Genomic DNA, 107,188 nt, shown 5'->3' with positions numbered 1-107,188 from the left:
GAAGGAGTAAGTGGAGTGCATGTCCCACGGGCCTGGGGAAAGAGGAGGCTCCTGTGGCTAATGAGAATCGAGGTGAGAAGAGACAATGAGAGGGCAGGGTGTGTATGGAAGAGGGGAGAGAAGTGAATGAGTGTGTATGTGTGTATGGAGGGTGTGTTGGAAAAGGGAGAGGGGGGGCAGCGGAGGCAGGGGGGGTGCCAACTCATCCCTCGCCTCAGGCAGAAGATTGCCTTGAGCCGCCCCTGGACTCCCAGCATCCTGATCGGACAGAGAATCGGAGGTCTGCAAATCACAGCTAAACGAACTGAGTGTTCTGAAGGGGTGTATTGCTAGATAAGAAGATAACCTCAGTAGCGCTGCCACGGGTTACCAGCAATTCAGATTTAATTGTAGTAATACACTGGATGGTGCTGCTGACTCAGGAATCTGTACCCAGGAGCTGGGGACACAAAGTGGCCGACATAATAAGACCTGCGGCAAAACAGGTGCTTGTTATGTGCGCGGGTTTTGATCGCCGTGCGCAGCTGAAGGTGCCACTTCAGCGGGATATAAAAAAAAAATGCAAATGATTTGCGTGCAGAAATCCGCGCACGTACGGAAAAATGCGCATACTAAGCATAGTATGCGGCCTATGTAATAAGCAGCCGCATCCACATTCAAAACCCGTGCTGATAATCCGCGCATAAAAGCGAGTGAGCGAGCGAACGGGTCTCCCTATTAAGTGAAAACATGACCCTGGAAAGTATTTTAATATTTTCAATAACTGTGCTGCAGAAAACATGGCAAATACTTTGATGGATTCTAATTCTCAACAATCTTGCCGCTTTTCTGGCCTTGTATCTGTCCGCCCGGGGAAGCGCCTACCACGGATGCCGTGAAAAGTGCTTTGCTAAGCTGGCCATTCTGAAGTCGAGATAGGCGTTCAGCCAGGCACTTATCAAGCCTCTCATGCTCTTCTGTTCGTGGCAGAAAAATCTGCATGATCGGGCACCCAGAAAGGCACCTAGCGACAAGCGTACCTTGCCATTTGGGCACTCAGCTAGGCATTTAGTTGCTTGCATATCTGTTTAGTCATATATGAAAATGCAAAATCCTAGTTTACATACCAGCATACTCTACTAGAGATGTGCATTTGTTTTTAGTGAATGCCTAAAAATTGCAATGCATGAGGTTATTTTCAGTTCATTCCTAATGGATTACACTGAAATGTTTGGGGTATTTTTCTATTCATTGCATTTTTTTTAAAAATGGGCCTCCAGCAGGATGAAGCTTCTGCAATGGGCCTGATGCCAAGGTCTAGGCCAGGATGAGCCTGGTGGCAAGGCTTGCTCATGCCCCAAGATCTATATTGGGGGGGGAAGGTTACACTAATTTCTTCAAATCTGCTCAAAATCTCATGAGCATTCACTGGTTTGTGAAAATCTCCATCAAATTTCTTACTAAAAAATGTAAACAGATTGCAAACTTCTTTTTTTTTTTAAGTTTCTATATCGTTATATCTACTCCTTCCCTATCAGGGGCTGCACACGTTGCCTCTGTAAGGAGCAGAAACTGAGTCCAGGGATCAAAGCTGCATCTTCTACACAAAGCCACCCAGCTCTTCCACCTGGTGATTGGGCCAGCCAGATAGGCATGCTTTCAAATCTCAGATCTGAAAATGGCTTATTCATTTTGCCCTCTTTTTCTCTGCAAAAATTGAAGGTCTGCTCATCAGATGTCAGATGTGATGGCTATGCCAATAGAATGCATCATTGAATGGACATTTTTTTATTCAATGAAATCAAAAGATGCATGCAAATCTTTTCACAATCTAAGAAACTAGTATTCAGTACAAAATATGCATCTATGAAATGCAAATACAATTTTTTTAAAAAAATGTTTCACTGAAAACTCATTGTTTTGTTTTTTTACAGTTTCTGTTATGAAACATACTTGTATCTTCTTAATACTTTCTCTGGTGAATAATTGTTGGATTTTACCAGATTTTTCATATGTTGCTGTTAACATATTCCAGAAAAAAGGCTAAGACTCTCAGTGAAATAAATGGTGATGCATTAATTCTGCCCTAGTCACACAGTAAGCATTCTCTGAAATGACCCAAGAGGTATATAACTGCAGTAATTGGTGTCTAGATTCAAAAGGGTATGAGGCATACCTACACTGCAATATTTAAATTAGAGCCTTTTCGATATTTAAGCTATTTCTTTCTGTTTCAAAATCAGGCTCACTGATTCATTAAGAAACTGTGAATCTCACTTAGAACTACATTCTTAGTTGTCAGAAATTACTTTTGCTGTTAAAAGGATTTTCAAAAGGTATTAATGACAACTGACCAGTGGAGGGCAGCATCGCTACAGGAATGGTATTTTAGGGAAAGTAATGTGGTTGCTGGCATAGGCCTGGATTTTCTAAATTCTCACAACCTAGAAAATCCCGCAGTAATGGGGGGGGGGGGGGGGGGGGGGGGCTGGCCCGTGAAAGTCAGCAGCGATCGCACCACCGTGGTGCGATCGCTGCCGGCTTTCGCAAACCAATAGCGCCACCGTGAAAGGTGGTGCTATTGGCCGCGTTACTGACGGCGATAAGGCTCCTTACCTTTTCTCCGTCAGTCAGCGATGTCTTTGCGGCGTCCGCCCCGGTGCCGCCCTGACTCCTCCCCTTCCGGTGCGGACGCCGCCCAGAACCCACTCCGATCTAGGTATCGCACACGAAATGTCCTTTGGAAAATGAACCCTTAGTCTACATAGAACTGCCCTACAAAAGCCCCTTTTTAATTTTGTTTCATTAAAATTACATTTAGTTTTTATTCTGTGTTGTATAACTGAGCCCATTATCATAGGCTGGCATCCAAAGGTAGGCTACCCACTTTGGCAGTTTCAGTTTCTGGTGCACACACCCGAAGTGACTATTTACCTGGGTAAATTGGCTGCCTGAATATTGCTCATCCTTTCCACAGGTAAAAAGGATATGCAGAGATCAACAACTTGTATACTTTTACGTGGCAGAAAAAGAAGGTGGCATTAGGTTGGGGACAAACTAAGGGGATTTTCAAAACTACGTGCATTGTTTTGAAGGGGAAAAAAGCACTCGGAAAAAGCAAGTGCCATTCTCTACAGGTACAATTTCCGGAGGCAGTTTTCAAAGGGAACATCTGTATATACTTTCCCTTTGAGAATGGGTGCAAAATCTGCAGGTAAAAGGGCCCACAGGGCATGCAACTACCCTTGCATCTTTAAAAAACTGCCCCCATTATGCCACGGTAAAAGAATGAAATATCCATGCAGCAGTAACACCAGGAAAAATTCTAGTAAGGGTCTGATTATGGATGACAGCCCAACCTGTGTGAAAACATTGTTGTTTTTAAAGATAAATTTAGAACATGTTAGAGGCAGAAAATTAGCAATCAGGAAGAACCATTTGCGGTCAGATTTCTCAAACGAGCTATACAGGGAATTCATGGAGGATGAGGGATAGGAAATAGATGGGCAAAGTTTTTCATATTCTATCAGGAACCATTCAGTTGTGTAGCCTTCTTTAACTGCTGGAAGGGTACAATGTCTGCAGCCTTCACGGCAGCTTTTCCAGCATTTCTCTGGCAGGATTTCTATTCATTTTGCATTTTTCTCTTTGTTTGAATGGTTATATGATTCCTTGCTTTTCTCATTCATAAGGAAATGTATTTATTTGATTTACTGATGTCATAATTTATTTCTCTCTACTCGCCAAGGATAGCATGCACTTACTTAAATATTGTTATAAAACAGAAAAGTGGTACAGATTGCTACAGAATTCAACCTATCAAACACATCCAGTAAATGCAGCTAGGGGTGTGCATGTAAATATTTTTTGTTTTGTTTTGTTTTGTTTTTTATTATTTTTTGTTTTGTTTCATTTATTTGAACCAAAATGAATACCAAAGGGGGGGGGGGGGGGGGAGGGGGAAACAACAAAAAAAAAAAAAGGAAAGGAAGAGGTTAGGACTCCCCCTCCAACACCACCCTATAGTGCAGCCAAAATAAAACAAAACAACCCCCTCCCCAGACTCTCCCATATCCACTCCCCTCACCAGTGTAGTTTACCCTATCTATGGGGCTCTTGGGGCCAATTTCAATTCGGGACTCACCAAAGCAGGAATGACTGGGGATTGCTCTTGTACCATTTGGACCATCAGAATCCAACAGAGAGGATTAGGCTGCACTGAGGGATGGGGCTTGGGAGGATTAGGTGAAGGGGAGGGGGAGCTGTGTAAAATGGTTTTATTTTGATGACACTCTTGAGAATTGGACTGGTGGTGCGCGCCGGCACCGGGGTTGCATTACCAACTGAAACAAAAATAACCCCGCATTTTGTTGGGTTTCCTTTTTGTTTTGCTTTCAGCAAATGACGCACTGCATTTTTTTTTATGTCATCCAAAAAGAAATGCACACACCTGAACGCAGCTCCAAGGGAAGGTTCCAGAAAACACAGCCTCGTAAATGGCAGGCACCTTTTAAATATCAATTTTGCAAAGACACAGAAAGTAGTTCAAATATATTTTAGCGCATTTCATATAAGAATAGGCAGAGCAGGAGGATGGTGGAAAGCTAGACCTTCGGTAAAATAAAAAAATAAACAAAACCAAAACATGAACAGAGTACATTCTGGATGCTCCAAAATGAATTTTTCCCATGAATGAAAAGAAAAAGAGAAGGAACGCAAAAGAAAATAAGCTTTAAGGAATATAAGAGATCTGTTTGTCCATGCCTGGTCCACATTTGATTTTAAGGCATAGGCATACTCTGTACCTTACACTATCTGTGTGCATGCCTCAGGACTGCATTTGAGATAAAGTGCTCTTATATCTTATGTTCATTCCCAATACAGCCCAGCCCAGCAAGCACAGATTTTAAATCTTGAAAGGCACCATCTGCTTGTATGAGGTAGTGGTAGGAGGGAGAAGACCATAGATGGAGTAATAGCTGTGACAGCACCATAGGCAGGTCCAAATAGGCAGAGCGGGGGGGATCCTTTTCTGCTGAGATCTTCTATGTTTCTGGGCTTTCTTTGCTGCATGTGCAAGGTACATTTGAACTTACAAGTGCAAGAGTACGACACCCGCAAAACGAGACAACACCGTCTGCTGAGTAAATCCTGAAAATGGAAAATCACTTGAACTTCTCAGCCCTTCCTTGTTGGAAATATGAGCAATAGGGTTGCCAGCTGGCTCCAGATTTTCAGGACAGTTCAATCCAGTTTTGATTTTACCCCACTGCCTGCCTGGACTTGTAGATCTGATGTCCCAATTGATTTCCTTAAAAGCAAGACTACAAGTCCAGGCAGGCGATGGGGTAAAACCGGGACTGGATCAGTCTGTCCTGAAAATCTGAAGCCAGTTGGTAACTCTACTCTAATGAGCACAGCACAGACTCAGTGGCAGTTGTTCAGCCCTTCCAAATGGAAGGTCCCAGGTGGATTCCTGGATTGAGTTTTCAGAGCCCCCAGTTCAGCTGGGGGTGGGGATGCTCCAAAGGTAGCACTCACAATCCCTGGGGGAGGCAACTCCTGAAGCTCCATATTCAGTGTGTTTGTGCAGCTAAGTTTGACACTGTTCTGTCCCCAGCAGTGGGTACATTTTGGTATCTGTATATACATTGCAGTTTAACTGTGCCTACTACAGTCTTTATTTGTAACCCATGATAAAAGCTTGTGAGCCCTGCCTTTAAGGGGAGTTTTACCTTTAAGAGAAACTCCCTCCACCTGCTTCTCTCATTGGGAAGGGTCTGCATGCCCTCTCAATCTAACTTGAGTCTCCTTAAGTGCCTTATTGGCTCAAGGAACTGCCCCTCATGCCTCCCCTGTGTCACATGGATCCTAGGTTCGCTACCATTGGATCTCACCCTCTAACCCCAGTTTGTTGGGACATTTCCTGTAATCACTTCCCAAGACTGTTAGTCAGCCTAAGCCAGGTGGCGTTAAAGGCTAGAAGTGCCTGCAGCCCCTGAAATACAATTAGCTTTTTTACACCTCTCCTCATCGATTTAATTCTAAAGACTAATCAGCTTCAGAACCCTTTGCCTTCTCATCCTGAATCCCAAGATACTCCATCTCCCTTCTCCTGCCTACCTCCAGCTACAAAGATCTCTGCCTGGGGCACATACACGTTTGGAAGCAACAATTGTGAGTAATGGAAAATAATCTGTGCAATAAATATTTCAAACCTAAAAGATCTTTGCCTGATGACTGATTAAGGGGAGGAGTCAGCTGTCTGGATGAAGGAAATTTGTATATTTCTTGTAGAGATGTGAATTGGAACCAGAATCGGATCCGATATCAGTTCCGATTCACATCTCTATAGATGTGAATCGGAACCAGAATCGGATCCGATATCAGTTCCGATTCACATCTCTAATTTCTTATTGAGCCAGCACAGACACTTAGCCAAACTAATGCTGGGATTAAAAATCCCAACCATCCTACCACCCCTGACAATAGATATCTGACTAAAAATGTATCCAGCTATGTCTGGGGTTGAATGCTGCTATCTGGCTAAGGTAGCTGGATATTATGCCAATTTTTTTGTGTTAACCGGATAACTACAGGACAGCCAAAGGTAGCTAGATGTTAAGATAGCTAGCTATATTCAGCAGCACAATAAATATCCTGGATAAGTTTAGCAAGTGGCTAACTTTGCCTGCCACCCAGCAGCTCAATATGGACCTCCTGGTGGGCAGATTTAGATTCCATGATACACAGCTCTGAAAGGTGCCCTGATGCATGGCTAACAGCCTCAGGACCATTACTGCAGTGATCAGACTAGGAGTGGTAGGGTCTCTTTCAATTAGGAAGGATTCCCCAGCAGCTGCAAAGGAAGGCTCATGGCACCAGAATTCCAGCAATGCTTCTGACTGAACTGGCAGGAAAAGGATAAAATACAAGACCAAAATAAAAAAAAAAAGCATAAAAACAATAAAAGCAGCAAATCACAAGGACTAGATGGCATACACCCTAGGGTTCTGACATTTTCATTGCACGCTTTTCCATTCTATCACTCCATTATACCCAGCTCTGCATATCAAGGACAACCAGTCATTCACAACTGGGAAGCTAATTCTCTGCCCTGCCTCATCTGGTGGTCAAGCCTCCACAGCAGCAGCACTGGCCAAGAAGCAAGAAGGGACTGGGGCTCAGTCACATCCCTCGTCTCTAAGCCCTCCTCTCCCCTTCCCACCACCACGAGCTTACTATGCCCCTCAGCCCAGAAAGTGCCAGACAATAGAGCTTTCTTTGGGTTTCTTTCAAAGCAGTTTTTCCACATGAAGGTTTAGCCAACTTTATGTCTGGAAAACAGCATAAAAAAAAAAAAAAAAAAACGTTTTAAAGCTGTGGCAGTCATTATTAATGGCAGTTGCTTGTCTGAACTGGTGCTTAGTCCTGGGCCCAGACTTGCCAGTCTGGAGGAGGACGAAATACATTCATGTCTGAGGACTCCTGGATGCAAAGAAAAGGTGCACGTCTACAGCATTTAATTCATAAGCCAGCTCTTCCACCTGTGTGGGTGCTCTGAATATCTTTCTTCAGGCTGATCGGAATATCTTACCTTTTGCACTGAACATTCAGTAAATATTGCCTATTGTGGTAGCAGTTAATTAGAAAAGGCAATCGTTCAACGTATTTTGCATCCAGGGGTTAAAGTGATTTCGGGTGAACGGAATCCCTCGTGTACCATGAATAGTGAAATGGGGGTTTTTTTGTAGCACATCTTACTGAAGGAGGCAGAATCTCATCCTGGGGTAAAAATGATGGGAATTATGCCATCTCCACCTCGATGCTCTGGGATGCCTTAACCGAGAAATGACCATAACTGAAGGTGGCCAGTAGAAGCCCGGTGCCGCTCTTGAAGGGGGTAATGTCAAACTGGACTCTTGCTCTCTCATTGGGCTTCAGTGGGGACAACCTAAAAAAAAAAAATCAGAAAAAGAAATCAGTTAAGCATGGCTGGTGCAGAAAACGTCCCTGGGTTTTATATATGAAATTTCCAATCAGCATTATCAGAGACTACAAAAGCCGGCACAGATCAGTACATCAAAAAATGAAAATAAAAGAGCTTGTAGAATCAGTTCTGTAGTAGAGATGTGCAGATTTGGAGTCTGACCTAAATTGGGTGAATTTCAGCCTGATTTGAGTTTAGTGGAATTTAAAAACATTTTCCCTGGATTTGCTTGGAAAATTCATTGTAATTTTCTCAGTAAATCTGGGAAAAATTCAAACAGGTTTAGTGTACTCTTGCTATGGTTTCACAGGAAGCCATATTGAATTTTTCTGCTGCGGGTTCCTCAAAACAGGCCAATCTGCTCAAACTTGTATGCAAATATAAAATTGTGGGCTCATCAAATCAGTTCATCAAACTATTTTTAACAGTTTCTACATAGCCAGAATACAGGCCCTTCAAATAAGCAAAATAATATCCCCTGTTAAGTATCTGTACTGGAATCCTAGCCATACTGTTAATTTATTTATTTAAAATACTTTGATCCCACTCTATTGCCAGTTCTAGCCGGGTTACATAAAAGCAAACAAAAAAATCAGTCAACATATAACACAAAACAGACTCGACAACTCAAGATGGATAGGCCCTACTAGGAAAGCACCTGGGAATTATCAATGTTGCTAACAATCCAAAAATGTTATTAAAGCAGAAAAACCTCATAGCATCTACCGAGCAGAATATGTCATTCAAACGCTAAACTGAATGCCGTATAGAAAACCTCCCATAAACAACTACTAAGGTTAGCTCTTTGTCAGTCATAGCAGAAGAACTGCATTATTTTCTCAAAACAGATTTGTCTACTACAACCTAGAAACTTCAAGTGCAGCGAGTTTACCCAACAGTTAATAGAGCTTACACAGGTTATGGCAGGAGCCCCCACCATGCCTCACATTTGTTTCTGTCTGCTCACCAGGCTTGGCAGCTCCTACGCTGTAGATCTCAAGCACACACCCTTCCTGCCCTCTTCCTACGATAAACTTGATCCTGGCACCCCACCCTAACAGGCAATCAACCACTCCAACCACACATAGCAGCTCTCAGTTTTCAGCTCATACACTCTCTCTCACAAATAACTATTAGAAAGTGCATTCCAATGTTACAGTATTTCAAATGTATTGCCAGTTACTTTAAACCCAAAAAAGAACTCCTGAATTGTCACTTTCAAAGGTTTATATACCTTATTGAAAAAAGTATACATGACAGCTGTCTAAATGTGTAAAGAAAGGAATGATGGGTAATTTATACTGCACCGAACAAAAAAATGAGAGTTCTGCTTGTGATTTTTGCTATAAACAGATTTAATGGGCTATGAACATTTGAGCTCTTCTTCATATCATCATATTCTATAATGTACTTGGTAGGTCTTAGAGAGACTGGAAGGTTTATTTCAAATATGCCGTATTTGGTGAAACTTCATGGCGTATGAGTTTGTGGGATGGATTTCTTGCCTACCAATGGACTCATTTATGACAACAAAAATAAGAAGAAATCCATTATCAGAATACATAATCGGACATACAGTAGATACGGGAACTGTTACAAGGGAGGTTTAGGAACTCATTTGAAGGACTTGCTCCAGATCTGTGAGTCTGTTGATTTAGTGTAGAGAATCCAGTGGATTCCTATTATTTATTTATTTGTTGGAAAATCTTACAGCCTGCGTCTCCCATGAAAACTTCCATCCAATGCAGAAATAGCAGTACAATCATGATAAATGAACAAGACATAATAAACACTGGCTCAAGTTTAGAGGGGGAACAGAGTTAGGGTTAGAGTGGGTTTTAGCTCAGCTGGCGAACTCCTTGCCACCATCTTTAGAAAAGGAATCCTTAGTCAACCCTCCTAGGAGGAGCAGGTCCTTTGCTGTTCCTTGTTTGTTTGTTTTTGCTGGGAAAGGACTCTGGGGTTGAGACCTGGGCAAGGAAAGAAGACGAAGACCCTTTACCCAAATTTTTGCCGTGCTTTGGAAACCTTTCTTTTGGGCAAGGAAGAAGTTTTGCACCTTGCCGCCTCTTGCTTTCTTTTTCCTCGCTGTTGCTTAAGGATTGTTCCTCTTTGTATTTTACTGAGTGCTCTAGGGCCTAGAGGCTCGGAGTCTTCAAAATCCAGGGGGAGGGCGACTTGAGTAGAGAAAGAGCCACAGGATCAACCGTATCCTACTGGAGGAATGGTTCGTCATTCATCCCTAGCAAGAAGGAGAAAAGGAAGGGAGGGGCAGAGCTGTGGTACCACCCTGGGGTGGCCCTCTATCTCAATGAGGCTGATGTAGAGGTGTAAAGCAGGTGCCCAACAGGTACAATCAACAGGAAAGAGGAGAAGATGGAAGAACTACAGGAGCAGTATGAGAGCTGGGACTTTTCTGTGAAATATCTAACGACCAAAGAACATCTATTGGGAAAGAGCTTGCAAACGAGCCTAATGCCTGGAAGGGAGAAAAGACTAAAACTAAGTATTGGAATTGGCTTTAACATCCAAATACTTTAGATGGAAGTAAAAGGTTACAAATGTATTACAAATTTATTATCTCGCTTGGCAGCAGTAAATGTTAAGTTGGAAACCAATCCAGCTTTCATCGCACCTATTAGTGCTGTTTCCAAATGGACTTGAAGGTGAGATAACAAGCTAAGCAATGCACAGGGCCTAGAGGGAAATCTTCTCCCTACTCTGGGAATTCTGGACACTCAAAGCAAAGTAATATCATGATGCCAACTGGAACATCTAAGCCTGTGTTCAAAGTGTGATCCCTGGGGCTTTACTGGGGACTATCAGCCCAGGGATTGCATTAGTTTGCAGATTTATGTTTGTTTGAATGCATGGTATTTGCGGAAATCTGTTGCTGATTCACTGAAAATGAGAGCTGGATTTCAACACAGCAGCAGTGAACTGTAACAAGATGTGCCAGAGGAAAATCTGAAAAAGTGTGACCTCAGATCTCAAAGAAACCTGCTCTTTTTTCCCCTAAAATTCAAGCAAGACTGATATTTAGAGGTACCCTGCAAACTTTCCAAAAGGAATCTTTGATTTCTTTACCAGAAGGACTGACCCAATATTCTGGGAAGAGACCGAGAGAATAGTTAGGCAGAGGTTTTGGTTTTGCTTCCCCATGAAGGAGAAATGGATGGTGTGCTCAGAGCCTTTACAAACCCCTGCCACTATCTTAAGAGTGTGGATTTCTTGTTTTTTTGTGGGTTTTTTGCTGTAGGTTTCCCGAGTTAACCTTTCAGAGAGCAGCATGTTCTGTACTGTTTTTTGGGATTCAGACAGAATGTACCATTAGTATTGGGAGGAGACAGAACCATACTGTGATATTTAACTTACCCATGTGGAAGAGAGTAATTGGTAGGTCTTTTTGGTGTATAAAGCCAGACCACCATCTTAGGGTGTGGCTTCCTTAGTTTCTTTTGCTGAGGCAGCCTTCTCTCCCTAATTTTGCTGTTGCTTGAGTTGTCTTGTGGAGCCTTTTAATTGGCTGGGAGTTTCTTACCATCCTCCCAATACTCAATTTTGTATTTTTAATTAATGTATTTGTGTTTGAGTATTCATTAACTAGGGGCTCAATTAAGTTAATTTAAATTTTGGCTCTAACATCAAATGGGAGAGGTTCTCTTCAAGAAAGGAATCTGAGCTCATCAAGATCCAATGAGAAGGCGAGATGGGAGAAAGGAGTTGGAATGGACCCCAACAGCGCCTTGGAATATCTACTGGAGATTTGGAGGAGTAACAGAAGTATCATTCTGATACTGGAAGGGAAAAGAGGAGTATATTGGATGCCCTTCAGTTACTGTGAGGAGGACTTAAGTTTAGAGGAGAAAACATCATGGAGGAAGTAGGAGACAAATAACTGTGTTAAAATGGATTCCACCTTTGATACTTCACCAACATTGGGAAGGAAGCAATCAACTTGCCCTATACCCATGGGAGGGAGAAACATCAATCTGAATACTAAATTAATTGGCTTTACAATCTGAACCTTACTTAAGACTTTGGGAGGTCATAAATTCATTCAAATGTAATTGTACCACCTAAAAGTGAATTAAACAGCTGTAAAGACTCATATCACCCGTTATGAGCTCAGAAACTGTGGGCCCTTAGATCTGTGGCATGGCTGCCGCAGCCTAGCAAGCAAACCCTCTAAGCCGATGACGACAGCTAGCGGACGCACCCTGCAGCAGGACAGACTGGAGCTTCACCTATACCAACCGCCTCCCCTGCAGGTTGAGCCCTTGGATTCTGGCTGCCGGCAGGCCTTAGGTGGGTCCCTGGGGCAGTGAGGCAGACAGGAGTCCAAGGGCAGGCTGGGATTAGGGCTGACAGCAGGCAGGAGATACCGGAGACAGATCAGAGGTCGGGGCAGGCAGTAGACAGGATATACTGGAGACAGGCCAGGGATCAGGGCAAGCAGCAGAGTGTAGTCAGATCCAGGGTTAAGGTCAGGTCCAGACAGCAAGCAAGAATGGTCAGGTCTGCGTCCGAGCTCAGGTCAAGGTGACAGGCAAGCGAGGACAAGTCTAATCCAAAGCAAGAGGTCAAAATCAGGAGATCAGGTCAAAGAGGAGACAAAGAAGAATGAGGCAGGGACGAGGCAAGGCTGGAAGAATCAAGGATGGATGAGGCAAGGATGAGGCAGTGCTAGAACCCAGGAACGCTGGAGCAACATGCAGAAGCAGGAAGACCCATTGCTGACGCACTGGCAGGAAGCATGGGACAGTAACAGGACATCATTTCCCTGAGCCTCTGTCCTGTTACTGTCACAGGGCCTTTATGAACAGGTGTGAGCCTCACACGCATGACTAAGGGGGCCAGCCTAGAGGGAAGTATGGCAGTGTTCTAGCTGGGCAGGAGGCATCGCAGCTGATGGGGGGTAAGTGTGGCCAGTTGTGGGGTCATCCAGCCACCAGCCAATCATTTTACAACTTATCAATAAAAGTATTGTTGGAAACCAAAGTCAGCTTCCAGGATGCTTTTTGCTGCAAAATGACTTCAATGCCCATCTGTGCTGTTATCATCACTTCAGTCTGCAAAGACTCTAAACTGGTTGCAATGCAAAGGTCAATGAAAGTGATCTTTTCCCCCACTTAGGGCACTCTACAATAACACCTGTTAACAGTATGGAAGGGTTCCACCTAAACTTTAGAACTGAGATATGGCTCCTGGAACCACTATCCAGGTTCAAAAAGCCCAGGGGTTATATTAGTTTATTATTCTTTTGGTTAGGCCTCTGCAGCCTGTCTGCATAGAAAATGGGCTACGAAAGGAGTCAGAGTGCCCTATCATTGGAGTGCTTTGTCCGTGCTTTGGTAACTGTTGTCTGAGAAGGAGGTTTTTCCCCACCCTTCCTGCCTCTCATTCTTGCACCATTGAGTAAGTTTTTTTTGTGTTTTTGTGTCACTGAGCACCCTAAGGCCCAGGGCCTCAGCTGCTGCTGCTGCTGGTTAGAGGAGAGGCATCTGTCCTTTCAAAAGGACAGAGGAAGAAGAAGATGGTGAGTTATCATGGAGAAATAGACTCACATCCATTACCCGGGAGAAGAGGTTGAGGTACGGTGTCAAGATTTAGTAGGAACTCAGGGAGAATTATCAGAAAAGATAAATGTGTGCTAAAACACCCACTTGGGAGCCACAAAGCAGGGATTAGAGAATAATCAAGACTGCAGGAGAAGAAAGAGAACCGGGACTTGTGTTGCTGGTAAAATATTTGGATAAATCTTCCCTCCCAAGGAGAGACTTTGGGGTTTTAAGATGTAAAAAAGAGTATGAGCTGAGGGCGCGAGTTACAGAGACAGGAGAAGTGAGTAAGGAGCCAAATTACTCAAGGAATTGTTTGTGAAAGGATTTTTCACAAATGAATTAAATTCCAAGTTGTGCAAATCAATGAAACTATTTTCACTTTTGAGTTTATAGAGGACTCATCAATTTACTTTTACAACCTTTCAGTAAAACTGAGGTGAAGCCCACACAGACTGTCCAGCCTGGTGGGCTCCAGCTGTTGTTAAGTGAGAACTGTGCAGGTAGGGTGAGGTTTTGGGGACATTAACAGAGTTTTTCCACTCAGGGGCTACATTTCCAAAACTGAAAAAAAAAAAAAAAGGTTTGCAGATGCATGTGGCGAACCCAAAAGAATTTCAGTTTTGCAAACTTCATAGTGGTAGGGGAGAGGGGAGGGGTTGCCTAGCTGAAAAGGAAAATGAAACACACGGCAAAATGAATATTTTTGTTTGATTTCACTTTTCAGACGAAAGCAGAACCCTGGGAATGAGAAGCAAGGAGTACATTTTTGGGATCCTGTCAGATACTTGTGGCCCAGACTGGCCTCTGTAGGACCCAGGATGCTGGGCTCGATGGACCTTTAGCCGGACTCAGCATGGCATTTATTTATTTATTTTAAAAGATTTTTTTTACCCGCTCGATCCAATGTGCTCGGCGGATAACAACCAATACATAATACAAATCTGATTAACCTACCAAAAGTAGCTATAAAGAAAATTGTATGTTCCCTGGCTTACGTTTTTGTGTAGCATACATTATCATTTGCTTTCAAATCTCTTCAATGAAGAAAAAGTTGCATTGTTAAAAATACAGCGAGATTTCGTTGTATGTTCATGTTTCAGATAAAAGACATGAAAGCCTGAGGCCAGAAGACAAACAGTAGAATAACAGAACTGTTTCTCAAAGGAAGCTGAGCGCCTGACCTCGGTGCCTAAACTTCAGTGAAATTTCAGCCAAAATGAGGCATCTACAATAATTTTAGGTTGAAAAGTCTCCTAACTTTGGAGCCTGTCACTTGCACTGGGTGCCTAGCGCTGGAAATCAGCATTGAATGAGCCTAACTTACTTAACCACTAGGGATGTGAATCGTGTCCTCGATCGTCTTAACGATCGATTTCGGCTGGGAGGGGGAGGGAATCGTATTGTTGCCGTTTGGGGGGGTAAAATATCGTGAAAAATCGTGAAAAATCGTGAAAATCTAAAAATCGCAAAACCGGCACATTAAAACCCCCTAAAACCCACCCCCGACCCTTTAAATTAAATCCCCCACCCTCCCGAACCCCCCCCAAATGACTTAAATAACCTGCGGGTCCAGCGGCGGTCCGGAACAGCAGCGGTCCGGAACGGGCTCCTGCTCCTCAATCTTGTTGTCTTCAGCCGGCGCCATTTTCCAAAATGGCGGCGAAAAATGGCGGCGGCCATAGACGAACACGATTGGACGGCAGGAGGTCCTTCCGGACCCCCGCTGGACTTTTGGCAAGTCTCGTGGGGGTCAGGAGGCCCCCCACAAGCTGGCCAAAAGTTCCTGGAGGTCCAGCGGGGGTCAGGGAGCGATTTCCCGCCGCGAATCGTTTTCGTACGGAAAATGGCGCCGGCAGGAGATCGACTGCAGGAGGTCGTTCAGCGAGGGTTCCGGCGCCTCGCTGAACAACCTCCTGCAGTCGATCTCCTGCCGGCGCCATTTTCCGTACGAAAACGATTCGCGGCGGGAAATCGCTCCCTGACCCCCGCTGGACCTCCAGGAACTTTTGGCCAGCTTGTGGGGGGCCTCCTGACCCCCACGAGACTTGCCAAAAGTCCAGCGGGGGTCCGGAAGGACCTCCTGCCGTCCAATCGTGTTCGTCTATGGCCGCCGCCATTTTTCGCCGCCATTTTGGAAAATGGCGCCGGCTGAAGACAACAAGATTGAGGAGCAGGAGCCCGTTCCGGACCGCTGCCGTTCCGGACCGCCGCTGGACCCGCAGGTTATTTAACTCATTTGGGGGGGGTTCGGGAGGGTGGGGGATTTAATTTAAAGGGTCGGGGGTGGGTTTTAGGGGGTTTTAGTGTGCCGGCTCACGATTCTAACGATTTATAACGATAAATCGTTAGAATCTCTATTGTATTGTGTTCCATAACGGTTTAAGACGATATTAAAATTATCGGACGATAATTTTAATCGTCCTAAAACGATTCACATCCCTATTAACCACACCCTAACACCCCCCTCCCATGGCCACCCACACTTTCTAATTTAGACACTCAGCTCTAGAGATGTGAATCGGAACTGGAATCGGCTCGGATTCCGGTTCCGATTCACATCGTGTGTTTTTTTTCGTCCGGCCCGATTGCGATTTTGTTTATCGGCTGCGCCCGAGCCGATAAACAAAAAACCCACCCTGACCCTTTAAAACTAACCCCTTAGCTTCCCCCACTCTCCTGACCCCCCAAAATCATTTTACAGGTACCTGGTGGTCCAGTGGGGGTCCCGGGAGCGATCTCCCGCTCCCGGGCCGTCCTCTCGCTCCTGGGCTGTCGGCTGCCACTAATCAAAATGGTGTCATTGGCCCTTTGCCCTTACCATGTGACAGGGTATCCGTGCCATTGGCCGGCCCCTGTCACATGGTAGGAGCACTGGATGGCACGCTCCATTTTTAAAGATGGCGCCGGGAGTGGGAGGACGGCCCGGGAGCGGGAGATCGCTCCCGGGACCCCCACTGGACCACCAGTACCTGTAAAAAGTTTTTGGGGGGTCAGGAGGGTGGGGGAAGCTAAGGGATTAGTTTTAAAGGGTTGGGGTGGGTTTAGGGGTTATTTTTGTGTGCCATTTTTCCCACCCTCCCCAAAACGATGAGAACCCCCACGATTAATATCGTGGGGTTTTCCTATCGTTTTGGGAGAGCCCCCGATTTCTGATGATTTTGAAAATATCGACGATATTTTCAATCGTCCGAAGCCTGATTCACATCCCTACTCAGCCCTAGTCAATTTTCAAAGGGGCAAAAATGATCCTGTAGCGTACCACAATATAAATCAGTTGTCATCTTCTGCAAGAGCCCTGATCAGCTGATAAGCAGAAAACATTTTCTACTTTGTTGGAAGGCACATAAAATGCGCATTTCTGAAATGCCAGAGAGAAAGGCATCTTGTTCTACTCACTCTAAGGTGATGCTCCTTTCCATCAGGCCAGCGCCTTCCACGCGCAGGCAACAGCCGTTCAGCTGCTCCGAGAGATCGTTAGTAATTATTACTTCGATAGGAATGTCTTTGTTCACCACCGCGGTTTTTGGAGCCTACAGAGACAAAAAGGGTAAGAGCACATCCTGCTTAGGGATTAGTGAACCTTTTCCAACCTGGCGAGAACCCATGTTCTCTGAAAATAACTGACTCTGGTTTACTTGGATTTTCAGAGATCATGGTCACCTTGTTCAAACTTGTTCAAACCTGGTTCAAACTTGACTCTGCTTCTTCAAAGAATCTTCAACCTCCTGCCTAACCCCATGTTCCCCACCCCTCCGAAAAATGGATTTACTCCCATTGGTTTGGTTTCATGGAGATATTTGCAGGCTCAAACTATGCAGTGTGAGTCAAAGATACTGTGGATCTGTGAATATATGCATCCAAGTTGGGTGAAAAAGATCCAAACTGAGCCAATATGGAGAGTAAGACTAAACAGCAGGCAATCTGAATCTATTCACCCTAGGCCACAAAAGGCTCAAATTAATAGGTGCTGATTGGTGAACTGGTTCTAGCCAATTCTCATGATATGAACCTCAATTCTCCTCCCCTAGCCTTCATCCTTCAAAACGCTTTCTCTCCCTAACACAGTATACCATAGGTTCAGTCTCTCAGCCAATGCAGAAAGCTTCTGAAATTAGACTGACTTAATTCTACCATGCTTATGTGAGTTGAAAAGAACAGAGAGAAAATGGTTAATTCATTTATTTCTACTCTGAGTAATATGCTGTAACTTCATGTCAAGCTTAATAAAAAGAAACAGTTGCTTAAGTCAGACAGGGATTGGGACAGATAGATTCTTTTTTATAATTCTTTTCTTAGCAGGACTTTGCCTGCAAATATGCTTGGGATTTTCTTTCTCATCACCTATTCCTCTTGCTATTATTTTCCCCCATGCTGATTATGTTTCATTAGCTTTCTTCCCTGGTCTGAACTAGGAGTCCCAATGGAAGATAGACTGGGGTTTTCCAATTCTTGATCATAACCCTATTTTATTTCCTTACTATAGAATAGCATCTTGGTCATCTCCTTACCTTGATACTGATGGATGGCTTCTCCAAAAGGATGTCCATCTCTGCTAGAACTCTCTCATCTGTCTTCTTGACCTCACATACAGCAGTAATGCGGATCATGGTATCATCATGTAAATATTTGTGATAGTCCTCATAAGTTATCGTCATTGAAATCTGTTGCTCTGAGAAGTTAAACCATTCAGAATTAATTAGAAAACCAGGACACAGAGCAGTATGCAGGAAGTGTGATGGCACTGAGCAGATATTATTTCTGCGGGATTAATCAAGACCTAATATGCTTTCCCATGCAAATAGCAGACAACATTAAACATGCTAGATGCACTGGCCTTGAAAGTTTGAGTCTTGGTGAGTTCAATTCCAAGAGCATATTCTAGCATCTGTTACACTGAAAACTAGAAAATGGGTCAAAGAGTATTCCACTTCCAGAACAAAGACAGAAGCTGGGGGTGATATGCTGTAAAAATACAGCTCAGCCAAATTTGGTTTTGAAACTGGAGACCAGCTCATTATTCTCCGTCACTAAATGAGGTTTTAAAAGTGATTTATTTAGTAATATTCCACCTTATTTTATTTATTTATTGATTTATTTATTTAAGTCCTGCTTTTTTGGCACTTCAAAGCGGATTACATTCAGGTACTGTAGGTATTTCCTTGTCTGCAGAAGGCTTACAATTTAAGGGCCCTATTTACTAAGCATTTTACCCATAGATACGAAATGGAAGAAAATCTTTAGCAAATAAGTCCCTAAATTTAAACCTAAGGCTACAGAGGGTGAAGTGCCTTACTCAAGGGTCACAAGGAAAATTAGCAAAATTTGATCTCTGGCTTCCTTGCTGCTCTAACCACCAATCGGCTACGCCTTCATTCCGTGACGATGCTCCGTTAGTAATTTTACTGGCTGGCACAGAGCGGATAGTGATGACATTCCATTCCCCTTTTCCCTTTATTTCTTATAGCACCTTTCAAGATATTGGGTGACGATAGTGTAGTATTTCTCTTACTGGTCACATTAGTTTAAAGTAGTATAAGTGCCATGCCCTTGAATGCACATAACTAAAAGTCTATAAATTTAAACAAATACACCTTTTATTGGACTAACAATACATTTCTTGACTAGCTTTCGGGAGTTAACACTCCCTTCCTCATGTCAAAACACTCCTATTCTGTTTTAATTGGAGGAAGGAAGTTTTGGCTCCTGAAAGCTACTCAAAGGGAGAGCAATTTTCAAAAGTCAATGGGCAAATTGACTGTCCATCCCTTATCCACATAAAAGTATGTGTGGGGATCAACATTGCTTTGACTTTTATTTGGGCAGAAAGAGAAGGGCTTGGGAGCATGGTTAGGTCAGGGGAGGGAAGCAGCGCATATAGACTGGGTTTTCAAATCTACATACATTGTTCTGAAGAGGGAAAGGACCCGCAGAAAAAGCAATTTTCAAAGAGAAAGTAATGCTCAGACTTTCCTGACTTTTTCAGACAAAGTCTGGGGAAAAGGGCCTGAAGACTTTGCATCTATGCAGGTACTTTTGAAAATTGCCCTAGAAATGTATTATGTTAGTCCAGTGCATACAAAACCTTCAGACTTCACAGCTCTAGGTACAATCTTGGTTTTAGAGATTGCACTTGTCACAACCCAAATCTGTTGTTTGTGTGAAATCATATGAAAAAGCTACCTGCTTCCGGGTCAAGTGTGACAAATTTAGAATCCTTCCAGAAGTCATTAATCTGCCTCCCGGTGTACAGGGTGGACGACGCATTGATGTGGACCTCCACGTCTGTCTTTTCAGAGGTCAGGTTTTTGAGGATTAAGACAAGGTGGATGTCCTGGCCGGCCAAAGGAAATTTTTCCAGCTTGAACTTCCCTGACAGCTGAGGCCCTCGTGAGGGTTGAAGAGAAGACCTCCTTCGGAGTCTTGCAATGGCTTTGTATTTTTCCAGCATGCTTCCTCCTTCATATAGCTTGCTAATAGCCTTTTCATATACCTCTCTTTCTTTCTCAGAGCCTGATGGAGAAGGACCTGAATATAAGTTTCCATTTAACACCAGAACTGGAGTGAATTTTCAAAAACCTTCCAATGAATGAAATGATACTGCTGTATTATGCTTTTCAGTATTGCGACTTAACATTCACATACAATCTTTCAAACAGTTACTATGCACATAAGTTATATCTATTAGGGATATGTATTCATTTTTAAACTAAACGAAAAACATGACAAAATACCCATGTTTGGTTTTGTTTAATTTTTAAAGGAAACATAAAACCATCCAAATTGTGTGTGGGTTTTTTTATATTGATATTTGGTTTGAGAAAAAAATTCCTGAGAGCTGCCGAAACAGCAAAATTAATACTTCTGCCCTCCCCTCCCCTCCTCCTGCCTTCCCCATAAGCCCCACCCCCACTCCCCACAAGAAGATGTCCTTTACCCTCTTCTGGGGTCTGTGAAGTAGAAAAGGTTAAGAGCTATTTCCAGTCGCTGGGCCCCAATTCAAAAATGGTGTCAGCTGGCCCTGAAACGAATGCCATTTTGTTTCATGGCTGTTTGCTGAAAATGGGCCACTCAGTGCCATTCTTCAACCTTGAGTCAGCAGGGCAAGAGCAACCAGGGATCACTTCTGTCCCTTTCTGCCCCTTTCGTAGAGACCATCTCGAAAAAGTAAGTATGGTCCAGGTCAGGGGAGGCTTCGGGAAAGCTGAGGGGTGGGGAGAGAAATGTAGCATCTGTTAGGGTTTTTCTTCAATGACTTTCTCAAACAAAAGTCAATTAAAAAATGCATTTTAGAGTGGGGTCATGGGGCTTTATTTTGGTTTTGAATGAAAAGAAATGTGAGTCTTTGGTCTCATTTTTCATTTCCTTTGTATGGGTGAACACTCCTACCATTTTGGCGAAAATTTTGACATAGGATTAATTGCAAGATTTGTCACGTGAGTTGTGGCAAACATTCTCATGAAATTAATAGTGAAACAGAGCCAAAAAACCTAAAATGTATGAGTTAATGTTAAGGGGCTTCAAGGAAACTGCAAAATTAAATTATTGTTTGGCCAATAATTCACAAGATTTAAAGTGTTACTCAATACATTTTTTGCTACTCATGTGAAAAACAGTTGCATGTTTTTAAATGGAGAGTAAAGAATTAGGTCACTGATTTGTCAGATTCCAATTAAATATTTGCAAATAATAGAGCAAAATTGAATTACAGAAAAGAAGATAAGAACATAAAAAAATGCTATGTTGGTCAGATCAATGGTCCATCAAGCCTGGCATCCTGTCTCCAACAATGGATATACTGGGTCGCTTGGAAGTACCCAACACATCCCAACAGGAAAATCTGTCTTGCATTGCTTATTGGCTAATAATAATTGGTAGATCTGTCCTTCTGAAACTTTCCAATCCTTTTTTAACCCCAGACAAATGCTAGCATTGACCACATTCTCTGGCAACAAATTCCGCAGCTTAATTAAATTTACCTTCTTTATATTTATAGGTGTCCGTTATGTCCAGTCGTTCATTGCTGCCAATGGCTTTGGTGCTTATGAATTTACCAATTTCTTTGGCATCATTGTAAACTCTCTTCTTAGTTCCATCCTCATAGTTAATCCAGACCGTGTAGTCTGCATTCACTTCAGCAAACATGGAGGCAGTGTCATATGTGAGATCTACATCTCCTTCTTTTATGGCTGTGACTGAGCAAGGTCCACAGCAGTAAATTCCTGGAGTGGTAGAACACACAGGAGCAGATGGCACATTATCATCAGACATCCAGTTGTAAGGTGGAGAAATTTGGGCATGACACTGCCCGATAATTCACTGGGCCAGACAATAAATGACTGCCAATTATATGTGTTGGATGAAACCCAGCAGGTAGTAAGTTGCCGTATACCAGAATCAGCAGATATAACATGGCAAGGTATTCCAAATTAATAAAAGGTAGTCATATAGGTTAATTGCACATTTGTTACTGTGTTTAGTGATAAGATTTTAGCATGCCAGTATCATTTATCATGACCTGGAATCTTTGTTTACTGTAACACTGCTGGTTCCCATTCAACTCATTTTTAATGTAACAATGCAGACTGTCAAAAAGTCAGTGATTTCTGTATGAATTTTTGGTCAGTTTATGGGTGATTTCATGCAAAGCTTTAAACATTTTGTGTTACTGTGCCACTTGGCTAAAACTAATGAATGAGCAGAATCCATAACCTCAGCAACATTTCCAGCATGAAGTGAAAATGCCTACTAAATGCCTAGTGGCTATTGTACCTATCATTGCTTGGACATAGTCCTTATCATCTATTGAGGTGTACATCTGATAAACTTGAGAATGGAAATGAAAGGAGACTAAAAGGAGAAAAGGAATAGAGATGAATAGATAAGAAAAAAGATAAGAAAAAAGATCTTACTTCGGTTAATATACTATGTTAAAGTAATGTACCCCATCTTACTTACTTCGGTTAATATACTATGTTAAAGTTCCTTTCATTTTTCCTCTTGCTCCCAGTTGTACTCATCCCTGTTTTATTGTAACTGTAACTATTTTGTGTTTAACACCTATTATTTATTTCGTTCAATGTTACTTTTTTCACTCCATTGTTCATTGTAAACCAGCATGATGTGATACCCTCACGAATGCCGGTATAGAAAAAAACTAAAATAAATAAATAAATAAATAAATAAATAAATGATCTGAGAGAGAATTGTAAATGGATGGTAGAGAGTTATTCTAGAGAGTTGACTAGAAACATAGCGGTGACGCGCATTGTAATTTCATTTTAGAACCTCTTGAAGCATTTTTTCCTGCGGAGTCTTCCCAGGGCCACATTATGGCCTTTGCAGGTTAGACCTATAATGCACTATTTTTCTAGATTATAAGAAATACTGTCTGTTATAGTACCGTCACTTTTCTTCAGGGGAGTTGCATCCATTGCCTGCCATCCATCATAGGATGATCCCAGATCTTTGCGACTGAACCAGGCTTCATTCCAGATATGGACACTCCTACATTTCGATAAGAACAAACACAGTAAAGAAGAATATATACCTGATCTGAGAGATCCTAGCAAGGCGCTAAGGATGGGAAGAGGTTCCACAAGACCTCCTCACCCTGCTCTCCTACATACAATACACAATCAATCAATCAATCAATCAATCAATCAATCAATAAATAAATAAATAAATAAAATGAATCAAAGAAACTATTTTCTAACATGAAAGGCTTACAGAACTAGGAGTGTCTGTCTTAAATTAGCAATGCACAGTTTGACAGGGCATCATGGTGTTCCCCTTCCTTCTCCAACACCACATTCTAATAGGGGGTGGATGGAAAAAAATATTGCTTTGTTTTGATTTTATTTTGGCTTCATCTTTTAAGCACACATAAAAATAATTTAGCATGTTTTAAATCATTTTAATGCATACTACATTATTTAATGTGCACTAAATTAGACTGCACCACATTGTTTTAATGTGCACTGACATGTCTGAGTTGAAACAAAACAAAATGTTAGTGGTGTTCTTGTATCATTTCAAAATGATAGTGCATCCCTATAATATAACTGCAGGCCTGAAGGCACAACCAGTTCAGAATACTCATGTTGTCTTGTAGGTGTGCTTTCTCAGTCCAGTTTGAAACCCACTAACATTTTTCAGTGGTGATATAGCACTGAGCAGACAACAAATACTATCTATGTATCTATCTATCTCTTTATTTATTCATTCTTTCATAAACATTTGATGTCACCTTTATCAAGCTGGTCTCAAGGCAGATTACATTGGGGTTTATGTTTATAGTAAGCTTAATAAGGGAACAATTCCAGGATGGGTATAACGAGAGACAGAGAGTTGATGATGGTTGAAGTGGCTAAATAAAAGAGGAACAGGACAGGGTAGTAGTAGGGCCTACTAGATGCTAGAGATGTGAATCGTGTTCCCTATCGTCTTAACGATCGAAATCGTCTGGCAGGAGAAGAAAATCGTGTTTGGCACGATTTTTAAGTTAAAAAATCGTTAAAAATTGTTTTTTCCGATTAGTGCACACTAACGGGAGTTAGTGCGCACTAACAGAAAATGATACAATTTGACACTTTTCAGGTCAGTTAAGGTCAGTTTAGGAATGAATATGTATTCCTATTGGCTGCCCTCTTATTTATTCATGTTACCAAGGTTCCCACTGACAGTATATGGGGGATGGGAAATGGAAACAGTTGGTAGCTTGACAAAAAAAGTAATGTGATCAGTCAATGTGACTAGAACTTGTGCCCTAACCCTGATACCAGGGGTGTTGTGATCTTCCTGCACACAGTGCCCTCACCCTGGCACCAGGTGTGTTGTGATCTTCCTGCACACAGTGCCCTAACCCTGGCACCAGGGGTGTTGTGATCTTCCTGCACACAGTGCCCTATCCCTATTAATACCAGGAGTGTTGTGATCTTCCTGCACACAGTGCCCTAACCCTGATACCAGGGGTGTTGTGATCTTCCTGCACACAGTGCCCTATCCCTATCAATACCAGGAGTGTTGTGATCTTCCTGCACACAGTGCCCTATCCCTATTAATACCAGGAGTGTTGTGATCTCCAGACTGGCTGGGAGCAGGGATGCAGCTCTGCAAGGATTACAGGGACAGGCAGCCCCAGACTGGCTGGGAGCAGGGCTGCAGCACTCCATGGATGACTGGGACAGGCAGCCCCAGACTGGCTGGGAGCAGGGATGCAGCTCTCCATGGATTACTGGGACAGGCAGCCCCGGACTGCCTAGGAGCAGGGATGCAGCTCTGCATGGATTACTGGGACAGGCAGCCCCAGACTGGCTGGGAGCAGGGATGCAGCTCTGCATGGATTACAGGGACAGACAGCCCCAGACTGGCTGGGAGCAGGGATACAGCTCTGCATGGATTACAGGGACAGGCAGCCCCAGACTGGATGTGAGCAGGGAAGCAGCTCTGCATGGATTACTGGGACAGGCAGCCCCAGACTGGCTGGGAGCAGGGCTGCAGCCCTCCATGGATGACTGGGACATGCAGCCCCAGACTGGATGGGAGCAGGGATGCAGCTCTGCATGGATTACAGGGACAGGCAGCCCCAGACTGGCTGGGAGCAGGGCTGCAGCCCTCCATGGATGACTGGGACAGGCAGCCCCAGACTGGCTGGGAGCAGGGATGCAGCTCTCCATGATCCGTGATCTGGTGGCCAGTGTGGCTACTTAAAAAATACACTTACCAACAATCAATTACCACATATATTTGAACTGTGTAGTTCCAGCCAGGACCACCTTTCTAAAATGCACAGTGATTGGCAAATTCAACATGCACTAGCATTTCACATGCCTGCTAACAAAAATAATAAACAAACAAGTTCTAGTACATGAGTGATGATCATCACGTTACTTTTTTTGTCAAGCTTCCAACTGTTTCCATTTCACATCCCCCCAACCATTACCTCAGTGGGAACCTTGGTAACATCAATAGATAAGAGCACAGCCAGCCAATAGGAATACATATTCATTCCTAAGTGACCTTTACTGACCTGGGAAGTGTCAACAATTTGTATCATTTTCTGTTAGTGTTCGTGAGTTTCCAGTTCCATTTCCCATCCCCCCAACCATCACCTCAGTGGGAACCTTGGTAACATCAATAGATAAGAGGGCAGCCAGCCAATAGGAATACATATTCATTCCTAACTGACCTTCAGTGACCTGGAAAGTGTCAATTTGTATCATTTTCTGTTAGTGTGCACTAACGGGAGTTAGTGCGCACTAACACGATTTAACGATTTTTAACGATAAATCGTTAGAATTTCTATTGTATCGTGTTCTATAATGATTTAAGACGATATTAACATTATCGGACGATAATTTTAATCGTTGAAAAACGATTCACATCCCTACTAGATGCTTTAGGGAGCAGAGTGATGAAAGATGGGCAAGGAAGAGTGCATGGGTAAGAGGCACGTGGTGCAGGGGAAGTAAAGTTAATGAGGGGGAGTCCAAGTGATAGAGGTTGCAGTTAAGTAAACAGGTTCCAGTATTGGAGTGATAAAAAGGGGTCTCTGATCTGAACGCAGTTGTCACAGTCTTAGAAGTGAGTTTAAGGGAAGGCTTGGTTTTTTTGCTAAGGTAAAAAGATGGAGGGATACTGGTATCTTAGTATCAAGCTTTGGGGCAAAGCAGCAAAATGCACAAAGTCTGGTGCAAGTTAATCTTGCAAAAGCCAGAAGAAGAGGGAGGAAAGGGGGGGCCAATTGCAAGGACTTAAGTTCTATTGAGAGGGAGCATGATGGCAGAAACTGGGTGAGATAATCCATCTGAAGACAAAGCAAAGAGTTTGGAATTGTATCAGGTATTTGACAGAGAACCAGTGCAATTGTTTGAGATTGGTATCATGTGGTCAGTTGCTTTTATCCCTACCAGAATTCTTGCAGCTGTATTCTATTTATTTATTTCTATTTATTTATTTATTAGAATTTGTATACCGGTATTTGGTGTGAGCCACCATATCGGTTTATATCAAATGACAATTATCTAAAAAAAAAGTTACATCAAATAAATAAAATTATCATATACATAAAAAACAGTATTACAATTTACATTACACTTTGAAAGAGCTGGATGGATTTTAGATTATATTGTGAGATGCTGTGGCAGAGGGTGTTACAGTAGTCTATACAGCTGACTGTTAGTGTAGGGATCACAATGGCAAGGTTGACTTTGATGAAGTAGTTATGAAATTGGCAAATCCGGCACATACTACGTTTGCAATGCAAGTTTCCTGCGTAAGTTTGAGATCAAAGTGAACTCCCACATGTTGTACTGAGGTTGTAGGGGAGATCCTGATAGTGGGGGCAGGGATATTAAGGAATGCCCTTGTCATCTTAGCCAGAGAAGCCCAGATTTGGAGGGGTTAAGATTAAGTTTGTAGTTGTAGAGCCATTGTGCTATGCTGTAAAACAGTGATTAAGGTTGACAATAGAGGAGGTGGGGTCTGGTCATATTTTAATGCAAAACTGGATGTCAGCAAAAAGCTGGCATTCACTGTTGAAGGATGAGGTCACAGATCAAACAAATATAAATACTGAAAGGATTAGGGAAAGCAGTGAATTATGAGGCACGCGACAGGTGAGGTCTTTTGATGAGAATGATTTGTTTGCCTAGGATATAGTTTGGGTCCAGTTGTTGAGAAAAGATTGAAATCATTTGAGGACTGTGTTTTCGATGCCAATCTCATTTAGTCATTGCAGTAGGAGTTGGTGATCAACAGTGTTGAAGGCACCAGAAAGGTCCAATAGGATTAAGAGGGAGTCCTAACCTTGGTCAGCATTCATGTGTACACTATTTGTTATGGCTAATAGGACCGATTCTGTTCCATGACTGTAGTGGAATCCTGATTGGTAAGGATGTAGGATTTTGCTCTCTTAAGTAGTCTAGAAGTAGGAAATAGACTTTTTTCTACTATTTTTGATAGGAAGGGGAGGCTGGAGACTGATAGTTGTCGACTGTTTTCCTGTCAGGGTCAGTTTTTTTCAGGATGGATTTAATTGTGGCTCTTTGTGGTGGGAAAGCTGGGAACCTTGGGTTAGCATGCTATTTATTATGGTTGCAAACAGGAAGATAAGTTTTATTTTAAGTTGCGGATGTACTTGGGCGGTATTGGTCTGATGGGGAAGTGGAACGATTGAAGGAAAAAAGCTAAATGAGATCTAAATGAAAAACATCTCTTGATTCACTTCCAGCCCCTGAGGCCCCAGAGTCTTGTATGCGGTTCTATTAAACCTCAGATTAGAATAGAATAGAATTAATATGCAAATTTTGAGACAATAAATAAAAACATTAGCATGAAGCACTTTAAGAAAAGACTTCCACTGCTGTCATTTACTGGTTAAAGCCACTTAACTATACTACAGATATGCATGAGTTGGAAACAAAACATGAAATATTAACAACATTTTCTATTTTGTCTCATTTTTAAAACAAAAGAAAAATGAATGAAATTGTATTCATTTTCATTCACTTGATTAAAAAAAAATACAGTTGTCACCACGGCCAACAATCCCTCTCCCTAATCCTGGGCCATCCCCGATCCTCTTCAGCTCCCTCATCAAACGCTCTTACCCCCTTGGTTAAAAATTTCTTTTTTGGGGCAAGAGCAATTGCAGCTATACAAATTGGCACCATTAAGGCCCGGCCCAAACCAACCAGTGCCTATTAGGATTTTGCCTGCTACAGAGCCTTATCCTACCTTCATGATGTCTCCCCAGCTGCAGAGGCCCTCAGTATACCTCATCACTTATCTTGTCAAGCTCCTCCTCACTGCCCTTGCCATGCCTAGACTACAGTCCCATGTAACCCTGCCATGCCAGAAACTCCTTGTCTTCTCATGGTGTCTCTTTTGTCTCCATGATCTGACCCTGTTCTTGCTTTTCCTTGTGGCCTTCGGGCCTTCTTGCCCTGTTGCCTTGCCTAGCCTTGTGGCCTTCAGGTCTTCTAGGTTCTTGCCTTGTCTTGTCTTGAGGCCCTCGGGCCTATCCTGCCTTGTTCCCTATCTTGAGGCTTCTTGCCTATTCTCTCTTGTATCCTGCCTTGAGGCTTTCGAGCCTATTCTGTCTGTTCCAAACCGTGCTGCCTTTGGGCTTCTGTGTTCTTTGTTTGGTGTTTCCTTTGTCTGCCTTGTCTACCCCTGCACTAGTCTGCCTTGTTGTTTGTATCCTGTCTTTTCCGGTATCCTGTCTAGTCCTGCCAGTACCAGAGTCCTGTCCTTGCCTTATCTCACCCTTGTCTTGTATAGTTCGTCCTGCTTAGTATCCAGCCTTGCCTTGTCCTGCCAGCCAAGTCTTCCTGCCTTGTCCTGCCAGCCAAGCCTGCCTGCCTTGCCCTACCTGCGAAGCCTGCCTTATCTTCAGCCTTGCCTGCCTAGCTGTGCCTGGCCAGCCCTGCCTTCAACCTTGCCTGTCCAGCTTTGTCATGCCTAGTCATGTTCCAGCCTGTGTTGACTCACCACTATGATGTATTGGTGTCGCATAGACCTACTGGCTCCCAGAACCCAAGGGCTCAACCTGTGGGGGAGGGGGGCTGACTAGGCAGAAGACCGACCCTTGTCTTGTCCCGAGACCTGCCGTGCAGTCCCATGCCATTCCCTAGGTGGGTTTCCTGGACTCCAGGGCCTATAACAGTGCCATTTTGAATTGCAAAAATTTTATGATGCTACCAGCATGACCTAAGGGTCATTTTTAAAAGGTCTTCAGCAGGTAAATTAGTGCATTACCTGCAGAAATGGCCCTTTAGGGTGGGTAATTTTCAAAGGGATTTCCATTGGTTTATTTGCAGAAAAAGAAATCCTTTGATAACTGCCTCCATCTGTCCATGCAAGGAAAAGTATATGTCCCATATGGGAAAAAGGAGGGGCATCTGGAATTGGGGTTAGGACAGGCCTGTTAAAATATGCGTGGGGATTTCATTTTGCAATATGGTAAAGAATCCACCAGGCACCAGACCTCCACAGAATATTTGAAAGGGGAACTTTGCAATGATTGATTATCCCTTTTAAATTTGCCTTGCAGGCCTGTGGGTTCAAAGCACAGGCAGGCCTGCAAGCATCGCAGGGAATATGAAAATTGCCCTCTCCTTGTTTTAATTTGAGTCAAATATGTCTTGCTGTACACTACCAAATCCATTTACGTAATTCTGTAACACAACAATTGAGGACAGACAAGGATCGGTTGGCACATTTAGCCTTCCCAGTTTCCTTGTCAATGTGTCACATTTCCAGGTGTCTCCTTCCGTTGACCTTATCTGTATATTTCCCCAATGCATGCTTGAAATCTTTCACCATTTTGGCTATGACTGCATCTGCTGGAGGTTAATTCCAGGCATGACAACGCTCAGTAACGAAGCATTTCCTGATATTATGTAAGAACATAAGAGCATCCCTCACTCCAACTCCATTGCATGATTCCTTGTCCTTCAGATTCTATTTTAGTGGCAAAATATTCTTGAACTTTATTGAAGCTTGAAAAGTATGTGAATGTTTCTATCATTACTCCTTTCTCTTCTTTCCTTCGAAGAATACATTTTGAGTAAGATAAGCCTCAGTGGGTCAGAGGTCCTTCACCATTTGATAGCCTGTCTCAGAACCTCTTCCGTGTCTAAAATGTCCCATTCAGAAGTGGACTATAGAACCTTTTCACTCTGGAGGCATGGGTTTTTGAAATATTTAATGTTTACCATATGCCATCTTCATTCTTTTGCTTGCGCCTTCCAAACATGTCATAGTATACGTCAATGGAAAGATTGCCATCTTTGTCTTGAGCAGCGTTAAAGGTTGAAATGATACGGACTGGAATTCCCAAACACCTGAGTACTAAAAAAGAAAATATAAACAAATATATAATCCTTGTATTATAAATATTTAAACATTATGTAGACTCTTCCTCACAAAAATTAAAGGTATGTGACTATCTGGGGCTTACCAATATAGACACCTAGATGAGTGGTCTATTATGTTTTCCTGCATATTTCAGCAGTGGATGCTGGAGAAAGATTTGCAATGCCATGCTTTTAATGCTATGTTTATAGAGATTTTCTCTTAACTCAAAATTTTTTTAATTATAATTAAGGTTTTACTATAGAAAGAAACATTCTTATGTTGGGGATCTTTATCACTGAAAGAAATTCATTTTATCCACTTTATACAGTCTTATCCACAACAGTAAAATCCCATGGCTATCAGCTATTCTAGACTTTTATGTTCCATCACATAATCTTAGATCGAAAAATTTCTTCTACAAATTCCCTCTTCCAAAGTTACCAGGTTCTCAGTGACACGAGAATGGGCCTTCTCCATTGTAGGTTCAACTATATGGAACTCCATTCCTCTATCCAATAAGAAGGAATTTAAGAAAGCTCTAACACACCATCTTTTCAAGGAAGCATTCAAAGACCTATATAAACTATAACCTTCAAACCATTCACCTTACTTTTAGTCTGACTTTTCCTACTTTCTTAGTCAGGTTACAACTCCCAGGCCAGTCCCCTGTTTTGTTTTTAATATTTATATTTTTATATGCTTATTTATAATATCTTATTTACTCTTTTTTATTATGATTGTATTATTTGTAACCCGCCCTGAACATTGGAGGGCATGGGTAATAAATAGATGGAGACCACATTTGTTCTTGTGCTCTTATAAAATATGGTGAACTCTTTCTAGACTCTTCCAGGACGATTGACAGTAGCACAATGATCTATGGTACTAAGTTAGACAATGGTTCTCTGGTTTTGACATTATTCTGACTCTAGATCCAGATCACACTTGTTTAGTTAGAAGAGACAACAGTAAAGTCATTATATCTACTAATATCCTTGAAAACAAGATATTATACTACAGTTTAATTTGCAGTAACTCTAAGAATTTAGTGCTAATGTAGCTGTACGCCTTTACTATTATTTTTTAACTGTCAGTAGAAGAGCTTCAATGGAATACAAATGATCCAAAATGGAGCTGCAAAGCTGATTTCAGGATGTTCTGCCTTTGCAGTATACATGAAAATATGTATATATGTTTCCTTGTTATATTGTCTTTCTATGACATCTTATTGATATTGCACAGCTTGGGTTCTCTACTTGTTGTAGATCTCTCTCTCTCCTGATTGGTTATCTTTTGAATGATTCTGAGCTCCTTATTGGATATTTCCTGTTTTGCTTTGTTTCTCTGTTTGCCTTCTCTCATTGGTCCCTTGCTACTAGGAATACCTGGGATAGTTAGCTTCCTGTGATTTCCTTGAGTTAGAATTGGGCTCTCTGCAGGCTAACGGCTCTTCCTGACTCCAGTTTCAAACTACACAGAAGCACTGCTTTTCACCATTCACATTCTACAGCTTCTATCTCAGTTTCAGACAATTGAGCTTCCAGACAGAAGCTTTCACTGCTGTGACTCTTGATGCCTTCTCATTGCATGAGTGTTTGAACTGTTCATCATTCAAATAAATTCAAGGACTGAGTTTTCTCTGGTATTTGAAACTGGAAATAAAGTTTAAACTGATTGCATAGGCACTCAAGCTTAGGATCGAGAGCTGAGGGCAGTGTAGACCAGGCTGATTTGCACTGGCTTCCACCTTTCTACAGATCTAAATTTAGAATGTATTTATCTCAGGTTTAATCATCATTATCATTGTTTATGTATATCATGCTTTTCCAACTAGAGAGTTCAAAATGTGTTCTAGCAGATGTTAATAACATCGGACGCAGGCCTTGTATGGGCAGGCTCCTGCATATCTTAGTGAAAAACTACACCAATATGTTCCAAATTGACAGCAGAGTATAAAACAGCCAAAACACAGGCTCAGGCCTCTATCTGTGTTGTACCAACTCCTTGGAACTCCTGACCAAGGTGGCTGAGACCAAGGTGGCTGAGATTAGATAAGTAATTTCTTAAGTTCAGATGTCTTTTGAAAGCACATCTGTTTCAATTGGCATATTCTTAATGTTTTAAAGGATATTTATTTTAGACTGTTTTATGACTGTTTCCCCTCCTGGAGATTTTAAGAGGGTTTTAGTGTGATTGTAGTGGAAAGTTTGACTATAGCTCCTGGGCTGAAATGTTTGTTAATGCTATGCTTTATCCTACGACTTTATTGTATATGGTTTGTGTTAGAGATAATTGTAATAGGTTTCTGCCTCATTTGTTGTAAGGGAAACTCAGATTTGTCCCCTGCTAGTATAACATTGGTGGTCTGAACAGACCCTGAATGCAGTGAGGGATGTCAGAGTTGGAGTGTTTAGCTAGCTTTGGCACACCCCATGGGGCGATGTCCTGGGTTTAACAGATCTCCTGTGCTCATGTGAGCGCAGGGTGATCCTTGAGGAGGCAGGCTGCAATCCACACACAGTCTGTGGGTGCCAAATCGCCATAAAGCGATGCCACTGGGGCTTGGTCCCTCCAAAAGGGAGAGTCCAAGGGAGTGCCTTTCTCAACAGGAGGGTGCTAGATGAGGGCCTCATTCAACAGAGAAGAAGAATTTGTTTCTGTCCCGACAAGGGCTCAGACCAAGGTTGCTCAGGCTTTCAAGAGAAAAAAAAAAAAAAGAAGTAGCTTCAAGCCTTGGAGACATTCCTAGAAATGTTCAAGAAAAGGTCCACTGAAGAGTTGTTGCTTCAGAGGAGAAAAGAATCCAGTAAGAGAAGAGCCTTTTTTTGGAATCTACAGAGTAAATACTGCTTACAGAGGGAGGTCCTGAAGAGACAATGACTGAAAATAGGAATCAGCCAACGAAGTATCTACTGCACTAATAAAAAGTGAATATAGATTGAAAGAGAAGAGCTGCAGCCAGAACAGGTATCAGGGTACAGCCAAAAGGGAAGGCTTCCTGCCCCAGAGAGCTTACCTGCTAAGGATGTGCAGCATTTTGCTGCTGTGATTGACTGAGATTATTTTGGGTGCATTGGACTTTATTTTTCTAACCTGTTTGGGGTACTAGCCTTTGGAGTAACATTTGTGCATTTTTGGGTTTTTTTCCTACTATCAGTGACCAATAAAGATTTTTTATTTTGAACAATACCTTCCATGTGCAGTGTGTCATTTTTGGACTGTGACTGGACTGGTGTGAAGAGCCCCAGAGAATAGAGAGAACCCTAAGGTGCTTGAAAAATTGATTCCTAGCCTGCTCGCCAACTCCTTTGCCTCTTCCCCTTCCAGGGTCTGGCTGTGATCCATGAGTCACCTAGTCAGCTCCTCTTCCCATGCCAGAGTCTGTGCAGGGGCTACATTTATGTCATGGTTTTGTTGCATTTGACTTGCATTTGTTCTATTCTGAATTGTTGTTGTTCATCATTTGGAGTAGAGGACAGGTGCTTAAGAAGCGTAATACATGACATGAAAGAATGAATACTTAATACAAAGTACAAATAAAATTAGAAATTGCATATAGTTAATGTCAACATTACTTGCCAGGGGTACCATTCTTAAAGCTACAGTCAACTCAAAACTGTATGAGCCCATTAAATTCTGTAAAACTAGCACAATCTGCAGACTTTTAATTTACATGTGAACACATTGACTTTGGAGCAACATCCACTGCAAATGAAATTGGTAAAAAGTCCACCGGCCATGATGGACTTTTCAGTGATTCATGGTGGATTTAGACTCACAGTGCAGCATTTTCATGAAAAAAAAATGTGGGATTCCCGTGGAATTTGTTCCAGTACATTTCTGTGTAAAATTTGGTTGCACATCCTGATTCATGACCTCAACAATGGAAAAAAAGCCTTGCCACTCATAACTTTAAAATGCTTTTCTCCTCATGGCTCTGGTGAAACTGGAGGCAGCTCTAGTTTAAATGTTGTTTGGGTCACTGTTAGAACTCACCTGTGCACACTAATCCTGCAAAGGCCCAGCACTGTCCGTATCTGACAGGCACAAATCCTTCATTGTGCCACTTCTGCAGAATGTCAGCACTTCCACTCCATTCCTTTGGATCAACTCCGTCGGTGTAATCTCCTTTCCAGTTGTCCACCAGCACCCCTTTATCATCCTTAGAATTCATCTTAAAAAGAAAAAAAAAAAAGATTATGACCTTGGAGATGAGAGAAACGTTTACAAAGGAAGGGCAAGGGAAAGTCAAAAAGACAGCAGGACTGGAGACATGGCCTTATGAGAATTAGCCATGAGTGCAATTTGTATCAAAAACTACAGTCTCATGGACTTAAAAGTTTAACCCCATGCAGGATCATCCTATTCAGTTCCATACTATTGTGCGCCACTATAAGTTAAGGTAGAGCTTTAGAAAACTAAAGCTTAATCAGACATCAAACTGTTTAATAGCACCTCAATGAGGCAGTCATGTGAGTCAAAGGCCCTTCACTTCTTCTGAAACACTGTCAGGGTTTGCATAATGGGGAAAAGGAACTTTCATAAAGAAAGAGCTTCTCATGTTAATATTATATTTGTATTCCAATCCTTGCAATATGTTTCTGTTTCCATACTTGAGCTCCCAAGCTAGTGAGAGCTCCCCCCAGTCCTACTCACTGCCATGTATGAAGAGGGTGCCATGAGTCTTCATTTGCAGCCACCACCATGAAGTCATCTCAGTGTCAATCTCAATAGGAGACAAAAGGCTGCCTTCAGAATCCAGTGAATATAGATTTCAAACTGCGCGCAAGTAGTTTTGCCATAGTATTTTATAACCCTCGCGTATCATACAGGCATGCATTATAAAATATGTTGTACCTTTCAATTCCACCCATAGGTGCCACTATTGTGTAATGACTGAGGCTTCATCCCTGTATGAAGAGGCTGTGATCACCGTCTCTTCAGCACTAGCAGCCCAATGGGTAGGAGTCAACGTTGGCTCTTGAAATTAGGTTTATTTCATTGTCCCTTATTTTGTGTGTGTGTGGTTTTTTTTTTAATATTAATATGAAGGTATTAAAAGCGGTGGAGTGCCATTCTGAAATGACTGGCATTTGTTCCTAGCTTTAGAGTCTTGTTGGAACTCAGGAGGATGAGAAAATTACATTATTTCAATTTGCATATCTTTGTCTCTTCATCAAAGCTGTAAACAATAGCAACCATTCCCAATTTAGCGATGCTGGCAAAGATTCTTTATGTAAGCAATAACCCACAACTAAGTATGCAGTAAAGCAAGATTTAGTGCATGAACTGTAAATATTCTTTCCACTCACCTAGGAAGACATATAAATTCAGTTTTACTTCACACCCAAAAATAGTTTTGTTATACACCAACAGAACAGCCAGCTTAAGCTAACTATTCTAAAAGAGGCAGGCCAGAATTTCTGGATAACTGCAAAATAGCCCAGCTTTTTGGGCATTACTGCAATTTCCATCTTTGCTCTTTGCTCAAGCTTATGGTCTGCCCTATTTGTGTTTTAATGTTGATTGATTTTGATGATTTTAATGTCTGTTTTATATTTTGTGTGTTTTCTGTTACCCTCTAAGAATTTACGATGGATGGGGGTACACATCCATGGAATGGTACTGCATTTGATGGCATTGACCAATCATAGCACTTCATTTATAATATCATTAAAAAAGAGGAGATTCGAAAGACTGTGTCTTAAAAAAAGCTTGCGTTGGATACGAAAACTGAGGCACATCCTTTTATTTATGTTCTTCCCAGTGGGAACTTTGAACTGTGTTAAAGTGACCTCACTTCAGAATAGCTCGGTGTGCCACAGAGTGCAGTGGGTTAAATTTTTAAGCGTATTGCCAACTCAGTCCATGACTGCAGTAAAGTAGGGTGATGCCCATGTTTTGCTATTAAAACTTTCACCACATTTCTTGCTATCATATTCACCTCAGCTGCAGTCCCAGGACCCTCCGGCCTCGATGGAGAGAAGAGCCAGCTTCAGATTCCTCCTCCATCAAGGTTGGTCCGGCCTGGGCATATCACATGAATCTCACCACCAACCCCCCCCCCCCCCCCCTCCAGTTCCACAAAATAATTAAAGGAAATCATAGGCTAAAGCAGCCAAAGGCTCACCCCACTGTTGTTAAAATAATCACCCTGGCTCTGGGTCCCTAAAGCCCCCTACCTTCACCCTCCTTACCCGCTTCAGACCCTCCCAAACCATCTGATAGCAATGCTGGCAGTTCTGAATATTCTACCAATGTTACTGTCAGATAAGACTCTGTTGGAGCAATGCTAGATATGGCCGGGAGAGCAGGACGGGCCTGATTTTCAAAAGCACTTGCACACATAAAACTGGGTTTTATACATGTAAGTGCACTTTCTGCATGAAAGTGGGCTTTTGAAAATTGCTACAATATATCCATAGAATTGTCCACAGGTCTTACCTCCGTTAAGTGCACTTAACGTGGGTAAATGGCTTTTGAAATTTGCTACATTGATATGTTACATTTACATGCGTAACACCGGTAAGACTCTACCAGCTTCCTGGCTTAGCCTGGGGCTTGGGAGGCTTCTGGGTGGCTCAGAAGAAAAGAGTGGGTTTAGTGGTTCCAGAAGGGGTAAGAGTGAGCCCGGATCCAGATGTTTTATTTTAATATCAGGGAGGGGAGATGTGGGTGGAGGCTTCAGCCTCTATAGGCTACGATTTGTTTTAAAGATGTTGATGGATTGGAAAGAGATTGGCTGCTATGCCCTGACATTTTAGAAACTTATTTTAGGGGATGGGTTGCTTTTTTTTTTTTTTTTTAATTATTTAATCAACTGTATCTTGACTATAACATGGTTAGGTTTAAAGTTAACCAGATAACTTTAGTCATGTATATTCAGCAATTCAACTAAAGGACTAAAGCAATCCGTGTAAAGAAGATACCCCTATAACCCATATATTTAGCAGGAGACTTATCCTGCTGAATATTCAGTTAAAATTAGCCTGGTCACTTAACCAGATAACTTTGCACTTTGCCTGCCTGCTGCCTGTTTGCTTACAAATTTTGAGGTACTCTCTTGGGCCCGGAATTCAAACGTATGAAAAATACCCCAGTAAAGAACAATTTTGGAAACTAGCTACTTCTATCTCCTTTCAGAACGTTTTGCATAACGCTTCCAGAACTGAGCCTTGGTTAATCGAAGTCTTGGCTATTATTAGCGGAGCGTTCCCTGTACTCTGAGTTAAGCTGCAGTAGCGGAGGATAAACTCACCATGGCAGTGATGACCCTGCTCACATACACAGGGCTGTTCCTCTGGGAGTGGTCTGAGGCTGGGTCTCGGGCATGGTTTATGCTTCTGTCCAGGACGGTGAAGCAGATATCCAAAATGCCTTCTGTGAACTGTATAAGGAAAACATGTTGAAACAGTTTGAAAGCCACAGCTAAGGGTCCTTTCCTCTTGGAAATCCAAGTTTCTGGCCCCATTCTTTGCCTCTGTGATCCATTTAAAATCTGAGTAGAGATAACCAAAGTTTTTTTTTTCTTTGGATGGTTTTAGCCAATAGACATAAGAAATACAAAATAAATAAATGCAATATCTCAGGTACCCAGTGGCTAAATTAGGAGAAAACATGTATTAATTTCCTGTTGTACTCTTATTATCTATAGGTTCTTCAGTAAAAGATGAAAGGAAAAGACCCAAGAGGTCCATCCAGTCTGCCCAGCAAGTGCCCTTCGATAGTAACTGCCGCTCCATTCAGGTCACCCCCATGCCTTCTGTTAAGGGCAGTAACTGCCCCTTCATGCAGGTTACCCCAGTTAACACAGGTTTCCCTTTTCCTTCATGTCCATCCTTTAGCCTCTGATTTATCCCAATCCCATTTGAATTCCATTACTGTTCTTCTCAGGAGAGTATTCCATATATCCACCATCCTTTCTGTGAAGAGATATTTCCTGATGTTGGTCCTGAGTTTACCCCCTTGGAGTTTCATATTATGTCCCCTAGTTCTACAGCTTCCTTTCCACTGGAAAAGGTTTGATTCTTGTGCATCAACACCCTTCAGGTATTTAAATGTCTGTATCATATCTCCCCTGTCCTTCCTCTCCTCCAAGGGGTACATACATATATAGGTTCTGCAGTCTCTTCTCACAAGTCTTTTGTTGCAGAATCCACTAGGGATGTGAATCGTTTTAGGACGATTAAAATTATCGTCCGATAATTTTAATATCGTCTTAAACCGTTATGGAACACAATACAATAGAGATTCTAACGATTTATCGTTATAAATCGTTAGAATCGTGAGCCGGCACACTAAAACCCCCTAAAACCCACCCTCGACCCTTTAAATTAAATCCCCCACCCTCCCGAACCCCCCCCCCAAATGAGTTAAATAACCTGCGGGTCCAGCAGCGGTCCGGAACGGCAGCGGTCCGGAACGGGCTCCTGCTCCTCAATCTTGTTGTCTTCAGCCGGCGCCATTTTCCAAAATGGCGGCGAAAAATGGCGGCGGCCATAGACGAACACGATTGGACGGCAGGAGGTCCTTCCGGACCCCCGCTGGACTTTTGGCAAGTCTCGTGGGGGTCAGGAGGCCCCCCACAAGCTGGCCAAAAGTTCCTGGAGGTCCAGCGGGGGTCAGGGAGCGATTTCCCGCCGCGAATCGTTTTCGTACGGAAAATGGCGCCGGCAGGAGATCGACTGCAGGAGGTCGTTCAGCGAGGGTTCCGGCGCCTCACTGAACGACCCTCCTGCAGTCGATCTCCTGCCGGCGCCATTTTCCGTACGAAAACGATTCGCGGCGGGAAATCGCTCCCTGACCCCCGCTGGACCTCCAGGAACTTTTGGCCAGCTTGTGGGGGGCCTCCTGACCCCCACGAGACTTGCCAAAAGTCCAGCGGGGGTCCGGAAGGACCTCCTGCCATCCAATCGTGTTCGTCTATGGCCGCCGCCATTTTTCGCCGCCATTTTGGAAAATGGCGCCGGCTGAAGACAACAAGATTGAGGAGCAGGAGCCCGTTCCGGACCGCTGCCGTTCCGGACTGCCGCTGGACCCGCAGGTTATTTAAGTCATTTGGGGGGGGTTCGGGAGGGTGGGGGATTTAATTTAAAGGGTCGGGGGTGGGTTTTAGGGGGTTTTAATGTGCCGGTTTTGCGATTTTTTCGATTTTTAGATTTTTCACGATTTTTCACGATATTTTACCCCCCCAAACGGCAACAATACGATTCCCTCCCCCTCCCAGCCGAAATCGATCGTTAAGACGATCGAGGACACGATTCACATCCCTAGAATCCACAACATTTTGGTTGCCTTCCTCTGGACCATTTCCATCCTGTCTCTATCCTTTTTGATATACGGTCTCCAGAACTGAACATAGTATGCCAGATGAGGCCTCACCAAAGACCTGCATAGGGGCATCATCACCTCCTTTTTTCTGCTGTTCATGCCTCTTTCTATGCAGCTCAGCATTCCTCTAGCCTTTGCCACCGCCTTGTCACATTGCTTCACCAGCTTTAAATCATCAGACACCCAAGGGTCTATGGTCTCTTCACTAAGGACTATGCTTCTTCCACTGGAGGACATACTAAGCTTGTCAAAGTAATGTGTGGACTGAACTATTTGCTATGGGCACCCCCCCCCCCCCCCCCCCCCCGCTAGGATTGGGCACAATGGTATAGTTCAGGATGTTGGCAAAAGAAGCCTGAGAATATGCTGCTTAGAAAGTTTTGAGCTGGGAGAGCTTTCCAAGATGGCGTCATGAATGGTCGCAGCGGGAGAAGCTCCTGAGAAATTACAGCTTCTAATATTTCAGCTATGCCCCATACTAAACGTAAAGCCCGGGTGAGGGCTGGAGAGATCACCTCTACCCCCCTGGAGTCTTCACAACCTACTATCGGGAGTTTCTTCGCTGCAGCACCTCTGCTAACGCTGGGTGAGAAGGTCGCTGGGGAGAGTGCTCAGGAGCATGAGCCAACGTCCCCGACCGTAATATCTCTAAGCCCCGGCTCACCGAGGAGACCAGCACCTCCAGGCCATGAGAAGGAAAGCAGCCTGCGGAGTGATAAGAGCCCAACGGAGGCGATCCGAGGAGAGACCGCATCACTATGACAGGCTGGGGAAAGAAAAGGACTAAATATGCAAGAGCACGGAGACAAGGTATTACCCGGAGGAGAAGAGGGAGGTACGGGACTTGTTCTTGAGGCAGGGTTAAGACCTGTTGAGCCTGGTAATGGCGTCGGTCTAACAGCTTGTGGGGGCGAAGCTGGAATTCAGGATTCCTCATTGCAGATAAATTCAATATCGGAACCTGAGATATCACTAAACATAATTTGGAAAGCTCTTCAATCCTTAGAAAAAGCAATTCTGGGATTGACAAAAGAAGTAATTGAAGTTAAACAGCAAGTTAAGGATAATGCAACTGAAATAAAAACACAAAAAATAAAATTGACAAACTGGAAGAAAAAGCTGTAGCAGCTGAGAAAGCGAATTCATTGATAATTCAGAAGGAAATGGAACTAGACAAAAGATTAGAAAAAGTTGAGAACGTTTTGAGAGCTCATAACTTAAGATTTCTTAATTTCCCTGTTCTTAAGAACATTTCACCTACAGATCTTTTTAAGTTATATGTCTCTCAAATATTGAAGATTCCGGAGGAACTGAAACCTATGATATCTAAGGCATATTATTTATATTCAAATGAGAAAGAAGAAAATGAACAACAAGACATACCAGAATTATCAAATCTTTTGATTTCATCTCAGGAAATGACTGTTTCATGTTGAAGACCTTTATTAGTAACGTTTACGTTTCTAATGGACAAAAATAATGTCTTTAAGAATTATTTTAGAAATAGATGTTATTCTTCGGCCAAAAAGTTTGGTGTTACCAAGACCTAGTTAAACACACCCAAATGAGGAGAAAAACTTTTTTCTCGAGATGAGAAGAGAAGCGGCGCAGAAAAGAATATCTTTCAAACTTCAATTTCCATGCAAATGTTGTTTAGTGTACCAGGGAAAGCGATATGTATTTTATGATCCATCACATTTGAGGATATTTCTGGATTCTCATCCTAGCCCCATATAAGCAGGCTGTTTTGTGTAAAGAGAATAATAGCGGAGATACCGTTCATGACACCTTCTTTTTCTCCTGTAAAATTATGTTTTCTTTATATATATGCTCTTTGTTAAGCTCTCCAGTTTTACTTTTATTTACCTACAGATACAGAATTATTCATGTTTCTATAATGAATATCCTTGTGATATATTTGCTATAAACTGTATGTAGGATATTCTTTCACAAGAGGATTCTTGTAATAGTTATAAAAATTAATAAATAAAGAATTTAAAAAAAAATGTTTTGAGCTGAGAGAGAAGAGAGAGATAAATCCAATCTCTAATCCCTCTGCAGAGTTGGGGTTGGAGAAAGGGAGAAAGACTGTCTTCTGTTCCCAGGGTCTCCAAAATCCTACAGTAGGTAAAGGGCCAGATAAAAAAGTGCCCTGTAGTTTTTATTCTGATACGTAAGTACGATAAGTAGCTTATTCCTGTGGGATCCAGCGGTGGGATGGAGACTATTATCACAACTCTGAGGGAGTAAGCATTTCATCCTGGGTCTATCTTTCCCTGATCTGAGTCTAATGTGTGAATAAAGATCTTTGTGAAAAGTGAGTGCACTATTTTCGAAAATGAATAAAAATGAAAAAACAAAATCCTCAAAAAAGTCTGCCAAAAACCAGACCAAAATGGAATTAATTAAACTTAAAGTTTTGGCCATGTATATCTCAAGTAACCAGCAATAAGGAAAAGAAGAAAGGAATAAGGAGAGAGCCACCCGCTCGGTGCCCTGATCCAGTGATCCTAGACTCAGGGCCGGTGGTAGGCATTAGGCAAACTAGGTGGCCACCTAGGGCACCGGAAGCGGGCAGGGCACCACGAGCACAGCAGTTGATGTGAGGGCATCACGTGGTGCGAGCACAATCTCTCTCCACGAGATCAAGAGATCATGTGGTAGATTGACATCACCACCTAGGGCAGCGGAATATCCTTGCACCTGCACTGCCTGGAGTCCACAGGAGTCTGGAGAAGGAGAAAGGTGTCCAGGAGAAAGATTTAAGCATTTGGAGGCTCAGCCACCAAAAAAGGGTCCTTGGAAGTCAGGGAGCCCAGCATTTGTCCAAGGGAGCCTTACTCAAGGGGAGCATAAGAGGGTGCAGCAGCAAGGATAGAAACGCTTTGTGAAATCTCAGTAACTCTTGGAGCATTTTTCCAACTGAAAAGTTATATAAATTGCAACTTTCAAAATCTGAACTCTTAGAGGTGAATTTTAAAAGCCCGACACGTGAATTAATTAGGGGATGTGCAAAGAAGTTGGTCTCGCTTGCACCGAGCGAATTTTAAAAGCCGCCGAGGTATGCGCGTATCTGCCGCAATGCTCACATCTCGAAAGTTTTCAAAAAGCAGTAGGGTGTGGGTGTGGTCTGGGAAGGGCATGGGCGTTTTGGGGCGAGAACTTAAAATATGAGACCCAGCGCGCACTGAGCCCCATGCCACATAATTTTACTTCTGTAACGGATGAACATAAGAACATAAGAAAATGCCATACTGGGTCAGACCAAGGATCCATCAAGCCCAGCATCCTGGGCGCAGCAGGCGCGAACAAAAGTACGCTGGATTTTATAAGTACGCCGCGCGTATCTTATAAAATCCAGGGTCAGCACGCGCAAGGGGGCTGAGCTCGGCGCGCGCTGCCTGTTCTCTCCAAGGCCGCTCCGAAATCGGAGCGGCCTCGGAGGGAACTTTCCTTCCACCTCCCCTCACCTTCTCCTCCCTTCTCCTACTTAACCCACCCCCCCCCCCCGGCCCTATCTAAACCCCCCCCCACCTTTGTTGGTAGATTTACGCCTGCTGGAAGCAGGCATAAATCTGCGTGCGCCAGTGGGCTGCTGGCACAGCATCACCCGACCCGGGGGCTGGTCCGGAGGCCTCGACCATGCCCCCGGGCCAGTGCCACGCCCCCGGTCCCACCCCGAACCGCCCCCTGACCCCCGGACATGCCCCCTCCCCGCCCCTTTTACGAAGCCCCGGGACTTACGCGCATCCCGGGGCTATGCGCGCGCCGGCGGCCTATGCAAAATAGGCGCACTGGCGCGTGAGTGCCCTGCGCGCGTAAATCCAGCTGGATTTACGCGCGCAGGGCTTTTAAAATCCGGCCCTTTGATTTTGGACACTCAACCCAAAGTCTCTCGTGTATTTTTTCTGGCACCTACAGCATTCACAGTGTGGGAAAAGTGTGCCTCTCCCTGGGAACACAAATAAAGTCACCCCAGTCATATTAGGCCCTGAAAGTAAAACTTTCCCCTCCATCTACAAAGGATCCAGTCCTGGGAGAAAGCGGGACAGTGAGAGAGTTAAGCCGATGAGCGGTTCCAGCCCCAAAGAGACTTAAAAACATTTTTCGCCCCATTTGAGTGCAGTCCACACCTGGGGATAGGGTTAGATGTAAATTAAACTAAAATGGAAAATTAGCTTTAGGCCATCATTTTATTCACTTCCAAGTGAAAAACAACACATAAGGTACATACATGTACTGTTGCACTTATGTTATGAATGGAGCAATTTTTTTAAATTTATGTGGGGAATGCAGTTCCATAATTGCGGGCCTGTAAGTGAATTTTCTAAAAAATACTCTTTGTGGAGTTTCCCTTTGAAAATTCCAGGGCCACTGGCACCATGGAAACTTTGGTACCCATAAACTTTGCAGGAACAAAATGAAATCTCTGCTTGTTCCTTGCCAGCCACGCCCCTTTATACCACAGATAAAAATACCAGGGCAGAGAAACCACCCTGGTATTTTTACCTGCAGAAGGGGAGGGCAATTTTCAACTTCTGATTTTATCCAAGTACCTGCTTGGTTCCCCAGTTAAAATCTTTTAACATGACTTCCCCCCATGGTTCAGTGGATGTGGGATTTGGGATATTGGATATGGGATAACAGATGGGCGAACTGTTTCAGAGTAGATTCGCCAATTTGTCAAATTGGCATGATGATTTTTTTCTAAAAGAAAATTCAAAGCAGATCTGAAAATCCACTTCATGTCTTCAAAAAAATAACAAGCACATTTTATAGGATCGGTGGATTTGTTTCCGATTTTTCAGAGTTGTGAAATTGATATTTTTGGATTTGCTTCAGATTTTCTCTGGATCAGCTGTGAAAAATCGGATTAATTTCCTGAGCGGATCTGGGGGGAAGGGAGGGGATAATTCTTCCATCAAACCTAAGCCAGGCCCAAATCAACCTGGTCTTAGTTTAATTTTGAATTCTTCACACATCTCTATAAGATATGCAGGCATTAAAGATGTTGGCATGAAAGACTTCTACAATTGGTTTTTTGATTCTCCATTTTACCTGATTGTAGTTCCATTCTCGACTTATGATATTGTTTTCATGCCCCACAAAGTAGATTCCAACATCTCTTAAAACGTACTCCTGCTTCTTATCCTCTTCAGCCATGTAGACGTCATCACCTGAGAGGCCAGAACCAGACGTATGTTTACTTGAGCATGAAGAGAACCAGTTAGTTTATCATCATGCATTCATCCCATGAGGCCTAGAGACCACTTCATGAGTAGAAGAGCTTGATCTTAAAATGATGCATATCTAGACAGTGAGATAGATTAAACACCATCCACCTGCTATCTTTGTCTAATTTTTGCTATCTCTCATATATTTTGGATTTGTACTCGCAATGTTTGGTGGTATTCACTAGAGGGTGCAAGCAAAAGGTTTTCATTTTGGCTTGATTTTTTTTCAATTCATTTTTGTTTAAATAAATGAAAGGAAATTAAATTTGAAGGACCAGCCTCCCAATTTCCTCTTCCACCTGCCATTTTAAAAACACATGGTGTTGTATCTGTGTGTGTGTGTGGGGGGGGGGGGGAGTCCCCTCTCGCTTACCAGCCTTAAAATAAAAATGTGTGGGGTCCCAGGCCCTCTCACCACTGCCCTTCTGGTACTCTGAGCCACCTCTTTTCTACAAAGATTGGGTGGAGGGGGGACCAGCAAGAAGTCTTGAGACCTGATGTTTTGGGGTTTCATTTTTTTATGGAAGATGTACAAAATGACACAAAGTATAGAATGAAATGTTGTTATGTGGTTTACATCCCTTCAAATGTAAAACAAAATGAATGACACGAGAATTGTTGATATTTCCATGTCATCTGCAAGCGAAAGCACATAACCTAACAATCACTAACAAGGAATGATCCATGATCCAACTGGCAAAGGATAACTGATCACAAAGATTGGATCATCCCCTCGCTGCTGTTAAGCAAAATTAGTCCTCCAGCTTTGCACTCCAGTATTTACTGTATACATTCTAGTAATGTGCATGGCCAGTTTTGCTAATTGAGTCTTTATCTTGCACAGTGATTAGTTTATCATTCCCTAATACCCCAGAGTATTTCTTAATGGACACTGACCAATTTGTTTCATATTTCATTTATCAGTTACCATGGGTTAAAAGTAGGGATGTGAATTGTTTTTTGATGATTTAAAATATCGTCCGATATTTTTCAAATCGTCATTAATCGTTAAAGAGTGCGATACAATAGAAATTCCACCGATTTCTCATGAAAAAATCATTAATCGGGTTAGTGCACACTAATGGGAGTTAGGACACAACCTAAAAACCCACCCCGACCCTTTAAAACCGCTCCCTTAGCCTCCACCACCCTCCCGACCCCCCCCCCCAAAAACGTTTTAAAATTACCTGGTGGTCCAGCGGGGGTCCCGGGAGCGTTCTCTCACGCTCGGGCTGTCGGCCAATAAACAAAAAACCCACCCCGACCCTTTAAAACCACTCCCTTAGCTTCCACCACCCTCCTGACCCCCCAAAAAACGTTTTAAAATTACCTGGTGGTCCAGTGGGCCCTGGGAGCGATCTCCTGCTCTCGGGCTGTCAGCTGCCACTAATAAAAATGGTGCCGATGGCCCTTTGCCCTTACCATGTGACAGGGTAACCGTGCCATTGGCCGGCCCCTGTCACATGGTAGGAGCACTGGATGGCCGGCGCCATTTTTAAATCACGTGCTGAAAGGCTGCCGGCACGCGCAGCCTGCGCCTGCCTCCAGGCAGGTGCAGAAGGTAAGATAAAGATTTGGGGGGGGGGGGGGTTAGAGTAGGGCGGAAAGGTTAGGGGAAGGAGTGGGAAGGTTAGGTTAGGGGGAAGGGAACGGAGGAAGGCAGCGCAGCTCGGCGTGCTCAAGGTGCACAATTGTGTACCCCGTTGCGCACGACGATCCCCGATTTTATAAATTGTGCGCGCCTGCACGCACAAGTTATAAAATCGGGTGTACATGTGCACGTGTCTTTTAAAAACTACCCCAATACAAGGGAAGTCTGTAGAATAAATATAAATTTGATAAAATATCATGAGGATGGAAGAAAATGCCTTGAGGTTTCTACTGCTGGAATACCTGAAGCCCAAGGGTTAAACAGAAGTATGAATTCCTCAAACTTGCTGGAGGTAGCCTGGCCCTGACCCTCTGAAATGACCTGAAGACTCAAGTTATAATATCCAATGACAGCATCAGCTGGACTGGAGATAATGATGTCCACATCTTTGGAATCAGTGGCTTCCGGGAAGGCACTCCAGGTGCTGGTACTCTCAGAACTGGAAAGAGGGAACACAGCCTTTGTTTTAGAAGACTCTGAAGGGGCAGGTCCTTTAATAGAGAAAAGAGAATAGCAATATTCATGAAACACATCCAAAATTAAAAATGAATGAAAATAGAAAGACATCGAACTGTAAAGCTCAATTAGCTCATATATACATAAAATAATACATAAAATATACATATACATAAAATAATTTAGATGCATGCCTTCACGTTATGGGGCAGATTTTAAAAGCCTATGCGCGTAAATCCAGGTGGATTTACGCGCGCCAGGCCTATTTTCAAAACGTCCAGCGGCGCGCATAAAGCCCCAGGACGTGTGTAAGTCCCGGGGTTTGAAAAAATGGGCAGTCCGGGGGCGGGGCGTGGGTGGAGTGGGGTGGTCCGGGGGCGTGGCCAGAGGCTGCTCCCCTTCCGCTGGGCCAGGGGATCGCGCGCCGGCAGTCGGCTGGCAGGCGTAACTTGTGAAATAAAGGTACCGAGGGGGGGTGGGGTTTCGGGCTGGGGGTCGAGACAGGTAGGGGAAGGGAGGGGAAGGTGGGGAGGGAAAGTAAAGTTCCCTCCCAGGCCCCTCCGATTTCAGAGTGGCCTCGGAGGGAACGGGGAAAGCCAGCTGGTCTTCCCGAGGGCTTGGCGCACGCAAGGTGCACTAATGTGCACCCCCTTGCGCGGCTGACCTGATTTTATAACATGCACGCGGCTGCGCATGCATGTTATAAAATTGGGCGTACATTTGTGCGCGCCAGGTAGCGCGCACAAATGTACCCCGCGCGCGTATGTTTTAAAATCCGGCCCTATACGTCAAAAATGACTTGTCTGCTTGGTCAGTGTAATGTCCATCATGAGAGTATATCAGAGAGGACGCTTACCTGTCTGTGTGCTGGTAATATCAGAAACTACCTGTCTATAAGATGAATAGATCACAAATTACTGTTTAACGTGAATGCAGTTATCATGTGTGAGAAGTGTATGTGATGGAGATTATTACCTGTCTATGATATATGAGGGTGACAGAGATTATCCCTCAGTATAGTGTCACCAAAGCCGGGGAACGCTGGGAATGACTGACTCTCCGTCAGGTGCATGGAGGTTACCTGTCTATGACGTGCGAGTGTGATGGAGATTTCCTCTCTGCCAGGTGACTGTGAGGGAGATTACCTGTCTCTGCAGTGAATGTGATGCTGTCGCCAGACTGCAGGGCTCTGCTGAAGATAAGAGTGATGCGGAAGCGCTGACCCCGCCTTACTATTAGTTTCTTGCTGCTGTAGAGCTTGGTGCGATGCGCTGTCTTGTTCAAAACAAGCTGGAAATCAGTTTTGGTCAGCTGCAGGTCTGCGGAACAGATAAGGTTTCATTTAACTCCAAAATGATACACGTATTCATCACAGATTGATGCATTATGAAGAACACGGTGGGATATTACATCACAGACACTCAGACATCCTGGCCAAAATACCTTTTTTTTTAAGATTCAAAATTTATAACAAGAATTTTAGAAATTTGCAGAAATCATAGAACCATATTAACATGCCAGCAGAAAAAGATCGTATGGCCCATCTAATCTGCCAATCCATCCAATTTATCTAGGCCTTACAATTCGCATCATTCCTTCAGAGATCCCCTGTATTTATACCATGCTTTCTTGAATTCAGATAGTGTTTTTTGTCTTCACCACCTGCACTGGGAGGCTGATCCATGTATCCATCACTCTATCTGTAAAGAAATATTTCCTAAGATTACTCCCGAGTCTACCTCCTTTCACCCTCATCACACGACCCCCTTGTTCTACAGCCTACATTCCGTTGGTCCTGTGCATGGAAACCTTTGCGATTATTTGAATGTCTCTATCATATCTCCCCTAAATATCTACGCATGGATACCCTGCAGGAAAGATGAGATAGGTAAATCATAGCAATTTACTGTGATAGTAAATCAATTTAAAAAGACTGATGCACTTTTTCATGATTAAATAAATATTTTCTAAGCAAAAAAAATCCTGAGATCCTAAACTTGTTAGAAGTTTTATTCTGATACATATGTTTATATATATATGTTTCTGATATATATGTTTCTATGTTACTTATCTGGCTAAGTAGATAGCTGGATTTCTTGGGGGCCAAATATGGGCAGATTGGGGAGGAGCTTCTTATCCAGTTAACTTAGCTGAATAAAATGCCAATATTTGGATTTATCTGGTTAAATGAACCAGTTAAGTTAGACCTGCTCCATAACAGATCTAAAATTAGCCAGATAAAAAGCACTTTCTACAGGGATATTCAGCAGCAAAGCCATGCTGCTGAATATCTCTTGTAAATTAGCAGATAACTCTTATTTATTTATTTAAAGTTTTTTTTATACCGATTTTCCTGCATTAAATGCATATCAAACCGGTTTACAATGAAACAGAATGAGCAGGAAGTAAAATTCCTTAGTCTAATACATTTAAACGTCAATAATGAAATAATTTTAAACAAAGCAAAAAGCTAAATAACATTAATAAAAGTTAAATTATTAACATAAACATAAATATAATTATATTAGAAGGAACACAAAGGTTAGCATGAAGGGGCGCACAAAGGGGAAAACCCCTTTGTCACGCCCGGCACGCGACGCCTGGTGTAATCGCGCCGTTAATTGGGTCGCCGCTGGCTGGTCGTCATGACGTCGGGGGGGCGGGGGGCGAGTCTTCACATCGCTGATTTTCTCTTTTAACATCTCAGTTCATTTTTACTATTTTTTTGTGTCTTTTTCTCACAAGATGTAGTTTTCTTTAAGTGCCCGATGGTAGTGGGCTGCCCCTCTGTAACAACGCCTGGTGGAATCGTGCTGTTAATCGGGTCGCCGCTGGCTGGTCGTCATGACTTCGGGGGGGCGGGTCTTCACATCGCTGATTTTCTCTTTTAACATCTCAGTTCATTTTTACTATTTTTTTGTGTCTTTTTCTCACAAGATGTAGTTTTCTTTAAGTGCCCGATGGTAGTGGATAACTCTTATCCAGCTAACTTACTTATACGGATTTCTTTGAATACTGACCCCCCTTAATTTTCCTTAAAATCTAAACTGTAGCATGCAGAAAGTAATTTTCAAGGGCATTTCCACATGTAAAATGGTACTTTGCTCACAGAAGTGGGGGTGTCATATAATTGCCCACCCCCATGTGCAAGTAAATCTGTGGTCTAGACCTGTATGCATGCAAGTTTACCCAGAAGGAATGGAAAGGCATTCCCCGGGGGTGGGGAATGGAGAGAGGTTTGCACGTGCACGCATAATTTTGCATTTTCACAAGTGTGTCCCTGACATTTTCCAAAATATTTCTGTGCATATAACAGCAGGTGTAACCCTGTATTTATATTGGGAGCAACTTTCAAAGTAAACATATCTGTGTAAATTTGCTTTGAAAAGTGGTGTAACTTGTGCACATATTTGCTGTTAATTTATGCACACAAAATTACCCCATAAGGATGTATTCGTATTTTCAAATTATAAATAATCATTAATTTGATATATACTTGTTCTTAACATCTAACTCTAACAACAGATCAAAGAAGGACACATTTAAACACGTTTTTTGCATGATTTGAAAAGCTCTAAATAATATTTAAAAATGTATTTATTTTAATGAATGTATTCGCTCATGATGCCTACGTGTTACAGAAATCTCTCGGTTCAAAACCATTTTCAGGACTGATCCTGTCTCATTGCCCACATCTGAAGCCTGGGCATAAACAAGGGACTGGTGAGAGAAAATCTATTACCGTCCAATTTATGTGCTAGCATTTTTGTCTAGAAGGGCAAGGAGCTGTGATTTATCAGCTGCTTGGCTATAGGGAAAGGAAGCTTTGTGAGCCACCCATATTGATTGTCCAATAACAATAAAACCGTGCCCATGAAGACCAGATGAACTAGACACTGAATCGAGTCATGTTTTAATAAGAGATGGAAGCTTTCCAAGAGAGAAGGAGGAACAGAGTCAAGGAAGAATAAGCAGGACTGAGTCAGTTGTTTCTGACTGGACCAAGGTGGATCAAGGAAGCACAGATCAAACCAAAAGGCCCCAGCTCAGAGCTGGAAATAAATAGGCCAAGTGATTTCAGCTGAGCTGGTTTTCCTTGCTTCTAAGCTCTAACCCAACTACCTAGCTTATCTTTGTTAAAAAGTGTGATCTATTCTGTTAATCATGACTTGCAAACCTCCTAACTGGTTTATCCATGATTTGTTTGGATTTCTGCTCTATTACCCGGTGATATACGGCTCACTGTTCCTCAGCTGTAAATCATTTTGGAGAGTTCTTGTGTAACTGATATACTAAGTTGCAGGCCTTTTGGATTTACTTGTTATATATATCTCTGAAGAACACACACACACACACACACATATATATATATATATATATATATATATATAAATATATGAAGAACACAAAGCAGAAGACAGAAATACTGCCCTCCTGAGTGGTATTTTGTCAATGTTGGAAATGGGAAAAGCTTATACGCTTCAACAAATGCCTCATTCATCTCATGTAGCAGTTTTGTTTATTCATATCAATTACAATCGAATGCTATTTAAAGACATTAAAAACACAGAAAGAGGGAAAGCTCAATGTGCTCATTGTTACATGCAAGAAAGTTATACAAAGTTTTTGAAATTCCCCTCCAAAATTCACATTATCAGAGAAAGGCTGAGTCAGTCCTGTTTTGTCCTCTTAAATGTCTGAACTTATATTTTAGAAAAATCACCCAAACTAGAATGCCTTACATGTTGGGCGGGGGCGGGGGAAGGAGGATGGGGTAGATCCACCTTTAAGGTGTAGGTTCAGGGGGGGAATTCACTCTGTAGGAGTGGGATAGGAAGGGTGCTCTATGAAGATCTATCATGGCTCGCTTTTCATCTCCATATCAGCCAACAACTCCAGCACTAACAAACTCCCAAATTGATTCACCCACACTCACAAATTTTGAATTATCTACTGTATCTGAGATTGAAGCAATTCTAAAAAGAATTAAACCAGCATTACACCCTGTGGATATTATGCCAACAAAAATGCTCCTGGCTATCCCTACTAGAATAGCCCCGGCGATCGCCAACATCATTAACACATCTATAACAGAGGGAGTCTTTCCCACACAACTCAAACATGCCATTATTAAGCCTACCCTTAAAAAAGCAGACCTGGATCCTTCTGAACCCGCGAATTATCGACCAGTATCGAACCTCCCACTATTATCAAAAATACTTGAAAAGGTCATAAACAAACAACTAACTGACTATCTAGAGGAAAATCATTTACTCTTCCCTTCGCAATATGGATTTAGGAAGAACCATAGCACTGAAACACTACTAGTGTCCCTTTCTGACTCCATTCTAAAATCCCTGGATACTGGTAACTCTTATATACTGGCCCTACTTGATATCTCCGCAGCATTTGACACGGTGAACCACAACACACTCCTCTCTCTTCTTTCACAAATTGGAATCACATGCACTGCCCTATCCTGGATACAATCATTCCTGAAAGATAGAACTTACAGCGTCAAAGTGGGACACCATTCGTCAAAACCGAGAAATCTGTCACAAGGTGTCCCTCAAGGATCCGCCCTTTCCTCAACGCTTTTCAATGTTTATCTTTCTCCAATCTGTAAACTACTGAAGAAATTGGATCTCCGTCATTTCATATACGCCGATGACATACAGATCATTATACCAATCAAGGATTCACTTGCTAAGGCCATGAAAACCTGGGAATCAGCACTCACTGAAATAAAAAATCTACTTATGGAAAACTTTCTTGCAATCAACACCAACAAGACCGAACTACTCATCATAACGCCACACAAGAATACCTCAACAAACTTGCAACCTGATCCTTCCTCAACAACAGACCACACCAAGCTGAAGCAAGTCCGCAGCCTTGGGGTCATGATTGATAATCACCTTACTTTAAATAATTTCATCTCAACCACAATCAAGAATGGCTTCTTCAAATTACACACATTGAAAAGAATTAAACCGTTATTACATCCTCAGGATTTCCGGACTGTGTTACAAGCCACAATTCTACCAAGGATTGACTATTGTAACGCACTACTACTGGGTCTCCCTAAAAGCACAATTCAACCCCTTCAAATGTTGCAGAATACCGCTGCTCGTTTAATTACTAATACTCGACGGCATGAACATATTACTCCAGCACTCATGTTCCTACATTGGCTACCCATATCATTTAGAATTACTTTTAAAGTTCTCTCACTCATCCACAAATCAATTCACAACCAAGAGATGCAATGGTTCTCTGATCAGTTCATTTTTCACACCTCCAACAGACCAATTAGAAACATTCACCAAGCGAAATTAACTGTCCATCCACTAAAACACATCAAACATGTGTCCACCAGAGACCGATCATTCTCCATAGCTGGAATAAAAATCTGGAATAACATGCCGTTGGACCTGCGGCTTGAATCCTGTCACAAAACTTTCAAACAAAACCTTAAAACATGGTTGTTTGAACAAACATTCACACTATGAATCTCGTCTAACCTTCAGCAATACCATATGATTCCTTACCTTATCCAAGTTCTTATACTCGACTATGATATTTACTAGGAATGTGAATCGTTTTTTGACGATTTAAAATATCGTCCGATATATTTTAAATCATCAAAAAATCATTAGGGCCACGATACAATACCAATTCCCCCGATTTATCGTTAAAAAATCGTAAATCGGAGGAAGTGGGAGGGCAGGAAAACCGGCACACTAAAACCCCCTAAAACCCACCCCCGACCCTTTAAATTAAATCCCCCACCCTCCCGAACCCCCCCCCCATGCTTTAAATTACCTGGGGATCCAGCGGTGGTCCAGAACGGCGGCGGTCCGGAACGGCCCCCTCAATAGAATCGTGTTGTCTTCAGCCGGCGCCATTTTTCAAAATGGCCGCCGCAAAATGGCGGCAGCCATAGACAAAAATGATTCGACGGAGGAGGTCGTTCCGGACCCCCGCTGGACTTTTGGCAAGTCTTGTGGGAGTCAGGAGGCCCCCCCAAGCTGGCCAAAAGTTTCCTGGGAGTCCAGCGGGGTTCCGGGAGCGATTTCTTGCCGCGAATCATTTTCGTACGGAAAATGGCGCCGGCAGGAGATCGACTGCAGGAGGTCGTTCAGCGGGGGTTCCGGACCACCGCTGAACGACCTCCTGCACTCGATCTCCACCCTCCCGAACCCCCCCCCAATACTTTAAAAGTATTGGGGGGGGGGTTCGGGAGGGTGGGGGATTTAATTTAAAGAGTCGGGGGTGGGTTTTAGGGGGGTATAGTGTGCCGGCTCACGATTTTAACGATTTTTCACGATAGTTTACACACCCAAACGGCAACAATACGATTCCCTCCCCCCCCCAGCCGAAATCGATCATTAAGACGATCGAGGACACGATTCACATCTCTAATATTTACTATCTGCAACTCCATACCCCCACATGGTCTATCAATTCAGGCTATTATATATAATGAGACGTTGGTTTGCCTCAGATAGATTATTTGCTCCTGCAAATACATGGTTATTAATTTTCTATTGTTCGATATTTATGCATATTATTTGAAACCCATGTTTTTCTGTAAAGCCTGTTGCTATTAATTGTTTTACTGTTTATTTGATACTGTTACATGTAAAGCCTGTTGCTAAATTAATGTTTCACTGTAAACCGAGGTGATGTATTACTATACGTACCGCGGTATAGAAGAACCTATAAATAAATAAATAAATAAATAAGATGGGAGGGTCACCTCATTAGTGGTTAGCTTGAGGGCGGGAAGGTGGGAGGAGGGCAATATGAACAGGGACATTTGTCTACACCTCTGAGGAGCAGTTAACTTTCAAAGGCTTATCACAGATCATGCCTGGCTCAATATATCCTTGGCCTGGAGCTATGAATAACTCTGTATAATTGTTAGCTTAGTTTCCTGTTAAAGGGCAGAAAGCTAGTAGATTTCCTATTCAAATGCATTTGAAAGCTAAGATTCATAATGCTTAGGGATATTGCCATGAGCAAAGGCATAGCCCTAATGCTAGAACCAAAGAAACATCTTGTGCTTGACCCAACAACTGTGCCTAGGTTTTAACCTGCCACACAAAATGCTTAAATGGACAAGGCTTAAATGGATTCAAACTGGTGTGTCGGAGTGGCCCTGTCCCCCCTCCTTAACTGGTATGGGACCAGGCATCTAGCTTGATCCAACTTAAATTCTACAGAAAGAGAGAGCCCTGTGCTGCTGGGAGGGAAATAAGATTATTAGCCCAGCTGGGCTGAACCCAAGTCTCCAGGAACAGGAACTCCTGACTCTCATTGGATATTTGAGTTGGGAGTACACTGCAAAGGTAGGCAGTCTACTGGTATGTTGTTTTGCTGATTATAATAATAAAAGTAGAATTTGCAAGAGAAAAGGCTGGTTTCCTGCATACATTACTCCACCAAAAGTACTCGCACACATTTACACCTGCTTATTTGTACACAGACATTTATTGAGTAAATTTGTGCGCATGCTTTTGAAAATCCCCAGGAATTCTGTTGCTCACTAAGGATAAACTTATGAGCATACAGTTCACATGCAAATAAATTTAATTTTATCTGTATATCAGCCAGACAGTTTTATAACAAGCCATATATGGGTGCAAAACAGTTTTTTTACCCTCAGAAATGCCTTTGAAACTTATCCAAATTGGAGTGAATTTTCAAAAGGTTTCTGCATGTAAAGATGGAATTTATAGGTGTAAAAACATATGAAAGTGGCATTTTGCAAAAAATCTGAAATATGTGCACACTAACAATCTCATCCCTAAATCTTAAAGGGAATAATTATAAGCAGTAAAGGTGCATGCATTACCGAACTTGTCTGTAAACTCCTGAGTCACGGAAATCAATTTGTCTTCAGTGTTTGGGTGGGAGTTCTGGGTTAAATGGTGATGGGGTGGTCAGGATGAAATGCCGGAGGGTCTAGGTGAACTGCTGGAGAGTTATGGGTGAACTGGTGGATCTGTCGGTGAACTAGTGATTCCATTTATGCACACAAGAAAGTATTTTCACTAGTGGAGTACACATAGGGAGGATATCTTTCAAGCAGCTGCATGCACGCCCACATAATGATATATATACAGATGTATAGGGGCGCGTGTTAATCTACTCCTATATTATAAAACTTGTGTGTATATGATATGCACAGATTATAAAATATGTGCAAATGTACTGTGTGCGTATAAAAAAGACAAATGTGCAAATACATATATGCACTGATCTGGATAAGTTTAGATTCACCGGTTAAGTAGTGGCACTGATCCCGACAAGTTCTGATTTATCCAGTTAAGTTAATTCAGTTAAGTCTGAAAAGTGCTATTTATCAAGATAAGTAAGATAGATGGATAGATCTCAAATAGAGCTACTTAGGGATGTGAATCGTTTTTTTGACGATTTAAAATATCGTCCGATATATTTTAAATCGTCAAAAATCGTTAGAGCCGCGATACAATAACAATTCCCCCGATTTATCGTCAAAAAATCGTAAATCGGGGGAAGGGGGAGGGGAAGGGGGAGGGCGGAAAAACCGGCATACGGCCATACGGCTGGCACCATTTTCCGTACGGAAAAATGATTCGACTGCAGGAGGTCGTTCTGGACCCCCGCTGGACTTTTGGCAAGTCTTGTGGGGGTCAGGAGGCCCCCCCAAGCTGGCCAAAAGTCCCTGGGGGTCCAGCGGGGGTCCGGGAGCGATCTCCTACGCTCCTGACGTCAGGGGACAAAAAAACAAAATGGCGCCGGCCTGTCATATGACAGGTCAAAGGTAGCGCCGGCGCCATTTTGTTTCAACAAATCACGGAGGTCCGAGGTCCGAGAGTAAAAGATCACACCGGGACCCTTCCTCTGGACCCCAGGTAATTTAAGGCATTTTGGGGGGGTTTGGGAGGGTGGGGGATTTATTTTAAAGGGTCGGGGTGGGTTTTAGGGTTGTTTTAGTGTGCCGGTTTTCCCACCCTCCCCCCCCACTGGACCCCAGGTAATTTAAGGCATTTGGGGGGGGTTCGGGAGGGTGGGGGATTTATTTTAAAGGGTCGGGGTGGGTTTTAGGGATGTTTTAGTGTGCCGGTTTTCGATTTACACGATTTACACGATATTTAAAAAACCCAAACTGCGACGATCCGATTCCCTCCCCCTCCCAGCTGAAATCGATCGTTAAGACGATCGATCACACGATTCACATCTCTACTACTTATCCGGATAAGTAAGATAGATAAGTCTCAAAAGAGATATCCATCCGGATAGGTTTCCATGCACAGAAGGTGAACCTTTTTCAATAGAAAGGAGGCTCTAGAACAAGGGGGTCATGAAATGAGGGTGAAAGGGGATAGACTTAGGAGTAATCTTAGGAAATATTTCTTTACAGGGAAGGTTGGGGATGCATGGAACAGCCTCCCATTGGAGGCAGAGATAAAAAATAGTAGCCTAATTCAAGAAAGTATGGGATAAATACAGGGGATCTCTAAGGAAGTGATGAAAATTATGTTGCTAAATGAATTGGACGGATGGACAGACTGGATGGGCCAAATGGTCTTTCTGCCGGCATGTTTCTCTGTTTCTATAAGTTGCTCTATTTGAGACTTATTTATTTGTTTATTTATTTGACATTTTTATATACCAGAATTCATGTAGCAAAGTTACATATCAATTCAGTTTACATTATAACTTTAAACAGGCATGACCAAAAGCAGTGCAATTATATCGAACAGGAGATTAAACTTGGGTCAAGTAAACTGGGGGTTAAATAAATAACAAACAAATAATAAAGAATATATTAAATACAGAATACATTAAAGAATGAGTGGGGTTTTAGAGAGGACCTGGCTAGATATGAAGTAGTCACTGTACAGTTGAAGATATTTGGAAAGCTTGAGCGGAATAGTCATTATGGATTGAAAGCTTGTTCGAATAGCCAAGTTTTGAGTCTCTTTTTAAACGCGATAGGGCAAGGTTCTTTCCAGAGCAATGGTGGTAGAGAGTTCCATAGCGCGGGGCCTGCTGTGAAAAGAGTACGTTTATTTAATGAGGTTTTAATGGTTGGGGCGAGGAGCGTATCCCTATAGGCTGTTCTCACCGGTCTGGTGGGTAAATGTTGCTGGAGAGGGATATTGAGTTCCAGTGGAATGAGCTTGTGAATATTTTTGTGTATGATTGTTAGTACTTTGTAGGAGATTCTAAACTTGATTGGGAGCCAGTGTAGGTTTTTCAAAATGGGGGTGATATGATTTATTTTGTTAGATTTAGTCAGAATCCTGGCTGAAGCGTTTTGAAGCATTTGTAATGGTTTTATGGTGCTGGTTGGGAGGCCGAGTAGGAGGAAGTTACAATAATCAATTTTTGAAAAGATGATTGCTTGGAGAACAGCCCGGTAGTCTTGGAAATGGAGGAGCGGTCTAAGTCGTTTCAGGACTTGCAATTTATAGAAGCCGTCCTTAGTGGTATTATTAATGAATCTCTTAAGGTTTAGTTGACTGTCCATGATGACTCCATGATGACTATTTGTCTGCTTACTTATCTGGATAAGTAGCATTTCTCAGACTTATCCGGCTAACTGATTTAGCTGATAAGTAGCGCTTTTAAGACTTGGCTGGATAAATCTGAACTTGTCTGGATAAGTGCTGCTGCCTAGCCGGAGACGTGCCACTTCATGATTTATCTGGCTAAGTAGTGCCAAAGCCCCCTACTTAGCCAGATTTATGCGAGTAAGTCAGGAGAATTTCTAATCTGCGGGCAGCAACAAAATGACCAGTTGTACCAATTAGTCTACCAGTTCTCCCAGTCCATCTGCAGGTCATCAAGTCTCTCCTGGCTCTTCAGCCTCAGCTCCTTCCATTTCCTCCAGTCCCCCCACCCCGTCGGTATTTCATTTTTAAGACGTTTGCAATCACTCCAGATACAGAGCAAAGGTAAATATACACAAGCAAGCTGCCAAATTTACAGGCATGGATTGCTTACAAAACAGCAACTTGCAGCCGTAAATGTTGGCCCCGCCCTAGACCCCCCTGGGCCGCCCCTTTATTACATGTGCACACTTACTCGTGGTTTACTGAGGTTTATATAAAATAGCATATACACGAGTAAATGCTATTTACACACATATGCGCTGATTTTTACGTGTGCAAGTTCTGAAAATTAACCTATGACTTTATAAAATGCCTGCCTCCCCATATCAGATAAGTACGTGCATATTTTACAAATATTGCACAGGCAAACCACATGCGCATACATTTATGACATAAGGAGGGAAAGTTCGCAGATCCCTGCATTTCTGACATGGGTGTGTACTAAAACATACCCATGTACATATGGGCCAGAGGTGCACACTATTTTCCAAACTACTGTAACTTTAAATATGTCAGCTCATGTGCATATGTGCTGACTTACAGAGACTGCTAAAAATTACCCTCCCCATGTATAAGTGGTACTTAAAGCAGTGCCTGTATTGTGGAAATCATAAATAAACTGTAAATCAAATGATAACATTTTGCCCCAGATTCAAGTAGGATGGTGATTTGTCAGAGCTGCATTTACTTAAGTTTCCAGCAGATGACTATACTGGTTGGGGAAGCTAGAATTTAAATTATGCTGATAGTTTGTATGCTCCTAAAGCCATGCAAAAAAAAACCCCAAACAGAAGCGAATGCTAGAGCTATTTATCTATCTATACTAACTGTCAGAGTCTACGATAGTTAAACCAGTCTCTCTCACTAATTATAAAAAAATCATTTGTCTAATATAGGGTCTTGTTTACTAAGCTGTGTTAAAACGGTGCAGTAACACACTGTTTTGGTGAATGGTAGGTGCCAATGAATTTACTAAACCACAGCAACCGAGTACCAGCAGGAATGCATGGACATTACCTGCTGCAGTCATGTATCTGCATTCCCAGCCGTGTAGTCATGCAGGCGGGAATCTACACGCTGGCCAGGTGTAGAGGCAAGAACCTGGTCTGTGAGTGGGAAAGCAAGCCATAAATAATGTGAGCCCCTGCAGAGTGGGCCTCTCCCACCATCCACAGAGTGGCTAACTTACATAGGATATTCAGCATGGCTGTGCTGCAGCATATCCATGTATAAATTGCTACTTAGCTGGATAAGTTATATCTGGCTGTAACAGCTGTAACTTATTAGATTAACCTAATCAGATAAGTCCGATTAACTGGGTCATTTATCATTTCAAGTTAGGTCCTAACACATGCGATAACGCCATAGGGCCGGATTTTAAAAAGGTTACGCGCATAAGTTATGCGCGTAACCCTTAAAAAAAAACCCTGTGCACGTCGAGCCTATTTTGCATAGGCTCGGCGGTGCGCGCAAGCCCCGGGACACGCGTATCTTATAAAATCCGTCGTACTTTTGTTCGCACCTGCGCTGTTTTTTAAAATCTGCCCCATATTGCGCATAGTAAATAGCACAACGAGCATTAGTGACCGAAAAGGTCTTATCACAAATGGTGGTTCGGGAGAGAGAGAGAGAGGCCAATATGTAAGTTTACTATTTATACCATTGTAAGAAGGGGGCACTAGTAACTCGGGGTGAGGTTTGGGGAGGTGGGGTAGGTTTTGGGGGATAGTTTTACATATACAGTCAGAAGTATGAACAGCAAAGTTGATATCAGTGTACAAATCAACTCCTCTTTTACTTTTCATCACTCCAAATGACAGAAAATCACTGATGTCAACTTTATTGTTCATACCTCTGTGTACGTAAAACTGCCCCGCAAAACCTACCCCACCTCCCCAAACCTCACCCCGAGTTAATAGTGTCCCCTTCTTACAGTGGTATAAACAGTAAACTTACATATTGGCCCCTCTCTCTCTCTCTTTCTCTCTTGCCTGAACTGCAATAAAAAGTTTTCGGTCAGTAACGCGCCTGTGGTGGATTAATCAGCATGCGATGCAAAAAGTAATGCAGGTGGGATAAATGTATCGCGCGTTGCAGAAATTACCTATGCGATGCGGGAGCAGGGAAATTAGCCTAAATACACCCCCTTTTTTATCGCGGGCACCATTTCCGCTATATTTATAACATTTTCATGAAGCCAGGGGTACGTTGTCAGCAGCAATGCCCCAATTCGCCCAATGCCTGCCCTTTACATATACAGCTAACTACTTAGCTAATTAAGAGGCTTATCCAGTTTAGTGGTGCCTGCTGAACATAGCTGGATATTCAGTGGCCAACATTTATCCAAATAAGTCACTACTTATTTGACCAAGTAACACTGAATATTGGCCTCATTATATGCATATATTTTTAAGTGCATGGGGAGCAGTGATCCAGGGGTGGATTCTGGGCAGGATTGGTATTTACATGCATACTTTTTGATTTTTTAAAATGTGTGTGTAAATTCTTTGAACAAAACTATATGCACCAAATAATAGGGATGTGAATTCGGCAGGCATTTTTTTCCTATTAAACGCATACCTCACGGAAGTATAGTACACACATAGAAATGTGCATACATATGTAAGTTTCTATGTGTGTACTATTGTATTAGGTAGGGACAGCCTTGTGGAAGTCATCTTGATGGATCACACGAAGGGTTAATTTTGTGCCTTATGAGTGAGCAATACTTGCATGTAGTTATGATTTGTTTATAATGAGATACAGTTATTGAATGCAGTTTTGTGTTTTATGTTCACTAAAAAACATGCTGTGTTACAGTTCTTGCTTCACGGCCCCCCCACCCACCAGCCCCATTTTCCCCTTTAATATGAATTAGTTAGGATGGTGGAAATGGAAAGGGAGGATATCAGAGAGAAAAAGTACAACTTAGACTCCATTATTATGTACAAAGTCAGCACGTATCTTGCTTTGGAAGTAAGATATCAGACACAGCACTGCTTATTTATTTAATTATTTAAGAACTTTTAATATACCGACGTTCGTGAGACACATCGCACCGGTTTATAATTAACTCAAGAAGGAGGAATTACAATAAACGAGGAACAGGGAGTGGGAGCAGGCAGGAAAAGGAGGAAGAAGGGGAAGAAGGGGATGGGAAGACGGAAAGAAAGAAGGGGGAAAAGCAAAGAGGTAAACGTCAAGAGAGGAGAAACCATAATAAACATAGGTAACATATTTACATCTTTTCATTAAAATACATCAATAGAGGCGGAGTACAAGGATAAGGGTGTTAGACAAGTGAAGCTATAAAGACTGCGTCCTAATCATAGAACATAAATACAGGGAGGGAGGTGAACTCTGAGCGGCTGGGGGAGGAGCTCTAGGTTTGATTGGCGTCTGGGTAGGCCTGCCTGAACAACCATGTCATGATGCCTTTTTTGAAGGTGTGCAAAGAAGGTTCAAGACGTAGATGGGTGGGAAGTGAATTCTAGAGGGTAGGGCCCGCAATAGTGAAGGCTCTTTCTCTGGTCATGGTAAGGCGTGCAGTTTTGAGAGGTGGGATATACAGGGTGCCTGCAAGGACGGTTCTCACAGGGCGCTTAGAAGAATGGAAGTGGGGCATTACCTTGAGCCATGCGGGCTTACTATTATGGAGCACATTGTGAAGGATGGTGAGGGTTTTATATTGAATGCGGAGGGGGATGGGTAGCCAGTGCAGATCCTTTAGAATAGGGGTGATGTGTTCCCTCTTACGAGTATCGGTTATGATTCTCGCCATGGCGTACTGTAGGATTTGTAGGGGTTTAATAGTGGAATATGGGAGGACTAAGAGCAGGGAGTTGCAGTAGTCCAATTTAGAGAGGATGGTCGTCTGCAATAATAGATGGAAGTCCTGTGCATGGAGGAGTGGTTTAAGCTTTTTGAGGATGTGGAGTTTGTAAAAACCTCCCTTTAGTAACGACTTAATGTGTGTTTTAAAGTTAAGGTGTTGGTCTAGGTCGACTCCTAGGTCTCTTAAAGAGGGCGGTGGGGAGTGGCTAAGGGTAGAGAGTGGGGAGGCGGAGGGGAATGTGGGTTCTAGTTGATTAGAGATGATGAGGATTTCCATTTTAGCTGCATTAAGTGCAAGGTAGAGGTTGGATAATACGGAGTTAATGGAGACTAGGCAAGATTCCCAGAATTGCAGGGATTCATTGAGGGTATTTTGAATGGGGATAAGAATTTGCACATCGTCAGCATACAAGAAGAAGGTCAGGCCTAGGTCAGAGAGGAGGTAGCAGAGGGGCAGGAGATAGATATTGAATAGGGTGGAGGATAGGGAAGATCCCTGGGGAATGCCTTGTGTGAATGGAACGTGTGAAGATTCGGATTTGTCAATTTTTACTACGTATTCTCTGTGGGTAAAGTAGGAGGAGAACCATGAAAGGGCTGTGTCAGAGATGCCTATCTCTTCTAACCGGGATAGAAGGATTTGGTGGTTGACCGTGTCAAATGCTGATGAGATATCTAGGATGGCAAGTAGAAATGATTTTCCTTGGTCCATGCCTATGAGGATGATGTCTGTGATTGCTAACAAGAGATTCTCGGTGTTACGACCTTTACAGAAGCCGACTTGAGATGGGTGTAAGATATTGTTGTCCTCAAGATAGTCTGTGAGTTGAGTATTGACTACCTTCTCAAGGATCTTGAAGAGGAGGGGCAGGTTGGAGATAGGCCGGTAGTTTGCTGGGTCGGAGGGGTTGAGGGTGGGTTTTTTAAGGAGAGGTTTGACAATGGCAAGTTTGAGGGGGTCTGGGACTTTGCCAAGTCAGTGAACAATTTATTATATCAGCTAGGGTTTAGCGATGGTGGTGGTATGGAGAGTAGGGATTTTGCGGGGAATTGTATCTGCGATATGGGAGGCAGGTTTCATCTTTTTAGGATGGTTTCTATTTCCAGGGTTGATGTGAGGTCAAGGGAAACAAGACTGATGCCATTGTGGTTAGGGAGTGGAGAGATGCGGGTAGGCTTAGTGGGGAAGCGAAGGAGAATATTGGAGATTTTGTTATGGAAGTATTTTGCAAGTTCTTCACATTTTTTTTCGGTGTTTTCTTCATGGGAAGTGGGGGGGAGGACTTTGTGAGATCTGCAACATAAGAGAAAAGAGCATTTGAGTTGAATTGGTAATCATGAATTTTGGATGAGTAGAAGTCCCGTTTGGCTTGGAGGGTTGCTTGATGGTAATTGTGCAGTGTGTGTTTGTATATTGCTTTGTGTGTGGGGGGGAAGGTTGTCTGCGCCAGATGTGTTCTTTAGATCTGAGATCCTGTTTATCTTTTTTAGTGCGTGGGTATACCATGGTTTACCCACGCTTATAGAAATTACAGGCTTGTGGATCATTAGGTAGCCCCCCTCCCTCCACTGCTTTTCCCGCTGCATTCCTCCTTTACTAGATGCAGTCTGGAACACTTCATAACCCACAGCCCTCCCTTTGCTTAACTTGAAGTCTACAAGCTTCAAGGTCACACACACACACAAAATGGAGATATGACTTAATTAAAAGTATAAGAACATCACTTACTTAAAGTCGGCTAGCAGATTAAGAGTTAAATGTTGATTTTGACTACTGCATCAGTCAAGCGCATCTTAAGTAGTTTTGCAAAAGTTGAAGATGAAAACACCTGGCATAGACCCAGATTAGTTTTAGTAAAACTTCTTTATTAAGAAGTAGATTATAAACATAATAGACCTAATTTTAAATTGCTAGCACACATAAAAACCGAGGATACATGTGTGGCTGGGCCGTGCATATGCGCGCGTCGTGGGAATTTTTAAAGGCCAACAGTCACGCTTGCATCTCCTGATACGTGCTGAAACCCGGTGGCCTAAAAAAGAGATGGGCCGTGGTTGAGGTCTGGGCGGAGCATGGGCAGGGCATGGGTGGGCCAGGACAGCGGGCGCCGGCAGCTGGCCAGCCTATGCAATTTACTGCTGCTCTGGAGAGCAGGTAAGTTGCAAAATAAAAAAAATTAGGTTAGTTACAGGGGGTTTAGGGGTCGGGAAGGATAGGGGAAAAGAGAAGGGGGAAAGACCTTGTCGTGTCAGTGTATGTTAAAAAATGTCCCTTCCTTGCACGCACGAGTCAGCGCACATGCACACATTATAAAATCGGTGCGTCCATGTGCGTGCCCTGGGAACCATGCGCACATACAGTATTTACAAGTCCTTTTATAATGATTTAACAGTAGTGATTACTCGTTACCTCAGACATGACATTAGTGATACACATGCTGATTTTTTGGTTATTATTTTGGGGTGCTTTACAGAATGTGTTAGATTTAGAGAAAGTGCAGAGCTAGTGGGCACACACACGTGAGAAAGATTGTATGGACAATATGGCGATTAGAAGCAGTGAACAAAGACAAGAAGTCCCCCATTTTCAGAGAACACAAGCAATAGTTTTTCTTATCTGTAGCTTGACAATATTTCAGGAAAGTTATACACAAAGAGATCCCCACAGCACATGTCCAAAACCACAGAATATAACCCCAGCACAAGGTAGAACCTACAAATTCCTGCTTAAGAGCTACAGATTAGCAAGCACATCTTTACAAAGACCCAGAATTCCCTGTGCAGTCCAGCCTTACCCAAAGCGATCTGCTTAGTTCCTACCAACTGAGAAGTTTTGGAAGGTGTTCTTTTTCAGGAAAGTGGTAGCTTCTGCTAGGCTTTTGTATATAATTATTTCCTTATTATTTGGGGAAAGATATTTACCCATGCTTACTATGCTGATATACTGTATATATTCTATTTTGCTTGTTATTTGTCCCCAAGCATGCTCAAAAGCGTTTAGTTTTGTTTGCATATTTCTTATATTCGTGGACCCTTAGACTGAGGCAGGGTTGATGTAAACTGCAGGGACGAGCCCTGCAGGTCGCCACTGTCGGCAGGTAGACCTGAATGAGGCAGAGGCCCAGTGGGAGCTTCGCTTTTACTAACCCATGTTCCTCTTGGGTTGAGCCTTTGGGTACTGGGGCCAGCATGTCTTAGGTGGGGGCCTCTGCTGATAGTGGCGAGATCTGTTGAGGTAGCTGGATTGGAGTAGGTGAGGTGTGTCCAATAGCAGGTGATAGTCAGTGGCAGGCAGTGAACAAGAGTATCCAGAGACGGGCATTGGTCAGCGGCAGTTGGCGATCAAGAGTATCCCAAAGTCAGGCTGAGGTCAATACCAAGTATCTGTCTGTAGGGAAAGGTGGGAGGGATAGGCAGGGTAGGAAGGCAAGGAGCAGAACAGACGGGCAGGTGAGAAAGATGAGCTGAAGAACTGAAGATAAGGACCCTAGAACTACAGAACTGAAGAAGTGAAGACAAGAATGCTGGAGCAACTCACACTACTGAATAGTAGGAATACCTGCTGCTGAGTCGAGTTGGGACTAGAGCGTTGCCCTTTTATAGGGCCTTGGGCTGACATTATCAACAGGGGCTATGGGGCTTTTCCCACCGCAGTCCCTTTAATTAGAGAGAGGAGGTGAGTTTGCGTGCCTAGGGAAAGGCACAGTGCTCATGGCTGGCGGCATCCAATGCGTGTACAGATGGCATTCATGGAGGCATTGCTGATCAGGCTGGCAGTATTCTGCCATGTTGGAGGGTGACGTTGGCACTTGGCAGCATCCGAAGGCAGAGGGGGCCTGGCAGAGAGCGGAGGATAGCAGGGTTAGCCCGAGGACTGCCAAACCAAACAGTATTATACAGAGAATATAGCTTTTCATACTTTCATATAAGACATAGTCAGGTGTATTATTTTCTTAGTTATGTTTGGTGCGATCCAGACTACAAGATAAAAACCACATTTCTTCCACCCACTACAACTATATGTCCGCAAAGTACGTGCATAAAGGGAAATAAAACAATGAATGGCCACCGAATGCACATCCTTAAAATAGCAAATATAATTATATGTATGTATAGAATTAAAATGAGCAGTTTGGGAGGGGATCTAAGGTGGTGAACTGGATTTCTCCTCCAGGAACTTATCCAAACCCAGCGTGCCGCGAGCAGAGGCCGGCCCACTCGCGGCAAAGAAGGAGCAGGCCTTGGCATGTTGAGAGTGGAGACCAGCCCGTTCACAACATGCTGGGGCCTGCCAAATTCTGCGCAGATTGTTCATTTGGATTTCTGCTGATTATTTAAGGGACTTATTTGAAATAAAAGGTCACGTTATATCACAATTCAGCTTTAAGTGTAAGTTTCACTGGTGGTGTAAAATAATTAAAACTTGTATCTTTATTTTAAATTAATTAGATGGTTATGTATCTTTGGGAGGGTGATGAGGTGTCAACAATTCTATAACCTTGCCCTCAGTGCTGGTTAGAGAAGTATAAAACAATTCACAGTTGAACCCAAACCAAGTGGATTTCCTCCTCATTCAAGTTCAACAGAAATTTCAGATTGCCCCTATATTTGGGGGAAATTCAAAGTGAATCTGAAGATTCAAAACAGATAAAAAAAAATCTGCTTCAAAAGTTTTAAAAAAATCAAACGAGGTTCCACGTTTTTTGTAGATCCATAATGCATTTTTAGAACCATTACTATATTTCCCTTTACAAAACAGTTTGTTGATCTACTTTGATGAAACCTCACACTATTACAGCAAACCTATTTGGAAGGCATTCACCCATCTCCAGAACTAGCATTATAATCTCTCAGCTACCCAGGCAACACCCATAAGAACATAAGAACATAAGAAGTTGCCATACTGGGTCAAACCAAGGGTCCATCAAGCCCAGCATCCTGTTTCCAACAGTGGCCCATCCAGGTTACAAGTACCTGGTAAGTACCCAAACATTAAGTAGATCCCATGCTACTAATGCCAATAATAGCAGTGGCTATTCCCTAAGTCAACTTGATTAATAACTGTTAATGGACTTCTTCTCCAGGAACTTAGCCAAACCTTTTTTAAACCCAGCTTCACTATTTGTCCTAACTACATCCTCTGGCAACAAATTCCAGAGCTTAATTGTGCGATGAGTGAAAAAGAATTTTCTCTGATTTGTTTTAAATGTTCTACTTACTAACTTCATGGAGTATCCCCTAGTGCTTCTATTATCCAAAAGAGTAAATAAGTGATTCACATTTTCCCGTTGTAGACCTCCATGGGTAGGTCATATTTTATAGGTTTTACCAGTGCATCATTCTATGCTCTCGCTGCTGGTCAATTATTGTTTACAAACACTCCCTCCAGCATGGCTCATTTCATACGAAATCGTGTTCCTGCCACTGAAATGTGATGAGAAATACCATTTTCTACCGCAAGGCAAGTTCAAGTAATGAGATAACATATTGGAAGGAACCAAAGCAAGAAACATGGAACCACAATCCACAATGAGATTGGCCAGGACATGACATATTAATCAGGACATCCTCTTCTACCATAATCAACAGATTTTGATTCATGAGTCACTGGCTAGGATGGCAAGGATACAAATGAGTCATGAACTGCAAACCATGAATTTTGGTTCACAGTTTCTAAGTGGCTCAAATAGCACTTTAAAGGCCTAGTTTATTAACGCTTTTCACCCATTGAGAGTCTGTGTGTGTGTGAGGGGGGAAGCTTGATATATCATATCCTAAAGGGTCAGAGAGAGTGGCATTGAGCTTCTTGCTTCTGCCCTCCATGACCACCTGAAATATGTCCCACAGGCCTACCACTCAACAATAAATCATGTAAAAACTCCCCAAATCATGAATGCCAGGATATGAATTGCAAACCATGATCTATGAATCAGAAATCTTACAAATAACGTATTATCTTATGGGCACTCAACAGAAGTTTCATGGATTGTGCTGCATGGATGTTTAGCTTTAGATCAGTCTAAAGAATATGTTGGGATCTTTCACAACACCCAAAGTCTCTAAAATATATTGTACTTAATTTTTATTCAAATGTCGCATATGCCTGTTAACAAAAGACACTGTAGGCAAATCCTGGTACAGGGATAATGCACTGTGAATACAGATTGTATCATTTTTACACTCTTTTTATGTACTCACCTGCCATGATCTCTTTCTCTCTCTCTCTCTCTCTGGCCCTTTCCTTTGTTTTCTGAAACTGAAAGACTGCAAAATGCGTCTGACCTACTCAGTATTTATAATAGCAACGTCTCCTCCTATTCAATTAAACCAGAATTTAAATGAGCTGGCTGGGTGAGGCACACAACACTGAGCCATGAGTGCAAACTTCCCCACCTACGTGGTTTCAGAAGGCTGTGCCGCTGGGGAACGTACACTAGATTTCGTTACTTAGGAGACCATCTTTCATCTAGACCTGGGCTCTATGTCATCTGTTTTTATTACATTTTTCAGAATGGTGAGAACAAAAGCTGTAGGCAGGACAATGAACACGTTCTGAAATGGAAACAGGCCTCATTCGTTGCCTTATCCTTTTCTCTTGTGCAAACTGAAATATTTTGATGAGCTATTATAGTCCCTCAGAATTGTACAAATGATCATCACAGTACTGCATAATGGATGTGATGCATAATTGCAAGGATTAAAGAGGAGGTTTCCACAGAATTTCTTTATAAGCACGTCACTCACCACAGGATTTGCAACCACATTTTTTTAAGAAATAAAACCAAAGATATTAGAATTCAGCTCCAGCTATTCTTATCTGATGCAAAACCATCAGATAAGATAAGACACTAGTTTAGTAGTAAACCAGAATGTCTTGTCTTTAGTTGGACCCCTGTCTGTCAGTATTGCAGATTTAGACTGGCTTCCTGTACTGAAACTGCTGTCAGTGTGTCTGCCATCTCTTCCCCCATTCACCCCAATAACTTTGTTCAACAGATAGTAGAGCACCCAGTGACCCCTAGCTCACACTTTTCCTGGGCACTCGGTGCCCCCAACACTTCAAATCTTTTCTTCTTTCTATTTCCTAAAGGGAAATAATCAGGTTAGTTCAGTTTGTTTCAAATCTCAGGAGGTCAGTGCGTGTTGTGATGCATCAAGCATTTTTAAAGCTGCCCTGACATTGGTTGACACTGAGCATGTTTAAAACTGCCTTCTTATTGGTTAGTGCCAGCTGTTGGGGATGACAGTTGTCAAAGATTTTATAATATACACAATCACCTATTTGGCGGCTTAAAACAGCCTTTTGAAAATCTCAGAAGGGGTAAACAGGCAGAATTAGGTCAGGGAAGGAACATATTTATGACGATTTCATTTTAAAATCGCCACATGTACTCTGAGATGCGTACTTACCTGCTGCAAAGTAATTGTAAAGTCCACGAGTAAATTTGTACCTGTGGCATGCACATCAGAAGCTTTTCAAAAGGAAACTCTGCAGGAAACTTCCCATTGACTGAGCTTGCTGTTGCGCTGGAAGTGGACCCTTGGCCTGGTGCAAGATTGGTATGGCCCTCCGGTCGGACCCAGAGGGCACCTGCCACCAGGAGGCGGAGCACAGGAGGAGACAGAGGCTAGCTGGAGTTTCGCCAATAGCAACCTGGAGTTCCCTCAGGTTGAGCCCTTGTTTACCCGGGCCGCCTGGTCTTAGGTGGGCCTCGCAGAGTCTCCTAGAGAGAAAGTTCAAGGCGTGCCCACCACGAACAAGGGTGCATGGTCGGTGTGCAAACAGGGAAGTCCAGGGAGGCCAGAAGACAGTGTCTGAGTGTATAGTGAGGGTCAATGCCAAAGTATCAGTCCAGGATGGTCAGCCAAAGCAGGGTCGGTAATAGAGATCAATCCGGGCAAAGTCAAGTCAGGCAAAGGTCAAGTTCCAGGTGGCGATCAAGAGTAGTCAGGTAACAATCAGAGGTCAAGTTCCAGGTGGCGATCAAGAGTAGTCAGGTCACAGGCAGAGGTCAGGTCAGGCAGCAATCAAAGAGTAGTTGGAGTTCAGGCAGAGGTCAGGTCAGGCAGCAATCAGAGAATAGTCAGAGAACAGGCAAAGGTCAGTACTGTGAGATCAGTCTGAAAGGTACTAGCAGGGATGGAGAGACGAAGGAACAGGAGATGCTGGAACAGGAGACACAGGAGATGCTGGAACAGGAGACACAGGAGACGCTGGAACAGGAGAAGCTGGAACAAAGGAACTGGAACAGGAGACACAGGAGCAAAGACACTGGAATGCAGGAAGGCAAACTAGAGACACCGGTGTGTACGACCCGATTGTCAAGGCACCGTTCAAGGGAACGGGCCTTGCCTTATATTCCCAGAGAGTGTGATGTCATCAAGGGGCATCAGGTCCGGGTTTTCCATGCTTGGCCCTTTAAGTAGCGCGACTAGGGGCAGGGTCAAGGAGCAGAAAGATGAGGAGCCCTTCTGGAAGCTCCGCTGTGAGGCCGGCATTGAGGACGGTGAGCGGGGGAGCAGAGGATGCTGTGAACGCGCTGCAGCGACCGAGGAGGTGAGCCCAGAGCTGGTAGATGGATGGGAGAGGTGAGCAGGACCGGCCGCAGAGCGGACATGGCCAGGAAGTGCAACAGTACCCCCCTTCTAGGCCTCCCCCTTACTGGCCTGGGCTTGTCAGGATGGGCCCTGTGGAACTCCGTGAGGAGATTCTTGTCGTAGATATGGTGGGAGGGCTTCCAGGAGTTCTCCTCCAGCCCGAAGCCCTCCCATGACAGGAGGTACTCCGAATGGCCTCTTCTCCAGTAGACGTCTAAGACTTCTTTGACCTGGAGGACGTCCTCGGGTTCCGCAGAGAGCTGAGACGGTGCAGGAGGTTTGTGAGAGGGCCAGTTCAAAACCAAGGGTTTCAATAGCGAAACATGAAATGTGTTGTGAATTCCCATGGAAGTGGGGAGCTGCAGCTGATAAGCCACAGCTCCGATGCGTCTGATTACTGGAAATGGCCCTATGAATTTGGGGGCCAAACTTTGCAAAGGTAATCGTAGCTTGATGTGTCTTGGGCTGAGCCAAACTTTCTGGCCTGGGCGGAATAGAGAGCAGTACGACGGTGAATATCCGTAAAGTGTTTAGCTCTCTCTGCAGCCTGACCCATTCTCTCTTTGACATGATTCCAGATGCGATGAGTTGTCTGCGCAGTAAACTGAGCTGCGGGTGAAAGGCACAGAAAGAGGTACAGGCAGAGGCAGGCGTGTTTGGCATCCGAAGACCACGGAGAAGGGGAAGACATCGGTGGCTGAAGTGACGTGGATATGGTGGGACAACTCGGCCCAAGACAAGAGTTCGGCCCAGTCGCCTTGTTGATCGCTGACATACATCCTTAAGAATGTCTTCAATGATCGGTTCGTCCTCTCAGCTTGGCCATTCGCCTGAGGGTGGTAGGCCGAATCAGATTCAACTAGATATCACATTTATTACATAAAGACTTCCAGTATTTGGCGGCGAATTGTGGGCCATGGTCGGAAATGATCTCTTTGGGGAGACCATGTAGATGGAATATGTTCTTTAGGAAGAGTTTTGCCAGCTCAAGAACCGAAGGGAGACTCGGTAACGGAACGAAGTGTGTCATTTTTGAAAAGCAGTCGATGATGACCCAGATGACTATGTTGCCCTTTGATGGAGGCAGATCGACAATAAAGTCAGTAGAGATACTTGACCAGGGTTCTGTGGGAGCCGGAAGGGGTTGAAAAAGCCCCAAGGGTGACCAGTGGGAGGTTTATGTTGTGCGCAGATAGGGCATGAGTCCACATAACTGTGGGAATATTTGACCATGTTAGGCCACCAGTAGTATCTTCTTAGCATCTCAAAGGTCCGAGCTTGGCCGGGATGGCCGGCCAACTTCGCGTCATGAGCCCAGCGAAGGATGTGTTCACAGAGATGGCATGGAACCACAGTCTTTCCAGCAGGCACAATGTTGGTGACTGCTAGGGTTATACAGGCTGGGTCATGGTTGCCTGGGAGTATCAGGCGTGTCCTCTGGTTCAAGAGAGCGGGAGAGGGCATCCGCTCGAGTATTCTTGGCTGCACGATGATAACGAAGTTCAAAATTAAAACATTCAAAGAATAATGCCTAGTGGGCCTGTCTGGGGTTTAATAACTGAGCTTCCTTCAAGTGTTAGAGATTTTTGTGATCTGTGAAGATCGTGAATTTATGCTGTGCTCCTTCTAACCAGGGGCGCCACTATTGCAGAGCTAATTTCACCGCTAGGAGCTCGCAATCCCTGATCATATAATTTTGCTCTGCGGGTAAGGATTTATGAGAATAGAAGGAGCAGGGTACTAAGGCTCCTTTGGAGGAATACTAGCTCAGGACTGCCCCTGTCCCAATGGCGGAGGTGTCGACTTCGACGACGAAGGGACGGTTAGGATCTGGGTAACATAGACAAGGTCCGGTGTAAAAGGCCTCTTTCAAGGCATGGAAGGTGGCTTGAGCCTTGGGGCTCCACACTTTGTGGTTACTACCTTTCCTAGTCATGGGAGTGAGTGGAGCAGCTAGTGTAGAGTAGTTGGCGATGAAGTTCCTTAATAGTTGGCAAATCCAAGGAACCTTTGTATGGCGAGGAGGCCTACTGGTTGGGGCCAATCTCATATTCCTTGGAATTTTTCAGAATCCATGGTAAAACCATGACTGGAGATAATGTAGCCCAAAAACGGAAGATGAGTCTGTTCGAAGATGCACTCTCTAGTTTCACATAGAGATGGTTGTCCCTGAGATGTTGGAGGACTGTTTGAACATGTGAATGGTAGGATTTCAAGTCCTTGGAGAAGATCAGTATATTGTCTAGATATACCATGAGGAACGAGTATAGTAGGTCCCAGAAGATCTCATTCATCAAGCATTGAAAGACTGCAGGGGCATTACAAAGACCGAAGGACATCACTACGTACTTGTAGTGGCTGTCCCTGGTATTGAAAGCGGTCTTCCAAATATCATCTGGCTGGATCCTTACGAGGTTGTATGCCCCTCGGAGATCTAGATTCATAAAGATCTGGGCTCCTTGGAGGTGATCAAAGAGTTCTCTAATGAGTAGCAGAGGCTAGCAATCCTTGCAGGTTACAGTGTTTAGCCCACGGTAGTCAATGCAAGGACTTAAGCTGCCATCTTTCTTCTTCACGAAGAAGAATCTGGCTCCTTCCGGAAAATAGGTTGGTCGTATGAACCCCTTATCCAGGTTTTCTTTAATGTACTCAGACATAGCCTTAGTTTCCGGTAGCAAGAGAGGTTCTGCCCTTGGGGGACGTAGTACCCGGTAGGAGTTCAATGGGACAATTAAACTCATGAAGTGGAGGCAGAATGCCAGCATTCTGTTTGGAGAATATGTCTTGGAAATCTTCATATGAAGCAGGTAACTCGGTCAGGGTTGTAGAATTCAAAACGGTAACTGCTGGAGAAACGACGCAGACAACAGTTCTGGCAATGGGGTCCCCACTGAATTAACTACAGGGATTGCCAATAGAAATGAGGTTCGTTCACTTGGAGCCATGGAAATCCAAAGATGACTAGGTGCGTAGAGCGCTTCAGGACATATAGTGAGATCTCTTCCTCATGGAGGGTTCCTACGGAGAGGTGGAAGACTACAGTGCGATACATCCAGGAAGGTGCTCTCTTTGGATGGACGCAATGCGGAGCGGAATGTCCAGAGACTGGAGTGAGATCTGGAGCAGCTTGACAATATCATCCAGAATGAAGTTGCCCTGGTGTCCACAAGGACAGCGGTGGCAAAGGATTGTGACTCTCTGGAGAGAGATACAGGGAGTAGTAATTGAGGGCCAGTAACAGTAGCGCCCAAGCTCAGGACCCCCACCAGGCTCAGGCTCTGCAGTTTCCTGGACACACTGAGCAGGCTTACAGGAGGTGTCCGGAACCGCCACAGTACAGGCAAAGGCCTTCCCTCTTACGTCAGAGGCGTTCTTCAGGAGACAAGCGCCCATGGTTGATCTGCATTGGCTCCTCAGGTGGTGGAGGAGGTGCTGGTAGGGCCTTTAACTGAGGGCTGGTGGCACGAACTGGGCATATGGCAGAAGGCCGAGAGGCCTTTACCTCCTGATGACGTTGACGTAGGCGGTGATCGATCTTGCCAACCAAGGAGATGATATCATCTAGAGATGTGGGAATCTCGCGAGCAGCCAGCTCGTCCTTGAGGGCAGGAGATAAGCTGTCCATATAGATTGCCCATAGGCAGTCCTCATGCCATCCCAGTTCTGTAGCTAGTGTCCTGAATTCTACCATGAATTCAGTGAGTGAATGCAAGCCTTGACGGAGATGGAGAAACTGGAGACCTGCAACCGCCTGTCGGCAGGGGTCTTGCAAGATTCACTTGAACACGGAGATGAAGTGGGAAAGATGACGGAGGATGTCATCGGAACGTTCCCAGATTGGGGAAGCCCATGCCAGGGCCTTCCCTTCAAGGCGTGAGAAGATGAAGGTGATCTTGATATTTTTGCTTGGAAACAACTCAGGCTGTAGTGTGAATTGCATAAAGCATTGGTTGAGGAAACTTCAACAGAGGCGTGGATCCCTATTGAAACGGGGTGGAGCAGGAAGGGCCAGAGATGCCTTGAGTTGGCTTTAAGAGAATCCTCAAGTTGAGACCGTAGTCTCTCCACAGACAAAGTCAATGCTTCTAGGGTTCGCTGTTGTTCTCAAACATGAGCAGCTAGGCCAGGGATGGCCTGCAAGGCGGGAGCCTCCGCCGAGTCCATGGCCTTAGCAACCTGTTGTGCTGGAAGTAGACCCTTGGCCTGTGCAGGATTGGTACGGACCCGGAGAGCACCTGCCACCAGGAGGTGGAGCACAGGAGGAGACAGAGGCTAGCTGGAACTTCGCCAATAGCAACCCAGGGTTCCTTCAGGTTGAACCCTTGGTTACCCAGGCCACCTGGTCTTAGGTGGGCCTCGCATGGTCTTCTAGAGAGAAAGTTCAAGGCGTACCCAACACGAACAAGGGTGTGTGGTCGGTGTGCAAACAGGGAAGTCCAGAGTTCGCAGGAGGCCAGAAAGAGAGTGTCTGAGTGCATAGTGAGGGTCAATGCTAGAGTATCAGTCCAGTATGGTCAGCCAAAGCAGGGTCGGTAACAGAGGTTAATCTGGGTGTAGTCAGGTCAGGCAAAGATCAAGTTCCAGGTGGCGATCAAGAGTAGTCAGGTCACAGGCAGAGGTCAGATTAGGCAGCAACCAAAGAGTAGTCGGAGTTCAGGCAGAGGTCAGGTCAGGCAGCAGTCAGACAGTAGTCAGAGAACAGGCAAAGGTCAGTACCGTGAGATCAGTCTGAAGGGTACTACCAGGGATGGAGAGACGAAGGAAGAGGAGACGCTGGAACAGGAGACACAGGAGACGCTGGAGCAGGTGACGCTGGAACAAAGGAACTGGAACAGGAGACAAAGGAGCAAAGACACTGGTACGCAGGAAGTCAAACTAGAGACACCGGAGTGTACGACCCAATTGCCGTTCAAGGGAACGGGCCTTGCCTTCTATACCCAGGGAGTGTGATGTCATCAAGGGGCGTCGGGTTTCCCGTACTTGGCCCTTTAAGTAGCGCAACATTGGCCACTCATGCGTCTAGGGGTGGGGCCGAGGAGCAGGAAGATGTGGAGCCCCTCCAGGAGCTCCGCTGTGAGGCCGGAGTTGAGGATGGTGAGCGGGGGAGCCAGGGACGCCGCAAACTCGCTGCAACTGATAGATGGACAGGAGAGGTGAGCAGGAACGACCGTGGAGCAGATGCGGCTGGGAAGCTCAACACTTGCAAGTCCTTCGGTAAAACGTACTCACACATGCAAGCAGCACAAGGAGTCTGAAACTTGCCGCCCTCAATTTCTTACCTAATTTCCTACAGGGAAAAAAAAAGAACCTCTGTCTCTAATGTTTAAAGATGTATTTATTACGCATAAATTCACACAAAAAATGCTGTCATACCCACGTGCAGATTTCAGTACCAATGAAGGAAACTAGGTATTATGAAATGTTCATACACCCCTCTTATTTTATTCTATGTAATAACTCTAATAAAGTAATCCAATTACAGCATATCTAAGGGGGGGGGGGGGGATATAAACAGAGAAAGTCTAGGAGCCAAAATAAGGCCTTAATTATTAAATAATACAGATAAATGTCTGCTGTGGAGTGTTTGATGTTCTCATCACAAATAATTGAGAAATTGGGTTTATCTGGTCAAAAGTTTCCGAGAAGTTGCAATGAATGAGATTAGGACCAAGCACTCAGAGCGTTAACAAGAGAGCCCTGGCAATATTTGATCTATTTAAGGAGAAAGGCTTCCTTGCTTCTGCCCTTCGGAAGGATTCGGTTAGGTACCGAGAAATTCTGTTACCTTTTCCTGACTGCTTGACCCTATTCTCATTCATTGTCAGGCAGGTCACCACCACCACATGAGCAACAGGGAAGTTCTGCCCTGCTTATATTAGGAAAATGTGTTCCAACACAGGCCCAGAAAACCACCAGACGCCAGTTTGTTTCATTTCTGCTTTCCAGCAGGTGCTAAATCATTTGAAAGCGAGCTAGATTACAGTGCACGTTAAAATACGGAAATGAAATGAAACACAAATAAACATTAAAGAAGGGGGGGTGGGAATTGGTGGCTGGATCAACCTTTTTAGGATGAGCCTTACTGCATGGGGAGAACATTGGAAATACGGAAAATGTTCATGTAACGTTGCTTGGTGTGCAGAAGGAGTATGTCAAGTATTTGTTACTTATGCTTTAATTCAATAATTAAATGTTTAAAAAAAATAGCAAATGAAATGAATAATTAACTAAGCATGAATGGGGTAATACAAAGTCAGCAGGAGTTCTGAGATAAAAATTGTAATTAGCAGAGGAGCAGTGTTTATCAGAGGAGGTGGGGTTTGGACAGCAGTTGCTTTTGCATGAAGAGCGTGGGGTTACAAAATATCTGAGGAGAAAATGTATGGGGAGAGCAGATAAAGGAGACACTGTAGAGGAGTGACAGTAAGTCGCCAGCAGAGGGCTGACAGCACCCAGCACAGTAATATAGCTGCTCAGCCCAAAACATAAGAGAGTGAATGAAGAAAGGGAAAGGAACCACCAGAGGGCAGCAGGAGTCAGAACTGAAGAGTGAGAGAGGATTTTGTTGTGATAATTCATCTCATGATCTACCATTTATTTATTTATTTATTTATTTATTTATTTAACTTAAGTTCTGGAAATCTTTCTTATTAATTACAAAATCAGGAAGACAACAGACACCGACAATTTTAATCAAATGCAGTTTTCAAACTGAGAAAATTACTTTGAGCTTGATAAATACCCGGTGGCCACTATACTAACCCGTGGGGTTTCCTGCGAGTTAGTGACCTCGTGCATGAGAACTCAAGCTCCCGGATGGTCAAAATCTCAATCAAGAGTAAATATCTCTTCTGGAAAAATAGATTCACAAAGAGGTATCTGTGAGTGCTGAATTTGGAGTTAATGAGCTGGGTGGCATGATTCCACATCATAGCAGCTCAATAAATGAACACCTTAATGTTAACAAATGTGGCACAAATAATCATGTGACCCTTATACAAATAAGGACTGATAAGTTAAACGGATCGATTGCAGACTGTGCACTCCTAGGCCTTATCACCAGATATCCCCCGGTCCAGGTAAATGAGGACCAGGGAGGATCCTGGCTCTGGCATTTTTTCAGATTGGAGGGATGGGTAGTGGGGATGGGAAACCTTGGGAAGCCCTGAGGTTTTTTTTCCCATTTTTGGGGGATTTTTAAAATGTTTGTTTTGTTTGTTTTTTTTTAACTAAATAAACATTAATGTCCTGATTTTAATTCTCCTCCATGCGCAAAAAACGGAGGTTATGCGTGTGGCTGGGCCTTGAGCGCACAACGAGCATCTTCAAAGGGGCCCAGCCATGCCCATAACCCCCGTTACTTGCTGAAGTGCCAGTCCCAGATAAAGGGGCGGGGAGGGGAGCGAGGAGGGGCGGGGCTGGAGGTGGCATCCTGGGGTTTAGGGGGTGGGGAGGAGAGGGGAGGGGGAAGGGAGATTAGGGTGGGGGTAGGGAAGTTCCCTCCCAGTACTCTCCTTAATTGGAGTGTGTGCCAGGTCCCGCTTGGTAATGCAGGATCCAGCAGCTTTAGAAACTGAAAAATATTGCAGTCCACAATATGGAATTTTAGTGGAAGTGCTGTAAAAATTGCTTTCTCTATTACACTTCTTACAGATTTGTTTGTCATGTATGTTTATCGTGACTAGATTGTAAGCTCCATGGGACATGGGCTCACATATATGCATCTGTATAGTGCTGTGTATGTCTAGTAGCTCTTTAGACATGATAAATAGTTATAGTTGTTACGGTCCCGGTCACGAGTGCCGCAACCAGGCCCTTACCTCCACGTTCCTGGACCCGTTCCCGCTTCTGTTGGCAAAGTTCGCGGCCTGTTCGGTGGCATCCCCGTGGGGGCAATGCCGCCGGGGAACCTCCGATGGACGCCCTGCTCCTAGGCGCGCACCGCGCAAGTTGGACTCCTTTCTAGGCCCGTTCCCGCCATTGGTGACTCCGCCCAATTCCTGATGTCAGATGCCGCGGCCTTGATAAGCCGGCCGCGGACACTCAGTCTTCGCCTTGCAACGGGGTTCCCAGTTGCTCCGTGCCCTGGAGTGGGTTGCCTTCCAGAACTCGCTCCATTCCTGCCTGCTACAGTACCTGCCTGGTTCCTGCCTGCTTGCTACAGTACCTGCCTGGTTCCTGCCTGCTTGCTATAGTTCCTGCCTGGTTCCAGTACCCGAGTCTTGCTACAGTTCCTGCCTGGTTCCAGTTCCCGAGTCCAGCTACAGTTCTGCCCGGTTCCAGTTCACCAGCCTGCCTGCTCCTGTCTCGGTTCCACCACTCGCCTAAGTCCCAGCGGCCGGGCTCCTACGGACTTCTCCCGGGGGAGCACCAGCTTCCAGGGTGAAGAGCATCGTCCACATCCTGCCTGACATCTGCCTCCCGGCCTGTGTTTATCTAGAGACAGCTGAACACCTTTCCCAGTCTCTTGCAGGTCGGCCCAAGGGTCCTCTAAACTGAGACTTCACAACAATAGTAGTAGTGGTAGTTTGGTTTGCAGTTGAAATGTAAATGTTTCATAATCATTCCAAAAACATTTATTTATTTTCATTTGTTTCCTTCATTTTCGTAAGTTTATGTACGTGAATGCCGTTTAACATGCATAAAATTGAATTTTATGAGGATAACTTTAATAGATACACAAGGGCACCGATGAATGCACGTAGATAGGGTACACGCACAATCAGATATATTTTGTATTGTGCGCGAAAATGTGCATACAACTATATAAAATGCACTTAAATTCACCCAGCAACATGTCTGTATATCTAAAAGATTTGTGGCATCTATTTTAAACATAGTCAGATAAATAACAGCTTTAACACTTATCAGCTATGAAGCACATGGACGTGCCGATTTTATAACATACGTGAGTACATGTGCGCATGTTATAAAATCAGCTACCCACGCGTACGATTTTATATTGATGCGCTCATGTGCACACGAATGTGTGCGTAAATGGGGGGAATTTTAGTAGGTACGCACAGCAACGCATTATGGGTTGAATTTCCTAAAGGTTACGCGCATAACCGGGTTTACGCGCACCGGGCCTATTTTCAAAAGGCCCGGTGCTGCTTGTAAGTCCCGGAGCTTGCAAAAAGGTGCGGTCCGTGGGAGGGGCCAGAGGCTCTCTCTTTCTCGGGTATGAGGGCCCTGATAGCTAGGCTGGCTCTCTAGCAGCTTAAAATACTAAAAATGGCATTTGTGAAAACATCGCAAAGCGCAATAAAGCCATATCGCACGGTTTAACGCAAATGAAAAAGGTGTAGTTAAAGCCGTGCGATATGGCTTTGCAAATTACGAAGCCAGCCCACTTGGCCACAAATCCCTCCCCAAGCTCCTCCCCTTTTTCTAATCTGCATCGCATTATGCATTATGGCATTTTCGCATGCGTTATGGCATTTTTTGCATGCGTTAAAGGTGTTTTCACATGCATTAAAGGCGTTTTTTGCATGCGAAAATGCCTTAACGTAAGCGAAAACGCCATATAGCATTTTGATAAATGACCCCCATAGACAGCAATACAGCATATCAATGAAATACAGAATAGAGGAGATTTAAACTGGTAAAAGGAAATACAATTTTAATAAGAAAAAAGAAAAGAAAATAATTTTTTACTCACAACTCCTCTACATCTTTTTACCATGAAATTGGGGGGGAGGTATAATACAGAGGTTACTTTGTGCACATTAAAGGAAACAGAGAGAGTTGCCAGCACATAGACTCATTATACTTCGACTACCATTTAGCTAACATTTTGCGACAAACGGGAGTCAAGAAAGAAACAATTGAAAGAACACATATCTGTTATTCTGGAATCTTAGAACACATTTACAAGGATATCGTATTATCATATTAGCTCCTAACTGACATGCTACTGGGCCCGTCTGAAGAAACTTCTTCCGGCGTTGTTGGGTAGCTCTAGCAATATCTGGGTATATCCATATTTTCTGTCCAAGAAACAACTTGTCTCGATTTCGAAGAAATAATTTCACTACTGAATCGCGATCAGAAGGAAATGCAAATGCCATAAACAATGTTCCACGGTATTCCACATGCTCTGTCTCAGAGCATTCCAAAAATGCTGATAAATTGCTCATATGAGCCATAGTTTCATTATTTTCCTGTGCCATATTAAGAGGATCAGGTTTCTTGTTTTCCCGAGATATAAAATATATCTGAGACAATGGAGGAAAAGATTCTCCTGAGAAAGACAAAACTTCCTGGAGATACCTCTTAAAAACATCACGAGGTGTTGTAAATTTAACACAAGGAAAGTTCAAAGCTCTTAGATTTAAAACTCTAAGAGCATTTTCCATATTTTCCAACTTTTTTGCATTAACTACTTCTGATTGCACCAGTTCATTCTGAACTAATTGCATAGCCTCTGTCCGCTGATCCAAAATAGAAATCTGAACATTATGAGCAGAAGTTGTAGCTTCTATCACTTGAACTGACTGTTTGTTTTCCATCATAATCATAGTTAATGAGGAAATAGACTTTTGAATCAAAGTAAGAGCTTCTCAACAGATTCTAAGGTGATTGTTCCAAGCTTGACTAATTTTGATAAAGAAGTAGTAATAGCCAAATAATCACTGTGGGACTTACCCAGTTCTTGGAGCCACACAGAATCTCCTAGCCCATCCGGGGTGGACACTTGAATTGCGCTTACCTGTAATTTTGGCCGCACCGCTCCCTGAAATAAATCATCGGGCGTTTGTTCTTCATTTCGGCCGCCTTCTCCGATAACCGCCACATTGGTCCGGGTCCTGGCCCCCACCACCACCGGTTCCTCCAACATACCAAATCCAACCGGTGTGTTCAGGTCCTCGGCACGCACATGGACAGGGGGAGAGGGAGTCGATGGAGCTCCAGTAACATGCATGTCTAGCGGGGGAAGAGTGCACACTTCACCGACACCTGCAGGAGAAGCTCTCGAAATTTCTCTATCTGGCTGGGCGAAAAAGATCTCAATTCCCTGTTGTGTAGGGCCAGCAATGGGAAGGGTAGCGGGAACCTCCCTAAGCCGACCCTTTCTTTTAGTATGCGGCATGAGTTTCTGAAGAAAATAGCACCGAGCGTTTGAGAGCCCAGATGCCTTCCTCTCTCTTCACGGCACCATCTTGGCTCCTCCTCCCCTCCCCGCCCAAGTCTTTTTTTATTGTTACATGACTTACCCACCGTCCATAGGATTAATAAAGTTATGTGGTAGGGGATCCCTGCACGCGCTAGTGCGCATAACTGACTTCATGGTGCAGTCCCGGGCTGCCTATGCTCCGCCCAGACCATGTCCAGGCCCCACCCCTTTTTCTCAAAAACGTTTTATGCACATACTGGGAGATGTGCACGTGGCTGCAGCTCTTTTAAAATCTGCACGGCCAGAGCATGTCTGAGTCACACGCGTATCTCCCAGTTTTGCCACACGCAAGCCTTTGAAAATCGACCAGTATATTATTCAGCTGAATAAGCAGTGGGTTTTGAGACTTATCCAGCTAAACTTTATCAAAGCCACCACTTACCTGGGGAAGTCAAAATGTATCTGGATGAGCTGCGCAAATCTCCTGTACATGAGTATTTATGTTCCCTATTGTAATCATTTACGAGGCAATTTAACTCTCCTTTTCCTTAGCACTAGTAAGCTTTTATGCATGTAATTCATCACGTGTGAAGGAAATTGCTAATTTTATCAATTAGTCCACCAGTTTGCCCAGTCTATCTCTGGGTCATCAAGACCCTCCTGGTTCTTCAGCCTGAACTCCCCCCAGTTTACCATGACCCCTCACCCAGTCAGTATTTGGCTATAAAATAGCATTCATGCGAATATGTACTATTTGCTCATACATCTCCTAATTTGTACACATGCATCTCTCTGAAAATTCACCTCTAGGTGCATAAGTTGTGCTTACATATCTTCCTTTTAATTATTTATTTATTTATTTATTTACAATTTTATATTCCGCGGATCCATGAATCAGGAACTGAATATCTTTTCTATGGATATATATTAGTACTTACATCTTTGGTTAGATTTTTTTTATATTAACAGTCTGTTGAAATATGGGTGTTTCTATTATATTTTATGAAAAGGGGGGGGGGTACCCCAAATTTCATATGCCTGAGTCATTCTCTTTTCTCCTAAGACCTTTTCATGATGCCTGCCGTATGTAGGTTACAGAATTGTCAAAGCTGCCAAATTCAAAAATGCAAAAGCAGGAGCCAAGGTCGGGGGCTGCTTAGCTTTTTTTGCCTGAAGCTTCAATCTCATTTTAACGTTTGCTGAAGCAAAATTACATCGGAACCGCCTCTTTCCCTAATTGCTGTGCTTAACACACACCTTGCTTAACATTACTGTGCCTTAGAAAATTGCACTAAAAAAGATGGAACATATCTGAAGGCATGAAACTCGATGAAAGGCAAAAACCTGCGTAAAAGGAATATATAAGCTAAACGAATGATTGGGCTTTCACCCAGTCCTCTGATCTGGTCCACAGCATTTTTGGAGCACGTGCATTAATAGTGAAAATGACTTGTTTCTAAGGCTGGATACAGTATAACATATTAAATTGAGCACCTAGCTAACTATTTACAGCAGGCGAACTGATAGTATAATAAAATAACATGTTTGTAAACTTTACTTATTACAATGTATTCAGGTTTAGGTTAATTATGTACAAGAATGGGCTGGGAACTGGGGGATTTATAAGAAAATCAGAACAATTAGGACCAATCATAACTAGCTCGGCCTGTCCTACATGACTTGACGTGATCTTGTATCCCTTCCAAGGATGTCAGTGTGCACCAAACCTGTTCCTGTTCACACGCACAAGCCCGTGCACCTCAGGCCGCCTGCCACATCTTTCCCCGAGAGGCTGACTGGTTGGAAGTGCAAAGTAGCCACAGTTCCAATCCTGCTGTAAGCCGACTGATGGAGGGAACTCGTAAACATGCGGCGCACCGAAGCTTGGGTTGACGACGCTTATACAGCTCCAGTTCAGATGGCTTTCTCTGCTATGAAATGTCTGCGCGGTTTTCTCATTGTTCCAGCGTTTCCGTTTTGACTGCAACGCGTGTCTGCTCAAGGTTTCAAGGCAATGGGGCCCAGCTTCACCAAGCTCGCTGGGTGCATGGTCGGCTTAGACCATGTTGCAGGCTTCACACATTATTTTGTCACAGAATTAAAGAAAAAAAAGCAGACTTTATAGATAAAGAAATAATACAACTCTAACTCCATCCTAGCATCCCTTCTTGAGCATGGATCCCAAGCTCCCAAACGGTGTCAGAAGGAATCCCACTTGCTGCATCCGAAGGAAGTGAAAAATAGGCATTCGTGTCCATCACCTTTCCTGCTTCTCTGTGCTGCTATACAGCCAATGGGACATGTTCTGTATTTCTATTTAATTCTTTCTTAGGCATTGCCCCTTTCTTTGTCTTCTTCTTTTAATGCTTAGTGTGTGTACCTGGGTGGGTCCCTGTAGGTGCTGTATTTGGAGCTGCCTGATTTCAGAGACTTGCCCTAGCATGAGTCATTTTATTATAACACACCCAGAAAAAAAAAGAAAACAACAACTACCTCACTGCCAAAGAAAACACAGATACCTTCATAGCTCCCACTGTTAGTTGTTAAATGTTCTCCATCTCTGTGCAGTGGCTTGTACCCTGTCATATATGCTTACAATATATCTTTACAGTACAGCAAGCGGTGGGTCATGGCAGTGAATTCGCCACAAATCTAGGGATGACAACATTTTGACCATGATGATTTGCAAAGTACTATCAGAGCAGCAGCAGAGGTTTTCTTTGGGCTACCAAATGGCTTCATACCCTAACTAATCCACCCATTTTCAAACGATATATAAATCTCCATGAAAAGCGCTCGTCGTTCATTACATGCCATTTGAAAACAAATAACCCAGAGATTTTCATTTCATTTTGTAAGACAGCCCCAGGCCCCTGGCTGAGTCTCCTGCCACTGTCGCTGCCAAACCACCCCTCAGCACCACCAAATAAAAGAATTAACCCCTTTTCAGGCTTTTCCTCTGTCTCCCTCACCTGCTTGATGCAGCTCACCCCATCCATGGAGCACCAGTAATCCACATAGGGCAAGAGGAATCTACAGACACTCCTGCCCTGCAAGGTCCCGATTTGAAAATGGCACTCGCCGGCCCTGAGGCTGTAGCGCTGTACGGCTGGTACTGTAGAAAGGGAGGGATAGAAAGGGAATGCGGAAAGTATCGTCCACCATTCTTAAAAGAGAACAAGCCAGGGCAGGGGCTAGTGGACATCGCTCCTGCCCTTTCCAATGCTGCTGCTGTCACCGCCGGACCTTACAGAAGGGATAGGTTGAGGCTGGGAAGGTTCCAAGCTCCAGCAATTTTCGGAGGGGGCAGGAGGAGGTGGAAGGGGCCTGGCTAAGCCCAACTGGGTAGGCCTGGGTCCCAAGGAATTTTGATGGCAGGAGGAGAGTTGGAAGAACCTGGGAGGGCCCCAGATGGGCCTGGCTTGGGCCCGAGGCTTGTCTAGGGGCAGGAGTGGAGAGGGAGGCCTTTTCTTCCAGAATAAAATATCCAAATATTTGGGGGTATTTTCCTGAGAGGCTATTTTCTGCTCATTCTGTTCAGAACTACCCAAAAATGGCCTCATTCATCCCATTTTATTCAGTCGTGAAAAGTGAATGCACAACTCTACTAGCTAGCTAGCAGTTTAATTTAGATTTCTAGGTTCTTAGGAGGGCTCCTCACCCAGATGACTAACAAGAAGGGGGATTTATAATTTCTCCAACCCAGAGATCTTATGTTTTGTAAGAATGTGTGGGTCTTTAATTCAGAGATTAATGTGATCAATTAAGAGTGTATTCTTCCCCCACAGTGAATATACAGGGATTCCTGGTAATTGCTTTAGCTGAGAGGTTTTACAAATATTTAAGAACATAAGAAGTTACCATATTGGGTCAGACCAAGGGTCCATCAAGCTCAGAATCCTGTTTCCAACCGAGGCCAATTCAGGTTACAAGTAGTACCCACCAAGTACCCAAACACATGGGGGTAGATTTTAAAACGTGCGCGCATGCTTCCCGGCGCGCACACATGGACAAGCTGATTTTCAAACATGCGTGCGCATGTTATAAAATCCGATGGTCCCGTGTACATACATGCCGGATTTTATAATCCGCATGCCTATGTATTGGCAGCGCACACAAAGGGAGAGAACTTAAGAAAATTCTGCACGGCGATGCATTCGGGCCTTCCCCAGTTCCCTCCCAATCTATTCAATTAAGGAGCAGATTGGGAGGGAACTTCCCTATCCCCCACCTAATCCCCATCCCTCTTCCCCTCACCTCCCCACCCCCTAAACCCTACCTATCTTTTTGTTTGTTTGTTTGGTTTTGAACTTACTTCAGGTCCCCAGGCTGAAGTAAATTGTGCACGCCAGCTGGCTGCTGGCACGTGAGTCTTCGGGAGAGCGTTCAATGACGCTGTCCTGGCCCGCCCCCGGCCTGCTCCTTTGAAGACGCCCGACAGTGGTGCGTGTACCGAGGTTTACTCGCATAGCCAGGCCTCTTTGAAAATTCGCCCAGCATGTGCAAGGCCCGGCCATGTGCATAAAGCCTTTGAAAATCTATCCATTAGTAGATCCCATGATACTGATGCCAGTAATAACAGTGGCTATTTCCTAAGTCATCTTGATTAATAGCCATTAATGGACTTCTCCTCAAGACCTTTTTTAAACCCAGCTAAACTAACTGCCCTAACCACATCCTCTGGCAACAAATTCCAGAGCTTAATTACAAAAAGAATTTTCTCACATTTGCTTTAAATGTGCTACTTGCCTACTTCATGGAGTGCCCCCTAGTCCTTCTATTATCTGAAAGAGTAAATAACCAATTCACATCTACCCGTTCTAGACATCTCATGATTTTATAGAACTCTATCATCTCCCCCCTCTGCCGTCTCTTCTCCAAGCTTAACAGCCTTAACCTATTTAGCCTTTCCTCACAGGGGAGCCATTCCATCCCTTTTATCATTTTAGTTCCCTTCTCTTACCTTCTCCATCGCAACTATATCTTTTTTGAGATGTGGTGACCAGAATTGTACACAGTACTCAAAGTACTGACTTACCATGGAACGATACAGAGGCATTATGACATTTTCCGTTTTATTCACCATTCCCTTTCTAATAATTCCCAACATTCTGTTTGCTTTTTTGACTGCCGCAGCACACTGAGCCGACGATTTTAAAGAATTATCCACTATGACACCTAGATCTTTTTCCTGGGTGGAAAATCCTAATATGGAACCTAACATTGTATAACTACAGCATGGGTTATTTTTCCCTATATGCAACACCTTGCACTTGTCCACATTAAATTTCATCTGCCATTTGGATGCCCAATCTTACAGTCTCACAAGGTCCTCCTGCCATTTATCACAATCCCCTTGTGATTTAACTACTCTGAATAATTTTGTATTATCTGCAAATGTTATTACCTCACTCGTCGTATTCCTTTCCAGATTATTTATAAATATATTTATTTATTTATTTTTAATTCTTATATACCGATGTTCCTGTATAGAATACATATCGCACCGGTTTACAGAGAACTAAACTGTCGCTTCAGGGGCGGATACATTGAAACAATGGTTGAAACTGAAACTTACAGAGAACCCAGTGGAATGCAATTCAAAACATGATTAGCAAAAAGAAGTACAATTCAAGGCATATACAGTTCAAAACATATTTACAGTGGGATTGGTAACATATTTACCAGTGGGATTGGTAACAAAACATATTTACAGTGGGATATTGAAGATCACTAGTCTAAGTACAGATCCCTGAGGCACTCCACTGTTTACCCTTATCCACAGAGAAAATTGACCATTTAATCCTACTGTTTCCTGTCTTTTAACCAGTTTGTAATCTATGAAAGGACATCGCCTCCTATCCTATGACATTTTAGTCTTCTTAGAAGCCTCTCATAAGGGACTATGTCAAACACCTTCTGAAAATTCAAATACACTACATCTACTGGTTCACCTTTATCCATGTTTATTAACCCCATCAAAAAAATAAAGATTTGTGAGGCAAGACTTCCCTTGGGGAAATCAATGCTGACTGGGTTCCAATAAACCATGTCTTTCTATATGCTTTGTGATTTTGATCTTTAGAATAGTTTCCACTACTTTTCCCGGCACTGAATCAGGCTCCCCGGTCTATAGTTTCCTGGATTACTCCTGGAGCCCTTTTTAAATATTGGGGTTATATTGGCCACCCTCCAGTCTTCAGGTACAATGGATGATTTTAATGATAGGTTACAAATTTTAACTAAAGGATCTGAAATTTCATTTCTGAGTTCCTTCAGAACCATGGGGTGCATACCATCTGGTCCAGGTGATTTGCTACTCTTTAGTTTGTCAATCTGGCCTACTACTTCTTCCAGGTTCACAGTGATTTGATTCAGTTCATTTTTTTTCATCACCCTTGAAAACCATCTCTGGAACCGGTATCTCCCCAACATCCTCATTAGTAAACACAGAAGCAAACAATTCATTTAGTCTTTCTGCAATGGCCGTATCTTCCCCAAGAGCCCATTTAATCCCTTGTTCCTCTAATGGTCCAATCAACTTCCTAGCAGGTTTTCTGCTTTGGATATATTTTAAAAAGATTTTATTATGAGTTTTTGCTTCTACAGCCAAATCATTTCAAATTCTCTCGTATCAGGTGCATTGGGAGTCATTTATTGCAAACTGTTTGCAATTTTTTTTTTTGATAAAATAGCTGAGATATTTGCCAGACCCCATTGGAACCAAATCCATATTTGGACATAGGAGAAGATGATCATGAGGGCTGGGGATGTTTCTTAAGGGTAACAGGTATGATGATAATTCAGTTTAAGACCTTAATCAACAGCTCTTCTTGCCCACTTAACTTTTGATCCAAAGTAATTTTGAAAGCTATTCGGAAGGAGATCAGAGAGGCAATTGCTAAGATTATTAATCTCTCTCTCACAGAGGGTTGATTAATGATACAACTGAAGCAGGTAAGTGTTTGTCCGATCTTAAAAAATCTAATTTCAATCAGACTCTGCTACCATCGCCCAATATCATCGTTGCCAATTTTGTCAAAGGTGGCTAAAGGGATTGTGTTAAAACAGTTAATAGGAATTTACAGATGAATATAAAATTTTAGACTGTTTCAAATTCAGTTTTCAGCTGGTCCACAACACTAAAATATTATCAAGCCTTGATGTGTTCCAAAGAGTTTTCAATGGTGCAAAACATAGGAACGCACGTGTTAGTGGGAACCTGACATAATGACTTCATATCTCCTCTGGCAGGCATAATGTCTGAAATAAAGGTACAGGTTTGTTTGTTTTTCGGGCTGGGGGGCGAGAAAGGTAGGGGAAGGTGGGGGGGGGGGAAGGAAAGTTCCCTCCGAGGCTGCTCTGATTTCAGAGCGGCCTCGGAGGGAACAGGGAAAGCCAGCTGGTCCTCCCGGCGTGTGCAAGGTGCACAAGTGTGCACCCCCTTGCGTGCGCCGACCCCTGATTTTATAACATGCGCATGGCTGCACGCGTATGTTATAAAATCGGGCGTACATTTGTGCGCGCTGCTTTTAAAATCTGCCCCTGTGTCTAAGATTCTTACACTCATCTATAAGGCAGTGAATGCCAATGTACATTTCACTATTAGCTCAGTTTTAAGGATCTGTGTTCCACCATGCCCCGTTAAGGTCTCAGGGGAAAAACTTGTTTGATGCGCCATCGGTACAACTGATGTATTTATGCAAAATTCAGGAAAATTTGGTGTAGTGGGCCCAACAATTTGGAATTACTCTTTCAGATGATTTATTTTATTTTATTTATTTATTTATCGAGTTTTATATATCGTCATTCGGTTTTGCCATCTTAACGGTTTACAAATTTTCGATGGAATAGGGGAATGTTAGCGGGTTATCAAATACAGTATGTTCAGACTCGAATTACAGGAGATGATTTCATGCATAGGTTAGTAAATACAATAAGAAAAGAAAAAGGTTACAGTAATGATATGGTTAGATATACGTTTTGTGTTAGTTATATCATTTCTTATAGTTGCGAAAATTTGTAAACCGTTATGATGGCAAAACCGAATGATGGTATGTAAACCTCGATAAATAAATAAATAAAATAAATCATCTGAAAGAGTAATTCCAAATTGTTGGGCCCACTACACCAAACAGATTTTCCTGAATTTTGCATAAATACATCAGTTGTACCGATGGCGCATCAAACAAGTTTTTCCCCTGATTGAAGAGCATCAACCTGGTATAGTTGGAAAGGATCCTGTAGCAAGGACCTTCCTCTCCAGGAGACGCACTATCCTTTTGTACCGAGGATATCTCCCCAAGGCCTACTGCCCAGGAGGGAAGGGTTAGGTCAGCCGTCATAGTTGGTGATTCGATTATTAGGAATATAGATAGCTGGGTGGCTGATGGGCGTGAGGATCGCCTGGTAACATGCCTACCTGGTGCGAAGGTGGCGGACCTTACGCGTCACCTAGATAGGATTTTAGACAGTGCTGGGGAGGAGCTGGCTGTCGTGGTACATGTGGGCACCAACGACATAGGAAAATGTGGGAGGGAGGTTCTGGAAGCCAAATTTAGGCTCTTAGGTAGAAAGCTTAAATCCAGAACCACCAGGGTAGCATTCTCTGAAATGCTCCCTGTTCCGTGCGCAGGTCACCAGAGGCAGGCAGAGCTCCGGAGTCTCAATGCGTGGATGAGACGATGGTGCAAGGAAGAGGGATTCAGTTTTGTTAGGAACTGGGGAACCTTTTTGGGAAGGGGGAGTCTCTTTTGAAGGGATGGGTTCCATCTTAACCAGGGTGGAACCAGACTGGTGGCGCTAACCTTTAAAAAGGAGATAGAGCAGCTTTTAAACTAGAACAAAAGGGGAACGCCGACAGTCGCTCAGCAGCGCATGGTTCAGAGAGAGGAGCTGAAGAGGTTAGGGCTGTTCAGCTTGGAGAAGAGACGGCTGAGGTGGGATATGATAGAGGTCTTTAAGATCATGAGAGGTCTTGACCGAGTAGATGTGACTCGGTTATTTTCACTTTCGAATAATAGAAGAACTAGGGGGCATTCCATGAAGTTAGCAAGTAGTACATTTAAGACTAATCGGAGAAAATTCTTTTTCACTCAACGCACAATAAAGCTCTGAAATTTGTTGCCAGAGGATGTGGTTAGTGCAGTTAGTGTAGCTGGTTTCAAAAAAGGTGTGGATAAGTTCTTGGAGGAGAAGTCCATTAATGGCTATTAATCAATTTTACTTAGGGAATAGCCACTGCTATTAATTGTATCAGTAGCATGGGATCTTCTTAGTGTTTGGCTAATTGCCAGGTTCTTGTGGCCTGGTTTTGGCCTCTGTTGGAAACAGGATGCTGGGCTTGATGGACCCTTGGTCTGACCCAGCATGGCAATTTCTTATGTTCTTATGTTCTTAGGTATCTTCAAAGGATACTAATGATGCTTTAGAATTAGGGCATCCTGACAGTGAGGTTCCAATAATAAGAAAAGTAGTCCAAGTGCCTGTAACTAAAAACTCACCTGAGCTAAAAAATTCTAACATCCCTATCAATTAAAAAGCAGAATGAAAATACAAGCAAAAAACAAACTTTACTGTATCGGCCCGTCAGAATGAAAGACAAATATTTTAAAATAGATAGATAGATAGATAAATAAATAAATAAATATGCTTTGTGATATAGTAAATAAGTGCAAAAAAAAAGATCAAATTGGCCCATCCAGTCTGCTCAGTTGTGATTTTTCACTTTGCAGATAAACATGTAAATCCATAAATTCCTATGCTCAATCCAACACCATCTTCCCACTCGCTGTCTTTTACATGAACTTTCAATCCCTTTCCCATCACTGACCTACATGTTAGATCCACCCCTGTACTCAGAATCTATTAAAGTACTGTTCTCCAGCACCTCCAATGGTAGGTTCAGACCTGGTCATCTTCCTCTATGATTTTACAAGACCAATACTAAATCCAACAACCAGATCCTCTTCCAAGTCTTATTACCAAGTTTTTAAATAATTCATACAACTCCTGAAACTAGTGCTCCATTGTCCAAAACATTCAGTATCCTCATGTTTACACTAGAAAAAAATGTCATTTTTTAAATTCATTTTTCTTTTTGTTTGATGTTATTTTGTTTCATTTACTCGAAATGAAATAAACACCAAAGCAAGAAGACAAAAAAGAGAAGAAAAACAAAAGGAAAGAAAGGGCCATCAACCGGTCAAAAGAACCTCAACACTGCCGATATTTAAAAATTAAAATCCCAGGTATTTCACCTATGCCTCAACTTTCCTTAGACATCTCTTACGCCTTCTATAGGATCTCTAAAATCAAAATGGGGCAGGAGTAATCCCCAGTCACTCCTGCCCTGCCAGCCAAGGTTCCATTGTCAAAATGGCTCCAACTGGCCCTGAGGCCTGCACCATTTTGTTGTGTACCCTCAGAGCTGGCTGGTGCCATTTTGGAAATGGGACCTGGCAGCAAAGGAGTGACTGAGGATCATTCCTGCTCCATTCTGACTTTGAAGATCCCATGGCTGTGGTAAGAGGCATCCAAGCTATGGGGTAGCATAGGGGAAGGCCTGGGGGAGGGGGTCAATTTTTAATTGTCTACAGCACTGATGGATTTCTCATTTCTGAAATGAAAAGAAATGAAAAAATTCTGAATTTCACCTGTTTTTTAAATTTTTTTCTAATGAAATGAGGTTTTTCATTGCTTTTTTCATTTTGTTAGAAAATGAATGTTTATCCCTAGTTTAACCATGGTCAATCCATACAGGTTTATTCCAGTGCCTTCTTGGAAGCCTGATGTAACCTTACCTCTGCTGTTTCGGTCATAACATCTCCCTGTGTAGGTTACCTCAATGTCTTCTTGGAAACATAAGCTTTTAGAGTTGTAATTATCACTTCACTTAGGATATTTCAGTGCCTTCTTGGAAGCCCATTACAATCATATCACTGCTGTTAGGGATAGATAGATAGATAGATAGATTAGATCATTAGTTCTCTCCTAGGTTAGGCAACAGTGCCTGATCCAACTTCATTATATATCACCATCCTTTCCTAGTCTGCCTGATTCTATTTTTCATGTAGTTTAATACTGAAGAATTTCTTTCAGGAATTGTTCCGGTTCCATTCTTTTTACATATTGATATAGATATGTTATTTTATGTTTTGCTCATTTACTGCCTCTCTCACACAAAAATTTGACCTACAACAATTCATAACAATAAAGTGAATAGATCAATAACATTTCATACATAGCAAATATAGTAAATACATCAGAAAAAGCATTTCATGGGGGAGTGCTGCGAGAGGCTGAACTGTGCCCTATTAACATCGAGTTGGTGAAGTGCTGCCTACCCTTGGTTCCAGCTGACGGAAGGTCTTTGGGTAGTGCTCCTCCCTCCTCCCATTATGCTGATGTTGAGATCATGAAAGAGAGCCAAGAAGCCGAGAAGCTCCATTTAAACCCAGCCAAAGGGATCTGCCCCTTTGTGCTGACGGGGAGCAAAATGAAATCTAAAGTCTGCACCTTGCCCCCAGCATCTGGAGTGGTTCGTGCTTTGTGGCCTTATGGACAGCCATCTGCAGAGACTGGGTGAGTCACTATCAAGTGACTGTAATGGGGACTCATCTCTTGGGGTTTCCCCTAAGTCCTGGCACTGGCCAACCACCTCCCCAGCCAACAGGTGCTGTCTCCATAGATGAGAAGCTGCTTAGAAAGGCAGAATGTCCCTGAGATTAAGTGGTATTGGTGGAAGATGTGGAAAGAATTAATGTTGGGGTTATGCCTTCCATAGATGCAACCCCGAGCCCTGTTGCGCCTCCCTCAGTATCTGATTGGATTCAGTTGCCAGTGGCTATCCCTCCCATTATAGGTGGAAGCGGAGATAACCCCAAGCCCCTCAATGTGGCATTTTCAGATATATGGAGGTTGATAGTCAAACTGGACAGAATCTGACTCAATCAGATTTGTAATTTTGCTTTGGAATCTAGAACCACTTTTGAAGCACATGAAAAGCGCTTGAAAAATCTTAAAGAAATCTGTGACTGCCCTTAATACCCAACTTCCATCACTACAGAATGCTGAATTGTGTCATAGCAAGGACAGTCTAAGTGTATCCACCATAGGCAACACAGTAGTTTTTAAACAAAGATGCAGGCTTTCTTCAGGCGCTTCAAAACAGGCTCTTGTGGCCTGGTTTGGCCTCTGTTGGAAACAGGATGCTGGGCTTGACGGACCCTTGGTCTGACCCAGCATGGCATGTTCTTATGTTCTAATGTAGTTTACAGAAAGTTTACAGAGCAGTGAGTCCCCAACATGGACCTGTGTTTAGCCAAGAGGCAGTGACGAGAACGACTGAAAGGTGGACTGCTCAGACTTTTAAGAAGCATTCATGTAACTCTCTTGTTTCATGAATGCTTCATAAACGTTTGAGCTGTCCGCCCTTCAGTCCCTCCCGTCGCAGCCTCTGGGCTAAACACAAGTCTTGTTATTTGAATGCTTTGTTGCCTATGATTGCACGCATTATATCTGTACTTTGGACTCCTTGGATGCGTGTCCTCCTACTTCCCAACTTGATTTGCTTGCAATTACTTTTCAGACCAGTAAATTTCTATTTCTTGATCCTTTGCACCTGGAAATCTTTATAACAAATTAGCGTGTAGATCTGAAATTGGAGTCTTTGGGAGGATCTATAGGCGCATTAGATTTCTAATTGCACTCTAATCCTCTTAAAGATATTTTCTTTCTTATGTATTTCCTCAAGACGTACACTACACCTCAATGTTATTTGGATTAGACTGTGTCTTGTATTAGAAATTCATTTCTTTTAATGTATTCTTTTTCTTCTGGTGTATTATTTTGTACAAGCCAAGTAACCTTTATGTTCCATTGATAGTAAATAAAAACTTAATAAAGATATAATTATAAAAAATAGAAAAAACAATTCATATAAAGCATCATAATACAACAATAAAATCATAAAACATTTCAGCCATATCAGTGCATCAATGAATGCAATTGCTAACTATTTAGAACAATATGCTAAACCACCATATTAGGAAGAAATGGTAGAATATAAATCAAATAAATAAATAAGATGAGGATTAGGCCACTGGTCTAGCTATTAAACTCCACTACTATCCTACTGCAAAACACCTAAAATTAAGAAAAAATGTAATTTTCTCCCCAGCCCACCCAACCCCACTCCATTTTAGGGGGTAAGGCAAAGTAAGGTAGACCTTTCTACCCCAAGGATATATTAGCTATATTAAAACTAGCTATATTGACTAGGGATGTGCATAGTAAAAAATGTTCATTTATTTCATTTTTTTGTTTTTGGGCAATTTTCTGCCAGAATTTAATTTTAGAAGTTTTTTCATTACATTTTAAATTTATTTTGGAAAACAGTGCACATTATTTGCGGATCATGCTTGCTATTTTCTGAAACAACTGAACTTGGACGTTTTGGGGGGTTTCGAGGGATTGTGCATTCATTTTGGGTAAAACAAAATAAAAATGGCTCATTTCAGTTCAGCTTGTCCATTTGTTTAAAACAAATGTGCATCCCTTTTTTAGACATGTGTTTATTGCTTCACAGATAGAGAATGGAATGCATCACTACATCACAGTACAGCATAGGCATCCTAATGCTGTCTGATAACTATGACTATCTAACTGGCAATCTACCTTAAAAGGTGCTATGGGTTGCCATTGTGGCCTGCAGCATTATCCAAAGAATGGCTCAGGTTGCCATTAGCTTTACACTGCTGGCACTGTTTGTAAGTTCAATATTTGTATTTCACAATTAATGAATGACCATCACTCACACGTGAAGGTGCCGCAAATGAGTGTTTTAATCATTCAGAAATGACTTAATAAAACAACATACATGGCATTTAAAACTATGTAACTCCACACGGGGCTGTTTTGCTTTTTGCTGTGCACTATCAAAACATGTCTTGTGAGGTAGGATTTTATGATACAGAAACATGTAAATATTTTATTTTTTGACTTTTTTTTAACTATCTACATTATGGGGCCTATGAACTAAAGTGTTTTCTACAAATCCCCTACCAAAGGCAGATATTGTGCTAACAATCATGGCTGCATTCAACTGAATATGGATACACTAAATTTTAGCACAGCCATAGTAAATTTAATGCCACAGGGAAGGCTTGCATTAAAGGCTAGTATGTCAGCTCTACAGGGAAGGGTCCATACTAGCGTTAGGCATTGGAAATACTGAGGCAGGCATAATGGGCAAATGGGTCCTGGTCCCCTTCCCATGATCATCCTTCCCCCTGAATTGAAGAACCTCAACACCAGATTGTCCTTTTCAGGCAACCCCCTCTTCTGGGCCTCTTAATTCAAGCTCCCCTACTTTCCTGGCAAACCCTCTTAATGGCTGCCTCCCTCCTATGTTCTGGACAACCCCATCCATGAACTCCCTGACACACAACTCCCCATTTCCTTAAGTGCCCTCCCCTCTAACTTGATCTCCTTCACAGGAGAAAGAGAACAGTAAACATGCATCCTGCTTGTTCACCATCCTCTTTATGGTTTTTTTTGTATTTCATTTAATTTATTATTTATTTAATTGTCAATTCTTGGTCTACATGAAGAAAAATCACACTAATAAGTAATTAAATTCATATATATACACATACACACACACATATAACAGTAGTCACAGACATAGCTATAGATGCATCCCAAAAAATGCCTAATAAATAAATAAGAAGCACATAATAATCACCTAATACTAAAATAACACATGAAGAAACAAAATAAAAGTTGGCAATATTTAAATAATGCCTGCAAGTTCCCACCCCTACTATTAAGGTCAATAGACCTCACAACCTCCATTCATAGAGTTGCTTCCAATATCCTAGGACTAACTAATCCCATCCATAAGGTTGCCTCCCTTATAATGTTCTAGATCCACCCATTTCTGCCCAAGAGATATAAACAAATCCATCCCACTAAACCTAGGAGCAGCGCCCTAAGAATGGTCTGTATATCAGGGTGATCTAAAACAGTAACAAACAAGCTTCTCAGTGCTCTGTAATTTGAGCGACCTGATTCAAGCTCAACCTTAAATTTTCCACACATCTCTAACTGGGCCAGTTAGCTAGCTCACCCCCACCCGGCTCTTAGCTCCCCTGCTTCAGAGCTTCCCCTTCCTAGTTTCAAAAGCAGCAAAATGGGTGAATTTCAGCCTGGTCTGACATAATGTGTGGCTTTACCTGTGCTCCACCGTGAAACCCTGCCAGATTTTCCTCTCCAGATCTCAGGGGAAGCCAATATGTATCTGTAGAAACCCAAGGTGGTCAGAAGGCTAGCAAAAAGAATATGATGAGAAGTCATTGTGGTCTATCACTGTGCTAAAGAAAGTGATATTTATTGAAAAATAGATGACATCAGGAAAGGATCACTTGGTCCTCCCGGTTGGCCCAGGTTCCCACCTGTATGCTGTGCTATCACAGGCTTTAGTCCATCTGTGTTCTTTTCTCTCTGCCTGCCACCGAAGTCCCTTTGGGGTAAATTTTGAAAAGGCTCTAGCCAGCTAACTTCAATAAATGAGGCCGCTAGAGCTGACCTCCTGTAAATGTAACCCTCGCCGAGTGGATAACCAGCCATCTTTTTTTCAGCAGGTGGTCATATTTAGCCACTCAAAATGAAAGCGCTCTCGTTGGCGTGGGTTGGCTGGGGGAAAGGTACATTTAGATGGCTATGTCTGTACCCACAGATAGCAGGTGAGAGACTTGTTGCAAATCAATGTCTTTTGTATTCCCCCCCCCCCCCACTTGAATTCTGCCACTGTTTTGGTTCCTGTCATCTCTGCTGGAAGTCTGCTCCAAGTGTCTTGTATCTTCTCAGCAAGAAAGTATTTGCTCACATTCCTTTTCATCTTCCTTCCTTTCCACTTTATTTAGAGTCATTTTCAAAGCCATCTATGCGCATAATGCATAAGTTTATGACTGCAAATAGCTTGTTAAAAAAATCTTGGCCAGAGTTTGTGTGCATACAAGTACGTGCATAACCCAGTTTTGCATGTATATTTATGTGCACACAAAAATAGGCATTCTGGGGGGGGGGGTGAGGTTGGGGCAGAGTTTGTATGTGCATAAACTAGCATACCCAAATCATGCCCTGCAAAAAACACGTATAATGTTGTGCGTGGTGAGTTTGTGAGTGTTATTTCTGATCATTTTCAAATTGAGCTTAGGCGCATAAGTTTGCTTTGAAAATTAGTGCAATTGAGGCATGTACCTGCCGCTTAAGTTACCCATTGATGTTAAAAAAAAATTTACCTCTTAGAGGGTGATTTTCAACAGCTAAAGTGTGTGTGTATGAAGTATCCGCAGACTTTATCCCAAATTTTCAAAGCAGATTTGTGCTTTGAAAGTTCCCTGGTTGTGCAGAAGGAACTTTCAGGGTGCAAATTTGCAAGCATACTTTTGAAAACTTTGTCCTCCTTGACTTCGTCCCCTGGCCTGCCTAAGCGTGAGTGCAGGGAAAAGTCCAGGCGAAACTGAGTGACACACTTCTTGCAGAACCCGCAAATGATTTTTGAAACCGGTCTGTGTACATAAAACAAGGTTTATGCACATAAGTCCTTTTGAAAATTACTCCTACATTGACCTCTTCCCCTTGAGCTTACCAATCCATGGAAAATGCAATATTCCAGTACTTTGTAGAAGCCTGCTAAGTATTTGAATGTTTACATCATATCTCTGCCCTCCCCATTTTTCTTCTAGAGTCTCTCTATGTACGGCTTTTAGTGCAGCCATGCACCATTTTGGTGGTCCATCTATGAGCTGCAGAAAATCTGGCAGGTGCATTTCTAGGAGGTGAGTCATATTTATAGTTCTCCATTTGGTCTTGCTGTTGACTGTTCTCACAATAAAAAATGTGAAGCTGAAACATGCTACATTAAGGTTTATTATAAATAGCCTCATGGACAATTAAACGTGATGCAGTCTGACAGTAAAAACAAACTTAAAATGCCAAATAAATGCATTCAGGAAGCATCCATAATCTGACTAATGCCAACCAAAGCAAAAACAATCAGTGCGAGGACTCTCTGTCTCTGGTATCATCCTTTTCATATGACACAACCTACTGCGATTGAATCAGGCTGAATCAGCTTGAGCAGGCAACTGAATATCTTATTGCTCAAGCCCTGTCACCCCTACCTATAAAAAAAAAAAGTCACCACTGCCCACTATGGTTATTATTTCCCAAGGGAAATAAAAATATTTAGTCAAAATTAATGACTGTTTATCAAAACAAATAATAATGTTCTATGATAATACTCGGCCATTTGCATTCACCGTTATAAATCTTTACGTAGTAACCGGAAGGACGATATTCAGAGCTACTTAGCGGGATAGGTTAGGTACGTATTCAGCCCTGAGGAACGGCCGTCCCTTAGCCACATAACTAGTTAGTTAGCCGGCTAAGTGGCAGGTGAAGCGAGGGCGCTCCGTGCAGGAGCCATAGGGCTCTCCTAAAGTTACCCGGATGAACTCATTCTAAGTAAGCATGAGCGAACTCCAGACTGAGACCTTTCATTGGAATAGTCAACATGAGATGGGTTCTTGCTTCTGTATGCACCTTCAGAGGACACTCTTTAAACCATTTCCATGAGTAAAGCGGTGCGTTACCTAGGGAAATGACCTCTTATAAATGTGCCTGCCCAAAATGTCCTGTATGAATTGTACCTCCTTGTACCTGTATGACACTTGCTGTGAAGCACCCTCGTTTGGTGTACTATATATGCTATATAATAATTATTGTTATTGTAAAACGCTTGTTGTTAAAATTCTGGTCAGATAAGAACATACCGTAAGAAAGTTTGGCAAGCAGAAGATTTCTATTTACCATACACCCAGAAACATTTCCGTACAGCAGAGAAACATTTCGGTTTCAGAAATTCGTTTGATCTTAGATTGTAAGCCCTCTAGGGATAGGGAAATACCTACAGTACCTGAATGTAAGCTGCTTTGAAGTACCAAAAAGCAGAATATAAAAATCTAAATAAATAAATAAACGTTATCTCATTCCATACATACGGAGGAAAACTTTCAAACCTATTTGCGGTACTGCATTTGCGCATGGAAGAGGATGTGCAGAGATTTATCCTAGTGTTTTTATAAGCTGTGCAGTGGGATGCTGCACAACTTATAAAGTACAGTGCAGTTCTGCTTTGAAAGTATGTGTGTATGTTTCAGTACGTGAATTTTCGCAATGCAATGAAAGAGCTTACTTTCCCTACCTATTTTATAAACATACTAGCGGACCCCTGCCACGCGTTGCAGTGGCTGAGTCAGATTCTTTTCCCTCCCTACCCCTTCCCCTTGCTCATTTAGCTCAGTCACTCATCCTCTTCCCCCTTGGTCACTCCACCCCCGCTTCCCTCCCCTGTCCCCACTCCAACTCTCTCCCCTCACACTCACCTCTCCCCTCATTCTTCATCCCCTGACAGTTACCTCCCTCTTCATTCTTCCTCCATTCACTGTCATCTCAGTGACTCCCCACCTGGTGAGGGCTGTTTTGTAATCTTTCGGAGATGGTGCACATTTTGTGTATGTGTTTGTGTGTGCCCTCCCCCTTTGCACCCCAAAGTAATCCCCACATAAACGTTCGTTCTGGCATGGAAGTATTGGTGCTGGGCCCTCGAGATGGAGCAATGGGAGCGGTCGTCTCGCTCAGATAGTAAGGGCGAAGGTGCGCTGGTTGCCAGTTCACAAAATGGCGTCGACGGGCCTTCGCCCTTACTATGTCACATGGGCTACTGCCGCTATTGGCGTTCCCGAGTGTCCTAGTAAGGAAAAGAGCCGTTGGCGCCATTTTGATTGCTGGCAGCCGACGGCTGTAGTGTATGCGATGTGTACCGGAGCGGTGTTGCTCCCCCCCGCTAGAGCAGCCCGAATTATTCTGCAGTTTTCCGTGCGTTCGGAGGGTGTGGGCAGTAAGTAGAAAAGTCATGTGTCTGGGGGGTGTGAGGAGGGTGTTTGTGTGTGATTTCGTAGGGTGTGGGAATTGCAAACATGTGTTATGTGAGTGGCCTCCCGGTGTAGCATGGTGGGTTTTTGTGGGTTTTTAGAGGGTGTTTGAAATAAGTACAATTGGCATGTGTGCGGGGGTGTGTGAGGAGGATGGATTTGTGTCTGTTCGGAGGGTGTGTGAATCGCAAACATTGGTCACGTGTCTGTGGGGTGTGAGCGTTTGTGCAAGGTGTAAGAGCTTCCACTTATGACCACCAGATGTCGCTGTTTTGTGGAACCAAATTTTCAAACTTTTTTACCAGCCCCCGGTGTAACATATATGTAATGTAAGTGTAGAAGATCCTTGCCGTATGTGACATGAAACTTGTGTCCAAATTTGAACACAATCGGTTAAGTGGTTGCTGAGATTAGCAATTTTGTACAAACTATTTAACATTTTTATTTATATACATGTACGTATAGTTTACGCACTCAAAAGATTAAATATACACGTAAAACCTGATTTATATGCAAAGGCAGGTGTATATAAGTATATGCACATATTTGAAATCACCAGTTTGACAATTCCTCTCCCATTTCACTTAGGGCCTCATTTTCTAAAGTATCGCAGGCTTGCGATACTTTAGGGAATGAGGAGCGGGGGGCCGAAATGGGGGGCGGGCCTGCGCTAGCCAGCAGCGATCGCACCACTGGTTTCGCACCCGATAGTGCCACCGTAAAAGGTGTAGCTATTGGGCGCAAACTCGGACGTGAAAAGGGCCTTACTTTTTCGTCGTCCACGGCGTCTTCACGGAGTCGGCCCCGTTGACGCCCCGACTCCTCCTCTTCCAGGGCCAACTCCGCCCCCATTTTGGTATCGCACGAGATAAGGGACTTTTCGCGTGCGAAACGTCCCTTATCGCGTGCGATCCGGGTGGAAAATGAGGCCCTTAGTCCATTTCCATTTCATCAAGACCCTCTACGACTTCATCCTGCACCCTATCAGTTCACCCAAAAATTGCAGACAATAGACAAGTCCAATTTCATTTACAGAAAAAAGTTAGATAATTTAATACAAATGTCTCTTTTAAAATAACAACTTCTATGCATGCCTCTTGATCCCAGCCGGAAAACCTCTAGGCAGCTGCTCCTTTTTCTTGCACCAGTAAATGTGCATGCAAAACTGAAAATGGGCTAATTTTCTACACACAACCCCTTTGAAAATTTACTCAATAGGTCAATATTCCAAACTAAACATTTAAATGATAACTTGGAGTTAGATGGATAACTTGTGAGTAATCCATCCAAATGGCTTTGAAGTTTCACCTTGCTATGTACAAACAGAAAATGTCAAGCTTCATAGATAATTTTGTGAGTATTTTTCAAATTTTTTCCCCAAAATTTGTATTGGCCTTTAATGAAAAATTAAACAGTGACTTGTCAGTGATGTCATCATAAAAAGGCAAAGAGACAATAACTTACTAGTAGAAAGGGCAATTTCCAAATTATCCATACAGGAACAAAGAATGCCTGTATTTTCTAGAGGAAAATGTTTATATTTTGTTTAATATAATTTAGTTTCATTTTTTTCATCTTTTTCTTTCCTTTTGTTCATGACATTGGTTTTATTTTAGCACATGCTGCTGTTTACCGCATGCACTTTTTTTTTCTACTAATAGGGCCTGATTTTAAAAAGCATTTACTCGAGTAAAAACCAGATTTACTGGAGTAAATTCACTTTACTTGAGTAAGTGGGTTTTTGAAAATTGCTACAATAGTAGCTACATTTACGCATGTAACTCCTTTTGAAAATTACCCCCACTATGAAGAGGTTTTCAGAGAGGAAATTCATACCAAAAATATAGATCCACTCAACAAAAAGCTGATTGTATCAAAAGTATATTATTCAGTGATGAATGACCATCATATATAAAATGCAAACAGAACAAATACATATATCATGCCAAAGTGGTTTCTTGTGTTAAAGATTATAATATAGATCAATCAACTTGGAAGCATATTTCCTTAGAAAACTGAGTTCAGATTGAATAGAAGACAGTGGGGAAACTGAGAATTAAAATGCAGCACCGGATTGGTGCATGGCCGCTGCCTATATCTTTACGTCACACCCAGAGCAGATGGGGGGGGCGTTCACACTGCACACTTACTGCACGTACAGCTGTGGTTTAGGGCGTGGGAGTTGGCAGCCCACGCCTCCCTTGCACTCCTAGCGCTGAGGCAGTGAGGACATCGGTGCATCAATGCAGTCATGGTGCACCATCGTCACAGCAGTGACAGCAGCGACATCATCACGCTCTGACACCACGATGCCGGAAGCATGAGGGAAGAACAAAGGGGAGGGGGGGGGGGAGCCAGATCGTAGAGGCAAAGGGAGATCCCGTGGAGAGCTAAGGGTGGTCTAGAGCAGCACCCAGCAGCCCCAATGGGGGAGGGGTGAGCAGGGGTTGTGATTTCCGCTGCAAGCTGAACCTAGTCCACTAGGAACTGTTTGCCGTCAGGGCTGGATGGCCCCAGTTTGCCAGCAGACCACCTGTCCTGCCCATGTGGGCAGTCACCTTGCTTGTGCATGGCGGATGACTGGAACGCCCTCGAGGAGCGAGAGCCTCTCATGGGGACAGGGCTTTTTCTTGTCAGTGGCGAGCCCTGGAATCCAGTCGTGATGCACTGCCTGCCTAGTGACGACTGGTTAGTACTCTGGTGTGCCTCACATTCCTAGCACTTCTTTGTAACATTCAAGCCAATACAGAATGGTACGCACCATTAGCCTCCATTTGGATGCTAATGGAAAACGTGTGGCAAACCCCCGAAACTAATAGCGCTCATCACATGCAAAGGCATGTTGATGAGCCTATTAGTATTCACCCGCAATACAGAAAACAAAATGTGCGGCCAAGCCAAAGGCAGGAGGCAGGAGGCCAAGCCAAAGGCAGGAGTTAATTTCAGACGGCACCGGGCAAGTATACAGAAAAGCAGAAAAAACTGCTTTTCTGTATACCCTCTGACTTAATATCATATCGTTATTAAGTCAGAGGCCCCAAAAATAAAAAAAATAAAAATCTTCTTAAAAAAAAAAAAAAAATATGCCCGCGGGTTGGAAAACGGAAACACATTTTTGCCGGCGTCTGTTTTCCGAACCTATGGCTGTCAGCGGGTTCGACAACCAACACCAGTAAAATTAAGCGTCGGCTGTTAAACCCACTGACAGCCGCCGCTTCCACCAATGAGGAGGCGCTAGGGACACGCTAGTGTCCCTAGCGCCTCCTTATTAGCACGGGCACTAATTTAAATACAGAATCGTGTGCCTAGGAGACGGGTCTGGGCATGCGTTGGGCGAGCCGGCGCTCGCCTCAGAGCGCCTGCTCTCCCGCACACTTTACTGTATGGGCCTGAATGTTTAGTACTATAAAGCTGCAGCATATTTTCCAACAATTCCTTGTTTGTCTGTTGATGATTAGGGTGTCTGGAGTGCACATTGCCTCTATCCCCACACTGTCGTGTTGAGCTGGTCGCAGCTGCTCTGGGTTCGGCAAATTCTCCAAAAATGTAAGGCAAATTCAGTGGTCATGTATAACATACTTTTACGAATATGAGGTGAAACTATAAAGCAAAAATTGCTATCTTTCAAAAACAATCCCTAAAGTTAAATGTTCCAGTTTTTGTAATTTTTCGCTTTGTGTCCAACCTGTCATGGGGGACATGAGAATGCTGAAAGAGATAGGGTTCTTTGGATCCACATATGTATGTGGAACACAGTCATGCATGGAACATCTTGTCTACTTAGAGAAGAGCCATCTGTGGGAAGTACATTACTTCTCAACAAATATTGTAAGAAGAAGAAGAATTTGGATTTTTAGCGTGACTTCCCAAATAACTCTGCATGGCTTACATTAGCTCATTAACTCTCTGAGTTTACAATCAGGGAGGATAATTTTTGAACATGCGCATGTGTACCCTTATACATATGTATAAGAGCGTGCGCACTCATGCTCATGCATTTTATATGTTATGTGCAAATGTACATGCATGAAGTAAAGTGTGTGTAAATCTGCCCTACAAGATTCACATGTATTTAAAAGATACATAGATTGTATTTTCAACATAGCCAGATAAGTAACATTTTTTAAGACGTATCCAGCAAAGTAGCTGGATAAGTCGGAAAAAGCAGCACTACTTAGCCGGATAAGTAAGATAGCTAGATAAGTAGTATTTGAAGACTTATCCAGCTATCTTACTTAGCCGGATAGGTAGTGCTTTTTAAGATGTAGCTGTCAATTAGCGGGATGAATTAAAGCTTCTGCTATATTCATGTATTTGAACTAATTTTAAACATTTATACATGGAGATTTCACAAGCGTATTTTTCTTAGCACTTGTCAGCTTTTACATGTGCAAGACTGTGAATTTTAAAACATGCCTACATGAAGGAAATTACCAGTTTTACCAAACTGGCCACCAGTTTGCCCAATTCATCTCTAAATAATCGAGACTCTCGAGGTTCTTCAGCCTGAACTCCCACCAGTTTACTCAATCCCCCTCACTCAATCAGTATTTGGCAATCAAGGCTTTTATTCTCACTTATGCCAGATAATTAGCAGGTATAAAAAAATATGTTGAAATGGGACATATTTGGCAGCGTCCTCAAGTAAATTCCTAGTCCATTATCTCCCTAGCACCTGGAGAGTGATTTGATCCAGACAAAATCACTTTCTTATTTATTATGATACAGTTACTGTGTATGACGAGGACAATTTTGTAGCAGTTTTACAGAGCAATTAAGAAGTTATCCAGATAAAATCAGCTGCTAAAGACTGGCTCCCCTTCTGCGAATAAAATAACCTATGGTGTTTCATAGTCCGGGTACTTTTACATATGCCAAAAAGGGATGAGCTAAAGGTTATGTCCAGAAAGGGGGGAAGCCGATAAGCCTTGCTTACATTATGGGGATTTTAAAATGAAATCCCCTACAGGTTGCTTGCCAGTGCAAAGGTACTCGCAGGTGCAAAGTCCACAGGTACAGAAGTACCTGTGATGATCAGTGGCCTCCAAGTTTTCAAAGGTTACCTCAGTGGGGCCTGCATGCATCACAGGAATTGAAAAATATTGCCCCACACATTGCATCTCTTTAACAAGGTCATCCGAACCAGGCACAAGAATGGGTTTTGTGGTACTTTTTAATGATCATTGATCTCATTTGGACCATTTTCATCTGTGTAAATTCCAGGTATTTCTATGAAATTTGAAACTATTTAGTCCTTTTAATGAAAGTTATCATGCCCGTGGACAGAAAGATGGACAGATGGAGGGGGGTCCATGAAACAACAGGAGATAACCTTTAGCTCACCCAGGCACCTGCCTTGTTGAATTTTCTGCTTTCTAATGGGGGGGGGGGGTCATTTACTAAGCATTTTTCCCATAGACCCAAAATGGGAAAAAATCTGTAGAAAATGACCCCTTTAAACTTGGCTACTATCCGGTAAGATCTGATGGCCACTGTCTGTTACACAAACACATTGTTTTGCTGAGGAAAGCCGCAGTACCTGGTTGGAGATGATCAGGATAGATTAATTAATAGACATCAAAATCAGCTCAAGTGAAGCAAAATACTATAGTCATTTCCATCAAACCTGGTTCATTGTGGTTTGTTAGCTCATTTAAAGCCATCATCAATCACATCTTGATATTTAA

General features: G+C 43.1%; 1 protein-coding gene across 1 annotated transcript; it reads right to left on the bottom strand.

Moving 5' to 3' along the window:
• Nucleotides 1–6,911: 6,911 nt before the first annotated feature.
• On the bottom strand, nucleotides 6,912–69,036 carry LOC115097734 (protein-glutamine gamma-glutamyltransferase E-like). Its single transcript, XM_029613751.1, has 13 exons — nucleotides 68,985–69,036; nucleotides 48,210–48,383; nucleotides 46,851–47,099; nucleotides 44,782–44,900; nucleotides 37,652–37,780; nucleotides 34,390–34,567; nucleotides 30,252–30,387; nucleotides 22,934–23,037; nucleotides 21,510–21,752; nucleotides 19,714–20,043; nucleotides 18,042–18,202; nucleotides 16,930–17,063; nucleotides 6,912–7,933 (listed from the first exon to the last, which is right to left on the bottom strand). The coding sequence occupies exons 1-13, from the start codon at nucleotides 68,989–68,991 to the stop codon at nucleotides 7,786–7,788; spliced, it is 2,112 nt and encodes a 703-aa protein (XP_029469611.1). The 5' UTR covers nucleotides 68,992–69,036; the 3' UTR covers nucleotides 6,912–7,785.
• Nucleotides 69,037–107,188: the final 38,152 nt, after the last annotated feature.

Source organism: Rhinatrema bivittatum, chromosome 8 (genome assembly GCF_901001135.1).
Source record: "Rhinatrema bivittatum chromosome 8, aRhiBiv1.1, whole genome shotgun sequence".
NCBI lineage: Eukaryota > Metazoa > Chordata > Amphibia > Gymnophiona > Rhinatrematidae > Rhinatrema > Rhinatrema bivittatum.
The sequence above is the reverse complement of the archived record's forward strand: the minus strand, read 5'-3'. Positions and strand labels throughout refer to the sequence as shown.

Coding starts and splice junctions, on each gene's coding strand:
- LOC115097734 (XM_029613751.1), bottom strand. Junction 17,064..18,041: donor AGCCATCCATCAGTATCAAG/GTAAGGAGATGA, acceptor TTGTCTCTGTAG/GCTCCAAAAACCGCGGTGGT. Junction 7,934..16,929: donor GAAAGGAGCATCACCTTAGA/GTGAGTAGAACA, acceptor TTTTTTTTTTAG/GTTGTCCCCACTGAAGCCCA.